We start from the raw sequence: 121,896 nt of genomic DNA, 5'->3' as shown, positions 1-121,896 counted from the left end.
TCATATTTCTTCATTTTTTTCTATTTTTTTGGTTTGTTGTTTTCTTGATTTTTTTGTAGATATCATCGATAGAAGAACTCTTTATCTTTTTCTTGTTTTGTATTTTTTTTTGGTTTTTTGCTTCGATAGAACATTTAGAACCGAGTAACTGTACTCATCTTACTCTATATATATGTATATATATATATATATTGTTGGGGATATTCATTGAAAATATGCATATATAAAATACATATATGTTTAGTATTTTGATATTATTTTTCTTTGGTTATTGAGTGGGGCGTAAAAAGCAACAACAATGTTGAAATAATCGATAGACATTGGCTAAGCGATAATTCAAGTTTTTTTTTTCGATTTTTTGTGTTTTTTTTTTGGAGGGTTGGGGATTGAGATATCTCTATATGCAGCAAATATATGTATATGTTATTATTTAACTAACTGATGTGGGCAATTCGATTGAATCATTTTCAAACACACTTTTTTTCAAGTTTTTTTTTTTTTTTTTTTGAAATTGTTGTATTTGCTTATCTTTGGGGTTCATTTAACTTTGTGTGGTTTTGGGTCTTTCTTTCTTATTTTTCGTGTATAAATATCGTTTGTGTATATACTTTTCATTTAGCTAATTCACTCGTATATAGTTTGCCGATACAGACAAATATACACAATTATATTCTGCATATGTTTGTATGTGTGCAGCAAAAAAAAAAAAGATGTATAGGAAAATGTTAAATTTGGTATCCATTAGAAACTCACACGCAGCCATTCAATCAGTTTCGACAGTTTGCAATAAACATTTAAATACATTTACAATATAATACTATATACATAAATATTTAGTATTTGTTTTCCTTTAGTTTTTTAATTTTTTAAGTTTAGGTTAGGTTTAGGTTCTTGGGAGGTATTTTTTTTTTGTTTTGTTTTAGATTTTGCCAAAAACTTAGTAGAGCTTACATTGTTCAATAACATTGATTAAAAAAATTTGTTTATCATTTTTTTTCTTTTCTTAAGTCTTTGTTTTACATCAGTAAGCGTTTTTTTTTTTTTTGTAATTTTTTTTTTTTTTTTTTGAGTAATCTTTTTTTTTTTTTTTTTGGTATTTTCAGTTTAGGATTTTGCGAGCAGTTGCAGCATTCGCCTGGGGCCATTTTCATTTCTTCTTGGGGATATCAAAAAACCAAATGCCACAGCATTGTTTACATTACATGTAAATGCCAATTCTTAAATTTTGAATTTTGTTTTTTTTTTTTCTTTTCTTACTTTTGCCAAATTTCTCAAACTAAATGGTTACATATATATATAAATTTTGTATATATATAGTTTTTGTTTTTGTTTTTTTTTTTGTTTGTATATACGCTTTAATCATAGGTTAATACTTGTAGAAAATGCTTATCGCTTTTTGTTTTTCATGTCTCTCTCAATTATTATTATTATTATTTTTTTTTTTTTTGTTCATTCTTAATTTTTGTCTTGCGGGGTGAATGTAAGAGTTAATAATGTCAGCTTCGATTTGGATTTAGAATTCTTTTCTTCTATATAATTTTCTTCTTGATTGGTTCCTTTCCTTTCCTTCCGTCTTTCTTTTGGGGTGCTCTTGAGCGGTGGGTTAGACGCACACACACACATGCACATGCACATACACATTGGTTTCAATTCAGGTCAGTTTATATATTCAATTTGGTTATCATATTTTTTATGTTTAATTTATATATCTCTGATACCCTTGCAGTTGTTAAAAGTAAAACGCACAAATTTAAATTAACATATTGATTTTGTTTTTGTCTTTTTTGAGGTCCGATTCCTTCCAAATTTGGAATTTCGATTTCTTTCAATTCTTCTACTTGACATCGGCTCATTATAATTACATACATAAGTATCTACTATTTGATTATATTTAAAGTTATTTTTGTTTTTCAGGATTATTATGTACAATTGCCTGGATTTGTTTTTGACGACGTTTGGAAATGATAAAAAGTAAGTGAAGCATATTGAACTAACGTAAAGTAATATCGAAAATTTTGAAATTGAAATCAAACATCAGCTTTCAAATCGAATTTAACTAGAGTACTATATTAAGAAGAACTTATTTTACGATTATGCATAGACTAGTTCCCTGTTGCATGAGTTCGGAGCGAGGTAAACTTGACTCTCATTTATAGGGGATCATCATAATCATAATCTTGGCTCTACAGAAATTCTATAAGCACATTTTAATAATAGAACATCTTTTGTGGATTCAGCATTAGATTAGAACTAAATGACAACGTTACGTTTATGTCAAAATTTTTCGAGTACATTTATTTCTCTTTTCTGTCTGCTTTTGTTTTTGAAGGGAGGGAGAAATTTTATTTTATTTACAATGCCAAATATTTGGGTATAGTCTGGGAAAAATATCTCTTTAGGGCTTTTGCTGAACGTTTTTGGGACTAGTAAGTTTGGGCTATAACTGTAATATATCAATTTTTGTTCGAAATTCTACATAAAAAAATTTAAAGAAATTAAATGGCAAATTGAGACAAAGTATAAATATTTTAAAAGTTTATTTTCTTGAACAAAACTAAAAATGAATGTTGTCTGATCATTATTAATTTTGTTTGGATTTAAAGCCGAGTTTAATGGGCATTTTTTTATTTAGAAGCTGAACTCAATTAATTCTATAAAATATAAATATTTTAGTGGGGAATTATAAATTAATGTCTGATATTTATATATAATTTCTTAATAATTCTGTTGGGATTTATGTAGAAGTTTCATAGGTATTTCAATATCATTTTCATATCAAATCTGGGATCTTTTCATTTTGAGACAGTTAGAGCTTTTTGTTTTTTTTTAGATATTCTTTTTTGTTGTCATTATCTTTGGCAAGTGTTGCTGCAAGTCTGGTTGGTGTTTCGGTTACCTACATTACTGCTCTACATTGATGTCTAAAACACGATATATTTTAGACTATGCAAGAGTAGTAAGCGTAAAGCGTATTGTTGCTAATTGGATATATATGTATGTAATTTGCTTGATGTTGTTTTCAAATGAGATTTTAATGTGAACTGCGTTTGAAGCGCTGTTTCCTGATGTGCAAAAAAATGACCTGCAAAAAATTTATATTTTTCGCAAGTTCAATATATTTTATAGTGACCGTATTTAGCAAATTTTGTGTGCCTACATTTGTCACGGAAAGGGTAAAAAGCAAAAACTTCATGATCACACCACTAAAACATTGGAAAATGTGATTATTTTCCATACAACTCCTTATAAAAACAAAACGATTGTGAATAATTTTGTGGTGAAATTTCGTTCAGTTCTTCAGTTCCCAGCATAAAATAATTAAAGGGTATCGACATTCCAATCAGATTTTAAGAAAACGAAAAAAATAGATAATTATAACAACCAAGTTGTAATATAATTTCTTTAGTTTTATGTTCATCTATTTCTTTCAATAATTTAGTCAATTTAATAAACGATTGTTCAGTGTGGCCATAAATTTATTGTTTCTAACCATTTCCGTGCCAAATTTAGGCACACAAAAGTGGCTGAAATGGTCACACTAAAATTTGTGAAACTTGTGAAATCTAAAGCTTATTCTCAGCTCATTTAATTCGTTCGACTGGGAACAGCGCTTAAGTCGTGTGAAATGAAAGAACGAGAATGCTTTATATGCTCATGATTAAGTACTTAATTACTAAAGTTGCTAAAAAAAAAACCAACAACAAACTCACATCAACTACTAACTGCAAGGGTATTTTTTGTCATCCTTTTTTTTTTTGAATTTTCAAATTATCGAATTTTTGTGGCTTAGTCTTTGGCAAGTGTTGTTGAAAGTCTGGTTGAGTATTGCTCTGTAGAAGTTCAGTTCAAGTTGTGTGTGTGTGTGAGTGATTTGATGTGTGTGTTGATGCTTTGTTGTTGTTGTTGTTGTTGTGGTGTTGCTGTTTAGTAACGTCTTCCGCTACCTTGGCTGCCTTGGCTGGCACAGCCGCCGCCATCGCTGCTGCCTTGGCTGGCGCCATCGGCGGCCCAACGCTTGCGTCTCGCCTCCTTGGCAGCCTGCATTTGGGCTGCCACACGGCTGGTGCTGGGCGCCATATCAAAGCTGGCATACAGCTCGACCTCATCGTCGGTGGCATCGCGTGGTGTATTATGCTGCAGCTGCAGCTGTTGCAGCTGCTGTTGTTGCAGCTGTTGCAGTTGCTGCTGCTGCTGCTGTTGCTGTTGCTGCTGTTGATGCTCAAGTGCAACGGCAACGGAGGCCATGGCATAGGCGCGTGCATCCATTTGGATGGCACAGCTGCCGGTGCCAATGTTAATGCCAATGCCAATGCCGCCAATGGCGCCAGTTTGGTTTGGTGTTAACAGTCCAGTGTTGTTGTAGTCCGGTGTTGTTATTGTTGTTGTTCCTGTTGTTGTGTTGTTGTCACTCAAATTGAGCGCCAACTGTTGTTGTTGCTGCTGCTGCTGCTGCTGATGTTGTGGTTGCTGCTGTTGTTGTTGCTGCTGTTGCTGCTGCTGCTGCTGCTGCTGTTGTGGCTGATCCAAATCGAAACTCACATTCTTACTGTCTCATCCACCCCGATGGACTTGCACGGTGGCCTCGGCGGACTCCTGCTGTCGCAACTGCTGACGATACGCATCCAGCTCGGGCATGCGATAGGTGCCTAAATTCACCTGCACCATGAGCGTCTCCATGATCCGTTCGTTCTTCATCGACTTCGAGGGCAGAACAACGGTGAGCAGTTCGCTGGGCGAAATGCGGCATAGATTCAAATCCCGCGTCAAACGCTCCATGATGCACTCAAATTCAAATTGTGTATCCTTATTGGGATGATTCTTTAGCTTTCCCACCTTGTTCTGTGCCCACGCCAGCATTGCCTCAAATTTACGGATCTCCGGTGTCTGCAATTCCCGGCACATAATCATCTGCACCATCGACTCGGACAGATTCAAAAATTCGGGGCATTTGAACAGCGAATGCGCCTTGCTCTCAACGAACGATAGTATCATGTTGACCAACTCGGAAGCGGATGTGTAGCGCCAGTAGTAATTCTCCAGCGAAATCAGCATTGGACAGACGACTTCGATCCTCAAAAATTGCTTGCAGTGATGGAAGCACGCCTGCAGCAGCTCCGGCAGATCGTAATGCTCCGCCGCGCACAGTAGACCTAAAGATTCAAAATTGAATTTGTAGTATACATTTATTTTTAGGAGTGATATTTTCTTATTTCAAGTTGTAGATTCAAAAGATAGCATCGAAATCGATTTTAGTATCAATTCGTTTTTAGAAGTACAATTTTCTTATTTCAAGTTGTAGATTCAAAAGATAGCATCGAAATTGATTTAGTCTAGATTCGATTTACCAACATTTCAATATTACCCTTTTCATTTAAAGTTTCAATACTCAAGAAAGCAGATGATATAGATTTCGTTTTATTTATTCGCTTTAATTTGAAACAGATTCGTATCGATTTAGTAAGCATTTGATTTACTATAATTTGAATTTCAAGTTCAATTTTTCGCACTTATTTTCAATTCAGGAAAAAAATAATTTAGGATGAATTTTAGTTCTACATATGTACGATTTACTTATTCAAAGTTTCAATTTCCAAGAATACGATTTACTATACTTTGAATATAAAGAAATTTAATCTTTGTAGAATATACCAAATTAATATAATAAATCGCTATTTTCGATATATTATTTTTAAATATTTCGGTATATTAAGTGTGATATCAATCTTAAAAATACTCAATTAATATACCGAAAAATACTAACATACTTTGTAGCGATATACATTTCTTTCATCAACCAAATTAGTATACGTCAGTATCTTGTAGGTATATTAATTCGGTATATTTCTGTGTTTTGCGTTATTCTTTTTTAAATATATATATTAAATATACCGAAAAATACTGACATATCCTAAATCGATTGACATCTTTTTCATCAATCGATTTAGTATGCGTCAGTATTTTTCGGTGTATTAATTGCGGTATTGTTGAAACATATCATATTAATATACCGACAAAATACTGACATATCATAAATCGATTCATCTCTTTCGTTAAACGATTTTGTATACGTCAGTATTTATTCAGTATATTATTTTGGTATATTTGGTATATTCCTCTTAAAATACACAAAAATATTACACCGAAAAGTACTAAAATATACAGAATCGATTAACATCTTCTTCGCCAATCGATTTAGTATACATCAGTATATTTTCGGTATATTAATTTAGTATAATTCGGTATATTCCTTCCCGCATTGTTCTTCAAATACACCATATGAATATACCAAAAAAAAAATACTAACTTACAATGAATCGAATTACATCGCTTTCGAAAGTTCTTTTGCAATTTGAGCTTACCTGGTATGGAGACACAGGTCAACGGGCAAGTGCCAGTGTGTAGATAGTCGAGCAGCACTCGAAACGTGTCCGGGTCGAACTCGATGATGTTGAACTCGGTCTGTGCGAGCTTGGCGCGGTCCACTTTCTGGGCATCGGCGCAGACGGAGAGACGCGGCACCGCCAACTGATTGTTGCCCGGCTTGTCCTTGTCCTTGTCTTTACTATCTCTGTCTGCCAGGTTTTTAAGGGCGTTTTTTATTTATTTTTTTGTTTATTTTTTTATTGTGGTTGGTAATTTGGAATTCGAATTTTGGGTGTTTCGTTGATCGATTTATTTATCGGGTTTAATCGTTTATTTGGTTTGGTTGTCGGTTTTTTTTTTTGTAAGGTCGGTTTGGTTTGGTTGGAAATTTGCGGACGCGATTTAAATTTAATTATAAAACGAATATCAAATCAAAAGTTAAATGGAAAACAAATTGTAATAGAGGCAAATGATATTATTTTGGTTCGTCGTAAGGAAATCAAATCGTGAGCAGAAGAGATATAGAAAGAGACAGAGCGAGAGCAAGAGCGAGAGAGAGAGCGAGGCGGGTGGTTGTGGCGCGTGGTGAGATGAGAAATGAAAGAATTTTGTTTATTTTAGTATTAATTTGATGAAATTTTTGTATCGATCAATAATATAATTTATTTCATTTTTGTTGTAATATATGAAAAGGAGATAGAATAACAGAGAGAGAGAGAGAGAAAAGTTGCGACGTGGTGAATTCGGTGTGTTTGTTGAGTTGCGTAAAAATGTTTGTGGTGAATATGCGCTTTTGGCAGATTTAAGATTGCGAATGAATGTGGAAATTTGTGTATCAATATGTGCAATGAATGCCGATTTTTGGTGCAGAATCGTTATAAATATATATAGAGCAGATATAGCAGGTGAAAGATCGAACAAGAACGAAATGAGCATACATGATATAAGAATTGAGAATTAGAGACAGACAGAGAGACAGAGAGAGAATAGTAAGGTAAGTTTCCAGCGAAACATTTAGCCAAATTTAGACAGGAAAACAAAATGGAAACGCAAATATAATACGATTGCCACAGCCGATTTGTGAATGAGAAAAGAGTTCAAGACACGTCCAAGGATATTTGAGGCGAAAAATGCCCAATACAAAACAGAAATCATTTCGGAAGGGGAAATGGTAAATGAAAAAGAAAATCGGAGGACAACACAACACAAGAGGGAAAGAGAACGGCAACAGCAACGATAACGATAACGATACCGATAAATTACAAATTCATCGCATATATGCGATCGATATATATATATGTATATATGTTGTGGTGAGAGAGAGAGAGAGAGACAGAGAGACGTGCGACGTGCGATTTTTCATTCGATATATTTTTAAGTTTAGTTTGGTTTTGGTTTGGTTTGCGATTTAGTTTAGTTTAGTTAGTTTTTGGTTAGCCAAGAAGTCAAACAGGCGTTAGGCAGTAGACAGTAGTAGTAGTAGTAGTATTTAATGGTATTTAGGAGCAAACAAAACAGGCAGAGTTACGTAGTTACGAACGTAGGATATTATTCATATATTATTATTATTCGGTGTGTACCAAGTACCAAGAACGTAGAACGTAGGAGACGAAGACGTTGTAATACATATTGTGTATGTGTGTGTGTGAGTGTGAGTGTTGAGGAAAGTCAATTACATAATAGAGAAATCGATCGAGAGACCGACAGAGCGAGTGAGAGAGAGAGAGAGAGAGAAAGAGAGAACAAAACGGAGAGAAAAAGAACAAGAACACGCATCGATATTGTTGCATTGCATTAAATGAAAACTCTTACTCGAACAATCCGTCGACGATATCCATTTCTTTTTATCATCCGGATTCAACTGATTCGAATTCTTATTTCTTATCGATCGCCCCCAGCCAGCGGTTATCGTCCCCAGCCTCGAGAATGCTCGCTTCACCATCGGCGACGATGGCACGCTCTTCGGTCGAATCGAATCCGAGTCCGGTACGGTCAGATAGTTGTTGCTCTTCGGCTTTTGGTTCTGCGGCGAGACGAGCGACGGTGCCGGACGTGCAAAGATCTCAGCGACCGGAATTTGCGGTGAGCCAAAGCCAGTCTGTATGCCATACAGCATTTCCTTTAAGAAAACAAGCACACAGTTTTCTATAAAAATCCATTCCTTTTATATATATACAGTATTTATTATATACATATATACATAGTACATAGTAAAAAGTATTTAGTATTAGATATTTGAACTTAGTACTTAGTATTCAGTATTCAGTATTTTTTATTTAGTATTCAGTATAGAGTCATAGTATTTACTATAGTACTTAGTACACTTAAGGTCTTTCTGGTCCGAAATATTATAATATTAAAAGAAGGAAAGTAACAGTCAAGTGTGCTCGAGATATCTGCTATGTATTTTGATTAACAACAAAACAATAAGGTATTATTATTCCTAAAATATACCAAAAAAAAATATTAAAATATACGGAGTGCTGTATTTGGTATATTGTTATATCATAGAATACTAAACTATACCAGATTATCAGCAAAAGCAACTAAGACCCGAAGTAATTGGGATTTTCTTAAATAACTTCTACAATTTTTACCAATCATAAATCCTGTAGTTATTATTGTATGTATTCAAAATCGGTCGGTATTAGAGTATTCTTAAAATATGCCAAAATTTATATACCGGGAAAATACTAAAATATATGAAAGACTATATTTGGTATATTGATATACTACAATATTACTTTTATACTATTATTCTTTTGTAGTGAATAATGAAAGCAGAGAAATATTTATAAAATTACATCTTAAAAGTAGTAGCTTTAAGTGAGGTGTCTCATAGCTTCGATGTGGACCTTAAGTATTCATATATATAGAGGGAAGAAGTCGGTTAGTTACCTGAAAAACGCGACTGCGTACTCCCAAGATGGCACGCACACCAATGAGGCGTGCCTTCTGCTTGGACTGACCCACCAGAAAGACCACATCGAAGAGATGGGCATTTGTGAGGCACGATGGTTCTTCATTTAGAAATACACGCGTAAAGTCTTTGGCTAGCTGATCGTAGTCTTCAAATTGATCTCGCACCGAGTCCAGCAGCGGCGACGAAGGTCTCATGTGGCCTAAGAATAGATATTTACAAATTTCAATAGTTAGCAATTTTAAAAGCATTTCAAAGTATATGAAAGTGCATGCATTGATTTCATTTAGTATTTAGTATAAAGTATGTAACAATTTTTTGTAGTGCAAAAAATTCTTTTCCTGATATTTTTTGCGTTTCCTGCAACATTTTTGTAGAACAAATTCTTTCATTTAATCTCGAACTAACAAACTGGGCATTGCACAAATATTTTCAACATGGCGCATGCAAAGTGAATGTAAAAGTATTTTCAAGTGTGCCCAGCAAACCACAGAAAAAATGTCATTAAAAATGTCTCTAAAAATGTGCATACAGATTGAACTTTTTCAATGTTCGAATTGCAGGGATTTCAAAATTTAATTTTGTTTTGTCGATATATTTATTATTGCATAATCTTGTTGCATATGAAAACATTTGTTCACATATTTATTTGTTTGTTTGCAAGTATACAAATTGCGTTGTTCTAGCAAATTGAGAAAATAGTTAAAAATTGAACACACATTTAAAATTGAATTGCGCATTAAAATTTAATTCAACCTGAACTAAGTGACTGACTGATTAGACTTGTGCTTTTACATTAAAGAAAATGTACTTTAAAACATGTTACGAAATTTCGTGGGATGCTTTGAAGAAATTCAGCATGAGAATGAAGAATTCTTGAGGAAAAAAAAAAACACTTCAAATCATTTCTTGCAAAGAATTTGAGAGATGCTGAGGTTTGAGCTACAGTTGAAAGTGCTTTTGCAAAATGTGTGAAATTTGCTGTTAACATACAACATATACATATTTATGTGTGTGTCACTTATTAAAAAAAGGGAGCAAGAGTGATGAAGAGAGAGAGAGAGAGAGCAAGAGAAGAAGATGGAAGACGAAGGCGTTGCTAAGCCATAAAGAATTAAGCAAAAAGATGGAAACCCTTTCTCGCCAGGACAACCAATTGCTACGCAGCTCACATAACACGAAGAATATGTGTTTGTGAGTGTGTGTCTGTGTGTGTGTGTGTGTGTATGTGAGTGTGTGGGTGTAGAATGTGTGTCATCAATCATAGTGGAAACCCTTTGGCGCAGTGCTCGCAGCTCGCAGCTCGAAGCTTGGCGTGTTTCTTACAGCTACAACAACAAGAATATTGCTGAACAACGCATATTTTTGTTGTCGATGTTGGTAGGAAAGAGAGAAGGGAAGCAAAGGAGCAAGGAGGCAAGGACGAGGGCCGCAGCTGGCATATGGAAATCGTGTTATGCACTTGACAACAGGCTCACGTTACCAGCTGCTTTCTGCAAGTGATTCCTCCTGCCCTGCCCCGCCTCTTGAACCCACCTCCTACACCTGTCCTGTTCTGCTCTGTACGATTCCATTCCATTCCATTCGATTTCGTTTCGATTTCGTTTCGATTCATTTGCTTTGTTTGCCTGCAATAGACCAAACTTTTTTTGCTTCTCAGCTCCTCTGCACTTTTTTTTTGTGGAGGGAAAAGATGAATGGACGCTCAGGTGAATGCGGGTTATTACCATCAAATAGCAAACAGCAAACAGCAAATAGCATATACAAATACAAATAGCAGCGAGCTGTAAAATTTGCTAGTGTAATCAATAGCCCAATAGTCAGCACAATCGGCACTTCAACGCAGCTGCTTCCTTCTTTTTTTTTTGCCAGTTATGCGATGTAAATAAGAATTATGGCTCGCATTGTGTGCTTCACAAATTGATAATTGTGCTTTTTTTAATACCTGCTACCCTGCAGAAAATGTAACAGGCAGAAAGAAGCATCTACATTCCCTATTCCCTATGTCTGTTCATATGAACACCAATATCTCAGAGATTTGGATATAAAGCTATAATTTTTCAAATTTCAGATTTTAGCGACTAGTTACAAATTGTAGAAGTTATTAAAGGACTGATTTAATATACCAAAACACGGCTGCTTCTGTCAAGTCTTCATAGCTTTGTTTAACATGATGGTATATTTTGTGTTCTATGGTATATTTTGAATGTTGTAGTATATCCATATATCGTCTTCGGTATCCTTTTAGTATTTGTTCTGCATTCAGTGGCGTTATTTTACTATTTTGTTGGTATATTTATGAAATTATACTAAAAACAGATATCAAGTATAGTACATTTTGTACTCTCCGGTATATTTTAGTATTTTTTTGGTATTTGGATAATAACAAACATATCCGTCAGTATATTTGTAGTATTTTTGTTTTAGTAATAATGATATATTTCATTGAACACGGACAACGAGAACAGTATAATTTGTACTTTGTTACATATTTTAGTATTTTTTTTCGGTATATCGGTATACCAAAAATATTCGTCGGCATATTTTCAGTATAGTTGGTATATTTGATTAAAAACACATACTGAGTACAGTATATTTTGTAAATTGTGGTATATTGTAGTATTTTTTGGTTATATCGATATACCAAATATATCCTTCGGTATATTTTTTAGTATTTTGTGTCTTTTTTATTTGGTGTAAATTTTGTACTCTGTGATGTATTTAATTATTTTCGGTAAATGTTTTACAAATAACCGCGCAATGTTGACGGGTATCTCATAGTCGAGTACACTCGTCTGTAGCTTTCTCACTCGTTTGCTTTTCAAGAACAGCTAAAATCAAAGCTCTTATATGCATGCATATTTTTTTGCTCTTTTATTTATTTACAGATTTTATGTTGTTGAATTACATTTTAAGTTATAGACAGAGTCAGCATAAAGTCATCGCTTTAAGCTTCTAGCTTTTATTCAGCTACTGCTTAAAAGGAAATGTTGTATATATTTTTGTTCTTTCGAATTCGATTTCTTGGTTTTTGTGTATTTTCAAAACGAATAATAAATTGCAATCTAGCTACACACACAAATGAATTGTGCTATTTAATTGCCGTTATCCATTGCAAACATTTAATAGTAAAATGAATTCTTGCACTTTAGCTGGACAACACAAAGTTATTGCTGCAGCTTAAGAGCTCAACAAAAGTCCATTTGTCTATCCGTCTGTCTGTCTGTCTGTCTGTCTGTCTGTTTGTTGTGAAAAGCATTTGCAACAATTTAATCAGCTTAGGAAGCTTGTTCGCATTCTGATGCCAGAACTGGTGATTTGTGTTTTTGATCCATTTGCTTATTGGTCAATCTAATTGAGTCGAGAGTGCAAAAGTTGTGTCAGTGTGTGTGTGTGTGTGTGTGTGTGAGAGAGAGGAGCGATTCCCAAGTGAGTGAAAGAGAGAAATTCTATCAATTCATAATTTGCATGAATTTAATATGCATAACTGGAGTTCGAACTGGGAAGGAATGGAGACAACAATGTATATAAGTTAGTATATAAATATACTGTATATATGTAATTCAGTATATAAATATATTGAATTTGTATGTAAGTGTGTGTGTTTGTTTGAATAAATCAAATTGGATTTGTTTTGTTGAATGCAACAAATAAATAACAAGAAATCTAAACAAATCTGAACAACAACAGCAACAACGCGACGGGTGTGAGTGTGTGTGTGAGGCCGTGTTTGTGTGTGTGAGGCTGTGTATGTGTGTTGGTGGCAAGACGCAAAAGATTGACCACAGCAGATAAAGTGTGCAATATTTCTTTGCCACTGGACAACTGAAGATACGCCGAGACAGACAGACAGACAGACGGACAGTTAGGAAGGAGCTGGGCGGCCGGAAGTGGGCGTGGCAGCAAACAGATTGTGCTGCAGGATTTGTCACAGCATGTCGCACAGGAAAGAGAGAGAGAGATAGAGAGAGGAGGGATAGAAGGGGAGGGGAGAAAACTTGCATGCCGCCAACGAGTGCAAACAGAAGCGGATGTGTTAATGGCGGAAACGGAAGTGTAAGCTACAGTCACCAGCTGTGCGTGTGTGTGTGTGTGTATGTGTGTGGCAAGGCGGTAGTGTTGCAACAACAATGGCGCACAGCGGCAGGCAACAATAGCAACAAACAGCAACGGCAACAGCATCATCATCATCAACAACAAACAACAAGCAACTAGGCAAAAACGATTAATCATGCAGAGAGTCGAAGTAAAACATTTAAACAAACTCTGTGACGAAGGTTTTGACGAGTGTGTGTGTGAGTGTGTGTTAAATATGTGAGCAGAGAATAAAGTTCCAATTTCAATTCATATGATTAAAATGCAACTCAAATTTGAAGTATTCACTTCAAACAGAAATCTTAAACGAACAAAAGAAAAAAAGAAAACACACAAAAATCTTTTAAAATGTTAAGTAAATATATTTGATATTATTGTAGTCTAAACAAAACTGAATAGATTACAAAATTAAACTAGAAATAAATATGATAAATGTCAATTGAAATAATTAAAAAGTAACTTGAAATTATCGAATTCATTTCAAAAATTTTGAGTGGTTCATAAATTACAATTAAAAATACACATAATAAAACTAAATAAATTCGCATAAAAGCAGATAAATATTGTGGGATGTAATAACATATCTATAATAGAATAATATATAATCATTCATTTGGGTTAAAAAAGTTAGAATACGAAGAATCAAACACAGATTTATAAAAAAAATAATTTGTAGTTGTAATTTAACAACGAAATAGTTAAATATTAAAATTTATAATAATATAAATACGCAGAAATATAAATTTATTTTTGTTTAAATAAAATAAAATCATAAATTCAAATGTTGATAAGAATATACGCAACAAAAATGCAAGTAAATAAATATAAATACAGGTAAACAAAAAAATTTAATAAAAAAAAGAAATGAAAACACAAAACTAAGATTAAGAAAATATGAATGTAAAATAACGAAAATAAAATTTTGATTTGAAATGAAATTGAATTTTAAATAAAATTCTAATCATTTTTGGACTCAGTTCTATTCTCCATGTGTGTGGCGAGTGTGCTTGTATGTGTGTATGTGTGAAGTATGCTTGTGTGTGTGTGTGTGTGTGTGTGTGTGGAGGTTGTGTACACATACTATGTCGCAGACAGAGATGCATCACAGCTGCACAGCACAAATCGTGGCCAAACAACGTGCTCGTTGCTGTTATGCTTGTTGTTGTTGCCATTGTTGTTGTTGTTGCTGACGACAATCGTTGTTGTTGTTGTTGGTGTTGGTGTTGCTGTTGTTGTGCTTGTTGTTGTTGCAGTTGTGTATTGTGTGTCGTCGACTGATTGTCGCTCGCTTTGGCATTGACATTGCAATTGCAATAGCAGCAAGTGTTGTTGTAGTGTAATTGTTGTTCTGATTGTTCATCGTGTTGTTGTTGTTGGTGTTGCTGCTGTTCTTGCAGTCGATTGTTGTCTAAGACTCTGGCATGCAACATTTTGAAATATTCATCCTCACCAATGGGCCGCCAGGAGCCGCGTCTATAGGGCTTCGGTATTTGTCCAGTCTCCGCATGATTCGATAGATTCATCACCAGATCCTCCAACATCTGGGAGCGCGTTCGCTCCTGCATCCTGGCAAACTTCGGCGCCGAATACGAGGCACGCTCTCCATTCACAATCTTCGTCAACAGCCATTCACTGCAAACAGAGTATGATGGAAGATGGGTTGAAGGGTTGAACGAGGAATGGCAATGGCATTCACAATTTTATTTCCTATTTTTTGTTATTTCTGACTTACCGAAACATGGGACCCTTCTCGAACACCGACTGCTCCCAGAGGTAGGGCTTGTAGGCGCCCACCTCGTCACGTGTCACCACAGACACCTCGTAGCGTGTGGGCTTGTGTTTGATTCGCGCCGAGACACGCACCTGCAAAACGCAAACAGAATGAAACAGAATTCAAGTGGATTACCATAAGTAGTCAATATAAAAAGCAGGAGTCGAACTTTTTAATCGCCTGATGGGATTATTATCAACTATTCATGCACTTATAAGTCTGTCAAAAGGATCTGCAATTTATTAAGAGCATTGCAATAATTGAGAATTGCAATTAAAGTCGCAGATATTTGTGGTTAATCACTTCTTTGAGTTAACTCTTTTTAATTTAAATTCCGCATTTATAATCAGTTTATCATATTCATATTCGACTTAAATTGCAGAGTGTTAAAAAACTGATGTAATTTGATTAATTCACAGTTCTTATTAATGTATGAAAACTTTATACTAGCTTATAAAGTTTTCAATTGCCTGTCATGTGCTGAAGAGAGACTCTAACTTCCGACACTCAAAGCAAACAACCAACATATATTATTGTAATGTTAAAACCAAATATAAAACTATTCAAATTTGACATAATTTTGTATTACAGCAAAGCCAAGTAGCAAGATAAACTTATTTATGCAGAGGTAAGTTGTAAAAACTAGATTGCTAATTTAAACGCAACTGACGCATCCATTATATTGTTGTTGTTCACCGCTTGAAGCTTCAATGAACAGCTTAAAATTGCCAATTCATAAAGTGAAATACCAGGCGAACATAAATCAGCAGCAAGCAGAAATACAGCAAGTCACTGGAATATTTAGTAACGCCATCTATTGGTCTTGTAATCACAATTTAAATCTGTGCCCCTCAAAGTATACCTTAAAAATTTAATATATCTGAGGTGAACTTAGCGCGCCAATTCAAATTTAAAATTTTAGCGCAACCGACAAAATAAAAAATTCGTTAAAATTAAAAAATGGGCAAACATTCAGAAAATTCCCTTTATTTCGGTCATTTGAAGGACGATCGGAATGTCCTTTGGCACAAGGATACCGTTAAGTAATACAACCCGACTGGCATCTCCCAAAGGACTAAAATCCTTACAGGATCCGAGAAATAAAGAACGTTTTGTTATCAGAAAATAAGTTATAACTCGCGAAGGTCCTTGAAGGTCCTGGCAATGGATATGCCAAATGGTGTATATTAATGAGGCCTATCGACTGGCCAAAGGACATTGCAATCGTCCACGCGATTCTCGAGTTATCCTGGAATTTGTGACTTCAATTTGAAAAAACTAAACCCGTAGATAACTCCATACTTTTTTCATTCCGATCGATAGAGCTCGTCCTTGCGATCCTAGCAATATGTGTCTCTTGAATATGTGGCAGGACATGGCCGAGTTATAGCTACTTTTCTGAAAATTATCCTTATCGGATCCTCAAAGTATGTTATAAAAAATTGCAGCGCGCAAATTTCAAAATTGAAATTTGAACTCGACCGACTGACCGATGATATTGTTGTTGTTGGTCATTTGAAGCCACAAGGCTGAAAATTGCCAATTCATAAGGTGAAATACCAGGCGAACATAAACCAGCAGCAAGCAGAAATACAGCAAGTCACTGGAAAATTTAGTAGCGCCATCTATGGATCGCTCTCACAATCGCAACTTAAATTATCTCAAAAATTGCGCGCCATTTCAAATTAAAAATTTTAGCGCACCAAGAAAAAGAAAAAGTCCGTTAAAATTGAAAAATGGACAAAAATTTCAAAAATCCGCTATATCTCGGTTATTTGAAGGACGATCATAATGTCCTTTGGCACAACGATGACTCCTAGTAATGCAACCCGACTGGCATTTCCAAAAGGATAAAAATCCTTACAGGATCCAAGAAAAAAAGGACTTTTTCTAATTACAAAATAGGCTAAAACTCGTGAAGGTCCTTGCGCATCCTGGTAATGGATTTGTGAAACGGTGTGTATTGATGAGACCTATCGACTGGCCAAAGGACATTCTAATCGTTCACGCGGTTCTCGAGTTATCCTGGAATTTGTGACTTCAATTTGAAAAAACTAAACCCGTAGATAACTCCATGCTTTTTTCATTCAGATCGATAGAGCTCGTCCTTGCGAGCCTAGCAATATTTGTCCTTTGAATATGCGGCAGGACATGGCCGAGATATAGCTAATTTTCTGAAAGTTATCCTTATCGGATCCTCAAAGTATGCTACAAAAAATTGCAGCGCGCAAATTTCAAAATTGAAATTTGAACTCGACCGACTGACCGATGATATTGTTGTTGTTGGTCATTTGAAGCCACAAGGCTGAAAATTGCCAATTCATAAGGTAAAATACCAGGCGAACATAAATCAGCAGCAAGTAGAAATGCAGCAAGTCACTGGCGTATTTAGTAGCGCCATCTACCATATTTAGTACCGCCATCTACCGGTCTTGGAAGTACGATCAAAATGTGCTCCTCAAAGTATGCCACAAAAATTGAATACTTGTGCATTGAACGCTGCGCGCCAATTTTAAATTTCAACGCAATCCAAGGATCGACGAACACTAAGCGCCAATTTTAAATGTTGACACAACCGACAGATCAATGATATTGTTGTTGTTGGTCGCTTGAAGCTACAATGGACGTCGAAAAAGTGTCAATTCATAAGGTGAAATACCAGGCGAACATAAATCAGCAGCAAGCGGCAATACAGCAAGTCAGCGGAATATTTAGTAGCGCCATCTATGGCCGGCACTTCCAATTATTACTTGAATTGACGCACCCTCAAAGTATGCAACATGAAATTTAATATTTCTGTAATGGACTGAAATAGCGCGCCCATTTGAAATTTAACATTTTAACGCATTAACAAAAGCAAATTCAGCGAAATTTGAAAATTATTTGTATGAAACGAGTTCTTTAATACAAATTATCTTTACTTTCGTTTTATAGGCTTAATCTTTAATAACTCAAAAATAACCTTGTAATGCTGAAGAAATTTAGTTTTTTTTCTTTTATTTTCGATTTATTAAGCAGTTGAAGATAAATTTTGTGTATTTGCATTCGTTGGTTAGTAATCAGGATTGAGAGAGGAACACAATAAAGCTTTTAAATAGTTTTTCATTTGTATCTATTAAGACGCTATTAACAACTTTAAATAGTTTTTAATTTTCAGCTGTTTTACTAGATGACTCACCAATATGAAGGTGTGCAGAAAGTGACTTTTGATGCAGGCGGGACTGAAGCGGGTGTTGTCCGCCTCGAGGAACACTACGCAAACGATGTCATTGCCAATGTGTCGCTTGCGTTGCAATTTCTGTGGATCGTGTTTCTCGTATGGCAGCAGAGTGGACACATGGAACATGATCTCGATGTTGCGCCAGTTGGTATAAACGGAGAATAGACCTGAGCGAGAGAGAGAGAAAAATATAGAGAAAACAACAGTAGTAGAAAGAGAAAGAATGAGAGCTTGATAAATAATTTTACCTGTTAGGTCATGCACCGTATCAAGGCCACCTTTGTATTTATCAAAGCCACGGAGTCGAACACGATCGCCGAGCAGCGTGAGGAACTCATCGAAGAGCGGTGAATTTTCATTATTGTCCAGAATTTGCTCTTCCGAATATTGATCCTCTTTGACGAAAATGACGCCAACTTTTAATTCGGATTTAATAAAAACCTAAGCGAGAGACGGATTAAATGATTGTCAGTTAAGTGAAATACATTAATAGATTTAACATTCAACTTGCCTGATCTAATTTTAGTAATTCTTCTGGCGTATCGGGTAATTGTCCTAATGTTAAAGGTGGATTTAAATTAACTTCTTTACCTAAAGATCTAACTACCTCCTCGCGATTGTATCTGCAAGTAAAATTCAATAATAATAATGATAATTGATAGAGAAAATTGTATTCTTACCTGTCGGCAAAGACACAGGAGGCCGGTATCAGTCCATGGACCGTATAGGAACCAGCTCGCACCAGAATGCGAAACTGATCGCGTCCATTGAGCGTCTCCTGCTTGATGGATAGTATGACGGGACCGAGATCCTCATCACTTGTAAAGTAATTCCAATGTTCGGTGCCATAGAAATACTTCTCGTACGTCTCCTGCTCCACAGAGATCAATTCGAATGCTCCCTGCTGATCCCATTGCTCCTCGATGGTCGTTTTCTTTCTCGGACTTGGCGTTGCCTCCGAGTCCTCATCGTCCTCATAGAGATCACTGCATTCGCGCTCCAAATACGCATCGCTGGCACTCCCAGCCCGTATATCCTCATGCTCCGAATCGCTCTCATCCCAGATCGTATGCGGTGTGGGCAGCGTTATCTTTTGCCTCGAACATTCTATCCAATAGCCGGGTGTGGGCATCAAATTGTGTGGATACTCCTCACAGAATTCATCTGCAAGAGAAAATGAAATGTCGAAATATTTGGCATAAACTTAGTTGGAAATAAAAAATTATTGTGTAAGTTTAAGAAGAATAAAATTATTGGCATTACATTCATACGAATTGCGATGTGAAGAAGTTTTAAGGTTATAACCAGTTGCTGGACAACAATTTGAATTCTTTTGCTTTTCTTATCATAAGGTAAAATACCAGGTGAACATAAATCAGCAGCAAGCAGAAATACAGCAAGTCACTGTCATATTTAGTAGCGCCATCTATTGTTCAATCTTGCAACCACGATCGAAAGGGTGCCCTTCAAAGTATGCTACAAAAATGTAATACTATTGAAGTGAACACTGCGAATTCGAACGCAAACGAGTGATAAAAATGAAAAAACAAATCTTTCGCAAATATTAGATGATAGAATTTAGAGCTAATATCAAAGAGAAGATTGTGAATTTAAGTTCTTTTTAATTTCTAAAATATATTTCTTTACTTTTCAGCTATAATCTGCTCGATAGCAAAGCATTTATTGCGGCATCTCAATTGTGTAACAATTGCATTTAATTTCAAAACCGGAGACAGTAGCCGCAGCTGTTGTCGTGAAATCTGATTTAATTGGTAATTAGGCTTGTTAACGTCAAATTAACAAAGCGATCCAAAGAGACGAGACCACTGACCATTGAAATACGCGCCTATTAATGGCATTGGCAATGCCAAACCAAAAGCCGTTGAAACGTAAACCACAAATGTTGCAACGGTCTTAAGCATGCTTAACATGTTCATTGTAACTGCAGCTGTTGCTGTTGTCGTTGCTGTTGCTGTTGCTGCAACTGCCACAACATTCGTTTGCCTCAACTTATCATCAGCATCGTCGTTATCCATGTCTGTTGCTGTTGTGTTGCCTCTTGACAATTTGATGCCTCAACCGCAACACACAAACACACATACACCGAGACAGATCTTCAGAAGAGTCAGTGTGTTGATGATGATGACCCTCATCTCATCTCATCTCTTGCCGCACATTAAGTGCAATCGATATGTGCAATTGCAAATGCAACCGTTGCCCGTTATGGCCACTAACATTAACGTTAACAACGGTAACTGAGCTTCTGAGGTTGTTCTGAGGTTATGTGTGTGTGTGTGTGTGCTTGACTGCTGAATACTGTAAATAGTTTTCACTTTGTTAATCAACTACAGACAATGAATTTCTTTCTCTAATCTGCTCATCAACTTGCGTGCAACTTTTATATATACAATAATATTTTTTTTGTTGGTCACTTGAAGCTGCTATTAACGGGTGAAAGATGTCAGTTCATAGCGTTAAATACCAGGTGAACATGAATCAGCAGCAGGCAGAAATGCAGTAAGTCACTGCTATATTTAGTAACGCCATCTATCGCTCAATATTGGAATTGGAATTGAAAGTGATGTGCCCCTCAAAGTATGCTACAGAAATTGACTACTTTTGCAGTGCGCGCAAATTTGAAATTTGAACGTAGTCGAGAGATCGATGAATATCACGCGCCAATTTAAAGTTAATGTATATAGATTATTATTGTTCATTCCTCAGTCTTATATCTAATGTCCAAGGTGTTTTTCATTTTTTTCATTTATAAATCATAGCGATAAATGTTAGTTAGCGATACAAATTGTGATGGCTATTTTCGTATCATTTAGCTTATTAGATCATTTGCTCATTTAAAATAGCGTTAAATTTGCTTAGGTGAAGAGATAGTATGACTTACAGCTTATAAACAGTTTAATTGATATAGAAAATGTAAGAGACACTAAAAAGTGAGAATAACCTGAGAACCTAATCTAATCAAATACTTTTAAAATTTCGATAAATAAGTTTAAATGTGACAACTTGCACTTAGCTTCGAGCGTTGAGTTCGTATAATGCGATTGCTTAATTCGTTCACAAAGTTCGGCAAAAATAACACAACTTTTAATCCGCAGCAAATAGAGAGAGAGTAGGATGAACATGTTGGCAATAGTTTGCCACATTTAGACGCAGCGCTTGTTGCGGCTATTGTGGCATTGATTGTATGTGTGTGTGTGTGTTGCAAGCGAGCAGCAGCGAAAGCAGTTGCTGTTGAGGCTTGCCAGTTGAAATGGCAGCCAATTGCCATCAAACTACGAATAGTCGAGTCGTGTAAACAAAATAATTTAGTGCAATTCAATTAAAATGCAAATACCGCAACTCTCTGGGCCAAAAGCAACCAGATGCCTGCCACGCACACACACAGGATATAGCAAACAGCTGTGCCACATGAACCATAAAAGGAGCAAAGTTTCAAACCACTGATTGAGCTGGAAATTTGATGTGGCACGCACACACCATGCAAGTATCTATGTCTGTATGTGTGTGTGTGTGTGTGTGTGTGTGTGTGTGTATGTGTGTGAGTGCGACGCGTAAGTCAATAATGGGCCAACTGGCGTACGATAAAGTCTATGTTTCATGACTTTGATAGACGTCGCTCCCAAGTTGCTCTTGCCTACACAGTACGAAAAAGTTGATACTTTTCACTTTTCACATTATGCTAGCGGAGATACAAATTGTTGTGAATTTTTCGAGTTTTAAAACACTACAACACAAACTTTATCTACCTTAATTTTTATAATTTTATAATAAAACTTAGTGTTCATACGTTTGCTTTTTTTTGAAGTCACGCGTAATATTCAATCGATCTTTCGATAACATTTTTCATAATATTGGTTAATGTAAAATTAAGAAATAATTCTGTTACATTACAGACGCTAACGATGTCATTTTAGATTTAACATTTTAAATTATAAAATAATTTTCGTGGCAACACAAATCTCTTGGAAATCTTTAATTTTGAAGAGAGCTACAAAACATAACTAATATTAAAATAAAGAATTTCTTTTATATAGCCAGCTGTAAACTTTGAAATAGCAGTGCTTATAACCTATGTGTTTAAAATTGAAAAATATTATTATAAACACAAATTCGAGATACAAATTTGATATAAAAGTAATAATTTATGCAATTTGTTTAATTCAGAGTTTTATCAATGTAGCACAAAGTATACATAGTAGTTGCATTCAGAACTTAAAATAGACGCTATCGAATTTTAAGAGAATTTCATTTGAAATTCAATAAAAAAAAAATTAAATAAAATGATAAGTGCATCATTCAATATTCTATTTATACAAAATTGAAGCTTCAAGTTTACTAATTTGTATTTGTATTTTATTTTATTTTTTATTAAACTTCAAGCAACAGCAGAAATCAAGTTTGGTAAGTCGAATTTTGTGCAGTGTTTAATGCTGTTACTATTGCCACAGTTGGCTGCTGCTGCTGTTGTTGCTGCCTCTTCTTGGCTTGAGGAACATAATGTGGCACGACATGTGAGCAGTCTTGGCAATAAAATGCGATGCGGCAGCCACAACAGCAACATCAGAAGCAGCAGCAGCAGCAGCCGTAGGACCAACTATGATCTAATTAAGGAGCACCTCGTGTTTACCGCAACATGTAGCAAGTAGCAAGTTGCGAATTGCGAGTTGTGAGAAGCATGTGACGTTTATCATGTTGCATACTTTTAGCACAGCTGCTGCTGCTGCTGTTCCTCTTGCCACAGACAATTATGCACAAACACATACATACACACAGAAAGAGAGAGAGAGAGAGAGGGAGAGACGGTCATAAAACAACAACATGACCCCGGACACAGACCTAGACCCGGAATCGGAGTCGGAACCCAAGTCTAAACAGCTTCACAGCAGTCTGTGTGCTCAGCGGTATCTCAATGTCTATCTGTCTGTTTGCCTCTCTGTCTGTCTGTCCATTTTGTCGGTGGGTCTGACAGAGCTTCGGGGCTGTCTAATTCAAATTTGAATAACTCGCAATATGCGCCGCTAAGTATGCTATGAAATTGGCCACTGTCGACAGCATCGGTGTTTCTTTCTTCCTTCGCTCGCGTGTGGCTTTGTTGTCTTTAGCTTATTTCTAAGTATATATACATATGTATGTTTCTAGCATACTCTACGCTAACTACGCAAAGTCACTCTCAATTGGTATTGGATTTGAAACAAAATTGAGGCCAAATGTTGTTGATATATGAATCTTAAGACATAAACTGAATTACAAATTAGAGAGAGAGAGAGAGAGAGAGAGAATATGAAACACCTATATTGAATAAATGCAAAACATTGCGGTATTATCAAATCAATATACCGCAAATAAACTGAATATATACCAAAAGTCATATTTCGTAAACCAATAAACTGAAATTTTGTTTCAAAATATTTTGGTTAATTTGTCTCTTTGGTATTTTAATTTGGTATATTTGAGCACTAATTCTGTAAAATATACCATGAAATACAGTATATTAAATATACTATTCTGAAATAACTTGTTATGATCACTAAAGTTAATAAATAAAATACATACAAAAAATATAAAAAAAACATAATTTTTCTCAAAAAAATATGATGAATATGATATCACTATTTTCTTTTTATAATCTTGCTATTACCATATTAAATTGTTTTCAGTCATTTTGCTGACTAAATAATGTTTGTGCTTTCTTTACCATTTAGAATTATTCGAATTTCGTCGACAAAATGTAAAATTGCCAGCAGTCAATAACTAATTATATTTCGAATGAATTATTTATTAAAGTGCTAGAAAATCGTTTACAACTTGAAAGTGCTTTCTAAGTACGTGTGTGTTTGGCACTTAAATTATTCATGGCTGTCAAAAAATCTGTGAGAAAAATGTTGATTGAAAATATTTAGCTATAATTTATTAAATGCAATTTAATCTGCAAGTCCTTTTTGTCGTATTTTGCGATTTTTACAAGTTAATATTATAAGGAGAAACGTTTCCCTGTTTGAAGTACCAACGTTTTAAATTATCGTAGAACTCTTTATTATATTTTAGATTTTTCTTTAAGTTTAATATTTTGCTTGAGCAATTTATGGCGATTTATAGAGTATTTTAATACAGGATAACGCTTTACTTTTTAAAGTTTAATATCTTATTTAAGCTTCTTTAATTTGAGACTATTTCTATAGTATTTTATTATAGTAAAACTCATTATTTTGTTATAGTTTAATATCTTAGTTAAGCTTGTTCAATCTGCGGCTTTTTCTAGTGTATTTTAGTGAACTGTATTTGGGCACACATTATTTTGTGCACACACACGTTAAGTGACGACAGCTTCGGTCAGAGATTTGCGCATTTGTGTGGCATGTGAATTGAGACAGAGACAAAAGATGTGTGGGATAGCAAGAGCAAGAGCAAGAGCAAGAGAAACGCCCACGGATATCGTATGGCATGGCATGTCAGGACAGGACAGGGCAGGGCAGGGCGGGGCATACATTTTATTTTTAAGACTAGTTAAGCCAACGGCAATGGTAAAGACGACGACGCTAACGTGACCATTTTAGGCAAATTGGATTTACGCATCAACTGCAACATACGCGAATACTTCTTCCCTCCTCCCTTATCCCTCCTCACCAATTTCGTTTGTCTGCTGCCAATCTGAGGCATTTATTTTGATCCCCGACTTTAACGTTTGTGTTTTTCGTTTGCTGCAGCTGCAGCAACACCAAAAATATGTTAAAGTGGAAGGTAAATTCCGTCCGATATATATTTGCTGCAAAAATTGCCAGATATCATTCTTCTTTTTTACTCTACTTCGACCGAAGGCGGACAATTGCTGTTGCTGTTGTATACAAAAATCTGCGAGCTGGCAAATTTCATTTGCCATTTGTCTGGCCTGTCTATCAACGTTGACACTTTTACGTCTCTGCCCCTCCCTCTATTCTTTCTCTTGTTTGGTGTGTGTGTCTCCATTAAAGCAATTGGCCATTATGGCATGCTCGGTTGGCCAGTCGCAAGTCCTGAGGTTAAGTCTCGGCTATCAATCATATGTCAAACAACAAGGAGCGAAGCGCGGCAACCAAAAATAAAGATGAAAACAAAACACGAATCATGAAAATAAAAGTGATGTGTCGCACGTGCTTGAATTTCAACGATAACGATAACGATTACAAAATGTCGATTGCTTCTATCTTATTAACGGGAAAATATCTTAGTATTGCGATTACAAAATGCCGACCAGCGAATGTTATCGAACTGCGCTTGTTATCGGACAGAAATATTCTACGATTACGATTACAAAAAGCCGATTACTTCCATCTCAAATCGAGTTATCGAACCGCGCGTGTTATCGGACAGAAATATTCTTATTGCACTCTGCGGTTTGCCGCCGCACAGCAACCGCAAATTGAATCTCTAAAGTGCGTTCCGTCCCTGTCCCTCTCCCTTTCTCTCTCTCACTTTGCTCTCTCGCTCTGCGGCACATAATGCTAAATAAACTTTTATGCACAGTTTGGGGATTACATTTGCCGCGTTGGCGTCGTCGCAACGGTCAGACTGATGCCGCACCGAACCAAACCAAACCAAAGCGAGCCGTCTTTTAATACCCTAACAAAAGCGCGCCAAGTTTTGCAGCTGACTTTTCTTTAAAGCTGACAGCTTTTCATCTTACTGCTTTTTCCGCGCGCTCTTTTCACTAAACGTCTTTTGCTCTCAGGCTCTCAGTTGTGGGACTTCTTGGAGATTTACTTCATTTCGCACAAGCGTATTTACTACTTCCACTCGAAGTTCTACGTTCATCATCATCATCATCATCATCATCATCATCATCATCATCATCATCATCATCATCATCATCATAAGCAGCAGCGGAAGATTCAATAGATCCAATTTACATTGTGCATTTTTATATGCAATTATCTATCGCGCCTGTTTAAATTCGCTGTTAATTGCTCCTATATTGGTTCTATCTTACTCTTGTGAATGAACTTATACCTGCTATCCATAGGGTAGAAGGGTATTATAAATTTGTGACTGCAAGAAATCTATGCAACAGAAATATTCAATAAAGTATATATATATATATATATTCAACGTGAACAGTCAAATCGATATGTCCGTATGAATACCTAAATCTCAGAGACTATAAAAGTTAAGAAAGTTAATATTTTTTAATATACCAAATATAGCCCTTGGTATATTTGTAGTATTTTTGGTATGGGTAAAAACGCCTACTTATTACAGGTAGTTGCTTTGGCTGACAATCTCGTATATTTGAGTACTCTTTGATATATTTTGAATGTGTTACTATATTTTATATTAAACCAACTATAGTCTTTGGTATATTTTTTGAGTATTTTTGCAGTGTTTTAATTAATATACATTAGGTAAGAGAGCTACTGTAAGATACGCGCAATTGATTTTGAATAACAGCAAACCTGTGCGATATTATTCCCCAAATATACCAAAATAATATGCTTGAAATAATACTTAAATATATAAAAACGGCAATATTTGGTATATTGCCATAATACAGCATTTTAAATATACCATATCATATAAAAAATATACCAAAATTTGATTCGATTTCGTGCGATAAATTTTAGTTATTCTACTTTTCAATATAAGTAAAATATATTCTAACATTATAAGCTTCCCAATGTTAGATATTTCGCTAAATATGCATTTCCCATCACGTCGCCTTTGTTCGAGCATTCAATTCAAATTGGAAGCTACACTCGAAACTCACGTATTATGAATTTTGCATTTCAAAATATTACTTCAAACCATTTTCAACAATTGGCAGCGGTAGAATGATGGTGACATGTGGAAAAGACACTTCAGTTAACACATTTGTGAAAGGTGGGCAAAACATTTGTGAGTATTGCACATAACCTGAAGCCAAAATGAATATTTGAAATTGGAAATTGTATGAAACTATTCACAGCTGGAAATAATGCAAAACCCATTGTTGGTTGCCAAAAATGAATGCATAAAATCTTTCGCAGTATTCGAACACATTGAATTTGCTTTGGGGGACCACATCAAAAATAGAGTAGAACGGCATCAATTTATGACATTTGTTGATAATAGTAATTGCAACTTCTCTTGCATTGTTTCATATTAATGCAAATAAATAATCACAGAAATTTGAATAAAATTCCATTTCTTGTATTTTTTATTGTCAGTGTATCTGACTAGTCGATGAAATGAATGAATGTGCTTCAGCTTCGCTGTATTTACGTATTCATTGAAACGCAGAATATGTATTTTGTATATTTTTGGGTGAATTGGCATCTGCAGCACAGCGGGGGGCAACGTTACGTATACGCCATGTCTGTCCGCATGGTTAGCAGCAAATCAATCACACACAAACACACACACACACACACAGAACAGACAACCACGCATTCAATCAATAGATTATTTTAAGCGGCTTTTACATAATGTAAAAATACAAAACATTCGCTGCACTTGAGTACAGTTTACATGTAAATACTGCGAGTAGAAATATACATAAATATACTGCAAATACAGAGAGTTACAAACAAAGTACGAGAAGAACATGCGCTGATAACACGTGACCCTTTTGTTTGAGCTCATTAAGTGCAGCACAATTGGCAAATAATCCTAAATAAACAACAATTAAATGCAGCCACCAACGTTGCCCGCCACAATTTGTTGTCTCTTCAATCGATTGCAGTATCCGGCATTCGGACAACTAATTGGGTATAATCATTGAGTACAAACTCAAAAGTAACAAAATGCGGTATTATTTTCAAAATGGAATATACCTAAAATATGCGAAAATTGATATAAAATACATTTTTGAAAAATATGTTAATTTCAGCGCACGATATTACGCTAAAAATATACCAAATAAATATAACAACAAAATATACCAATGAAATAAACATTTTTAAAAAATAAATCACATTATTGGGAATTCAATCGAGTTGTAAGTCAAATTGGGAATACTAAAACATTACACAAAAGTAAGAAAGAGGGATATTATTCTTAAAATAGAATATACCAAAAATATACCGAAGAAATAATACATATTTTTATAGTGTCAAAGTTAAACAGTGTGATTTTGTGCTTAAAATATGCCAACATAATACAAAAAGATATCAAACTAATATATACCAAATAATAGTATAAAAAAATACACGAAATATACTATTTAAACTATATTACATATATGTAGTTGTAAAAATACTTGAATGTCAATTTACACCTGAATATCTATAGTATATACGGTCTTATTTTGAAAATGGAATATACCTAAAATGTGCAACAATATACCACGGGTACATTTTTATACCAACAAAATACAAAAATATGCCACAGAATTATTAAATTTTAAAGAATGCCAATTATTGAATCAAACAAGGAAGAAAAATATACCAACAATATACTATATAATTTATAACATAAATTGACAAAAAAAAAAATGCCAGAATGTCAATTTAGAATATATACAAATATTTTGTATGAGGTCCTCACAAAGTCATTGCACCTTTCTACCCATTTCGGAAACGGGTGTAATTCAGGCATCAAGCACATTTAATTACATCAATTTCATCGCTAAAACTATATAATTTTCCCTATAAATGCACTGTTGCAACACTCTCGATTTCCGTTCATTTTGTTCTCTTTTTTTTTTGGTATCAATTTTGCTGCTGTCGCTCTTTTGTGCCTTAAATTCCCTTTGTTGTGCTGTCCGCATTTGCATTAATTTGTCCGCATTATTTCATATGCAAAACACAAAGTGCTTTGTGCATTAAAGCTGTTGAGTATCGTTTTGGGTGGGTTTTTCGATTATGTGGCATTGGCCGAAAAATGGTTATGCGATAGTGTTTTGCAGCCGGACGGACAGGAGAAAAAAAAGGATTTCCGCTTGTTGATGCCAGATGATGGCAGGAGTGACCACTCAAAACAGCTGACAGTGTGGTCGCGATCGATTGATATCGATAGCGACAAAGTTAGTATACTGTGCGTGTGACCTTGTCACACGCGCAGTCACACTGATCTAGTTTATCCTCATGTTGGTCACCCTGCCCACTTTTAGTGCTTTTTCATATAACATATGTTCTACTTTTCTGACCGGCACAACAAGTGTACATTTTCCAAGTGCAATAAAATAATTGTAAAATTACAAATTCCAACAATTCGAAAAGTTAAATTGTTATTATTATTCTGAAGACGCCCCCCCCTACACATTTTGGTCCTTCGAGCCGGATATATGATTGGATTCGCTCGACCCCAGCAATAGCATTGGTTTTTTCAAGATAAGTAATACACTTTCATACATTCTCCATACATTTTGTGCAAGTGTCGTGTTCGCGCCATATTCTTTTTTCCTTGTACATTATATATATGTGACACAGCATATATATAAGTACATAAGCGTTCTACCGGCTTTCTTTCCGCAATCTTTTCTACTTTGTGTATACTTTGCACAGTATATATATATATATATCCTTATATGTATATGTATGTGTAAGTATCTATACAGTTTAAAAGAGTTCGCTTATATTTTCCTATTTGGCCGCTGTTGTATGTACTTTGTTACATTTCTGTCGTGTCGCGTTTGTCTGCTTTTTGACACACTCCAGTGTATGCAACCTCTTCGTGTCATTTTACTCTAAATAACAAGGAAGTTGCACTCTATTAAAAACAAACGCGCGTAGATCCACTACACTCCATATATATATATATATATATATATATTAGGTTGGCCAAAAAGTCTTGCGGTATTTTTATTGAATTTTCAATTGTTCATAAAATTGGTTAGAATAATGCGATTTAAGTCAAATATGCGCCGTTTTGTTCGATGACGAGTTCCCAACGAGATGCCAACTTCATAATGCCCCTCTTATAGAAGCTCGCTTTTCTATTGGCAAAAAACTCGGAGAGCCAATTTTCACAGGACTCTCTTGTGGCCAATTTCCGACTACCAAGGTCGTTCGCCATGGACAGAAATAGGTGGTAATCACTTGGTGCGAGATCCGGACTATACGGTGGATGCAATAGAACCTCCCATCCGAACTCCCGGAGCTTCTGGCGCGTCACCAAAGATGTGTGTGGCCTGGCGTTGTCCTGATGGAAGACAATTCGGCCTCTGTTGACCAAAGATGGCCTCTTCTGCTTGAGTGCTGCATTCAAGCGGTCCAGTTGTTGGCAGTACAGGTCCGAATTGAGCGTTTGGCCATAGGAGAGCAGCTCATAGTGGATGATTCCCTGCCAATCCCACCAAACACACAGAAGAACCTTCCTGGCCGTCAATCCAAGCTTGGCCACCGTCTGGGCAGCTTCACCGCTTTTCGACCACGACCGTTTGCGCTTCACGTTATCGTAAGTGATCCACTTTTCATCGCCAGTCACCATCCGCTTCAAAAACGGGTCGATTTTGTTGCGATTCAGAAGCGATTCGCATGCATCCATATGGCCAAAAATGTTTTTTTTTGCGTCAAGTCGTGTGGCACCCATACATCTAGCTTTTTTTTTAATCCAAGCTTCTTCAAATGGTTTAAAACGGTTTGATGACTCATGCCAAGCTCTTGGCCGATGCTACGGGTGCTACTATGCCGATCTCTTTCGATCAATTCGGCGATTTTATCGCAATTTTCGACGACAGGCCTTCCGGACCGTGGCGCATCTTCGACCACCTCCGCACCAGAACGAAAACGTTGAAACCATCGTTGTGCGGTGGAAATGGAAACTGTATCGGGTCCATAAACTGCACAAATTTTATTGGCAGCATGAGTTGCATTTTTGCCTTTATCGTAGTAGTACTGTAAAATATGCCGTATTTTCTCTTTATTTTGCTCCATGTTTGTGACGCTATAACTCACGAACGACTCAAGACAAACAACAATAAATCAAACACGTGTTAGCGCGGGAAAAGAGCTTTCCAAAAAGGTATCGCATGAACCGATTCGATAAATAGAACTAGAACTACGCGCTTGCAAAGACACCTATCGGAAATACCGCAAGACTTTTTGGCCAACCTAATATATATATATACATATATATATACACATATACACACGACACATATACATCCACATACGACACACATACATACACGAACACTTCCATATACGACACTTACACACATATACACTCCGTATATATTCCATATACACTCCGTATACATTCCATATACACTCCGTATATATTCAATATACACTCCGTATATAGTTGTGTCGGCTTTGTTCACTATCCTGTGATAGCCGAAGTTCCTTTCCATTTTTTTGTGCTTGCTCTCGGCTGCCGAAGCGTAGTATGTCCAAAAGCCAAAAGAGTGAAAAGGACTCTAAACTTTCATTAAAGCTTCCGACCACAGCTCGTCGCCTGTCGTCCGCTTCGCCCGCTCCTTCGGGATCCAAATCCGCCACTCCTGCCGCTCAACTCCGAGTCAAAGTTGATCGTCCATCGCCGTCTGCTTCTTCTGCAACTACACGATCCGTCCAGGCTAAACTTAGCAACACCCGTGCGATGGCTCTCAGCAACTTCATCGCCGTCTCTGACAGACTGGTGCACTTTGAGAGTCGGGTCAGAGGGCCTGCAGCCGAAGACGACAATGTACACACGTACGAGATCCGTCGTGACCGCCTGCAAGCCCTCTGGGACAGTGTAGAGACCGCTTATGCCAAGTGCGCTGATGCACTGCATCGAGACGGCGACAACGAAGGCATACAGGCCATGGAGGCCAAATATGACCACTGCTATGCAGTGTATGAGCGGTGTCTCGCCCATGTAAAGGGGCAAATTACACAAGTTTCCGAATCAACCAGGAGTGAAGCATCCGCTCCTCCTGTGTACTCCAGTGGCTGCCGGCTCCCTCCAGTCGACATCGAAGTATTCCGTGGGGATTACTTGCGGTGGCCAACCTTCCGTGATCTTTTCACGGCCATCTACGTCAACAATCCGAGGTTGACTCCGGTTGAGAAACTATTCCATCTCAATTCAAAACCGCAGATGAGGCCAATGAGATCGTAGCCAAATTTCCGCTGACGAACGATGGTTTCGCGTCGGCTTGGAGTGCTCTCTGCGAGCGATTCGAAAATAAGCGCTTGTTAATAACGAGCCAGTTAAAAATTCTCTTCAACCTGTCCACGGTTTCGCAAGAGTCTGGAGCAGCGATTAAGGAGCTGCATGGCACAATTCAGCGGTGCTTGACCGCTCTTGACCACTCAGACATTTCAGTCTCTAGTCCTTTCGCCGACTGCATCCTGGTCTTTCTTTGCTCATCCAAGCTCCCCAAACTTACACTCTCACTATGGGAGCAATCATTGGTGGACAAGACCAAGATTCCCGCATGGCAGGACATGAGCACATTCCTCAACGAGCGTTATCGTACGCTCGAGGCTGTTGAGGACGTGACGCAAAAAACCTCGCAGAACTCTACCGCTGGACCATCCCGTCCACAGCAGAATTCAAAGCGAATTAACTCTTTCAAGGCCCGAGTCACTCAGAGAGGCAAATCGTGTGACTTGTGCTCAAAAGAGAATCACCCTGTCCGGGTTTGTCCAAGCTTCCTTGAAATGTCGGTCAATGATCGGATGAGCTACATCAAACAGAAAAGTCTCTGTTTAAACTGTTTCGCAAGAGGTCACCAACTCCGAGAGTGTACGAGTGCGCACAATTGCTTGACATGCAAGGGGCGGCACCACACTCTTCTCCATCGGGGCGACAGTGCCCACAATGGTGCCTCTTCCTCTTCCACTCCATCCACACTTCCCAACATACAGTCCACTCCGAATCAATCGGCAACAAATGTGCAAAATTACTTTGCCATTAACGCTCAGAACATCCTTCTCGGCACGGCGGTTGTCAATGTATCCCATCTAGGTACTACATACACCGCACGAGCACTAATCGACTCAGGGTCCGAAGCGACTTTTATTTCTGAGCGTTTATTCCAGCGCATAAAGTTGCCATTCCAATCCGTGCAAGCCCAAGTATCCGGGCTGAATCATGCAATTGCGGCCCAACCGCAGAAGTTATGCAACTTCAGCATTGGTTGTCCAACGAAGCCGAGGCTCCACATCGAGACCTCAGCGTTCGTTATTCCACAACTGGCAGACAAGCAGCCATCATTCCGAGTGCCGAAAGGGTTCCTAAAGGATCTACCAGCGATTGAACTGGCAGATCCAAACTTCTACAAAGGTGCTCAGATTGACATCTTAATTGGCGCGGATATCCTTCCGTCAGTCATCCTGAGCGGTACCCGGCCAAACATTTGTGGCTCACTCCTTGGCCAACAAACCGTGTTTGGTTGGATTCTCACCGGCCCCGTCTCCCAGAATGTGTCGACAACTGTCTCTACGTTTTCGACAAGAGTCGCTATCCAAGCAGACGATCAACGCGACAGACTAAGCTCCAAAGTTTGGGAGGCGGAGGATATTCCGTCGAAGCTGGTTAGCTGCGAAAACACAACTTCACGCAGCAGATGTGGCAGATCTCGGGTGACTCTTCCATTCCGGAAGCCCGTCACCACTCCTAATTTGTATCTGCCTCATCATTCATCCAAACCAGATAGGCATCGACACAAAGACGAATAACCTACTTCGTTTCTCTATTCGTCGTCCTGTGCTGTCCTATACTGTAAAGAAGCTACTGTAATAATCATTTGTTCTTGTTTCATTCCATGTTGTATGCCCTTCTCCGTGTGGATGGGCCTCAACTCTATTACATGATTGCTGCCATGGGACCCAAGTACCAGAAATTTATTTGGTGGAACCAGCCAAATACGTGAATGTCAAGTCGTCAGTGACGACGCGACGACCAGCCGGAAACGACTCGATCTTGAATTCCAGCACGGCCACGTTCCCGCTCGCCGTCGCCCACGAGCAGGCCTCACCTCTGGGAGTTTCCAACTTCGCTCACATCCTTGCCCCCTCCGTCCCTGGTGCTCGGCACTGATGTGTATCCTCACATCATTCAACATGGCATCCTGCCGAGCACCAACGATTTGCCAATGGCCCAGAATTGGATTCTGTCCGGTCCATGTGGACAATAAATCCGTTTGCAACTCATTGCAAGGGGGGGAGGATGTTGATGCCAGATGATGGCAGGAGTGACCACTCAAAACAGCTGACAGTGTGGTCGCGATCGATTGATATCGATAGCGACAAAGTTAGTATACTGTGCGTGTGACCTTGTCACACGCGCAGTCACACTGATCTAGTTTATCCTCATGTTGGTCACCCTGCCCACTTTTAGTGCTTTTTCATATAACATATGTTCTACTTTTCTGACCGGCACAACAAGTGTACATTTTCCAAGTGCAATAAAATAATTGTAAAATTACAAATTCCAACAATTCGAAAAGTTAAATTGTTATTATTATTCTGAAGACGCCCCCCTACACACCGCTAACACAATGCCACAATGCTGCAGTGCTGCATGTGGCAGGCAGCGCATGTGGCAAATACCTCAGTTGCCACAACGTTGCCATTGGCCTTTGTTAGTTTGCAACCCAGGAACAAAGCGCACAAAGCAAAGGACAACAACAGCAACAACATGAGCGTTGAGCATCTTTTGCATGATGACCTGCAACATCTGCCGCATTTTGTTGCCACTTTTGCGTTGGCAAATTGAACTAAAACTGAGCTTATGCAAGAAATATCAGAGTCAAAGTCAAAACCAAAGCCAAGGCAACGAATGTTGTCTGCTTTTAGATGTCATAACATTTGCATTTGCTTGGCATTTCTAGCTTTCTTAAACAGTTTTCACTTTGCGACTATCAAAAAATTAACATTCAATTCCATATTTCATATTTTATATAGTGAATTTCTTGAAAACTAATCCTCAACAATGTTGAAAATATATTTAGTTAATTTTATCGACATTAAAATGGCAATTTGAATAGAAGCTTCAAAAGTTTGTTAATGCAACAATAAAATGTATATATAAATTCAAAAATGGAACTCGTAAAATCTAAGTTGACATAAGTTATTGGTAATTGGAAAATACTGTTTGCTTCCATAAAAATTGCAATTAAGATAACTTATTATAAAAAGTTATAATTAAAGTACGCTTTTCAATTTATACATTTTGAATTTGATATTATTTATCTTCGCTTTTTTGCAATGCTCACAATTCCATTTATATTTGTTTTATTTGTTGTTTATATTGTGAAATCATCTCATCTCATTTCCATTTATATTTTTATTATATACAACATATATTCGTTTTTCATTAAAAATTGCATAATTTATTCGCATCTTTTTATACGCGTATTAAAATTGTAGAAGTTATTTAAGACATACTTCGTAATGGCAAATTACGCCCACTGCAATCGAGTTTTCGCTGCTTTGGCTGTCAATCTGGTAAATTTTGGCATCTATGGTATATTTTAGCATTTTTGCGGTATATAAGTTTGGTATATTTTGACGTCTATGGTATATTTTGAATGTAATACTATGGCGATAAATCAAATATAGCCTTTGGTATGTTTCAGTATATTTGCGGTATATTATTTGGTATATTTTTGGTTATGGGGTATCTCTCGGTTGAGCACACTCGACTATAGCTTTTTTTGCATGTTATTTTTATACCCGCTACCCATAGGGTAGAAGGGTATTATAACTTTGTGCCGGCAGGAAATGTATGTAACAGGTAGAATGAGGCATCTCCGACCCTATAAAGTATATATATTCTTGATCAGCGTCAACAGCCGAGACGATATAGCCATGTCCGTCTGTCCGTCTGTCCGTCTGTCCGTATGAACACCTAGATCTCAGAGACTATAAGAGATAGAGCTATAATTTTTGCTTTGCAAAAATCAAGTTTGTTTCAAATTTTTGCCACGCCCACTTCCGCCCCTGCAAATCAAAAAAAAAATCGAATAACAAGCGTAATTTTAAAGCTAGAGTTACGAATTTTGGTATATACAATAATAGTTATAGTAGTTATGATCCCTGAAAATTTGGTTGCGATCAAAAAAAAATTGTGGAAGTAATTAAAGAAATACTTTTGTATGGGCAAACACACTACTTACTAGGGGTCTTAGGTGCTTTGGCCGACAATCTGGTATATTGTGCCGTCTATGGTATATTTTGAATGCGGTACTATATCGATATACCACATATACCATTTGGTATATTTTTTAGTATTTTGCAGTATATTTGGTATATTTTGAGAATAATACCGCAAAATATATTGCTTTTATTCAAAATGGGTATCTCACAGTCGAGTACACTCGACTGTAGCTTTCTTACTTGTTTTGTATATTGTTGGCTACATTTGTAGCTATTTTTTTATAATATTAGATTGCAAATGTTTGATTTGTTGGTGTTTCATGTCGCAATGTGACTTTTCATTAATTTCACACACACACATACATTGCCTATGTTTGAATGTGTGTGTGTGTGTGTAATTATTTGCGATTTGTATTTTTTGTTGTCTGTGTTCGTAGAGAGTTGGCTTTGAGCTGTGTAATATGGCTTTCCACCATATCGGTGGCAGGCCATCAATTTCGGCGTTCGTTGCATGAGAATGAAGTGCCGCAACACAAAATTCTCGGCTCTTGTCATTGTCAGCTAGCAAGAGAAAGGACCTAAAAAAAGAGACCCAACAAAGTCAAGCAGCACATTTGACTTTGTTTCTACTTTCTTGTTATATTGTTTTGTTTTTCTGTTTTTCTGTTTTTTTTTTTATCATTCTATTTGAATTTGTTGCGCATCGTTTCGCATTTCCTCTTTTTTCTCTTCTCTCACTTTGTGTTTTGTATTTTGTCACTTCTCTTAATTTTTTTTTTTATGCTTCTACTCGTATTATTTTTTGTCCAACTTTCTGTTTTTTTGAAGTGGGCTGGGGGCGTGATTTTTAGCGCGTTGTCGCCATGTACTTGCATTTTGGGGCATTAAGCTGCCACTTCAATCTGTCCCCGTCCCGTCTACCCCCAAAGTCCAGCCATCATCTCGCATTTTCAGCGTGTATTTTTGCCATTTGGTTTATTTGTTCTCTTGATGCTCGTTCAGCCTAAATGGAGGACACTTGAGGCATCATTAATGATGTCAATGGCTGACAATAAGGTCAGCAAATAAACATTATAAACATTAGCCAGCAGAAAAAAGGAAAAAGCACTCGACTCCTCTACAAAGTGGACGGCGCAAAAAAAAAAAAACCTCCTCCTTCACTTTTCACTTTGTTTTTTATTTGCATTTGATGCTCGATTGCTAATTGCCAGGCAAGGAACAATTTATATTGGCCCTTCTAAGTGCCAATTGGGTTCTCATTTTTCAACTTTTTAACATTGCCAACGCATTGCTATGATTTCTTCCCCCCCCCCCACACTTCATATGCTTTTGGGGGGAAGCTTTGTCACCGTTTTGCTTGTTATAAAAAGTTGTAAACAGACGTTCGTTCAATACACACAAAAAGCCTCAAAGTCAAGCGAAAGAAAACAACAATCAACCATCGACAATCGCAGCAAAAAGCAAGTACAATTCAATTGATAAAACTGCGTAAGGAAATCGACAAAAAAAAAAAACAAATCCATCTAACCGCACTTTGAATACGTTGAAATAGCAGTGAAGAAAAGCGTGTAATAAAATGTTTGTAAACGAATATTACGAGCATTATTTAGATGATTGATTGGCATCAATATTATGTGTCAGAAATATACCAAAAAGTATGTAAATTTATTACATACTTTCAACATTTTTTTAATGCTCGCATCAAATCGAAACTGCGCTGAGATTTGTCACTAAACAGTTGTAAAAGTTGTGGGAAACATAAATTTAAATACCAACGCTTAAAAAATACCAAAAAATGAACAAAAATACCAAAATAAGAAGAGCAATGCACAATCAAATTTTTTTTTTCGAATTCGATTTGGCATTAGATGCGAATGTGCAATGGAATGAAAATGCGATTTGAGAGAATGTGACAAAAGTTGATGTGAAAGTTGTGATAACCTTCAGATTTAGGGCAAAAAACAAACGGCGCACAAAGACGCAAACAAACACAAAACACAGCACAAAAAAAAAAACAAAAATCGAAATGTAAAAGAAAAAAGCGTTTTTCAATTTCCCCAGCAAAGCAACGTGACCGAGTTTTACTCGTGTGTGTGTGTGAAAGCTTTTCTTTTTTTTTTCTGCGTTTTGTTCACGTGTTGTGATTGTGACGATGAGTGATTGAATGTGAAAACGAATGATTGTCTAAAGTGTGAGTGTGTGGACACATTTGGATGATCGCATTAGCAGCATTTCATTTCACTTTTCTACTCTACACTATCTACTCTTCACTCTTCACTTTTCACTTTTCCCTTTACACTTTTCACTTGCAACTAGTTTACATTTCACAAATTGCACTTTTTTTTGTGTTGAACTTTCGGGCATCGCATTCACTGTAAGAAGTAACACCAAGCGCTTAAAATCGATGCTTTGATGGTTACTTTTCACAGCGTACGTGACGTCTAATGTTTGTTTTTTATTTCACTTTTTTTTTGTGCATTTGCACTTGCCACACACGGCGTATGCGCAACATTTTTGTGTGTCCGACAATGTTTTTGACTGGTTTTAAAAGAAAAACGAATAGAATAAAGCAAAGCAAAGCAAAACAACAGCAACAGAAGACGTACAAAAAAGTGAGATAAGAAAAATGCAAAACTTGAAAGTAAATTGCTTCGCCTTTGCCTGCTTTGGCTGCTCATCTACGCGTAAGCATGAAAATTTCTTTATTATTAATTTACAAAATCTCGACTGGCTGCCAAAAAAACAAGCACAGATTAAAGCACAAAACAGAAAACGTTGAATAAAATTAAAAGTTCTCACAAGGGGTTAGAGAGAGAGAGAGAGAGAGAGAGAGAGAGAGAGAGAGAGAGAAAGCGATGCTAGCTTTGCGATAAGCTGGACAACGGTTTGCAAACTCACAGAGAAGGTAAGATTAACTTTCGGGACTGGCGATGATCAGCTGGATAGCGAAAGCAAATGCCCTGCTTTAGGTAAACATGCGTTCCCATTTGCCCACCATAAATAATTGAGTTAAGATTCTCACTTTACTCTCACTCTCTGCTGCTTGGCGATAAGCTGCTCTCGACATCGGTGTCCAGTTCGTTTGTGTGTTTGTTCGAAGGAAAGGTTTGCTTTACACACTCGACTCGCTCTCTCTCAGTTTTAATGGACGAGGCGAGGGTGCCCGGCATGCATTTGCATAAATGTCAACTAATTTTGTTGTGCGAGTGAAACGCTGTTTGCGTTTCATCAAAATCCTGATAATGCTGACTACAAACACACAGAAAAAAAGATGGAGAAAGCAAAAGAGAGAGAGAGTGGAAGGAGGAGAGGGAGAAATATCCTCAACACACATTTCAAAACATTTCGAGGTGAGTGACCAAAAATATAAATAAAAAAAGGTTTTTCTCAATTGAATTTAATTTGCCTCACTTCAGCATTTAATACGACTAATTCAATTCAATTATTTACATAATTGATTAGCTGGAAAAGATACAATTTTGTCTATCCACTATCCGATGTAGCTGCAATCAGTCAGCGAATTTAATTGACGCTTGAATTGCATAATATATAAAAATCGTTACATTTGATATATCGATATCAAGGAGTGTAATGTATCGATATTTTAGAAAGATTAAGAGAGAGAGAGAGAGAGAAATGGCTAGAGTTGCCATAACATGCAAATGTTTTTGAGACAGGGTTGCCAACCTTACACCAGTTGAGAGCAGAGTTGTCATTGTCAGAAAGCAATCATTTGTTTCGGCACTTTGTCAATCAATTGAGTCTAGCAACTTATTTTAGTACCAAGAGTGGCCAAGTAATAAAAGTTTAAAGGTCTGTTGAAACTCATTTGGAATAGAGATAATGAGACAAATGATTTTGAAACGGGGTTGCTGCCCTTACACCAGTTGACAACACAGAGTTGCTATCGCCACAAAGTAAATCATTTGCTTTGGCACTTTACTCTTGACATTTTGTCGAGTCAATTGAGAATTTGTCAATTATTTATCAACTAATTTTACTACCAAGAGTTGTCGAGTAATAAACAGTTTGACACTATTGGAATAGAGTTGCCATAGCATGACAATGAGACAGGGTTGCCACCCTTACACCAGTTGACAACACAGAGTTGCCATCGTCACAAAGCAAATCATTTGCAGTAATGGCTTCAGCCGAACCGACTGTCAATTATAAACATATTTATGCCCATAGGGTTGTTCAACATTCTCTATGTCAATGGCGATTGGGGGGTGGAGGGGCTGGGAGGAGGAGAATGGGATTTGGTTTTGGCCTGCTTTGGATTTGGTTTCGGTTCGATTCGGTTGTGGATTCGCTTGTTGTTGTCAGCCTCGGGGCACAAAGCACTTGAGCAAAGCTTCGATGACATTTCGAGGTTAGGGTATAATGTATATACCCCTCCCCACCCCCTCTGCCTCCTCCTCCCGCCAACCACCGAAAAATGGCAACATAAAATGGCGCGACGGCGTTAACAGAAAATTGGAAATTCATGTTGACAAGTGACGCAGCGTCGACGTCGTCGCTGCCGGCGTTATGTACGTGACGGCAATTTCAATTTTCGAATTATGCGACACCAGCAGCAGGCAGCAACAGCAGCAGCAGCAGCATTCGAACCACCAGCAAATATTACATGCAAAGGCAGATTATTGAAATACAAGTTTAAACGAATATGCAACTCTGCGTATGCGTAATCAGCAATTCAAGTTTATAGCCGTCAAAGTCGTGCACTTCAATTGTAATGCAATTTTGCCACTTGCAACTTATACTATGTGTATTGTTGCACATCCGCTTCTCTCTCTCTCTCTCTCTCCACTTTTTGTGGAGGCTAATCAACTTGCAAATTGGCCAATAAACTGAGCACCGCAAAACTGTGTTGACTGCTCTGCACACGTGTTCATTTTGAAGAGCCATCGGAGCAGCAATTTTGTGGCTGTGGCCGAGCGACGAACAACGAACAACGAACAACGAACGACGAACGACTCGAATACCAAATGCAAATGACTTTTTCACACACAACACGCACGCTCACTGCAATTCAGCTTTTGGTTGGACACACTACTAACCAAAATACTCGAATGTTCAACTGCAAGTTACACGACAACAATAACAACAACAATGGAAGCAGGACATTCGTTAGTTGCTGAAATGCTGCTGAGATGATTCCAGCAACTAATTGCAGCCACAGGGCAACCAAAAGTGCACACATGCTGTAACAAAACTAATTAGAGCATTAATAAAATCACATTTTATTTAAAGTGCACACTTTATCTTTACTATATTTTAAGTAAGACATTTTAAATTATAGTAGTAAAATTAAGTTGCTTTACAAAAGTATTTTACAACTAAAGTAATATTTTGTTTTATACAAAGAGAAATGCAAGAAAGAAATTAGTCATACGATAGCTGACAAACAGCATACAAAATATCGATAGTAAGAATGCATCGAGATCAGAAAACTAGAAATTGCAATAACTACAATATTTAAAGCTTGCTTTGAGTGTCTCTCTATGTTAGCATTACTACAAGTAAATTTTATATCGAGAGCTTTTAATCATACAAACACGGTGATATCGATAGTTCACGGTATACAACCTATCGATAGTAACAGTGATACTTACTATACATTCTGCATTACTTGAAATAAGTTTCAGTTCATTGCAACTATGATAATATTGTGTAATATACAAAGAAAAATGCAAGAATCTGTTTATTAATATCGATAGCTAACAAACAGCATAAAAACTATCGATAGTAAGCGAGCATTGCAGAGTATTCTTTCTCGCTGCTTGTAAGGCAAGTAAGTTTCATATCGAGAGTATTAATAATATTGTAATAAAGTAATAAAAGAGAAATGCAAGGATCTGCTTAGGTATATCGATAGCTTAGCATAAAACATACAAAATATCGATAATAAGCAAGCATTGCAGAGTATTCTTAGCCGCTGCTAGTAAGGCAAGTAAGTTTCATATCGAAAGTATTAATCGTAATGTCATATCGATAGCTGACAAAAAACATAATAACTATCGATAGTAAGAATGCATCATGTTGAAAGAAATATAAATTCTTTAAAGAGTATTTTTACTACTTGTTGGAAGATACAGGATATCATGTCCTCCCCCAAAACGCATTGACAGTCAGATAAGAACTTTACATGAGGAATAGCTGAAACTCAAGTGTCACCGCGTTGCGGTAGCTGAAGTTCGAGTTAAAGTTAGAGATCTGGGCTAGGCAGGGGATTAGTTAAGTTTCCCAATGTAAGGGATGATTTGTAGATGAATTTTGTCGTTGGGGGCTGTCTTTGGGCATAATAATCACTTTGCCACATACTACGACTAGACAGACGCATTTTGTATACCTGCAACTTTCGACTTGAGATTTTGCTCAATTTGCTCAGTGCCACAAATCGCGTAAGCCGTGCGTCAACTTGCCAAAGCTTATCAGCGAGTGGAGTGGTGGAGAAAGCTGAGAACAGAGTGAGTGAGAGGAGGAAAGTAGAAAACTTTGGAGGCAGGCAGCTGTTGTGGGTGTTGTTGCGGCTTTTGCTTTGTGCCCTGCGCGCCTTGTACTCGTAATGAAGTGCTAAATTATGCTAAATGTGCGGCAAAATGTGATTTCCAGTCCAGAGAGTATTGCAATTTAGCTAACTAACTGATTGAATCGGATTCGATGCTAGAAAATACATTCTCATCGAATAAATGCAAGTCTCATTTTAAAGTTGAAAGGTTTCTATTATTCGCAAGTGATGCAAATCATTGATAGTAACTGTCCATTAATTGTATATTTGTTCAAATTTAAAAGCTTAAGCAGATTTCGATAAAATTAAATAATTGCTTAGAGAAGACAGTTTTTGTTTTTCTGACAAAGATTATTTAAACTGATAACTTTGATATAATTCTAATATTTAATTATGAAATGAATTTTTGATTCAATATCGCAACAACAATAGCGGCCAACACAGTGAAAAACTTGTGGATTATGGAAAACAACTAAATTTTCCCACTCCATATATCACTTAACGGCCCCAACAGGAACTAAAAAATAAAATAAAGAATAAATACTAACAGAAACAACTATGCTATGTTTTTTCATGAGTTATTTATTTTAAGAGTGGCCGATAAGATCGTTATTTATCGCCGCATAGTGGCAACTAAGCGGGATTTGAGAGCTAAGCATGCAAAGTTTGTTTTGCTAAAGGAATTTCATTCATAACTGCGTTTGGCCACTAAGTGAGATGCAGATACATGCAGCGGGTATAACAAAGTCGAGCATAGTCGACTAGGAATGTCTCGCTGTGAAATGCATTCGCGACTTTTCCTTCGATACCTTCGATGGAGTATGTCGCTGGAGCACTCTTAAAGGTCTTTACCGCTTGGTGCTTTCTATGAAAACAAATTACTTTCAAGCAAATTGACTTTGATGTGCCCAAGGGGCGGGAGGTGCCGAGGAGTTGGGGCATTTGTGTACTGTAACAAATTTTGTGTGCGTCATTGCTTCAATTACAGCAGCAACATGAGCAGCAGTAGGCAGCAACAACAATGAGCAACAGATTTATGATGTCTCTCTGGCTGTTCTCTCGAGTAAAACCCAAGGGGAACACCATGCTGCAGGCAAACCCCTCGCACCAACGCCTTCCCGCCCCGCTCCAACCCCTTTTCGTTGGTTCGCATTGTTCGCAGTTGAGCGAAGCCATCGCATGATAGGCGAAATTGCTTGATGCGTGCGCGTGTGTGTGTCCGTGCATGAGTGTGAGTATGACTGTGTGTGTGTGTGTGCCCAGAGCGCCTAAATGTATGCAAAGTGAACTAGGACGTCGCTTGCTGCAAGCCGGAAATTGGTTGCTTCCGTCACACAGTTGCCCAAAACGTAACCGACCCTCTCTCCCTCTTTTCCTCTCCCTTTCTTTCACTCAACGGCGACCCGCTCGCCATTTCGCTGCCCCTCTTTGCTCTTCACACGTGTATTCATCTGCTTTTTGCCCAAATCAAAAATGCTATTATTCCTATGCACTGCGCGAAATGAAAGGTGCAAGGAGAGGAGCTTCAACCTGTGTGTGGACCTTGATGAAATCAATCATTAAGTCTATTCTTACGCAAATTGCTGCAAACTACAATTTTTGTGCCTCATTTGAATTTTACAAAAAACATTCTCAGACTTTGAATTGAATCAACGTTGCCACACTTCACTTTTGTTCTTTTTAAATAAAAAATGCAAAACGAAATTTACAATTTAAAAATTGAAAGTTAAGCATCAGTTTCCTTCGCAAATTGCTGCAAACTAAAATTTTTCTATCTCATTTGAATTTAAAAAAAACGTTTACAGAGTTTGAATTCAAACGACTATTAAGGCAGCGTTGCCACACTTCACTTTTCTTTTTAAATGAATATCTGAGTAGAAAAATGCAGCACGAAGTTTAGAATTTAATAATTTAAAGAATAAGTATAACTTTCTTATGTGTTGTAAAATCTATAAATCAAAAATAATATATATGTATGTATGAAGCGTTGATAACTAACGTAAAATGCTGCACTTGAAACAACATTTTGAATGATAATTAAATTTCCTTAAAATTATGCTTTGAAATTGAAATCATTAAAATTAATTTTCTAAGAAGTGAAATACTAATGATTTAAAAGCATACAATAAATATATAGTTATGTAAATAAAATTCTATGATTTAAATTTCAAAGCTTTTTTTCCTGAGCTTTACTTTGTGAACTGTCAATTCAATAGTGTCCATAAACATTTCGCTGCGACTGTGTTGGCTGTGACTAAGTGAATGAAAGCGAAACTTTAATTGAAACGAACGTTAGGCGACGCGCATTTCCCCATTATTATTTTTTGGGTTAAGTGATTGATTATGTCTTGTTTGTGGGCTGGCAAATATACACACGCAAACCCACACACACACACAAACAGGACAACACACAACGCACATAAATTTGATTCTATGTTGCGTTGCTGGGCGTGGCATTCAGCACACACACAAACACACACACATTGAGACCCATCGATGGCATATGAAAAATTGACTAACTGAAATGAATGCTTAACGAGTGGGGGAAAGACGAAGAGAAGCAGCCAGAGAAAAAGATGGAGAGAGAGAGAGAGAGAGAGAGAGGGAGAGAGACCGTAAGCAACGCGGCGCCAACTTACTTTGACAATGTCTTCTCAGCTCTCAAGCTCTCGGCTGGGCAACAATTCATTCAGGCCTCAAATATTTGCCACAATAGAAAAGGAACCGCGCGCGAAATCGAATCAATAATTTAATGCAGCAGGCAGGTGACGACCCCGTCGAGCAGTCAAAGTCTGTCCGCCACCGCAAAGCTCCCACCTCCAACAATTCATCAAACCACACACAGTAAAAGAGGAAGAGAGAGACAGAGAGAGTGAGATTGTGAAAGAGAAGGGAACACCACATCGCACACTCGGCTTGTCAGTGTTAAAGTGATGCAGGGCCGGAGGTTGTTGTTTGGCGGCGTTTGCCAGGGCAGCCGTTAGAGATTGTACACTGAGAGAAATCATTGTGCACTACTCATATTAATAATTGACAAATTAGCTTTCACAAAATTACAGATTTGATGAATCAAGTTTTGAGATTATTTAAAAAAAAAATGTATTACTATTTAAAGAAATATTCACAATTGTGTTTCGTCTAAGAAAGTTTTAAAAAGAGATTTCAAAAAGTATAGGAAGAACGTCATGATTTTTAAAAATATGATAAAATATGAATTAGTTCATTTAAATAAAATGAACCAATAATTATTATAAAAATATACTACACTTGGATACAACTTTTATAATTATACTTTATCTAATAATCTAATCTTTATCAATTTGTAAAAATTGATTAAAGATCAATTGCGAATCAATTTTATCATTTCGTAAGAGTTCATAAATATTATACTTAGTAAATCACATTTTTTTGAAAGTTTATCTAATTTCTACTTTATGCGTTTTATTTGACAGGGGAATAAAAGTGAATACGACTGCATTTAACCTTTTCTCACTGTGTAGTTGGCGGCTGAGGAGCACAAGTGGTTTGACGTGTGGAGGGAAGGCGAGGTTGAAGACGAGGGAGCAGGAGATTGTAGAAGGTAGAAGGAGGTGTAGCTATAGCTGGCTTGTTTGACTGCTGATGGTGATGGTGGAGGTGATGGTGGGGCGGGTGTCCATTTCTTTTGTCATTGTGGCCATTTGGCGCGTTAACGGAACGCTGCCATCCATAATAATGTCAGCCATGTGTTCAGGCCTTGTTTGCAGCTTGTTAGGCGCCCTTGAAAATGCGTGGACATCACAACTTTCTGACACAAAGATGACAATGGGCGAGGGCAACGGCGCGGTGGTGGAAAGAGAAGCGCTGCGATTACCTTGTGTAGCCCTGTAGCTGGACAATTCAGTTTAAAATACTATGCAGAATGCATAACGATAAAGTTATGCAGCAAACTTTTAATCCAAGGTCATGATGCTATGAACTCAATGATGATGATGATGGAGGGAAATATTTAGAAAATGCTAATAAGGCACGTGTTCCATTTGCCAGTGCTTTTTGATGTGAGCAAGTTCTCGATCTACTATGAATTGCATGCACGTGTTTCATTTCCATCTGTTCCCGACACTTACAATTTATATCAATGTAGTCTTATTATTTACTTAGTTTAAATTTCAAATATGATTATAATTGGGTTATCAATGTTCCATTACCACTTATTCCACTCGAAGTAATACTAATCTTTTATAAATTGCATGCACGTGTTTCACTTCCATGTGTTCCCGTTCATATTTAGTAGTTAAATTATTTACTTTGTTTAAATTTCATATAGGTTATCAATGTTCCATTATCCAATCGTTCCCCTCAAATATTAATGATATGATCTGGCGTGATTAATTTTCATAAATTTAAATTTTCATTGTTTACTAAATTAACGTTGTGCGTCATAACCAATGCTTCACTGCCGCTTGGTTCACTTTTAGCAATACGAGATATAGATGATATAAATCACTGCTATTGCCGTGTTCCATTTCCACATGTTCCGTGCTCCATTTTCGCTCGTTCCAAATGTAATTAAATAAATTGTACTCATTTCATTGTTCACTTGCCGTGTTCCATTTCCACATGTTCTGTGTTCCATTTCCACACGTTCCATGTGCAATTACATGAATTGTACTCATTTCACATCGCATGGTATTTTACTTTCATAACAATATCTTAAAAGTGCGTTCCATATCCATTCGTTTTCCACACTTGTCTCACTTTCAGTTATCACAGTTTGTTGTTATCAATATTTGTGCATGTAATGCTCAGGCGTTTACATTCGTAAGTACGAATACTTAAATTTCATTTGCAATTAAAAATTATGGTACGGACAAAGTTTTGTGCGTAAAGCTGGATGCTAAATAATAGCAGAGGCTTATGCATGTTTACGAGTTGCAAGTTGCAGATGCTCTTGCACTGATACAACTTGCATGTGGGATTGTGTAACAATTGTTTGCCGCTTTTAAAAAGTTGCTTAAGTAATTACTTGAAATGAGTGTGTGACAGCACACAAAACAATTGTAAAGTTTTGTCAGTGGGTGTTGAGCTGCGTTTTTAGAGGACAATCTTTAAACGAATGGGGCGAAGGAGAACGAGAGCTATCTGAACACATGTAAAATACTATGTTAAATGCAACTAGCTCAATTAGCTAATGAACAGTTTCGTTGCACTTTTAGAGTTGTGCATTTTTGTTTCATTTCGTTTCGTTTGACATTGTTTCAGTTGCCATGTTGATGCACAAGCTGTCGCGTATCATCAAGCCGCTCGCTTGGATCTTGATTTCGGCAACTTGCATTAAGTTGCTGCTGTCGATCTCACTGCCCGATGACCGTGGGCCAATAAGTAAGCGGTATGTGCGTACAATGAGCGCTGATTCTGCACATCGAAAATCAGCACAAGGTAAGTCAAGTTCGCATTTGTTCGGCTATTCATCCAACCATCCATCCGTCTGTCTGTCTGTCTGTCCGCATGTTTAAATACTTAGTTCTCCTTCTCCTGGATTTTATGAGTTGCGGCTAACAAATGTTATGCTATATTCTAACTGGCAAATTACAAAAATGAACTGTATGAAACAATTAAGAAATATTTTTCTCTATATATGGTATTTCGCTTATGGCGCTAGACAAAATATAGCTGTTTTTTGGCAATTTAAGCCGAGCGAGTGTTTTCGACTATGAGATAATTTATACTAAAGGAAAAATAGTGAATAAAGGAAAAAATGTGGTATTTATTGTAAAATATACCAAATAAATATACCACAAAAATACTAAACATGTACCAAAATATGTATTCGGTATATTCATATAGTACTGCATTCTTCGTAAAATATATCAAACTAATCTACTGCAAAAATACTAAAAACATACCTAAAACTATATTTGGTGTATTGATACAGTACTGTCTTTTTCCTAAAATATACCAAATAAAAAGACCACAGAAATACTAAACATATACCTTAAGCTGTGTTTGGTATATAGGCTATATATGGTATATATGTACATTAAAACTATACTAAGGAGTGCAAAATATATCAGCTTTTTCCTAAAATATACCAAATAAAAAGATCACAGAAATACTAAACATATACCTTAAGCTGTGTTTGGTATATAGGCTATATATGGTATATATGTACATTAAAACTATACTAAGGAGTGCAAAATATACCAAATATACCAGCCTGGGCAACTAAGACCCGTGTTTGTCCACATATAAGTGTTTTACTTAATAACTTCTACATCTTGAATGACATTTAGAATAATTAGAATAGCAACACTCTTAGTGATCTGGCCACACTGTCAATAAGTATCGATAGTTCGATACCAGTCCTGTTGAAGTTAAGAGTCTCTTAAATAAAATTTCTGTTATAATCTATAACTACCATTTCATTAGTGAAGAAATGCGCTACTTTCGAACACACAACTTCTTATTACACACGCTTCTCTTCCTCTCTCACTCAGACGATATCACGTATACGACACCGAATGAACCGCTGTTGCTGCAACAGTTGCTGGCTGCCAATGCGCCAAACAATTGGTGCCTCAACCCCCACTGTGCGCCTTATCCACGCGCTGAGGATCTGCACATCGAGCAGCAGTATTATCAGTACACGCTCGGTAGAAATGTGAGCTATTATTTGTATGCCGCCTACTACGATCGTCGGCCGGCGATCATTAACACGCCCAGCATTACGATACTGGCGATGATGAGCAGCATGACAGGACCCTTTGCGCATGCCTACTGTCAAGTGTGGTACGAAGCGGATGCTGAGCCCCACATTGTGCTGATGCAACGACTAACGGTGGTGTGGCACAAAGAGTGGAGCACGGAAGACGGTCAATTGTATCCCGTGTTGCTCAGCTGTCAGTTGCCCAGCAATCCGCGCAGTTCGCGTGTCCCAGAGTTGGTTTCCCTGGTGTTTGACGATCGTTGCGCTCGCCCGACGAATGCGTTGCGTGTCGTCTACGAGGCGCCGCAACGGAAACGTGTCAGACGCTTCGCGGTGTGCGTCAAGGATCTGAATTTTCCGCATGTTGAGATGTCGCAGCGGTGGATCGAATGGCTTGAGATGTTGCGTCTACTCGGTGCTGAGCGTGTCACCGCCTACGATTTGGGTGGCGAGTCGTTGTTGCCACAGACACGCCGCACGTTGCAACACTATGTGACGCGGGATGGTTTGGTGCGATTGCGACCGCATCGTTTGCTGCATAAGATGCCGACGCCGACGTTGAATTGGCTGAGCAAGAGTTTGAACGAAGTGTTGTGCTATGTGGATTGCTTCTATCGTCACATCTACGAGTTCGATTATGTGGGCATCTTTGATGTCGATGAGGTGATCATGCCCCTGGGCGAGTTGCACAATTGGACCGCGTTGTTGCAACAACTCGAACGCGATAGCAACCAAGTGCTCGAAGAGAATTGTGAAGCACGTGCTAGCTATTGTTTTCGCAACATTTACTTTCCCAACGATTGGCCAGTGGACGAGCGAGTGTCGAGCGCATTTCATATGCTGCAACACGTGCAGCGTGTGCCTGAACATTCCGATCACAATTCGTACGTCAAGTGTTTGCATTCAACGCACTTTGTGCAGTCGGTGCACAATCATTTCCCATTCTCGTGGCACGGCAGTTGCGGTCCATACGATGTGCCCGTTGAGTTGGGCCAATTGCAGCATTATCGCAAATTTGAGAATCGAACAATGGATCGAATATCGGATCGAACATCGGTTCGCGATGATAATATCTGGCGATTTAAGGACAAACTCATGTTGCATGTGCTGGCCAAGCAACGTGAGCTTGACCGGTCGTAAAACCGATTTGGGGCCAAACGTTTTTATTGATTTTGATTTTAATTGCTTTCGCAAACATGAGCTTAAGTGTGTGTGTGCCTGTGTTTGTGTGTGTGTGTACGTGCACAACAATCGAATACAAGCTTTGGCCTAAGGCGTGACCACACCTTGCTCACATATAATTCTCTTTCTCTCTTCATTTCCGAGTTTACTTCTTTTTCTATTTCAATGTGCAGCATGTCTTGCCGTGTCAGCAGCATAATAATTACCCACACAGACAAACGCTAACAAAGCAAACTATACAAAAAAGAAAGATATTCAGTATAAAAATATACCAAACTCAATTCAAAGCAGTGACAATGTTTGCTTAATGCAAGCCAAGTATAACACTAATTGAAATTCTTAATCCCAATCTTTAAATCACGTGTCAGCAGCATAAAATCTACTCACCCCTTTTACAAAGCGAACTATACATGCACAAAATTCAGTATAAAAATATACCAAATTCAATTCAAAGCAATGACAATGTTTATGCAAACCAAGTAGAACAATACTTAAATTTCCTTATCCCTAAATCAAGTGTTAAATTCTCAAACTGGATTCACTTTAACTTTAACTCTTTCTTGAATGCATACTTTAAGCACTTCATTTAAGCTACCATCATTTTTGTTTTCTGTTTAGCATTTTAACTTAAGTGCTCTTAGTATACATAAAGTATTTATCGTTATTAGTACTTTAATTTTTTTTTTTTTTGCAATTTATAAAAACAAATAATAACAATTGAAAGTAAGCTTTAGAATAAGCGCTAATTTAATTGCTCTTGAAAACATTTTTGTCTATGATTTTCTAATATTTGTCATAATGAATAAATTGTATGTTAGTATAATAACACTTTAGCAAATTAAAATTCATGTTTCATTGCTGTTCACTTGGGTTGATAACGAAAATGCAGTTACAACAAATTGTGGGAGAAACAGAGATAACTTTTGCTCGTCGCAAATAATTTATTTATTTGTACTTCAAGTGGCTGTTGAGGTTAAACCATTTAAAAAAAGTTGAGCAACTTATAAAAGTTACAATATCAGTCTACAAACTTATTTTTGTTGCCATAAATTTCAAATTAAGCAAAATCAACTTCTAATCGAGATTTTACTTACTCACCGGGACAAATAAAAGAACAGTACAGTATTATTCCTAAAAAGTCTGTAATTGGTATATTTGGTATATACTATTACATACGAAATATACCAAATACGATTTTAATTACTTAACGAGACAAAGAAAAGAAGACCAGTAGAGTATTATTTTTGAAAATATACCAAAGACTACATACAAAGTATACCATATAACAAAATATATCCCAGGCATGGTATACTGATATACTACAACATACAAAATATACCAAGCCAAACAAAAGCGCTGCTGCAACTGTAAAGAGAAGCCTTTTTTTGTCCAACAAATTTCACAAAATGCCAATGAAAAAGTTCGATATCACATTTGCAATTCATAGAGATGCAGCATGCATATAGTACACATGTATTGCATGGCAAATGCGACACGCACTCGGATGCCACTCAAATTAAAAATGTGCAGCGCCGTGTTGCATGCCCCAAGCTATGTGCACAGGAAGCGATAGAGAGAGGGCTAGAAAGTTCTTTGTGTTCGTGGTAATTTTAACACAGCAGAAATTTGCAAAACCCTCTTCTTGTAAAAAGCCATCAGCAGTTGAACATTTTGTTGATTTTGTATCATTTTTTATAATAAGATAACCCAAAAAAGCCTTTTGCAGGGTATCGCGTAGTTGGGCTGTCCCATTTTTAGCAAGCTTTTACAATTTTTTGTCCTCAATATTTCCTCTTGATTTTCTTTTGACTTGCATTTTCTGCTTTGCAAAGAGCTTAAGTTCTTCATCGAATTGAGACTTTGAGGCATTGTTGCACAAAGCAAACTAATTAAAAATTGAACTGCCAAACGAGTTTGATGAACATGAAAAATGTATAAATGTCGAGCCAGAGTTTTACAACATGCAATTAGTATGCAATGTTTTTGGTATTTTCTCTACTTCGGTTTCATTTTTCTTTTACACACAGAAGGAACAAATCAGAACTTGGTCAGAAACGAGAGACAAAAGCAAAGGCAATTAATTAATTGCCTGGAGTGCAGGGCGAGGCCTATAAATAAATACGAGAACAAGAAAAAACAAAAAAAACACAGATAAAGACTCGAAGTCGATTTATGAAAAGAAAATCTGAGCAACGTTGCGCGCAATATTAAAATCATTTTTCACAAACACAAATTTCGCTTCGTGTCGCAAATAATGAGACAAAATGCGTGCCATAATGTATTAAAATATTAAAATAGAACCCCTCCCCTACCACCCTCCCCCCATAACATCTTATCTCTTCAAGCTGGAGAAATGTTTGAGAGGAGGCAGAGAAACAGAGCTAAAGAAGCGTCACAAACAAATAGAACACACAGCTGACAAATGGACGAAGAAGCGAGGGCCAAAATAATTTATTTTTCATTTTTTTTGTTCCTTCTTTCTTTGCTTTTGCTTTTCTTTTCACTGTTGTGCTTTTCTCTCCGCTGCTGTGTTTCTTTTGTTGCCTAATCCCGCAAAGGTTCATAACACTTCTTGGGCAGCGTTGTAAAACACTAAGATATCTCTATGATTGAAAACTAAGTGGCTAATCCTTAATATTGGTTGACATTGGAAAAGTTTCAATAAAAATTACACAAAACTGCAGCTAAAATATATATATAAAAAACATTTCAAACTAAAACAAAATGTAGAAAATATATTGAACTGATGAAAACCTTTACTAATTTCTTCCAATGAAAATGAGATAACTTCAGATATAATATAAGAAAATAATAATGAAAAACAAAAGCCTAAAGCATACATACGAAAAATATGACAGAAAGCAATACTTAACAAAAAAATGTAAGAAATATATTGAACTGATGAAAACTTTTCCTATTTTTTTCCCATGAAGATGAGATAAAATTCCAGATATAATATAAGATGTTAATCAAAACTTTTAGTTTTGAATACGATAAGAAAATATATTTTGGGCAAAAGCTAAAAATATGCAGTAATGATTAAAACTGATTTTGAAAGGATTTTCCCTATTTTTTATAATTCAAATGCGACACAGCGGTTGATATAACATATTAAAATATGTATTAAACAAAAGCGTAAACTAAATGGAGAAATAATAGGACCTAACTGCAAACAAAATACAAAAATATAAAGAAAGCCAAGAAAAATGTGAGTGTGTTAAGTTTGTATAAAGCAAATACAAAAAATCATTCAATTAATCGATTATTTATATTTTTCTTCAATTAATTGCAACCAAGAATTTGTCAGTCTCAATTTCAATAATCGATTAATAAATTAATAAATAATAAAGATATAATATAAAAAATATAAGCAAAATAAAAGCATTGAGAGTTGGAAACATGATAAACAGTTTCTTTAAATGCCACAATTTATGTGAAAGCCAATACAAAAGATAGTTGTTAATCTATTGCCATAGACAAAACAAGGGAGAGAGATTAGCTAAATGATTGATGAGATGTGCAGCAAGACATCAGTTGACAGCGAAATCAAAGGACAAATATCAACAGCAAAGTGAGCAAAAATAATAATGCCGTTGTAATTCGATTAAAATATCAAATATTTGAAGGGCATTAAATATTCGTGTTCGTGTCACATTTTTGGCAAGCTGAGTGCGCTGAGTTGTCTTGTTTTGTTTTGTCTGTTGTCGTTGCTGCTGCTGCTTTTGAATTTATTATGGGCAAAATGACAGCGGGGCGTGGTATGAAAACAATTGCTAAATGGCAAAGTGACAGCGCACCACATGAAAAAATCGGGTGGGTCAAAAATACTAGATTGCTATGGAGAAGTGGGAGTTGTTGTTGTTTTTTTTTTGGCAAAACGCCAGAAGGTAGTTGTGCTCACAAGCAATTATTTAGCTAATAATGCATATTAAAATGTAAATGCTTTTGCAGGTGGACTGAATAATGCGATCAATAACGTGCAGACAGAGGCAATGACAATGACAATGACAATGACAGCGCTATAGGGTAGCTGTTAGTTGATAATTACAATCATCAATGGCATGAATGGTATTCATTATTATTTCATATTTTAGAGCAGCAACTGTTTAATTTTATTTTTGGGCACATTTTGAGTGTCGTAGTATAGCGATATTCCACATATAGGGTACAGTATATTTTTGGTATTATTTAGGTATATAAATAATAAGAATAATAGCACACTGTTTTGTTTTATTTGAAAATGAGTTGCGCATATCCTACTTGATTTGGTATATTTCAGGATTTTTGGCATATAGAGTTTTGGTATATTTCAACGGTAATACAGTCCTGCTTGGCTTGAATTGGAAATGAGTAGCGCGTATCTTAATGTCATATACACTCAACCGTAGTTTTCTTACTAGATTTGGTATATTCTAGTATTTTTTCAGCACAGTAGTGGAACACTTTGGTATTTTGATATATGGTTTACAATAAAACCGCACTGTTTATTGAAAGTAGAATATCGATATGCCAAATAAAGTATTTTATTTTAGTATATTTTAACGATAAAACCGTACTGCTTGGCTTGAATTGGAAATGAGTAGCGGGTATCTCACAGTCGAACACACTCAACTGTAGCCATCTAACTTGTTTTCATTGATTTAATTGCTAAATTGAATTCCAAGAAAATTCCAAGTGAAGAAAGCCACGCTGTTCCATACAATATACCAAAAATATATTTCAACTCCATTTGACAGCTGTTTTGGCTGGTTTATTTCCCATGTTCACGACTCTCGGCGGCTACTTGATCCTTACCTCATATTTGGTTTTCGCTTTCGGTTTGGCTTTGACTTTGGCTTTGGCTCGTGTGCCTGGCTAATGGGGCAAGTTTAGTCGTATCTTGGCAGCAGTCACGCGCCCATTTGCTGCGACTTCTGAACTCTCGACTGCTTTTCGCACTGTGTGTGTGTGTGTGTGTGTGTGTGTGTGTATGTCTGTGTGTGTTTTGGTCTTTCGGGTCTTTGTCGGCCATAGAGTTTCGAGTTTCATAAATTTAATTGTCACGTACCCACACACACACACACTAAGTATAGACACATGTGTGTGTGTGTGTCTGGGCTTTGCTCCGCTTCTCAAAGTCGCGTCGTATCTATTTGGGGGCATATAAGTAATACGTGTTTATAACTCTATATTCTACTCTTCTTCGACTCTCTCCTTTTTTTTCCCTCATTTTTGCCCCTTTGCGATTTTTGCTCTAAACGTGTTTCTTGCTGCTTGCGACTACGTGGCGTATGCGTAACATGGATCAGCATTCTAAATGATTTATTTACTGTATAATTTCATCTATTTTATGAGCTGTGCGCTGTGCCATTGTCCCGCCACGTTTGCTTTGCTTGTTTGCTTAGTTGGCTTGCCTCCTTTCTTGCTTACGCGCTCTCTCTCTCTCTCTCTCTCTCTCTTTCTCTCTCTGTCTTTAAGCCGAAGACACTGCCAAATTTAGCTGTTATCTTTACAGGGCTAATAGCAACAGCTGCCAGCCTGTCAAATATTAGCTCGATAGCCAAGGTGAGACGGAAAATCATTTGTTGCGCCGAGCAACTAGGATATACATTTGTTTTTAAACTGCAGAAGCTGGACTATTTAAAAGTAGTACCTTAACAATCAAACCTTTTTACAAAACAAGCCAAATACACATCAAATAGCATTTGAAAAATTGAAAATTTAACCCGAATGCTTAAACTACGCATAAAAAATGGGAATGCTGTCTGTGAGATAATTGCTAGAAATTTTCTATAGACGGTATTATTTTCAATATATACCAAATTAATATACCAAAAAAATACTGAAAACACATCGAAGGCTATATTTGGTATATTGATATTAAACTACAAATTAAAATACAGACACATGATAAAATAAACCAAAAAATACCAAACGTTATATTTGGTATATCGATGTACTATTACTATTACAGACAATTCTTGAAGGCTGACAATAATAATACCTTTCTTTCCAAAAAAATACTAAAATTAAACCAGAAATACTAAATTATACCAAAACGCTATATTTGGTATAACATTATACTATTAGAGGCATTTCCTGAAGGCAAACAATACCCATCTCTCCCATCGTTAGCGATAAACAATCCAAGTGCTTTTGCAAAATGAGGAAAACCAAACCCAAACCGAAATATCGAGTTCGATTTGAAGCCATGATAAGTAATAAATCTCTTTACTTGAAGGCGTTTGGAAAGAAGAAAAGTAACAAATAGCAAAAACAAAGTTCTTCAAAAAAAACTCAAATCGTTGGTAAAATAAAAAGGGAATAAAATCATAGAAAACTAAAACAACAAATTTGCTCGTCACTTTGCGGTATTGGAAAAAGAATATCTTCGCTGTATGGTAGTCAGCAATGGGCCAAGTTTGATTTACATTTGGTCCAAGTCCATCAAAATGTAAATGTGAAAGCAAAATAGAAACTTTAGACGCAGTTGCGAAACTACTTTGAGCGCAGCTGACAATATGTTGCAAGTGCGTTGCAAGTCCGTCTCTTAAAGCGTGCTTCGTGAAGGTGAAGAAGGTGAAGAATGAGCAGCTTGAGAGCAGAGAGCAGAGAGCAAAGAGCAGCGAGTTGTGTCAGGAGGCAACAAAAGTTTGCCTCATCATTTTTGTTGACAATGCATGTGCGTGTGGCACGAGTGTGCGTGTTACTGTTAGTGTGTGTGTGTGTGTGTGTGTGTGTGTGTGTGTGTGTATGTGTGTGGGTGTGTTGTGTTGTGCGTGCCAGTTGCCAGTTGCTCCCTTTTGGCACTGAAGTGCTGCTGCATACAAATTTGTATGTATGTATGTGAGGCAAGTTTCTAAGCAGCACTTGCACTTGAATGTGACACGCATCAAATCACTTTACACAAGCACACTTAATGCATCCCTCCACCCTTTCCCTTCGCCTGGCTAAAGTTGACATAGCCTAGCGTAGAGCACAAATAAGTATGCAATGAATTAGAGAGTTGCACAGCAGCAGCAGCAGCAACAACAACAACAAAGTCGACAGACAGCTGCAACTGACAATGCTAAGTGACACAGGGACACAGACAGATGACATCAAGCATAATGCACTTGAACATGCAACAGTTTTTATACCCGGACACGCAGCGCATAATAGAGCATGACTGACTGACAGCGAAAAACTTGTATGAAAGCTTCAGTCGAGTGTACTCGGCTGTGAGATACACGCTAATCATTTTAAATAAAAGCCAAACAGTTCAGTATTATTCATAAAATATACCAAATTAATATACCACAAAGATAATTAAATATACTAGTGGCTATAATTGGTATATTTATATTTGAAATATTTAAAAAATATACTAAAGGCTATATTTTCAATATTAAAATAGTACAGCATTTGGCATATGTATATGTATATACAAAATAAATATAAATATATCACAAAAATTCTAAAAAATACTGAAAGGTATATTTGGTATATTTATATTTGAAATATTAAAATAGTACAGCATTTAAAATATACCGAAAAATATCACAAAAATACTAAAATATACTGAAAGATATATTTGGTGTATTGATATAGTATTATACTTAAAATATACCGAATGAATATGACGAAAAATTCTAAGCAATCAAAGAATTTAGCCGTGGTATTATTATTAGTTAAAAACTAAACTAAACAAACCAAAAATAAGTATCTCAAAGTCGAGCTCCATTTAGTCAGCATATTTGCAACAAGTTTCGAGTGCGTGTAACTTATTAGTTCAGTGAGAAATTCTAATTTGTTGTCAAACTCCTCAGTGACATGAGCCAACTACAAGTGTCACTTGACTAAGCAGATGATGAGCCCCAGGCAAAGTGCTTGAGAGACACTCGACAAACATTTAATTGAAGCATGTACAATTTTTGCAAAAATGTATTAAAAGTTTAAGTCTTAATTCACACAATTCAATTGATTCGCTGAAATGTTGCAAAATGTATTAAAGTTTGCAATTTTCTACATTTTTGCAACACTACTCACTCAAGTTTATCTTTAAGTCTTTATACGCATAACTAAATTGATTGTTTATAGAAAAGATTTGTTTGTAGCTTGCATTATTCTGCAGCTTTTTTGCACTCAAGTTTGTTTTTAAATCTTAATTCGAAGAACTTTTATTGTCTATAGAAAAGTTATCTTGAAACCGTTTTGATAACTCTCAAAATCAACAAAGCTTTTCAGCTTTCGAAAGCACTTTAACTATGCATTTTATACTCTACTATATATTTAAATTTAATTGAAGAGTGTTGCGAATCAATTGAGAAAATGCTGTTGCAAATTAATTGGATTATTATTGCGTGGATTTCACATGCAGCTTGAAAACTGACTTTCAATTACATTTCGATGCTGTTTCTCTCTGCTGTTTTTCTTATGACTCGGGGAAATTATAATTAAAATGAATGGCAAACGAATTGCGAATTGTGTGAAATAAATAGCGAAAAAGTTTCGTCATAAAAATCCAGTTAATGAACTTCGCCTCAAGTTGTCAGTCAATGTACGTTGAAAGGCGATTTAAAAGCAGTTACAAATGCGACAGCCATGCTCACAAAAAAGTTACTCTTTTGGCAAAGCAAAAATTAAAATTGACAGCCAAATGTTTGCCTTTCTATACCCTGTGACGAATTTTCAACTGAAGTTTGATTGATAGACTAGCTTTTTGTAGGTTATTTAATATTTCGTTGCAATTTGCAGATTTTCCTTATATATTGTTGTTGTTTTTTGTTTTTTTTTTTTGTCAGTTTTAATTAAATGCAAAAGACATCGTAGACAGTCGGGCAAAAAAAAAGAAGAGAAAAAATGAAATAAACTGAAATGAAATGAAAACTGAATTGAAAGTTTATGTCAGCGAAAAAATGGAGGCTCTATCTCACATTGCCATAAGCATATGTGTGCGTGTGGATGTGTGTGTGGATGTGTGTGTGCGATACGAACGTCAAATATGTTTGAACAACTTTATTGTGCAAAATGCCAAACATTCTCCAACTTGTGTGGACTCGCCTTCTCTCGCACACACATTTTTAAACGCTATTTCTCTCTGTTTCCCCTTTTCTGACCTACTACATGTTTGCCTACATATTTCTCTCTGTTTCTGTCTCTCTGTGTGCGTGTGTGTGTGTGTGTGCGTGTGTGTGTGTGTGAGCGTGTGTGTGTGTGTGCGTGTGTGCGTGTTTGCAGATTTCTAGGCGCGCAAATCTCATTTGAATTATAATGATGGCGCCGGCAGCTTCACACATCCCCACACAAAACTCATAAAAACACAATCAAAACATTTGATCGACTTGTGAATACTCTTTTTCTTTTAATTGAGGTATAAATGATGTCGACAAAAAAACAAAGAAGATGGAAATACAAGAAAGTTATTCGATATATAATTGTATATAATTACGATTCTGTTTTGATTTTTGCAAAGACAATAATATCCGCGGCTTAAAAGAAATTTTTATTGCTGCGCCTTGATTTATGAATATATGTATTAAAATAATTGGCTAAGGAAGCAATTAGAGATATAGCATTTATTTATATGCCCTTTCAAATTAAAATCAATAGATCTGTGAATACATCAAAGCTATCTAAAGCAATTTCGTTTCGTTCATGACACAGACAAATATTCAAACATATTAATTAATACAATTCTCTATGTATCGTTTATAGAGACTTTTACTTTACTGGCTACAGGGTATATGAAACTGCAGCTGGCAGCAGCGAAGGCATCAATAAACTAGATAATAGTGATTCAGGCTCAACTCAATCACAAGCATAATGCAGTTTTAAAGCAACAGCTGTTGCACATTTCCCCCCTTCTTTAAAACATTCAACATTTGGCGAGACAGCGAAAGAGAGAGAGAGAGAGAGAAAGAGAGAGAGCGAAGCGTGTAAACTTCGTTTTCTCAATTAGCCAAACCAAATTGATGCAGTTACAAAGGGCAGTAGGCAGCACATATGCTCCCCACTCTGAGAGTATGAGTATCGTATATATGTTTTGTTTCAGGGTAGAACACAAAAAAAAGTGAAGTAAGAATGCTAAAGTTGAGTGTGCTCGACTGTCAGGTACCCGCTATCCACAGCGTATAAAAAATATATAAAAATATACTTAAAGCTATATCTGGTATATCGATATTGTTATACATTCAGGACAGTATATTTCTTTAATTATACCAAATTGATATATTCCACAATAATACTAAAAATATACCAAAGGCTATATTTGTTATATCGATATTGTACCACATTAAGTGCAGTATATTTCATATAAAGACACTACAAATATGCCTCAAAAATACCAAGAATATACCGAAGCTTATATTTGGCATATCAATATTATACTACATTCAGTGTGGTATATTTTATAATGTATATAAGATTAACATATAACAAAAAATACTAAAAATATACCGATGGTTATATTTTATATATCGATATATACCAAATTAATATAAAAAAAGTAAAAAAGTAAAGTAAGTAATTTAAAAGTATACCGAAGGCTATATATGACATATCGATACTATTCAGTGCAGTATATTTTATCAAATACACCAAATTAGTATACTAAAAATATACCGAAGGCTATACTTGGTATATCACATATCAATATCGTTCAGACTGTCAACGAAAACAACTAAGACCCGATTACATTAAGCGAACATATGGACTTTGCTATATCGTCTTGACTGTTTACGCTGATCAGGAATATAGTATATACATTATGGGGTCGGAGATGACTCCTTCTGCCTTTTATAATACCCTTTTACCCGATGAATAGCGTGTAAAAAAGAGAAATGCGAACGAGAATGTTTCGCACTACGTTGCTGTTGGGCTCAATTTGGCGTTTACAGCGCAGAGAAAGAAAAAGTTGTAACAAAAGCAAGACTGAGTGACTGACTGACGGAGTACATACCTGAACAAGCTTGCGGCGGCAGTGGAAATATTAATGTCGTTGAGCTTTTGCGCCTGGCAACCGCACAGCCCAGCGATTGTGGCTTGAAGCTGCGCAGCTGTTGCATAAAATCGGAGCACTCCATTAGGGCCACGTCGGCAAAGTGCAGATCGCAGAGTATTTGATTCTGCAGGGAAACGAAACAATTCATGAAAGTAAGAGTGAGAGTGAGAAATGGACAGATGTGTGGGTGTGTGTGTTAAATGATTTATTTAGTTTATTTTTGCATCAGTGCGAAATGAACGAATGCTTTTTGCAGGCTTCCTTCATTCATTCAGTCTTCAACTGAGCAGCTCAGCTCATCTGGCCAGCGCACAAAAGTATGCAACGCAAATTGACTTTACTCACATTGTGTATGCATGCGTGTGTGTGTGAGTGTGAATGTGTGTGCGTGTGCGTTTGCCTGAAATCATATTTCATGCGTAATGAGTTCATTTTATGACCTGCACAAAATGAGCAAATGCATCCAAAATGAGCTTCGAGTTGCCGCACATTTTTTTTTCCTCTCTCTGTGTGTGTGTGTGTGTGTGTATAAACGTTTTGTATTGTGGCACATACCTTGAACCTTCGGGCGCGTTTCTGGTTTGGACCAGTCAAATTGAGACCACAAGAATTGCAGCGCAGACATTCCTCATGATAGTGATTGTTATCGTACAGTGGCGAAGGTTCTGCAATCACAACAAACAAATGCAAATTTCATTTCAATTAGCCACCACAAAAAATTTAGGCTAATATAAATATTACAAGTAAGAAAGAAATATACAGTGAAACTCGTAGTATTCTCCGAATATAACAAATTAATATACCACAAAAATACTAAAATTATATCAAAGGCTATATATAGATATTGTTCTATATCCAGAGCGATATATTCAACAATACCACATGAATATACCACAAAAAAACTTAAAATATACCGAATGCTTTATTTGGTATATTTAAATTGTATTACATTCAGAGCCTTACAAACTTTAACCCGATTCATATATTATATATTTCTAAAAAAAAAAAACAAAGAAGAAAATATTGTCAAACTAAATTTGTTTGCTTAATAAACCAACTTAAAAGAACTCTTCTCAAAAAATATCATTCCTAGAACAATGCAAACGAAGTTGTGCGAATGTTTCTTAGTATTTAAGAAAAGCAAAGGTCTATTAAACGCTACTTATCATCATATTCAATCATATTTTATGACAAAATAGTACTATTAACTTTTTGCAGAAAGTTTTCGCTTACAGCAGAAAATGTCACTGCTATTAAGTACGAAGAAAAGTGGGTAAGCTAAGCATTGCGATGCATATTCAAAAACGTTTTCAAAGCTCAAAGCTTAAGTTGACAATTTTAGTCACAGTCAATTTTCCGTTCTGCTCTCTCTCTCTCTTTCTCTCTTCAGTCACATGCTAATTGAAGTGAGTGGAGGAAAGGTTTTCTTTTTTCTTTTTTTTGTGTGTGCAAAGCAGCTTTGAATGACATTTCCCAGAGAGAAAGAGGAGAGAATGTGATGAGGGAAGCGTTTTCACATACTCATAATGTGTTTCCGCTTGCCTGATTCATTTAATTATGATTTCCGGTGTCGAGCGTTAAATGTGAGACACACACACACAGATAGAGAGAGAGAGAGAGAGAGAGAGAGAAGAGAGAGAGAGAACGAGTAATACACGCACATGTGATTATTATTAATATAGCTACTTGATTGCTATGACACTGAAAACAGGCTGTCACGCCTACATCTGCGCCCTTCTCACATTTCCCTCACACTCTTTCTCTCACTCTCTCTCTCTCTCTCTTTCTCTCTCGCATAACCCTAGAGCAAAACCCATCAACAGCCATTCATCAACTCAACAAGCAAATTTTTGCGCTTTTCCTGGCGCCGCCTTGCTTTGTTCGTGTGTGTGTGTTTATGTGTGTGTCTGTGCATGTGTGTGTGTGTAAGTGTGTATTGGTTTGTGTGTGGCATCAATTTGCTTGTATTAGAAACTCATTTCCGCTTGTAATTGAGTCGCTCGACAAACTGTTGACGGCTGCTGTTGCTGTTGCTGCTGCTCTTGCTCTTGATTTTGTTGCTCGCCTCCTTTGGCTTTCAGTTTTATCATCACTCTGCTGTATATTACCCATACTCCCATTAGCTTGTACCGTTATGCAAATTAATGAGTGTGTGTTGTTGCTGCCACTCGACCAAAAGAACAAAAAAAAAAAACAAAAACGCAAATTTGTCCATCTCTCTTTCACTGCTGTCCACAGTTTTGGTCTCATCTGGCCAACCACAAAATGTGCACTGCGGTGGCTCAAATTGTCGAGAGGGGGCGGAAGTTAGAAGATATATACATATGTATGTATGTGGACAGCAGTCGACTGAATTGATTTGCATTCTGCGGCATTTAACGCAAATGCATTAACCAAATTTCAATTTGTGGTCTTTTGTGCACAGCACACACAGAGCTCTGATTTTGGTTTATCAAACTCCTCCCCTCCCTCCCCAACCCCACCCTCCTCATAGCAGCTGGCTGCCTGGCTTTCACTCGATTGCCACATGCAAATTTACCACAAATCAAATACAACTCAAATTCATTTGCAGTAAACTGCCTTTGGGGGTTAACTCGGCAGACGTTTATTGCTTCAACTTTTGAAGTTTATTGCAATGGAAGCGAAATTGCTTTAGTTTTGTGTTCTGAGAAATTATTACAAATCATAAATGCAATGAAAATAAATATATTTATTATACACATACATGTTTTGTACAACACTGCGTATGCGTAATTCCTTACATTTGCAATCAGGGCAAAAATAATGGATTAACCCATTTTCAATAAAACCATATTCGTACAAAATACCAAAATATATACCAGAAAAATACTAAAATATTCCAAAGGTTATATTCGCATATCGATAGAGTACTATTGTACAATATACCAAAAATATACCGCAAAAATACTAAAATATATCAAAACTTATAGTTGAAAGTAGAAGTAGTAGTCGAAAGAAAAAATCATGTAAAGCGCAGAATAAACAGATAAATAGTATAATTTATTCCGAATTGTGCACCACACTGCGTATGCGCAATATTTGGAAATTAAATATTCTGGGCTTTTTCAACAAATGTATTGAAAATATGAAAATATACAACAAAAATATGAAGCGAAAAATAAACTAACAAACTGTAGTGTTTATATATGTAAAACGTTTGAGTAACACTGCGTATGCGTAACATTTGCAAATTAAAAGATAATACAGCAATATGGCGTTTTGGCAAAATTATTGAAAGTATAAAAGTATTCCTAGTTGGAAAACAAAAATTTTGTAGCGCACAATAAACTAATATATGTCAAGGGGAATTTATACCAAATTTTGCACAACACTGCGTATGCTTAATATTTGGAAATTATAACTTAAATATAATATGAAGTTTTAACAACAAAATTATAGAAAATATCAAAATATTCGTAGCAAAACAAAACAAAACAAATATTAATAAACTTATAAATAGAGGAATTTATACACTACGTATGCGTAATATTTGTAAATTGAAAAACACAAAATATGTTAATATAAATTTACCTGAGCAACATAGTTAATGTAAAGTAAGAAATGGAAGTATGAAATGGAAGGAAAATGTAATCACCCAAAGACAATTAGCAGTGAAAGTATTACAAAAATCTTGCACCACACTGCGTATGCGTAATTTCGTTTCAAATTGAGTATACGCAATGAATAGATAACAACTTTATGTTATATTAAATTGCATATCGTAAATGGATTGTGATAAATGTGCTATATAAAATATCACGTATACGACGCATTGTGTGAGAGAGAGAGACAGCACACACACACACACGAAATTTGATAGCTTGAGCAGTGCAATCAACAAGTTAATTACAGACTGTGCTGCAAAACCTGTTTCTTATCTCATATTCTCCATTTTCTTTTCTCTTTTCGCTGCAGCTCGTTTTTTTCGCTTTCTCTTCTCTGTCATTGTCTGTGTGGCTTTTGGTTTTTGGTTTCCCTCTTTCCTTCTTTATTTTTTGTTTTTTTCTTTTTTGGTTTTTGGTTTTGTGGTGTTTCACCTGAGGTGAACTGTGGCTAAATTAGCTGACTGTTGCAGCTGCTGTTGTCCTGTCCAGGCAAACAGTGAAAAACGTTTTGCTTCTTAAGTCTAATTGATGCACTCTATACAGAAAACACAGAAAAAAACCAAAAATGAAAATGTGGAGCACAAGAAGAGCAGAAAAACTTATGCAATGAATGTCAGTTGAGAAGGGAGGGGGGAAGGCAGCAAAGTAGAAGCAGAGCCATAAAATTGCATTGTCAAGTGCAAGGCGAGGCAAAAGCAGCTGCCAACTGCTGCGAAGAGGAAAAGCGGAAGGTTTTGGGCTCTTTGGCTTGTAAAGTGAACGACACAAATTACAAAAGCAGGCAGCAAAGAGAGAGAGAGAGAGAGAGAAAGAGATAGACTGAGCCGAGTTGTGTTGCCCTGAATTGCAAGTCGAAATCATTTATGGCAACGTCAGCTACTGCATCTTGGCTTTTTATTTGCTCATCGTTTGCCGTTTTGATGGTTTTTGACTTTCATTGGATGGCTTTTTGATTGCGCCACATCGGCTGAGGACTCTTATCTCAATATCATCCCGCAAGTTTCTAGTATGCTTAATTACAGATTTCTATATATAGTACTTATTGATTTTGTAATGTGTCAATTAATATACAATATGAATTTAATTTGAAAATAGAATATATTGTTGTTCGAAATAAAAACTATAAACAGTAACTTTTATTTATTTTAGTTCTCTTGGATATATTGTATTATTGTTTTGAAGATGAGAACTAAATAATTTATTAACTTTTCTATTATTTTTGCCTCTTTTTGTTCTGACTGCTTTTACGCTTAACATTTTTATTCACTCACATAATGTTGAATTACTTTTTATAACGAATTACAATAAATATATATGAAATGATTTAACTTGCTTTGTTTCCTTTGTTATTATTTTAAATTAAAAGTATTATTTATTTATTGAAATTTCTTTTTATTTAGAGCGTCTTATTTTTATTTATTTGATTTCTTTGATTCTAATTTATATTTGCTTACATCGTTAGATTTGTTTTCTTTTCTTCGAATTTATTTTTTCTCATCTTTTTAGATTTGTTTTTATTTATGTTTTAAATCACGCAAATGTTTTGTCAGTGTATTTGAAGAGGGGAAACTTATGCGTATTTTTCAGTCAAGCAACAAATTTGCTAATTGAAAAGCAACCAAAAATTTGGTAAGCATTTCATAATCTCATTCGTTTGCTCCCCTCTCTTTTTCTTCCTCTCTCTCTCTCTCTCTCTTGGTCTATCTTTCGCATTCATTCGCTCGCCATTTTTGTCGCTGTCGCTGTCGACTGCGGCATTTGCTTTTCTGACAGCTACCGCAAGAAAATGGAATGGAATGAAAACTTTTGCATCTGCAAATTGCAGTTGAGTTTTAAAAAGCGAGAGCAAGAGATGAATAGCAAAAGCGGAGGCGGAGGCGGAGGCGGAGGCCGGCAAGAAGACATTTAAATATGAATTCATGACTTTGATAAATTACCAACTAATGACCGAAAAGAATGGCAAACTTCTGGTTGCAAGTGTATGAGCGAATGCCAACATTTTGAGCTGTAAATTAAGCGTGTAACGTTGACAGCGTGCGCGTCGAGGAAAATTGCTGGAGAGCGAACTTTAAGCTGACGTCCCTAACCCATTGACGTTTTCTTCTTCTGTTTCTTCTTTGTTCTCGTTGCGAGCCAAAACAATGGCTGCTTAATGGCTCGTGACTGGCAGTCAGCGGCAGTTTTGAAGCTTCGAGTGGCATGTGGCAAGTGGTATGACTTGCAGACGCAACGCGGTCTCTGACAATGCCAACAGATTGCCACCGAGTGCAGTGAATTGCATTTTTTAGGAAGCATCTCTTTCGCTTCCCTTGCGTTTTCTCATCCACTTTCAATTTGCGCTTAATGTCCAAGTTGCAAATAAGTAGCAATAAGGCGGCAGGCGGGGGCGTGGCCCCTTCGTTAATTGAGCATAAATAATGACAAAGCATTTGTTGTTGACGAGCAACCAGAGCCAAAGAATTTCATTATTCGCCTCGACTTTCAATTGAATCTCCAACTTCATCTTCATCTCCATCTTCAACTTCAACTTCAACTCCGACTCCAACTTCATCTCCATTTTCATCTGCCACTTTTGCGCTAGTTGGAAAAACCACTTCAAGCTTGTCATCATTTCAGCATCAGTCGAGAGATGAACTCTCAAGCATAGTTGCGAGCGTAAAAAACAAAAACCAAAAACAGCAAAAAGTAAGAGAAAGAAACAACTTTGATAGCTTGGATTAGCTTGCTCAAGGTCTCTAGCTTGACAATGCTTCAACAGCCGGCCGCTTGAGATTTGCGTGATATGCGCAAGCTGAATTTAATATAGTACTAGAAAAATTGGTAGGTCAAAACTAGCATCATTCAATTGAAGTTCTTAATGAAAATGTCAAGTAAATAAATTATGAGTTGATGTAGAAAACAGTTTGAGTTTAAACTTTAACAGAAAGATTCAGTTATTATTATTCATTTTCATTTCGATTATCATTACAAATCAGTACAAACTCTACGGCTTCGACTTTTCAAACCGAATTGAAAACGAAAACAGTTTTAATGCACTTTGAAAATTTGCGAATTCTCTTGTGTTAAAAATGACAGTCTTTTAATAATTATTTAGGATAAACCACATACAGTTACGATCATAGAAAGAAACTAATTACAAATCGCCTAATTATAGCATTTCAATTAAACTAGAGAAACCCCAATTATGAATAAATTCTTATTATTGTAAAAATCATTATTAAAAAAAACAAGTTAGAAAGCTACCGCTACCCATTTTGAATAAAAGGAAATACTGCGGTATTTCAAAATATACCGAAAATACTACAAAAATACTAAAAATATGTCGAATGGTATATTTGGTATATCGATATAGTACCACATTCAAAATATACCATAGACGGCACAATATACCAGATTGTCGGTCAAATCAACTAAGACCCCTAGTAAGTAGGAGTTTTTGCCCAAATAAAAGTATTTCTTTAATAACTTCCACAAATTTTATATGATCGCAATTAATTAATTGTAATTAATTAATTTTTAGAAATCATAAATACTATTGTTATTATTGTATGCACCAAAATTCGCAGCTCTAGCTTTAAAATTACGCTTGTTATTCGATTTTTTTTTGATTTGCGGTGGCGAAAGGGGGCGTAGCAAAAATTTGAAAATAATTTAATCTGCGTGCAAACATAACAAATGCTGTCGAAAAAAAAAAAATTATAGCTCTATCTCTTATGGTCTCTGAGATCCAGTGCTTCGTACGGACGGACAGACAGACAGACAGACAGATGGACATGGCTAGATTGTCTCGGCTGTTGATGCTGATGAAGAATATATAGTATATACTTTATAAGGTTAGAGAGGCCTCCTTCTACCTGTTACATACATTTCCTGCCGGCACAAAGTTATAATACCCTTCAACCCTATGGGTAGCGGGTATAAAAACACATTGTTGTCGTTTTGAAAATCACATCTTAAACATCGCACAGAAAGTTCTAAGTCGTTTAGTTTTCAACGTTGAAGTTTACCGTCAACACACACACACACAACTAACAGTTAATATTTACTTCAGCGGCAAACTAAACAACTAACTTCACTTAATGCAGTGATATGTATTTTTGGTTTGCTTTCGCAGAGACCGGAAAACCTATAATCAATATAGCGCGAGCATTTGACCCAACTGTCGCTGTCGCAGTCGCCGTCGTCGCCGCAGTCAACACACACTTAATGATTTCCGTCTCGTAATTCCCACTTAATTCCCACATACACAACACAAGCTTTTGTGCTGAACTGTACTTGCAACTCGTCCCAACTCGTCCGACTCTGCAAGTTTCCCCCATAGAGTTTGAAAAAGACAGTCGGACAGTCGGGGACAGCAAAAGGCAATCAGAACTTCTTTGGCAAGTGAGGTGAGGCAACAGAGTTCGAGTTTTTGTTGCTGCTGTTGCTGCTTGCAACAATTATTTATGTATGTATATGTGTTTGCTTGGTTGCCACTGTAATTAGAGGCAGTGACAGAAGTTGACGCATTTGTTGATTAGCGCCCGGTGCAATTAAATTGAAGCATACAATTAAACAAATTGCTGGACAAGCGCAATCAACTTTTCAACGTTCTACGTTTGCCGTTTGAGAATTATGACAGTCATCTCAGCAGGGAGTGGAAAGTGAACTTTTCACTCAAGAAGTGCGTATTTTATGCGTTCGCTTTTTTTTTGGGTCAATTGGCAGAGAGAGGAAGGCGGAAAGCGGGGGGCGAGACAATGGAATCAGACTTTTCCCGCGTCATTGTGCCGGCGCCGATGTCTGTGATGGCATTTGGGTCACTTCACTTCATGGCACATACATTTTTAATTAATTTGTAGCAAGGCGCGAGAGCCAAAGCCAAAGTGTCAGTCAAAGGGCGGACGGCGGGCAGGCAAACAGGCAGACAGCCATTGATAAGCGCGTCATTTTTGCAAAATCTTTGCCATCATAAATTTGCACACATACACTGGGAGAAAAACAACAGTAGTTACATACATTGTAAAAAGATTGATCGGAAAACCTTCACAAAATGGTATATCAATATACCAAATTACGACTCGGTATATTCTCTTCTTCAATGTATTACCGCACTGTTTTGCTTGACCAAATCTGTTTCTATATTGCAGACTATAAGAGATAGCATTATATTTGACAGTATTTGGTATATTAATATATCGAATAAACATTTTAGTATATTCTTCAGTAATTTGTTGGTATACCTCAATGATATTACCGCACTGTTTGGCTTGACAAAATCAGACTTTATAAGTTATCGTGTGTGGCAGTATATAATAATAAGATACAAGTTAAGTCGCATTTTTACTAATTTATATTATACATATGTAGTTATATTATTTGCTATTATAGTCTTTATATTCTTAATTTCATTCATTCTTCATATTCTATATAACTTTGTTTGTATTAATTTAAATAAGCAAGAGATTTATCCAGTCGCCTTTTGATCTGCTCTATACTTTTTCTCAGTGTGCTTGCAGACTGCAAATACGTGAGTCTGTGTGTGAGAGTGTGTGTGTGTGTGCGTTCTGTCGTCGCCAAAAAGTATGCAACATAAATTCCAAGGCCACGCCCATGCGGCACGTAAACACCAGCGGCATAATGCGCCTTTTAATGGAATTAACGTGCGTAAAAATGCTGATCGCTCTAAGGCCATACAGATTCCCAGAGAATCCTTCGCCCACTTTCCTCTCCTCCTCCTCCCCCTCCCCACACTTTACAAGGCACGCCTTGTGGCAAACACACACACACACACGCACACATGTACGTCGCTTAAAGCTTTTGTAGGCGGGTGTTGTGATTAATTTTTGGGCCATTTGGCAAGCAAAACAACCGTCGCCAACAAGACCGAGAGACGAAAAGAGGGTGTGAGTGAGAGAAGCTCTAGCGTCTTTCAAGCGTTGCAAATTTGATTTATAAACATGCAAAATTCCAGCCACTTGTTGCAAGCCGAACACAAGCCAAGCCAACCGAGGCAGGCACACAAATAGCTTCCGGCCAGCACAACAATTAACATATTTTTACGCAAAAAAAAGAAAGAAAAGAGTTTGTCAAATATTTTACCTTAAAGGCTTCTTAAGAATTTCACATTAGCATGAATTTTAGATCACAGAGAGCGAGGCAAAGCATGGCTTTTTCTTTTGAATTGCCCCCGAAAGTATGCTTTTTGCACACAAAATTGATGCGAATGTGAATGTTCTTCTTAGATGTTCAAGGCACGTGGCATTCCAATTTTAATTATCACTAAACGATTTGCTTTAATCAAATATGATTCCAAGTTTTCAGCACATAATTTTAAAGTAAACGGAATTCTCAAAAAATTATTCGAAAACAATTTAAAAATTGCAACAGAGAGTAAATTATTTTTCAAATTCATATTAAATGACCACCAAAGTAAAGTTGATATAGTAAATTAAAGAACTTGTAATCGTTGGCGAAATTGCAATAAACTCAATTAAAAGAGTAAAAAACTTTGTAAATAAAATAACTCAGATTATAATTATATAAAATAATACAAAAAATCAATTAAATAACAATTCAATTCACTTTCAAACACAAAAAAAAGGAAGAAAGCTACAGTCGAGTGTGTTACCCAATTAATATACCAAAAAAATACTGAAACATGCATCAGAGTACAAAATATACTATACTTGTTATCAATTTTCAATTAAATATACCAAATCTATATAGTCCAAAAATACTAAAATTTTACTGAGTGTTACATTTGGTATATTTATATAATATTACATTTAAAATCTACTCTGGAGTACCAAAAATACCAGAATGTCAGTCAAAGCTATAGTTGAGTGTGCTCGATAAAACCATATTTTAAAAATATACCAAGTTAATATACCGCAAAAATTTACCGAAGCGTCTACTTGGTATATCGATACTAGATTCAAAATATACCATAGAATTGAAAACATACTAGACTATCAGGCAAAGCTAGTCTAGGGAGTTCTATAAACCCATCTTTTAAAAATATACCAAATTAATATACCTGTATATCGATATACTACATTTAAAATATACCACATAGAGTACAAAATATACCACATTTTCAGCTAAGAGCAATAAGAACCCGAACGCTGGGGCATGAAATAATCACAATTAAAAGATTGTAAAAGCAAAGTAAAAATCAACATAGAAACTGATTTGCTGCTGAACTTTTCTTCTTTAATCGATTCCTCGAGCAAGCAACAAAAATTCGTATTCGAGAGGCAAAATGCAACCTCAATGTTTAATGTATTCATTTAATGCAAATCGAATGCCAAACTTTCGGCTATTTCTAATCAAAAAGGATTGCAAACTGTGTGTGTGTGTGTGTGTTTGTGGTTGGGAAAATCTCTGGAGTTGTTGTTTAATTGTTGGGCGCAGGCCGAGAAAAACCTCATGAGGCCACTTTCGGGGGATGTGTGGCATGTGAGAAATGCTACACAGACACAGATCCCATATTGAACTATACTGTAGAAAAGCAAGTAAAGAGTGAGTTGAGGGATTGAGGCCGGAAAGACGGTTTTTGGAATTAACATAAAAAAAGAAAAGAAAAGAAAAGAAAAGAAAAGAGGATGAAAGTTTTGTTACGCGGATGGCATATGGAGATTTGAGCTTGGGGCGGCCACAAAAGCGAAAGCAGAGCCCAAAGTGCAACAAAAGTTAATTCAGTTTTGAAATGGTTTCAAGCGCGCAAAAATTTTTCATATAAAACACACACACACATACGAGTTTGCGTGTGTGTGTGTATGTGCGTGTAAAAATCTTATGTTTGCGTGCCGAAACGAAAAGCGAAAAACTTTTGTGAAAAGTTTGGCAAGCGAACAAACCGAACTGAATTTTTGGACAAGGTTCCTTCGCATCTCCGCACTTTTGTCGAGTCACGTCGCACTTGCGTATACCCTGCAAAAGCCACAACACACCACAAAGTGTGCCGAGTTAGAGCATTCCCAGGTTTGTCGTGATCCAGAAAAACGGAAAGGAAAAGGCAAACAGTCTTACAGACGGCATGAATTTCGCTTTGAAATTCCCAAGTGCACAAAAGTTACCTCCCAAAAAAAAAAGAAAGAAAAGAAATGCTTAATAAATATTGAATTATTCCCGATGCTAAAGGGTATTTCATAATCCGACTGAAGTCCAAGCATCAGCTTCAGTTTCAGCTTCGTCTTCGACTCGAGGTCGAGCTGCCAGCGTTGACGATTTGCGTGCACAGCGTATTAGCAGGCACTGTCATCGTCAGCACCATCGGTCAACGTACTCCAAAGCAGCAGTAAGAAAGGACGAAGCGAACTCCTCCACTTTTTTTTTTGCTATATCTTATATCCCAATGATTAAAGGGGTATGCACAACAAAATAGCAGCTTCGCTAGAATAAATTAGATTCAAGTTTAGCTGGGTCCGAAGTCTTTTATTACTAATTTTGTACTTAATTGATGCGGTTGCATCAGCAAGGATTTTGAAAAGGATTTAATACCAGATAGGCGAAGTACTACAAAAAAAAAGAGTACAATTTCACATGGGTTGAACTTTTTCCAAAGGTCAGACGACAAAAATTTTGCGAATATAGATATTATTGGCGACAATCGATCGCACTATCGACACTATCGATAGCTCAAAATTGACTATCGTCGAATATCGATAGATCTTTACCTTTATTACTAAAGTGTTTCCATAAGAATGATATTCAAGAAATACACACATAATAATTAATATCGTAAATTACAAATATTTTGTTTTTGAAACTAATTTTAGTTTTAAAATTTTTGCATTTTGACCCTTCAAAAAGAGAGTCTATTAGGCTTATACTAAGCGCTTACAATGGAGACCTGCTTTTATCGTTTAATATCTTTTTTATATTGCATATTTATAGTTAAGTTTTATAATAATTGTAGTAGAACCTCAAAGAAAAACACATTCGAATTTCAGATAATTTGTGACCGGGTCTAGTGATGTCGCATCTACCCAACTGCAGGACTCAAGTGAAGCAGCGGTGACTCAGAACCGGCAGTTGTAGTCAACCTGTGTGTCGTGTATGTATGTCGGAATGGCGCTGGCAATCTTGCCTCATTCACTCACACTCACACTGACAATCACACAATCACATCCACATCCACATCTTCGAGTCCATGTCCTCGTGCTGATGGTAGTGTTTGTCCTCGTCCACGTCCTCGTCCTCGCTCAATCAATGTCAGCTATGTTCGCCCCGTCCTAGAAAACTTTCGCCTCAGTCAGTTTGCCTTTGATGCTGTCTCCTCGTTGTTGTTTTCTGTCTGTGGTCGATGCTGTTCCCTTCTGCCTCCTTCTCTCTCTCTCTCTCTCTCTCTCTCTCTTTCTGTCTCCTTCCACTTTCCACCTTGCAACGACTTGTACTGTGTCTCTTGTGCTCTGTCCTCGCCTTGTCGTCCTGTTTGTTGTAGTTAAATCATTCGGAATTTTATTGAGTAAACTGTTTTGTAATTATTTTCATCTGGCACTCGCTCTGCTTGCCACGTCATTGCCCCAGCTCCTTTCTCCTTTTTTTTTTTTGTGTTTGCCAGTTACACTTTCACTCCCATCGTCGTCGTCGTCGTCGTTATCCTTGCCCGTGCTCAGAGCATCCTTGTCCTCTGTCTCTCAGTCTTTTGGCTGCTCCAATTAGCAAAGCATCAACATGTTGCGGTCCTTGGCCTGCCACTTGCTTGTTTTTATTTTCTTCTCTGTTTTTTCCCTGGCAGAGATTTTGCGGGTTTGCCAAAACAAAAAAAACAGAAAGAGGAGTGGGAAGGAGTAAAGTAACGCAGGATTGTTGCTTTGCTGCTTCAACTGCGTTTTTGATCATGTTGAAATTGTTGTGTGTGTGTGTGTGTGTGTGTATGTGTGTGTGGCGCATATCAAAAAGTTGGACAAGTCACGAAATGTCTCATGAATCAAACCCGGGATCACAATCGCAATCACAATCAGAATCACCAGCGCCATCACAACTGTGATTAAATATGTTACATTCATTAGACACATACAAAACAGGCACGCCAACATTACCCACTCAATTTGTTATGTTACTTGTATGTGGAAAACGAAAAAAAAAATAAACAATAACCATAAAAGCAACAATGACGCGCGAGTTAAGTTAGATGGATCACGATTTAACTGAGACTGAGAAACAATTTGTAATACATGGTCATCTAATAAAATCATTTTTCGATTAGCATATCATTTGTGATTGTAGATAAGAATGCATTTCAATGTATTTTAGTATTATTTTATTGGTATATTTAAAATATAAATTATAAATCACAATGTAAATATACTCAAAATACTGTAAATATACTGAAATGTATATTTGGTATATTAGTGGTTATTAATGGTCATCTAATCAAATCATTTTGTGTTTACAATATAATTTGTGCTGGTACATTAAAATACATTTCAGTATATTTTGGTATGTTTTTTGGTATATTCGTTTTGTGCATTTAGTATATAAATCATAAATGATTATTTAAATATACCAAATGATTATACCGAAGATATACTAAAAATATACTGAAATGCAAATTTGGTATATTAATGGTCATCGAATAAAATCATTTTACGATTAGCATATCATTTGTACTTGTAGATTAGAGTGCACTTTAGTATATTAACTTGGTATATTTTAAATATATTACCGCTTTCGCTTTTATTCAATGAGGAGCGGGTATCTCATAGTCAAGCACACTCGACTGTAGCTTTCTTACTTGTTCTCCCATGTTCCTCGCCTACATATCTTTAACACATTAAAGACGCTAGATTTCACTTCAATTATTAGCTAGCATATATTAGTACTCTATATCTATTATAGAAATACATATTTATGTAGCTTTGCGCTCCCCCGAGACATTTGTGTTCACTTGCAGTTGTGAGTGTGAGCTTAATTGGCTCCGAATTGGGGAGTGGAGAAAACGTTGTGTGGAGCGAGTATTAGAATAAATAAAATTTTATATGCATGTTGTAAATAGTTATGTGCCTGACTGCGTGTGTGCATGTGTGTGTGTGTGTGTGTGTGTGTGTGTGTGTGTGTGTGTGTGTGTGTGTGTGTGTGTGTGTGTGTGTGTGTGTGTGTGTGTGTGTGTGTGTGTGCAAGTTAGTATGCCGCACAAGTTGGAGACTTAATTAAATTCTTAACGTTTGCTAAACACAACAACAAGCAGAGCAAAGAAAAGAAAAGAGGCGAAGGCGAATGCTGCTAACGACTAACTAAAGGCAGGCCAAATGAAAGCAATAACTTCAAACTTCAACACCAATACACCGACGCGAACACCGACACAGACACACACACATGTCATTTAAGTTTTATACACATTGCCTTCTAATGGGTCAGGTGATTTTCTATTGTCGTCGCCTGCTGTTGCTGTTGCTGTTGCTGCCTTCTTCTTTCAGTCTTTCAGCTGGACGCTCTGCATGTTTAATCCAAATTACTAAAATATACACACTCACGCACACACACACACACTCAGTTGGAGTGAGTGAAAGAGGGATAGAGAAAAACGCCTTCTCTTGGACGTTGCTTTGTTTGAACTGTATTTTTTTTCTCGTCTTTCTTTTTCTACTCACTGTTTGCATTCCCTGCCAACAGCATGAGCATGTCCATGTGTGTGTACGTGTGTGTGCGTTGTGGGTGTGGCTTGCGTGTGTGCGTGGGTGTGTGTGTGTGTGTGTGCTTTTTTCGTGTTTTAATGAATCTGTACTACGGGTCGCCTGCCATTCTATTTGTAAACGCTGTTAATTGAGCTAAAGCTAAACGCTATGTCTTAGCGTCGCCTTACCCCCTTCTCCATCCCGCCACGCCCCCTGCGCCCACCACTGTCTGACCCTAGTGAATGTGTGGAGCGAGAAGTCGCCTGTCGCCTGTCTTAGGATAACCCACCTGACGGGCGGCTTCAATTAGTGAGCGTTGGCAGTTTAGTTTGCGTTGAAGACCCTTTTCGTCCTCAGCTTAAATGGGGTCTATTCAACATTCCAATTCTTTGTTACTTAATTTTTATTAAACATTTAATTTAGCGTCAGTCTGAATAATTAGTATTTTATTTTATTTATATGCCCTAACTATTTTCTTATTAGTGTTTATACTAAAGGGTCTCTGGCTGTCGTATAGACTACGCCTATTTAACATGCTTTTTCTTGCCGCATTTTGGTTGTCAAGTTGTGCGTTAATTTGATTTTATGAAACTATTCGTCTGTGTGTGGATTTAGTAGTATATGCAATGACCAATCCATAAAATACAATATCCGAAACCAAAATCTACTTAGACACCGACTTGGAAATCGTGACTAATTGCAATTTAGAAATTAGCAATGAAATATAAGACAAAAATTATGCACAGAACTAAACTGATTAACTCCTTAATAACAAGTGAAAGTTAATGCGATTAAATAAGAATAATTTCAAATGAAGCAAACTTAAACTAGAGTAAATTTATGGCATATTTTATTTTTTTAATTTGATGTCATTTATATTTTAAATGCTTTACATCTGTTGGACTTGACATTGTGTTAATTGAAATTAACATTGATTATGTTCATGCTCATTTAATTATTTGCCGTATACAATTTGATCGTAATATAAATTCCTTCTCAACGTTTTCCACTTGAATGATTCGGTGGAATCGTTCATTTGAACTAATTCTTGCCTATAGAGTATGCATCCAAGTTTTTGCATAACATTAGCTTCTTGGTCGCCTTTTATTTCTGGGCTGTGGACGACATTTGCCAGAGGTTCAAAAACTAAACAATACACCGACTGCAATGGGCGACAAGGGGCAATTGGGGTCAGCTTACTCACATACACACACACTCACAAAAATAAAGAAAGAGAGAGAGAGAGAGTGAAAGGAAGAGGGACAGAACCATCTGGTATACAGATAAATAACAATGGGGAAAGGCAAACGGGAATTGTTTGGCCTTCCATTCTCTCGTTGGGCAAATAAACGAGACTCAAAGCAAGGCAAGGCAAGGCAAAAGAACGTAACGGAATTGCCACCGAAACTAAAATACTGTCTCAATAAAAAATAATAATAATTTTATTATTATCATTATCATTATTATTATTATCGTTATTATTGTGTTATCGTTGTTATTTGTTATTACTATTATTACTATGGCCGCTCTTCTGTTTATGCTTAAAGCGAAATACATATTTTTTTCTTATACCCGCCACCCACGGCGTGGAAGGGTGTTATACCAAAGGAAACTCATAAACTATATAGTCTGTCTGTCCGCTGGTAAGCACACTCAGATCTCGAAGACTGTTTGAGCTAGAGCCACGAAATTTATTGAGAATACTTCTTTGGGCTATACAGTAGTAGCTATATTTATATATATACTCCAACTGTCGATCCGTCTGTCTGTCTGTCCGCAGGTAAACATATTCACATCTCGAAGACTGTTTGAGCTAGAGCCACGAAACTTATTTCGAATATTTCTTTGAGCTATACAGTAGTAGACCCATAAGCTAAATTTATATATATACTCCAACTGTCGATCCGTCTGTCTGTCTGTCCGCAGGTAAACATATTCACATCTCGAAGACTGTTTGAGCTAGAGCTACGAAATTTTGTAACAATACTGCTATAAGTTTTATATAATTTAGTCAAGCGGGTATTTGAAAGTCGAATACAATAAACATATTATTTTGTTTTTGTTTCGGTTATTTTTTTTGTTTTGCGACATTCGGTGTCAGGTTGGGCCTTCTTCATCAGGACTGTCTGTTCGGCTGTCAAATATTTCAAGAAATGACAGCTGTTAATGGCATAATACATCCTGTGTTTGGACATTGCGCCGAGGGTTCAGGTTCAGGTGAGTTGAAGCCGCCGCCGCCGCCATCGCCATCGTTGCTTGATTGAGCCGCCACTAAGTGCTGCTGATAGCTGCGAGTGGCGCGAGTTGTATGGATGGAAGGGGAGGGAGAGTTGAAGAGCTGCTGTTACTCGTTACTCGCACCTTTAGATTGATGGCATCGATGGCTGGCGCCCTTCGCTTGTTTATGGCCACAACTTGAGTGTTTGTCCCGGAATTGCTGCCATAACAATTTGCGTTTTATGTTGTTCGACGAGCATAAAAAATGTGCCAAGAACTGTTGCAGATTTTCTGTTTTTTTTTTTTGTTTTTGTGTGTTTTGTTTTTTGGCCCAAGCAACTGTGCTTTATAAGCCAGCTTGCAACATTTGGCCGAAATGAGCTGTGTTATGACCCGTTTGCCCGCATTTCGCTCACATTTTCCTTCAAATTCTCAAAACGATTCACATTCAAGTCACCCTCAACCAATCAATCAGTTAGTCAAACAAAACTCATTTATAAATCAATTAATGCGACTAGTTGGATTACAACTACCTTTCCCTCCCTCCATCCTCGATGCCATCTGGGCAAACAACTGCGTAGACCTAGCTCAACTTATTTAATTACGTGTCATTATAATTAATCTGGCAGTTAGTCAAAAAACAGTTAAGCAATGAAAGCGGCTCTCTTTAGAAAGGACATTTTTGAAAGCCGTCACTAGCTTTAGCTATAAAGTTTATAGCCTGCATTTGTTTTGATTAACAAATGAGAAGTTCAAACGCAGTTTGGTTCGAAGAATTTCAAATCCAAACCAATAACTATGCGAATATATAAACAAAAGTGAATATATCTAACAGAGTTCCATTAATTAAGTCAAGTAGACTTATTAGGTTGGTATCTTTTGGATGTAACAATAGATCGAAATACAACATATAGTATTTGGTATATTTTTTCGGTATAATAATATTTATAATAATAATATACCAATAATACCGCTTTCGCATTACTTTTATAGATCGAAATACCATATATAATATTTGGTATATGTTAGTACATTATTTATTCCTCATTTATTACTTGTTATTATTAAATGAAGAGTTAAAATGCAGTTTATTTAATTTTCATTAAACAAACGAGTTGTGAAGTCTTAATCTGTGTTCTCAATAGAAACTTGTCCCCAAATTTTTTCAACCGCTTTTAATATTTTAGCAGCGCAGGTTAAGTCAGGTTAGCATATTAACAAATCAATCAAGTATGCAGCGCGTGCAACATCTTTAATTGAACTGGCCAACAGATGAAGCAACACATTCGCATTACGAAGATATGAGTATGAGTATGAGTACTCATACTCACATGGGCCGCCTTGAGCCTTGAGCTTCATAAATCAATCAAATATAATCCATCAATTAAACGAAAGCAAAAGGTCCAGTCAAAGGCAATACCAAAAATGCTCCAATGGCCCCAATAGCAATGGCAATAGCTACATTATTAATGCATTCATAAACCTATCAATGGCTAATGAAACGTGCACATCGAACCGAAACGAGACGAAACGAATCGAGTTGAGTTTGAGTTTCGAGACGAGCCTCAAAGTCAACAGCTTGACCTTGATTATGGGGCAAAAATGGTGGCCATGTTCTTTGGGTCATCGCTAAACCGTTAGCAAACACGCTCTCACACACACACACACACACACACACACACACACACTCAACAATGGAGTTCAGTTCATACTCAGAGCATACATAAACATATATGTATGTATGTATGTAGTAGTGTTAGTGCCCCCATTGTTCGTTGCCCCCATGGACCACAATATTCCCCATTTAGCTACTACTATCTCTCTATCTCTGTCTGCCTCTAGAACGCTCTCTCCTTTTCTCTCTCCCGTTCTCTTTTGCCAGCGGCACTCATAAATTAAAGTTGAACGCGTGTCGCAGCAGTTGCTATTTCGCACACAAAAAGAAATGTGGAGTGGAGAGAAAAAAACCCTTCTCAAATGTCCAACACTGCCTCCTGGCTACGTTGTCGTTGTTGTTGCTTTTGTGTGGTCAGCGCTTTTTATTAGTAGTATTTGTTGTAACATCGTCAAAGTGCAATTATAAAAATTAGCAGAGGCGTGACCAGGTGCTGTGACAACAAATTGCTGGCGATGCTACCCAACTTTTCTCTGTCTCTCTCTCTCTCTTCTCTCTCTTCTCTGTCTCGTTGCTGTAGGCAATTCGATAAGAAATGAGCATGCTCGAATTAAAGCTACTTTGACAGCAGTTTTTAAAAACTTATTGATTTATGCAATTAAATAAAGTCTGATTTTTGATATTGGCATATATGTATGTGCATAACATACATTAAGCAAATATTCTTAAATATAATAATATACCAATAGCTACATTTAGTATATTACTTTAATAGGAGAGCTACAGTCGAGAGTGCTTGACCATGAGAAAGCCACTATCCATTAAAAAAATATACCATAATAATATACCGAAAGCTACATTTAGTTTCTAAGAAATATATACTAGATTTTCCAGACCGCTGCCATATACAATTTATTCTTAAATTTCGAGTCTATTCAAACTGAAAAACTAGATTACTACTTTTCTTATTACTTTTTTTTAATAAAGAAGCTACATTTAAATCGATTAAATAAAAATACTTAATCAACTGCCATAATTTGAATGAAAATTATTTATCAATTTAACTATTTTATTTAAATCGTTTTATTCATAGGACTTTTAACTAGTTCCTTTACTTAGCAGTCTGCGCAGCGATTCTAGTAAAAAGGTTTTGAAAGTTGCTCTCCTAAATTTAGCAATAAAATATCCGTTAAACAATTTGAAGCAGAAATTAAGATGTATTTTCATTTATTTCAATCATTACAGGGTACATAAGATAGATATAGCTGCCATCTTTGCTTTGTTAAAATGTACAACAATTAATATTAAATATCTTGTGGCATGTGACAAGACTTAAACTTTTGTGCCAACACTTGAAAAGACTTTTTGGCCAAATGGAATTAACGACGTTGTTTGCACAACATTTCGAGGATATGCAAACAGTGCGCGAAGAAGAGGAATTCACCAGAATTCAACATCTCAACATCGATAAATGAAATTGAATTCGAGTGCTACACAACTTGAAAATGAAGTGCCAAGCAATTATGAAAAGTCTATTATGCTAGCAGCTCAATTTGTTGATTAATTATTCAGTCTAATGATAAGTGAATAAAATACAACTATAAGAGCCTACGCATGCCTTTAACTTCGTATATACTTGATGGTGCTCGAAACGATTAATAATTAGAATAATCGTGCAGTTTTTACCTTTAAACTAACATCAACAAGTTGTCTAAATTAACTGACGAAGGAAAATTAAGTTAATTGAATTGTAAGATGGGGATAAAAGCTTTTAATAAAAAGATTTGAAGGGGAATTCAATAGCTGATTATCAATATACCAAATATAGATTTGCGGTATATTCCATTATTTGATTATTTAAATAAATGTATTTGCTGGGGAATTCAATAGTATCTCTATACCAAATAATCAAAAAAAAATAATAATTTCAGATATTTAATTCTTCTGTATATTTTAGTATTTTTTCGGTATATTCATTTAACATATGTTTACGTTAATACCACACTGTTTATATTTGATTGATTAGCAGACTTTGCTTAAATAAATACTATAAATTTTAACTTACTAACATAAAGTCTGTTTAATAATATTTATATTATATATTCTTTCATTAAATTTGTGGAAGCGATTAAATTTCTAATTTAAACGTATTCTCACATTCGCAAAAGATTATATTTAAGTAAGCTTATTTTAGTATGTAGCTAGCAAACTGTTGCAAATTGCGAATGGAGCAGAGAAGCAATTAATGCTTTAGAAGCAAGTGATGCAAAGCTAGTTAAGCTCGAGTGGTTAAATGAGTTAAATGCGAGTAAAGCTAATTAAATTTCGCACTAATTAAATACATCTATCAAATTTTGCCAAAAATAACTAAGCAATTTAAAGTAAACTGCTATTTCTATGTAATCCAAATGAAGTTCCACAACATAACATAAACTAACTCAACTGGTCAGTGTGTGTGTGTGTGTGTGAAAATGAAGCAAGTTGTGCTGCAAGTTGTTATATTAAATTACGGGCAGGTGCAGCATGCAGCATACAACGTGCAACGTGCAACGAGTAAACGTTGCAAGGCGAATACCATGTGTAATGTGGTGCAGCGTTTGCCACATTATGCACTTGGCTGCCATAAAACAACGGAATGTCAGGCAGTTTATTAATAGATATGAATTTATTAGCAAGCGAACGTAGCCGAGCGAATTTCATTTCATGTCCTCGACTATATCAAATTTAAATTAAGTATACGCTCTCTCTTTCTATATGCATGTTTGTGTGTGTGAGTATGGAATTTACATACACACACACACACACACACATACATACATGTGTGGCATATTCAATTTGCAACTTTGGCTTTTGTGGAATGCCAAGCTGCACACACAGGTCAGCTCATAATTCAATGTTGTGCATCGCTCTGCGCTGATATGTGCGATGTATATGTGTGTGCGTGTGTGTGTGTGTGTGTGTGTGTGTGTGTGTACACTAAGAGAAACGCATCATAATTTTACACTTTCACTTGGAAAATATATATTTTGAGAGCCGTGCTAGTTTTAATTTCATTTAATCCTTTTTCTTTGCATCTACTGCAGTCAGTATCTTTGGTTGACAATTTGGTATGTTTAGTACTCTTCGGTATATTTTTGTACTTTTGCGGTATATTAATATGGTATAGTTTTAAATAACGTTATTATAAAGCACACTCGACTGTAGCTTTGGCTGACAATCTGACATATTTTGTACTCTATGGTATATTTTGAATGTCGTACTATATAATTAGACCATAGAATTTGGTATATTTTCAGTATTTTTGCGGTATATTTATTAGGTATATTTGTAGCGATTATTTTGAATGTGATATCAATATACCGGTGTATTTTTTTAGTATTTTTGTAGTATATTTATTAGACCATAGCATTTGGAATATTTTCAGTATTTTTTCGATATATTTGTAGCGAATATTTTGAATGTGATATCAATACACCAGAATATTTTTAGTATTTTTGCAGTATATTTATTTGGTATATTTTAAAATGTTACTCGAATCTCTTTCGCCAGCTCGCCTTTTGAGTGCCCTTTTTCTCGCCGTGTTTATGCGGCCCAAGAGCAAAGGGGAAAGAGACACAAAGATTGTCTGTTTGTCTCTCTCATCCGTCCGTCTGTGTGTGTGTGTGCTAAATGGCTTACCAGAAGGCAGCTGGACCGTTGGCGATTGCCAGCGGTATTTTGAACTGATGATGGCTTTCAGCCAACGTTGCATTTTTTTCTCGTTTTGGTTTTTTTGCTGTTGCTTTTTGTTTTATGCAGCCAAAGCCAAATACACAACCGTTAGCTCGGAGTAGGCATAACGAACTATGGCACCTGTGAAACACATTAGCTAAGCTGCAGGCCAAACAACTGACCATCGAGTTGAGCTGCCTCAATGTGTGTCGAGAGTGGTGTATTGCAACGATATTTGTGCAGCAATAATTTGCAAGTTTAATGCGCAAACCGCAGATACAATGTCAATGTCAATGTAAGAGACTCACATACACAACTACACCTTTGTTTCTAGACTTTCATCAATTATTAATCGTGACGCCATTAAAAATGCAACACGCGTACTTTGTTGCTACCAATTTTCGGTTCAGTTATCATATTGATGGGCTTCAATCAACATCAACGAGAACGAGAATGAAAACGAGAACAGCAACAACAACGAACTGAAAAGTCAAACGAAAACCCTTTTTTGGACATTAACCCTATAAGTGCTTCTCTACTTTCTCTATCTCTCTCTCTCTCTTTCTTTCACAATTTTTATATTTGCTTTTTTGTTGTTGTTCGTGTTGTGTGTGTTTTTGGCTTGTCGTCCGCTTTCGAAATTGCCTTTGGCGGCCATTAATTAATGTTGGTCGTGCTCGTAAAATGCAATAAAGTTATTGGGCCATAAACAAACAAAGCCATCAGCTGGCCCGCCCTTCTCCCCCCCCCATTATCACTCTGCTTTCCACTTTCCACTTTTTCTATATTCCCCTTTCTTTTTTTTTATATTTTGGTTGGCTCGTTACTTGCCACATGCAAATATCCAGCATTCTTCGCTGTTAAATGTTTAACAAATCTATTTCAACTCTGATATCAAAATATTCTCTTAAAAAAATAAAAAACAGTGTAAAATCTAGCGCTTTGTTAATCGCGCGTGAATTTGATTCCAACATTTTTTATAGCTGCATTAAAATCTATGCGGATTATTGGCGAACATTCGAGCCAGGCAATGAAATCCGAGTCTATTTAACATACTGTATAAAAAAACAAGTGGGAAAAGCTACAGTCGAGTGTGCTCGACTGCAAAATACCCGGTAATCATATTTAATAAATGAAAAACACGGTATTAAAGTATTATACCAAAAATATACCAACTTAATATACTGAAAATACTAATAAGCCGGAGATTATTATCGGTATATCAATATAATATTACTAATTTACTAAAATTAATATGTCATTTTTACATACATATCAATATATATTATATATTTGGTTTATCAATATACTATTACTAATATACAGATATACTAGCATGGACCGTAGACTATATGTAGTATATTCATATACTATTACTAGTATACTGATATACTAAATGTATACTAAATATATTGAAATATACCAAAATATGCTATAGGCTATATTTGGTATATTAATTTACTACTAGGTTTTTCAAGAGCCATACAGATTTTAGTTATTTTTTCATTTTACATTGCCTCGATATTCTTTATTTGATATTTTTCTATTTTGTATATCGCTTGGCATTATTTAACATTAACTTTAAAAAACCTGCATAAATATTCAATTCATTTGCACTGATTGTTCAGCTGCAAGCGCGGTCAAAAAGGATTGATTGTATTGGCAATTAGATAACCAAATAGTAAAAGGTAAAGTTACAAAAATATACAACAATATTTTCAATTTCCAATTGATCTCAGTTCGGAGCAAAACTACTTTCAATTACAAACCTGAAAGCAAACTTGTTGCACCAGTGCGATAGAGAGCGACGATAGAATGAACGAGAGAGAGAGACAATGTGCGATAGATTGGGGCAACAAAAAAAAGAGGAGTTTATGTTGGGGCTGCTTTTGAGGGTGGGTTGTGAGAGGTGGTTGATGCAATGCGAAAGCAAAACGCAAAACTTGACTCACATTTCATTCATAAGAGAGAGCGTCACCGACACAAGCAAAAGAGAGCGAGCGGGAGAGAGAGAGAGAGTGAGAGATGACGATGCCCAGACAAGTGAGCACTCATTCATTTGTTCGCTGTCAACAGAGACACACTCACACACACACACCCACATTGATATATGTGAGTGTGTTGGGTACTTTCATTCATTAAAGTGAGTGTGACAGACACCGAGCTTGTTGGCTAGCAACACTTTGGCAATGCTATATATCTATCTATAAATTTCTATAGTGGACTTTGAACTTCACAGTTGGCAGTGAAAGCAAAGTCAGCGAGAAAGTTTCGCAGCCAACACCTGAGTTTATAATCTATCATTCGAACTCCTCTCACTCTCTCAGCGAGGATCGATGATTGAATTGAACGAACTTGGAGCGAGCACAGAAAAGCAAATATCCTTAACATCAGACGCTACTCTATTCGTTAACATTCCCTATGATCAGAAAGAGCTTGACTAATTTTTATCCACAACAGAACTAAAATATATTTTCGCATTATAATATACAATACATTACCTAAAGCAAATATATTAAAATCTCAATAAAAAATTGAAATTGTTAAATCAGCGCTATTTCAACAATTTATATAATTATATACATATACATATATATATATATATAATAATAATAATAATAATAGCTGAAAACTTTTTACAACACTCATAAAAAAAATAAAAAATATTGCCTACTTTTTGGAGCAGCCAAAGTCAATTCTAACAACAGGTTTGGTTTAAAAAAAAAAACAAACAGTTGCGTTTGTATCTCTTCTATAAAGAAGTAATTTTCTTAAAAATAATTTGAATTTAAAACACTTTCAATCAAAATCGTTCTTATTTTTCTGTGTCTCTCTAGACATTGGAAATAAGAAAATACACAATTATTCGAAATTCGATTTTATGTCATTTTACGTCCTCATGACTAAATTGAGTCTGAGGTTTGGCATGAATGAGTTTTCTTATAGAGTTTTGTAGTAGTACTATATTACTTATTTACTATAAAAAATGTAAGATCTAAAAAAAGGACTCATATTCTTTTTTAATACTTGGGTAATTCTCCAGCGAAAGAAAGAAAGAAAAATAATTCCAAAATCATTATTTGCTCTAATTAAAGTAGAGCTTATAAGTAAAAGTTTTAACCCAATTTTTTTGTTTATTTAATAACTTTTGCGGTCCGTATGTTTGTTCTGGAACAATTTTGACTTTTGTATAGATAGAGATTTATAGAACAATAACCTTGGACCGCCTAGACCTTATGATAGCAATCAAAAGCTAATGAAAACTTTTTTTGGCGTGGGCTAGAGGATTGAGATTCATCTTTATCATTTTCGCCAGAGAATTACCCACATATTTCTACATACTGTTGGAACATTTTGGATTTCTAATTCGAATTGTTAAAGAAAATGGAGTTTAAAACAAAAATACAGACCGCTGCGGCTGCGGTTGCTACGATTGCTGCTGCTGCTGGCACTGCTGCTCGTCGACTGTTGTGGTCGCGATTGATGCGATTGCTGCTGTTGCTGTTGCTGTTGATGATGTGTTGGCTGTTGTTGTTGTTGCTGTGGATGTTGCTGCTGCTGCTGCTGTTGTTGTTGTTGTTGTGATGAATGTTGCTGCTTTTGTTGCTGCTGCTGCGACTGCGACTGAAGCGGACGGCGGCCATTGCGCAGCGCGGCGACGTCGCCAACAGCGTCAACGTATTCGGCCACTGCGCTGCCGTTTGTTTGATATCGCTCAAGATATTTGTTATTGTAAGTGCAGGCAGCAAGCGCGCGTCCAACAAGCGTTCACTTATTATTATAACTATTATTTTTCATATATGTATGTATACAAAAAAAAAATTAAAAACACACCCACACACAGAACAATAAAAAAAAACGAACGCGCTTGTTGCTGTTTTCTGATTGTTTTTTTTTTTCTTCACTTTTTTGTAATGTAAATAACAGCGAGAAAGCGGGAAACGCACAATAAATTTATGCGCAAGGCGAACGCGTCTCTGTTTTTTTTTTGGCCACAAAACGAGGGCGCGGATGCGATTGTGGAAACCCGGTTTTGCGGCAACGGCAACGGCGACGGCGGCAAGCGGAGGCAACGAGCACGAGAACGAGGACGATGAGAACGAGGACGGGGAACGCAATGCTATGGGGCAATCTTCATTTGTATTTTACTTTACGTTACACTCACGCACATTGGAGAACCCCAAAAAAACTAACACAAAAAAAATACAAAAAAAAAACACAACAATAAAAAAATTTGGCGATTTTTAGTTGCGATTTGAAAACAACCAAAAATAATACGAAACATATAAATAAATCTCTCACTCCGGCACTTTATTATTTTGAATTTGTATTTTGTTGTATTTCGCTTGAATATTTTGTTGGTCGTCTTGTGTCTTCTTCTTGTTGAGTGTGCGTGTTTTTTTTAGTGTTGGTCGGGGGATTGAAGGGGGAATCTTATCGAGTTGTTGCGCTGCGCGGCGCTGCTTGCTGCGTTGTGGCACGTCGACGTATTCAACACCAACTGATGGCATGCCGAGCGCCGACATTGATAGCGTCTCCTCCACATTTATGCTCTGGCATCCTCCTTTCCGTTTTTTTTTCTCCTTTTTTTGGTCGTTTCCTTATGACAAGTTGGCAGCTCTCGTTATGCGCACAGCTGAGCGAACAGCTGTTTGTCATTTTGTTTGAGAACAGAAAGCTACAGCAACAATTCGCATGCAACGAGAGCTTACGTTGAGCTTTTGCGAGCAGGTTGGCAGCACCACATAACAGGATGCATTCGTATGCGAAAGCTTTACGGTTTTCAAAGTGAGCGGGAATTTCTTACGGTTTATTGTGTTTAGAGGAAAGCTCCGTTTTTAAATTATATAATGTGGTATATTTTGAACTCTATGGTATATGCTGGTTGTAGTACTATTCAATATATGGTATATACCGCACCGTTTTGAATTTAATCAAAATGGGTAACGGTATCTCACAGTTGAGCACACTCAACTGTAGCTTTCTTACATGTTTTTTTTCCTAAATTTCAGTTAATAGTATAAACTTTTAGTACTAACTAAAGTACTAAAGTACTAACTGCTTTAGATCTGGCCATGACAGTATTTTTTATTTAATTTTTGGTAGTTTGATTTGGTTTGCTTAATTTCTTGGTCTCTTTTAGCGTATAGTAAAAGAAGTAATTCCAACTAATAAATATGTATTAGCTTCATGGAGTTAAATAACGTTTTACCTCACATTTTCTCCGATTCAAATATGATTTTTAATGCTCAAGCTTACGAAACTTTAATAGCAACAATCGTTTAAAACTCCCTAAAAATAAATCTTAAACTTTTCCTGGATAGTCCAGCTTAAACGCATTCATGCTAACAAAATCAACATTTCAGATAATTAAAAAATGCAATAATTATCTTTCTGCAATTCAAATATTTCACATATTATAAATTGCAAAACATTTTGATGATTCCCAATGAAAAATAATTATACTAATAGAATAATGGGTCTATTCCTCATATTATGAATTCGAAAAGAATTCAAGGTTTTGCGATCAACAATAGATTACTATTAGAATTTCCGTTTTCACACTCGTCAGAAAAGAAATGGAAAATTCGTCACTCACCGGTCTGTGTACTGGAGTCAAAGAAAGTGCTGGTTGTTTCCACGGTCATGGTGCCGATGGTGCCGTCAATAATCTGCGCCGAAGAGTCGCGTCTGCCACGATAGCTGCAATCGAAAAAGTAATTCGTTTAGATACTATTAAAAGTTATGAATGGAAAGCAAGAAGCACCGACTCACCGACAGACATCATCGCTCTGGGAGCTTTGGCGTCGAAAATTGCGACAACGTATCATCTCCTCGGTGGTGGATTGGCGTCGAAATCCCCGGGCGATTAAAATTTCCTCCGTGGTCGATTGCCGCCTAATCGCCGGCCGTTGATTCTGCTCGACGGTGGTCAACGGCGGCGGGCGGGAGCACGGACTGGGATCCCGGGACGACGAGCAACTGTTTGAGTCCGGTGAGCGTGGCGATCGTGCCGCCGAGCTGCTCTGGCGTCGCAGCGTATGACGCCGTGGACTGCCGTCGCGTTCATGGGAACGATCCGGTGAGAGATGCGTACGGGAATCACGGCGACCTCCGCGCGATGCGCTGTCCGGCGACAGTGAGTCACGTCGCGACGTCCGGCGTTCGCCCTCCTCGGGCGGATCGGGACTCAAAGCGGGCTGCGAGCCGCGTCGACTGCCGCCGGGCAAACAGCTCTCATCGAAGGCCGTCGCCTGACGCTGCAAACGCTGCAAGCGCGGCGCACGCTCGGGACTGATGCCCGCCTTCGAGTCGCGTCGATTGACCCGACCGCATTGGGTGGTCGAATCGCGGCGACCCTTCGGCGCCGTCGGACTCGTTGCTGGCGGCGTCACCGAGCTGGTGATGATGGTCGGTGGCGGCAGGGCCTGACAGGCGGAGTCCACCTGCTGGTGGTGATAAGTGCTGGTTGAGATTAGTGGCACAGAGTCGGAGCAGGAGCCGGCGGAGCTAGTCGATGGACGTTGCTCCTGCCGGAAATTGGGAAATTCCGGTGCGGCGAGCGAGTCACGCTTCTTGGTCACTTGGTATTTGGGTGGTGGAGGCGGCGTTGTCACGCGGCCGGCAACATTGCTGTCGCGACGGCTGCTCGACAGGTAGCTTTCGCCTGAGCCGCGTCGCGAGGCCTGGATGTTTGGAATCAAGGAAAGACCGAGAGAGAAAGAGAGAGGCATGCATGAGGTTAGGACTGTGGCTAATTGCCGGATGCAGGTTGTGTTTGTTGCTTAGATCGAAAAACTAGCTTACAGCTGGGAGCAATTGGATTACTTAAAGGTATCGCAAAATAACTCTGGGATTAAATACAATTTCAAAAGCTGACAAAACAGTTGCACAGTCTATTTTTCAATCTGCTTCTCCTAAGGTACCACAAGCGAATCTAAATCTAATAAATACTATATAAATATATATAAATTCTATAATAACAAATTTGATAATATTGCTGATTATTTAAAAAACACTTTATGAAACTTGATAGTACACTGAACAAGACCAATTTCTAACATTAATATTTACATCTTGTCGCACTTTGTAGACCAAAATTCTCATTACTATGACAAAACTCATGATTTTAGAATTTGTTTTTCAATGTAACAAATAAATACAATCTGTGCGACAATTCAAAGTTATCTGTAACCAAAAGCTTCTACAACGATGTCTATTGTACAATTCCTTTTGCTGCCTAAACTGAAGCTTTGGTATAACTTTTATACATTGGTTTTAAAATCTAAAGCTTTTCCTACTATTTCTAAGCTACATATTAAGTATATTGCCTGGTCTACAAATGTACTTTAAAGTCACTTAAATTACAACTGAAGCTTTGTTATAACTTTTATACATTGGTTTTAAAATCTAAAGCTTTTCCTACTATTTCTAAGCTACATATTAAGTATATTGCCTGCTCTACAAATGTACTTTAAAGTCACTTAAATTAAAACTGAAGCTTTGTTATAACTTTTATACATTGGTTTTAAAATCTAAAGCTTTTCCTACTATTTCTAAGCTACATATTAAGTATATTGCCTGCTCAACAAATGTACTTTAAAGTCACTTAAATTAAAACTGAAGCTTTGTTATAACTTTTATACATTGGTTTAAAATCTAAAGCTTTTCCTACTATTTCTAAGCTACATATTAAGTATGTTGCCTGCTCTACAAATGTACTTTGAAGTCGCTTAAATGACAACAACACACTCACACTCTTGGTGCACTCGATGACAACAGGCACAACGACGCCGCCACCCGACGACGATGGCTGCTCCTCAACGGTGGTGCTCTCGCGTCGATTCCAGTGCTTGACAAACTCGGCGGTGTTGGAATCGCGTCGCGATCGCATGCTGCGTATCCCTGAATCGGCGCTCGATTCGCGACGCTTGCGCGGAGTAACATATGTGGTATTTCCGGTGTTGGTGTTGCCGCCGCTACCGCCGGCTCCAGTGCTGGCATCGGTGGTTGAGGTGCGCCAGGGTAAACTGCGAGCGAGATCGGCGAGAGTTTCGCGGCGATTCAATTGCGCCTTGTTGCGTGCGGCCTGCTGTTGCGTCTGTTGCTGCTGTTGCTTGTTGGTGCCGCCGCTCCACTCGCGCAAAATGTCAGTTAATTGAGCCAACGAGCTGCGACGGCGTCGCTGCAAGCCAGGTGGTGGCGATTGACTTGGCGGCGTTGTGATTTGGGCCGCCGAATCGCGACGACCGCCAAGACGTTGACGTATCGTCGATTCTTCCAACTGCAAAATGAATTAAAATTTGCATTAATCAAATGTAGATTGAAAAAGTACTAAATATAATCATATTTTACCTGTTCGCGCACCAAGTCGTCCCAGCCGTTGCCGCCTTGCCACACCAGGCCGACCTGGTGCGACATAATGGGCAGGTTGCAGACGAAGCATACGGATGTCAGGTTCCTGCAACGACAAACATCATTTTCAAATATTGTGCGTCAGAGGCATGCATCCAAAAAAAAAGCTCAGGGCAGGCATTAGTAAATCGAAAACGAACCAAAAAAACGTGTGCTGCAGTTTGCTTCGAGCTTTTTTGACAAATGTCATTTCGATAAAGCTTTTGAAGCTCGCCTTTTGAAAAGTGCACACAAAAGCTCATGCTCGATAAACTTACAACAACAAAAAGCACATGCAAAGTTTCGTCTGTGTCAAAGCTTTCAAGCACATCACATGCTGCACTTAAAGCTTTTTTAGCTTTTTCGTGTGTTCGTGTGTATGAAAGTTGTGTGTGAGGTGAAGTTGAAAAGCTGTGTTTATAGCAAAAATAGAGAGCGTTTCGAGATAGAAGAGGAAAAGTATAGCTGGATAGATGGTGTTTCGCAGTTGTCGAAAAGTTGCGTTTGTTTTTTTTTTTTCGTTTTAAAATATTTATGATTTAGATATGTGTTTTGTGCTAACTTTTTGCGTATGACGACGCTGCTGCAGGGCTGATCCATGGACCTGTAATGCCGAAGTTTTGACATGGCGCATGGCGTTCTGTGACTGCAGCTCGGCAGATCCCTTTTCTTATAACACGAAACTTATTTCGCTCTTGCCATTAGCTGACATGCACTTCTCCAGAGCTTTTCCCGTTGATCCTCGGTGTTCTTCTGCCGTCGTGTTCCGTGTTCCTTGGGTTCCTCCTGTTTGCTTTTTTTATTATATTTGATTTTTGATTCGGTTTTCGTTTAATTTTGCACAAAATGTGTGGGAATAGTCTTTGCAAATTCACAAAATTTCACAGGTTCTTTTTAATTATTGTTATTATTCATTTTTTCTTTGATTTTACTATTGCTAAATAAGAAAAAAAAAATATTTGGTATTTCAAATACTCTTTTTGAATTTTTCTTTAATATTCGGTTATTTTTTTTTTATTAAAGAATTGAGTATTTTTGACAAACTTCACCAAAGAATTCCTTACTTTGCAATTGTTGTAGATTTTTCCGTTTATCGGTTTTATTTTGGCTGTATTTAAAATATTGTTTTTTTTTTGCTTTAAGTGGGGCGGGGAATTTGGGGAATTTTCTACACACAGAGACACAGAGATACACTGAAAAAAATCGAAGAAAAAAGAATATTTGTTGGTTTTAAAAAACATTAAGGGGATGTTAGAATTTAAAATATTATTTTGCAATAATGAAATCAAATGAAAATTCAATATATAATTTATTATTATACTATTTATTCTGGGGGGTCCAAAAACTACGAGAAAGTAAATATTTAATAAATATTTCAGAATATCGTTAATAATTTTCAATATTGTCTACTTTGTAAATTATTGTTGTAAAATTGTAATTTAACTTGTTACAAAATTTTGTTGGCTACAATTGAGGCATGCGAAATATTTTATTCAATTGTGTGTGACAATGAAAAATTCTGTTTCATAAATTTCGATATTACTTTTCCAAAAAAAAAGAAGAAATTTTATAAATTATGCAATTTTATTCAATTGAGTCACAATGAAAAACATTGTTTCGTAAATTTCGTTATTGATTTAATAAAAACAAAATATAAAAATTATATAAATTATGCAATATAATTATCTACGCTTGCAGAAGGTTTTGTTTTTAGTAATTTTATAGAGTTTAAGTTTTTTTTTTTTCTCAGTTAAAAACATTTACTTTTAGTTTTTTCTCTCAGCTAAAAACAATTTGATTTTATATTAATTTTATACAGATTTTACATAATAAACCCTTGATTCTAAGCCCATGTTTTTTTGTTGGTATTTTTGTAGAGTTTTTGGTATTTTTGATATAACATGTTTGTTTAGTATTTTTTTGCAGCTTAAACAAATGTGAAGTAGAGTTTTGTTGAAAACTTGGCCTTGGATTCTAAACCCATGGCAATAAAAACGCATTTGTTATATGCAAATAAGTACCATGATATTGTTTTTTTTCTTCTCCCCCCTTTTTGTTGAGTATGAGTATATTTTAAGCTTTTGAGTGCAGCCATCGAAATGAATGGAATGCAATGCGATGCGATGCGTTGAGATGCATCCATCCAATCATCAATTGGATGTCTGTTGAGCGTTGTTATTCAGGGGGAGGCACTTGTTACACGTTACTCGGTGGCACTTGGTGCATTCATAAGTATTCATGGATATACTCGTTGCGTTGATTGAATTCCGTATGCAAGCGCAGAGAGATCGTACGTATTTAAAATAATTGCACTTATTTCGCATTGTTATGCGAATGCGAATTCTGAGAAAAGCCCCATGTTGTTTTTCCTTATTGTTGTGAAAAACCATTATTCGAATAATGTTCATATTTTTTGTTGTTCTTCTTCATGTTTTCATATTTCATTCGAGTTAAAAGTTTTTCCCAAGAATTGAAAGTGGGAGGCACTTGCATATAACAACATTTGCAAAAGGCTGCCACTAAGTGGAATAAGAAAACACTTTACGAGAACGAAGAAGCATAAGGTAAAATGGGGACGGAGATGAGTTAAAGATAACAAAGACCCCAGGGCCCAAAAAATACGCATGGGGCAAAAATCTCTTAAATTTTGTGCCCCAAAACAAAACTTGCGGAGCTACATAAGCATAAATAAGCTTACAAAACTAAATAACTATTTTTAGAGCTTACACACAAACATTGAGAAATTGAATTAAAGCCAAGAAAAGACATTAAAATTGCTTTAAGGTTTGTTTTTGTTTTTTTTTCGGAGAAACACAAAAATTTCGGGTTTAAGTTCCTTAAAGGATTTTTACTCAGAAAGTTACAGATTTGTGAAATTGCAGCGAAAGTGAAATTGCAAAACAGAACGTTTCTTTATTTAATGTTTATTTCGATTGAGACTGAGCAATTGAATTCAAGCTAAGAAAATATATTAAAATGGTTTTGTTTTGGTCTTGGGATTAAGTTCTTTAAATAAAGATTTCATTTCGCTGCAGATTTGCGAAATTGCAGCGAAAGTGAAATTGAAAATCGAACGTTTCTTTTTAATGTTTATTTCTATTGACAGGTGATAAATTACCACCCCAAAAAAGTACTCTACTACATTTTTAATGTACTAAGAAGTTCAAAGCTGCAACAAAAGACAGCAAACTAAATTTAATGGACTTATCAACGACGTCTCCATTGGAAATAGACCAAAAAAAAAATACAAAAATAGAAATAAAAGGAATTCGTAGAGATGGCGCACAAAGCCAATCAAAATGAAGCGTAAACTTTATTGGACCACAAGTTTGTAGCCGCAAACTTAATAACTGGCAGACACTGACGCTGAAATCCAAGCGCCAGACATGCCAGACACCGCACCGAAAGCGACAGAGACAGATAGCACTAGAGAAAGAGAGAGGGGAGAATAGAACACGACCGGAAGTTGTCAAGTGCGTGCGAGCTTCAAGGAAAACTTGGCAGCTGCTCAGAGTCATTTTGAGCCAAGTGTGCTCAAGTTGTTTGTCAAACACACTCACACACACACACATAGGCACACACATTGCAGATACACTGAAAAAATATAGGCAGTAAAATTCGACTGAATTAAAGAAATGAATTTTTCATTATTTTCCAATTATTGTTAATAATAAATACATAAATCAAATCGTTTTACATTTACATTTGAACATGAATTTACATTTCCATTTTTAGACTATAAAGTATTTATAATCTTCATCTTTGCCTGACAATATAGTATATTTTGCACACTATGGTATATTTTGAATGTGTAGTATAAATATAACAATTATGACCTTTAAGATATTTTTAGTATTATTGCGGTATATTAATTTGCTATATTCTTAGAATAATACCGCACTATTTTGCTTTTATTCGAAATGGGCAGCGGACACTTACATATTTTTTATTCACTTTTATAACGCAGAATTTAATTGATGAATTTGTTGTGATTTGCTTATCTAATGGTTCAAATCAATAATATTCTCATCTCCATTTGGAAGTCTAATCAAAGTCTGTGAATTTTTCCCGCAGTGTACACACAGAGCAACATTTATGGTTAGCAATCCCCCCTCTCCCCTTCTCCAACACTTAATGGAGTAGTATTTTTTTTTATAAAACTATCGCTGCTGCTTGTTGGCAAGTTTATGGCTCAACGTTGCTGTAGCTTTAACCTGGGCCAATCCAGATGCCAATTGCCAGCTGGCGGCAATACGCTTAATCAATTTCAAGTGCAACGCCAGTTGCACATACAACCCTAACCTCACTCTTTCTACCCATCTCTCTCGCTCTCTCACTCAGGTGATGTTTTGGATTTGACCCTAAAAATGTTGCTTGCTTTTTTTGATTGACAGCTGTCAATTTGCATTGAAGCTGTGAAGCGTGTGCGGCAGCAAGAAGAAAATACCCTGGCAAATTAGCAAAGTCCTCAAGTGGGGTATGATTGGATTATGCAAATCAAATGCGAAATCAACTTGGCGCCAAATTCAATCAAAACTCAATTTTGTTCGAGTTTTCAACAATCAAGAATTAAGGCGAAGGACTTACTGAAATATTAAATTGCGATTATCGCAATTCAAATATGCAAATTTGATAACAGGTTAAAACTAGGTGGGCTTTTCATTTTGTGAGTAATAAATGTTATAAAAAGTATTATTTGTACGAAATAGTATATAAAGTAATAAAATAAGCTATAAATTTATTAAATTTTATATTTTTAATATTTATTAAGATTGCCTTAAATTTGTATTATCCATTGGTCATCACATTTCTTTTGCTGTTTCTTTCAGTTTTAAGCATTCCAAAGTCAAGCATAAATGTAAACACACATTTGCATTGTATTTGCCTTTGTCTTTGCGCAAAGACAATAGCACCAGCAACAATGTAAGCCAGCAGCGGCACTCTTCGCACATGTTCTTACTTTGTTGCCCCGCGCAATTCGCTTTTTAATTGCTTTGTTCTAATCTTCGCTGTAAGCTTAGCTATAAACCACACACACACACACACACATACATACAACAGAGCATACGCATGGATTTGTGTGCCGTAAATTCGCTGCGTTAAAAATGCCCAACAATTGCAGGTGTCCAAAGGAGCACCTGATGCAACATCAACAAATTGTCCCCAACAATGTATGTTAAATGTATTTTATGTTCGTATTTGTGGTTTTGCTAAACGCACACAGCTAATGCGCAGCGAGTTTAATCACTTGTAAGGCAAATAATTTTGTAATTTTTTCTCACCCAACGATCGCTATATTGAAATCCTTGTTTGTGGTTGCGAAATTTAATTTGTCTGCAAAAATTTAGATTTGAAAATCTGCACACGCGTACACACATTATAATTCACATTTAAAATGCTAGCACACAAATTATATTGCACTTATGCCACAATTATTTGATTTACATACGAGTTTTAAAATTTGCAAATTTTTTTTTGCGCGACGCACAAATATTGCGAAATTTAATCGAGCTTAGACCGGCTATCGATAAATAATACAATTGAGTGCGCGACACGATTGTGTACGTGATTATCGATAGCGCCTATTATTAGCAGCTTGATGTGCTGCAAAAAATGCGAACAAGACAATGTTTGTTTTTTGCTGGTCACACTCAGAATTGCCAAATTAGAATTGTATTATATCGTGAACCAACTGCTAAGCAGCCACATAACCATTGTGAATAAGCGCTGATTCAGGTGCTAGCGAAGAAATGAAAGAGAGTTGTCCCATTTCTTTTTTGGAAAATCAGATTTATTATTGCTAATAATCTAATTTGTTGATGTTGATGATGTTGTTAATATTTGGCAAATTGGAAATAACTCAGTTGAAGTCCCAAACGCTGTTGTTAAGCTGTTTATCGGTAATACATTGAACTATATGTGTTCATGTGTGCTTACTTATTGCATATCATTTAGATTGCTTGTAGACTTTCTTAATTTAATATTACAAGTAGATAAACAACAAATTTAATTATTGTATAAATTATTTTCAAATCGGAATTTAATTGGCGAAAATTAAGTCATGGTTACTTTACAACACTGTCGCCAGCTGATCGCAGCAATCGTTTAGCGATAGCTACCCATCGATAGTTGCGGTAGTTTGCAACACTGCCCCTTGAATTTCGTGCGTTACAAATTTAATATAATATATTTAAATTTCCCGTTTTTTCTTAAGTGCCAATTTTTGTTTTGTGTTTAAATAAATATATTTAATGTATATAGTGAAATGCGCATATGCTCAAAGCATTTGCTTGTGCCTTGAGCACCTTCAACAAAAAGTGTGCCTTTTTTGCGCCAAATTTGATGGAGCCCCAATTTTTTCGCGGTATTTTTTTGCGCCTGCAGTCAGAATTTTTTTATGTGAATTAGTGTGTTTAGTAAATACATATATAAGATATAAGTATATATGTGAAAGTTTTTCCCTTTTTTTCGAGTGCTAATTTGTGTTATGTGTTAAATAAGTGTTTATAGTGAAAAGCGTATATGCTCATAGCCTTTGCGTAAATGTGCGCGTCCTTTTAGCCAAATTTGTGCGAGTCTCATTTATTGGCGCCGCCATTTTTTTTTTGTCAGTTGCGGCTGCAGCTGCAAATTTTTTTTTATGTGAATTATGTGTTTAGTGAATATATAAATACATATATAGAACATATGTGTATATAGTGTGCGTGTGTGCGTTTTATATACATATAAGAATTTGCTTTGCGTGCGTCGGGTAAAGCAGAAGAAAATGAAGCGAAAAAGTTTTTCACGGGCCGGGCCGCTTTAAAAGTAACGGGAAAAAATCGAGTAAAAGCCACTGCAACAACAACAACAACAACAAATTGAAAGTGGCACGCGTAAATTACTTAATCCGACTTAAGAAGTATTTTCGCATGTCACACAAAGCCGGCGACTCTTCTAACGGGAGCCCTAGTACCCTCCGTCGTTTGTTGTTGTTGTTAGGTAAGCTTTATGGTGGGAAGGGGCGCATAAGCGGGGGCGGGGGCGTGGCACATAAATGCCTGCACGTACTTGGCCGCCTTTGATCTAAATTACCAAACATTTTCAGGTATTTCAACTTTGAATGCCAAGCGCAACCCAAGACAACAACAAACAAACAGCGCGACAGAGCGAAAGAGAGAAGAAGAAAGAGACAAAAATTGAGATGCAAACCGTTAGACAGCGAGAGCGAGAGCGAGATAGGTAGAGAGTTAGGAACAGTGAGTAGGAGAGAGCGAGATGGAATGCGGATTGTGGGCAAACAGCAAAAAAGATGAAGAAAAACGCAAAAAAATAAAACCGAAAATGAAAATGTCAAATGAAAAAGACCCCAAGAGGCGTCTAGAGCCAGACAGTTAGATGGCTACACGGAGAAAAATGGGACAAAAATAACAATTTGTTGGTTAATATGCTAGAGTAGATTTCGCTCAGCATTAATAGCTCTCTTAGCAGGACAGCTTCTTTTGCCGGACACCTCCCGTAGGGGATACATTGCTTAGCCGTACACCTCACTTAACGTGACATCTCTCTTATACAGACACCTCTCTTATACGGACACCTCTCCTATACGGACACCTCTCTTGGTCGGACGTCTCCTTTGCGGACACCTGTAGGCTTATACATTGCTTAGCCATATACTTCACTTGGTCGAACACTACATTTCATGTGGCACCTCCCTTTTATGGACACCTCTCGTAGCCGGATATTTTCAGTATTTCAGTCACGCATGCTTTTCGTCTACAAGTTGATTGATTGTTTCGCTCAGTGCATTTAGTTAGTGTGGTTGGGCAGCATCGTTGAGCCTTGGCAGTTAATCAATGAATAGCCGCACCCAACTGGCCGCCGTCTCCCTCGCATCTTTTCACCTTCCCTCGCCTCGGTGTCTCTGTGTCCTGCTGCTGCGGCAATTACATCAAAAGGAAACTGTTAGCTGGGGCTCAAGTAATTTTTCAATGGCTGCGACGACGCTCGAAAATTAACTAAATAGCTACCGCCCCGCCCCGCCCCCCGCTGACCATCATATTCCCAACTTTATTTTCTCTATTTTATTTTTTTTTTCATTTTCATTCTTCACTTACTGAACGCTGTACATGAAAAGTTACTTAGGAGCCACATTTGCTTTTTTTTTGTGTCGCGTCGCAGGTGGCAAGCACACAAAATGTTTCGGTTTCGTTCCTTTTATTTTTGCCCTACAAATTTTTGCTTTTCATTTGAAGAAATTGCATTTTATTGCCCGTACGATGGGCCGTGACAACGCGGCCAGACAGACAGACAGACAGACGGACGGACGGACGGACGGACGGGCTGGTAACGGTAAATGTCCGACATTTAACTAAATTGCTTCATTTTTGTGTTTTATCTGCTATCAGGGGGAAGCAAAAGTCCATAAACGTAACGCAGCTGCAGTTTGCTCTGTAAATAGACTTTTGGGTATTTTGCTCTCTCTCTCTCCCTCTCTCTCTTCTCTCCCTTTCCTCTCACACTTTTGTCGCTCTCCTTTAACATGCTGTTGTATATTAACTACTACGCATATTATAAATGACTTTTCAGTCTTTGACGGCAATTTCAATTTATTTGTTTTAACGCAACAATTTGTCTGTTCCGTTTGCAAACTTCCAAATGCCCTTTCTTCTTCAAACGTACATATTGCCTTGAAGTGTTGATTGAAAAGTCAGTCATTATGAACAAGTTTTAAATGCTTTTTAACAGTATTGAAAATATTTGAAAAACAAGTGAATTACTTTTAAGAAATTCTCTACGAATAATTTGAAAATGAATATGCTGCTTTGACTGACAATCTGGTATATTTTAAATGTAGAACTATATCAATATACCAAATATAGCCTTCGGTATACAACTGTGGACTCTGAAATAGCAGTGCTAAGATTGAAAAATACTATTATGAACTCAATTTTTTGAGACAAAATTTAATAATAACAGATTAATGTAAGGCACTTAATTCAACTAATTTTTCATAAAATCATAAAAAAACATCCGCCTTTTTCGCGAAAAAAAACTGCTATTTCAATGTGCAGATAAAACGGAGCAAAACTATCGAGGTTTTTGCTTGTTTCTTATCTTTGTGTTCCATTTTACATAAATAATGTGCCAGCGATCAACTAACAAAAAGGAATATGAAAAAAAAACGGTATTTAGTTTTATTTCTGTCGCACTGCTATTTTAAGGTTCACAGCTGTATATTAGCATTTTTGGGATATTTTAGGCAGATTTAGAGGCTACACTCGACTATAGCTTTCATACTTGTCTTGATTTTCTTTAGTTTCCAACTGTTGCATGTTTATCAAATTGATTCGTTAATTTCTTTTTAAATAGCTTGATCCGAATTTCATCAATGAATTCCCAATGATATTAATGCTGTCATTTATTATGAGCAATGTGCGATTTTCCATTGAGATTTCAACATGTCTGTGAACCAGATCCTTTCGCACATTTCACACGAAAATTGAATAACCCAATCCTACTTATGGCCTCATAAATGATAAATCCTGGCCAAGCATTGGGGGAGCATTCAGCTGTGATAGGCTTACGTTTATTTAAGCTTTTTTTCTACGTTTTTTTTTTTCAAAAGTATTTTAAATATATATTTTTGTAGCCTGCATGATTTATATGTAGAGTGTGTTTGTGTTGCTTTTGCATTACTTTTTTGCTCGTTTGAAATGGACCTTAAAAGCACCTTCAAAAATCCCCCGCGCTTAGAGAATGCTGCTGTCAGCTTAGCCCATGACCATTTGAATAAATAAATAATTAAAGTTTTTCGCCCAGTTTTGATATGCACAACACAGCAATTTAATATGCGCAAAGTGAAACTACAGCGGGAGATGGAGATGGAGACGGAGACAGAGACAGAGAAGGAGACGGAAACGTAGAGAGAGACGGAGACGTCGGACACATGCATCAACATCCGTTTTTGAGCTGGATTTCTGCTGATGATGCTGCATGCAAAAACGAACCGACAGACGGACGCACTGTTGTGGCTTTTTCCTTTTGTTAGGCACTGTGTGTTGGGTCAGCGGTTGGCTAAAGTCGCTACTGTTGCTGCTTGAAATGCACAAGGCGCATTAATGGCCAAGTTGCTGCTAGTTGCCCCCTCACATGATGGACTGACGGCAGCTGACAGCAAAATAATTTCCGCTGACAATGCGGCACGCTGCCAAAGAAAGCAAACGGAACGCACGAACTGGACGCAACGGACACGCTGTCGACAGACCGACAAACAGACAGACAGACAGAGAGACAGGACCGTAGTAACAATATTGTATAAGCTGGGCCAACAGAAAGAGAGAGTTCTTTACCAACAAAAGAAACTTGTCTTTTGCTACTAGGATTGATTTGATTTGTTTGATTTCTGAGACCATCATTAAAAACAATTACGAGTATTCTCGACTGTGAGATACCCGCTACTCATTTTGAATAAAAGCAGGTTTCAATTTTAAAATATACCAAATTAATATACTGAAAATACTAAAAATATACCAAATGCTATATTTGGTACATTGCTATAGTACTACATACTTAATAGTCCAAAGAGTATAAGATTGTCAGCCAAAGCATCTTATACTAAAAACATACCAAAGGCTTTATTTGGTATATTGATATAGTACTCCATTCAAAATATACCAAATTATCTTTTGAGATGTTTATTCGAACTTTTAAGCAAACTAATTCAATTCTACAACAATTAATTTCATAAGCTTCGTATTTAGTTTTCAATTTTGATTAAAATTTGAGGTTTTGTCTGTTTGAAACGCTTGATTTGCGATTTGTTTCGCTTGACTTTGTTGCTGGCAGCTACTGCAAATTGTGCTACAAAGTGTAGTTAGTGTATGTGTTGTGTATTTTCCACCCGCTTGAATTGAAAGTCTGCTCCTGGCATGCGGTCGATTGGAAGTGTGCAAATGTGTAGCATACTTCACGGCGACATGCAAAAAACCCCAGCAGCCATTATGCAAATCAAGCGAAAAGGCGATGCCAAAACATTTAAGCCGTTTTAGCTCAGTCTTGCCTTGCCTTGCCTTGCTCCTCCCCCTTCCCCACCCCCTCCCCCTCCCAAAACCAGTTAGTCAACCCCTTTTGTCTTGCCCCTTTTCTCCTTTCCCGCGCAATGTTCTCCGCTTTCCACTTTGTTGTGTGTTTGTGTTGTTTGGGGGCGCAAAATCTAATTTCCTTGGCATGCGCCACAGCCACCTTGGAAACAACTTTTCCTAGGCACACCCGCGCGTATGTGTGTGTGTGTGTGTCTGTGTGTGTTCAAGTGCACATGGAATGCTGAGGGGAAAAAGTGTTGCCCAGGTGATGCTGATGCTGATGATGCCCCAAAAACATTTTTTTGTGCCGGCCACATGACGAATCTCAGCAACGAATTTAATGCTATCGATTTGCAATGACTTTAAGTTCATTTCACGAAAATTTTCAAGTACACAAAGACAACACTGAAAAAAGACCAAGTTCTAAAATGAAGAACATTTGAAATTATGTTCTTAAAGTACGACCACTTTATGAACGAATTCTTAAAACTAAGAACATTAGTCTACAAAAATGACGCATTTTCAAAATAAGATCAAAATAAGTCGATTTCGGTAAAAAATCGAAATTCCCATAAAGTTAACTTTTTGCCTTAATGGTTTTTCTATCATAGCTAAGTTGTCTCGAACTATTCTTCATTCCAGTCTAAGAGAAGAGGTTCAGGGTTCAAATACGAATTGATGATAAGTATTTCATAAGTAGAAGAGAGATTAACATAGAATTGGAAGTGCTAATTAAATAATAAAATGGTAAAACAAAATATATAAATGCTAGAATAACAATGTAATATTAATCTTATAATAACATTTTTAGATGTTTTCCTCTTATTAAAAACTTATGTCTCTAATATCAAATGATCTTTAAGTCAAGAAGTGTCTTCTAGCATTTAGATTTTCATGTTCTTGACGCACTTTTTAGACCAGAATTCTTAGTTCTCAGACCAAAATCTTGATTTTTGAACTTATTTTTTTTTAGTGAATTGTAAAGCAAAGTAATCGATACAAAATTGAATGTCTTTTCTCGCTGTGTGAGCTTGCTAATGACTTTGGCTGCGAGAGTCAAGTGCCAGGCGGCATCCCGTTGTGCCGCACTTTCTGTCGTCTAACCCACTGAACTAAATGACGCTAAAATAGTGTCAGTGCCCCACCTGCTGTTGCTGCTGCTGTTGCTGCTGCTGTTGCTGGTGACTTTCACTTTTGCTATGTCAAGTCTAAAGCCAAACAATGGACCGCATCGTTTGCTCGTTTATTTGCTAACAAGTCTAAAATGAAATTAATTATAGTTACGCACAGTTGCCATGACCCACAGGGCAAAGCTCTGTTGCTGCTGCTGCGTTTGCTGCTGCGGCATCAACTACCAAGGGCCGTCGCCAAAGGAGCAGCCATTGTATATGCCTGTCTCTTTCTGCGAGGGAGGAAGGGAATTGTGCTTTTGCTTTTGTTTTTGTTTCATGTTCCAGTTTCAGTTTTGAAACCCGCATACTTTGGGCTGCGGCTGCTTGGGCATCTGATAAATGGCCGCAGGCGGCAGAGCAACTACGTCGGCAAGTCAACTATCGCACACGGTTTTCGGCTTAGTTTTTTTCTTTTGGTTTTTTTTTTTTTTTGTTTACCTTCGACCTGTTCACTTTTGGTATAAGCTTAAAGGGTCGATTAGTTTTCTAAGAGAAATAACATTTGATAAGGAGGGATCTTCGAGGCCATGATTTGGCTGACAATCTGGTATATTTTGTACTATTTCGCATATGTTGTACTCAATGGTATATTTTAAATGCATTACAATATCGGTATACCAAATATAGCCATCGGTATACTTCAGAATTTTCACGGTATATTTTCGATATATTTGTAGTAAATGGTTTCTGGTATATCTGGTATATAGATATTGCTATTTTTTCGGTATTTTTTCGGAATGTTTGTATAAAATGGTTTTTATTCAAAATGTTCTTAATGCCACATTTTTTTTGTTGCTATTTTATTGTTGGTATATAGATATATCAAAAATAGTCATTGATATATGTCAGTATTTTTTCGGTATGTTTGTATAAAATGGTTTTTATTCCAAATGTTCTTTATGAAACATTTTTTTTTTTGCTTAGACTATTTTATTGCTTAGACTTGTTCTTGCGTTAATCATATAGAATAACTGGTTGCACCCCAAAAATAAATTACTTAAAAAATTAATAATTTATGCGCTGCAATTTCGTTTTAGACGCGCTTTGAAAATCTCAACGAACTTAAACGCTCAACTCGCTGTTTAGCTGCCAGCTGCTATCTTCGACTTGGTAAGGTGAGTACAACACTTTGATTCACTTTCAACATACTTTCGCCATCTACATAAAATACCCTACGCCTAACTTGATATGTTTAGCTACTCATGTTATTGAGCTTTCATGAGAAAGTTCATTATTTCAAAATTCTCAATTTACATTAATTTTAGTTCTCTAAAGTTTAGAGGCAATTGTTTACGTTAACTTCAATAGGGCATATTATTATTAATCAGTAAAACCTTCTATAATACGCTTGAACCGAAAGAACTGCAAATTGATCGTATAAGTTACAACAGAAATATTTTTATATGACTATTCTGTATTATATTTTGAATGAAGTACTATATAATTATACTAAATATACTGTATTATATTTTGAATGAAGTACTATATAATTATACTAAATATACTCTTTAGTATATTTGCTGTATTTCGCAGTATATCAATTTGGTATATTTTAAAATTAATACCGCGATTTTATTTTACTTTTTTTCACAGTAGTATATTTCAAATAAAGTACTATATCAATATACCATAATATAGCCTTTGGTATATTTTGTAGTATTTTGTATACCGCTTTTTGCTCTTATTCACAATGATTTCGTGCAAATAAAACCTTTCACTAATATTCGTGCATCGAAAGAACTGCAAATTGTTTGCTTAAAAGTTGAAAATATTGCTGCATATTTATCAAATTCAAGGGTATTGCTCAGTCGCCTATACGTTTATTGAGTTCGTATTTATGTTTGCATGTGAGCCTACAGATGGCTAAAAATAGCTCAGCTTGGTTGGTTGCTTGGTTGCTTCGGCAGTCAGCCTCGGCATATTTTGTAATCACGCCCAGGCATCTGATGTCTGTCTCGGCTTGCCTCGGCGATGGCCCTGAACTTTTAATTAATGCATGCAAGTGCGTGAGCAACGAGCAGCTCAGAAGCACATCGAAGGGCTGCGAAAAATGCTATAGCTTAAGCTCTTTTGGCCCAAACAATTTTTACCACCCCCCCAACCCCCGACTGCCCCCCGATTGCTCGGCGTTTCGGGTTGCGCTTTACACAAAAACGCGCGGCGGCATCATTTCAAGCCTCGTGTTTGCTCCGTTGCTACTCTGGCGGCGTGTCCTGTGTCCTCTGGCTTGGTTTTTGGCTGCTTGTTTACTTTTTATATCAAAAACTTTTACGAGCTACAAAATATGCTGAGGCTGAGCGCCAAAAAACAAACACAGAGAGTGGAGAGAGTGGAGAGAGAGAGAGAGAGAGAAAGTGTGGAGTGGCATGGAAAATAAATAAAAATAAAATTGATAGCATGTTCGTTGGGGGGAGAGGATTGGCTGCCTCCCTTCACCCCTTCACTCCTTCTCCCTCTCTCTTTACCCTTTGCTTTATACACAATATATATATATTTTGGGTTGTGTATCGGTTCAGTTCCTGATTCGGTTTCGACCTCTGGCCACAAAAATGGGACAATTATCGGTTTCGCAATTATCGCATCGAAGGAAGTGTTGATGATTACGCTTGCCAACAAATTTCGGTAAAGGTTTTTAGCATTTAAAAGACACTCACACATAATGCGGTTTGTCAGTTTTGTAAGATAATTTATTAAACCTGACATCAACATTTTATTTGACCTGATTTGCAGTTAATGTTCCGAGCTTTATCACTTGTAATTTGTCAAACCGATTTCATTAATTTAGTCAAATTCACAAGCAATTAAACTGCAAATTTAAATCACTTGAAATGTGCTTCATACGAGTATTCGCAAAGCAAAAGCATCATAATCATTCACAAATCTCTGGGCCTTTAATAAAGATATCCAACCTGAAACTTGCTCATGATTTTTAAGGTGTGTGTTTTTCCTTTTCTGCACGAACAAATCTCAGTTAAGAAGTATGCTTTCTTTTTTTTTTGTGTCTTGTGTTTTGTGTTTTGTGTTTTGTTTAGCTCTCAACTGTATAACCATAAAAGTATCTGGCGTATTTGCAATCTAATGGTGTTTTAAGAGAGTTGAGCATCAGATGAATGATATGCAAAAGTAAGGAGATGCGACTTCAAGGATGGATGAGACGAAGGCGAAGGCGAAGGCGAAGGCGAAGGCGAAGGAAATTGGGAAATCTCAGGCACAAAAGGACGTTGCGTGCCTATGCGACGTCGTTGGTTTTCTTTTTTCTCTCCACCTGGTTTTATGGTTCATAAAGTTTTTCAACCTGCGCACACAAGCGCCATCTGTTGTCTGCCGTTTTTCCTCGTATTTTTTTTTTATTCTCGAGAAGAGAAAAAGCTGTGCGCATTTTATTTTATTTATTTTTTATTATTGTTATTATGATTATTATTTCATATGTTTCAGTCGCGATTGCTGCCTGATTTGCTCTATTTGTTCCCACAGTTGGGAGTGAATGTGTGTGTGTGTGTGTGGGTGTGTGTGTGTGTGTGACATATGGCACACACTCGAGCACAGTCATCATCGTGATCATTATCACCGTCATGATGATGCCTGACGAGTTGTTAATGATAAACAGAATGATGATGATAAAGACGTCGACTGCTCTTGTGCTCTGCTTCTTGATGATGAAAAACGCTTTGGGCCAAGAAAGTTGTTAACATAAAATGGCTCACTGCACACACACACACACACACACACACGCAGTCCCATGTGTGTGTGTGTCTGTATGCTTTCGCTCTGATTTTTTATACATGTATATATATTTTTTTTTGCTTTCATTATTGAAATGTTTTGCATTGCCCACTCTGGCATTTTTTTACTTCTTCAATGTTTTTTTTTGGAGCTGAATCTGCCTGAAGGGAGCCTGCCTCATGATCCTGGCTGCTGCCTGGCAACTGCTGGGAATTTATGATGCTCAGCTCAGCTCGGGGTCGGTCGAAACATTTCCATTTCATTTTTGGGTTTGGCATTCACCTTTTTGTGCCGTTAATAGCGCGCATCTGTCATTGCAATCGCTTTTCGGGCACATCAATTTCAGGCATCATCGCATTTTATGCCCTTTTATTTATAGTCACAACTTACCAAACTATACGAGCAAAACAGAGGCCAGTCATGACATTTTGCATTTGATGACGATGACGATGATGATGATGATGGTGATGATGAACAACACAAATCACAACACAATTGATTTACTGCCAATACCCTTGAAATATCAAGAGTTGAGTATGCGAATTTCGCAAAGAATTCTTACAATTCACTTTACTATTGGAATTTCTTATCTTCCAGATTTAGGTCACATAAATTAGTAATATTTTGCAGGGTAACTGACCCGTTGAGCAGGGAACCAAATGGAAATCAAACTGCTGCTTATTGTTTTTTCGGTTGGGTTGTGAATTTGTGGCAAACTTTTCATGTTTTTCAGCCAGTTGTGCCAGCCGCAAGCCATTGCCAAAGATGATGATGAAAGCTGAGCTGAGCCGAGACTCCACTCGACTCGACTCGTCTCCAACTCTCGACTCGAGTTGAGCTGCGTTACATTGCGTTCCTTTGAGGGGTGGAAGCAGCAGAGAGAGCTGGATGCCTGGGGCATGAACGGTGTGGAAGCAATGTAAACAAGCTACACTCCCTGCTGGAGAATGGGGGAGGGAGGGACTTCTCCCTTTGAAGGGGGACCGAGTGTGTGAAAAGATACACATACTGAGATTTTTGTTGGCCAGTTTTGCGGTTTGATTTTGTTCATCATTATGCGTTGCAGGCTTCTCTTTTTCATATAATTGCACATTCAACACAGAGAGAAAACTCTATTCAGTTAGGAAATCTTTTTTTTTTAATTGTTAGTATATTAATATACTAAATAAATTATAATCCGGTTTCCTGTTGAAACTCTTGTATACCTATCAGTGATTGTTTGCACATTTAATACAAAGAGAAAACTCTATTCAGTTAATCACGTTGCTAAGAAATATATATATAAATATATAATAAAATAAATAAAAAAACTGTTTTTTATTGAGTTGCATTTAGAGTACAACTTTGAAACTCTTCTATGTATACTCATCTTTGATTGTTCAATATGTTTTTTTGAATTATTTGTGAGTTTTATAGCAGTTTTAGTATATTAATATACTAAATAATAATAATAATACCTGTTTTCTATTGAGATGCGTTGAGAGTAGAAACTTGAATATTTTTTGTATTATTTCTATATTTTCTAGCATGTTTATCGAATTATTTTCTAAGTTTACAAATTTTTTAGTATATTTTATGGTACATTTCGGGTCAAGCTTCCTTGACCAGAGCTTTTTTTTTATTAAAAACTACAACTCTCAAATCATTTCACACACAAGGCAATTCAATTTGATACTTTTAAACAGGAGGTGGAAGAAAACAATCCTTTATGTTTGTAGATTTTTATACCGATTTGCTCGAATAAATTGAAGCCGTGCATTGGCATACTTCATTTTCATTTTCGGGTGCCGACTCAGTGTGAGACTAAGCCGACAGGCAATGGCCACACTTTTGTCATCTCAATTAGCCAAACGTTTCGCCTGCATGCACTGGGCGTGGCTTATCTCTTGGCTCGGCTCTTAACTGGCACCTGGAACCTGATTTCGTAATTGGCCAGACAAGCGTTAAAGCTGTAGACTGACCTTCGAGGGGTTTCGATAAAGCTTTGAAGGCAAATTGATAGTCAAATGTTTATTGAACGACTATCTACTTTTTGTTTAGATTTATTAAGGTACTGCCACTAACGAATTATAATTTACTTATACTGCAATTTTTTTCATATATCCTTTCTTATCTTTTCTTTTAAAAAATTAAGGAGTTATTTTGTTGATAGTTATTTTGTTATATTTTGAATCAATATATCAAATATAGTCGTTGGTATATTTTAGTATATTCATTTCTTATATTGAAAAAAACGAACACATTGTTGTGTTTTTATTGCAAATGGGTAGCAAATGATTGATTTTGGTGTTAGTCAATTTTGGTATATTAATTTGATATATTTAAAAAAAAAATACCGCATTGTTTTGCTTTTATTATAATAAGTTAGCAAATGGTTGTTAGTTACTTTACAATATTTTGGCATATTAATTTGGTATATTTAAAACAACAAACTAAACCAATTTTGTTATATTAATTTGGTATATTTAAAAAAAAATACCGCATTGTTTTGCTTTTATTGTAATAAGTTAGCAAATGGTTGTTAGTTACTTTAGTATATTTTGGCATATTCATTTGGTTTATTTAAAATAACAAACTACATTGTTGTGTTTGAATTGCAATTTATTTAGTTGTTAATTACTTTAGTATATTTCGAAATAATTTATTAAATATAGTCTTTGGTATATTTTTATTATTTTTTGGTATATTAATTCGGTATGTTTACAAAGGAATACCACATTGTTCTACTTTTTTTCCAAATGGGTAGCAAAATGGTGGACAACAACTATCATAACTATAACTATAACCATAAGCAGGAAAGAAGTGTTACGATAATACTATATATCGATTGCATGTTAGTTGCGGTTGTGGTTGCGGTTGCGGTTACGACTGAGCCCAGAGCATATGGAAGACCGCTAATAATTGTAGCAATAGCAACGTTTTTGGCTTTGATGGTTTACCACCCGCCTTCTCCTTTTCCTTCTTGTTGGCCATATGTTGACCGTTTGGCCCAAAAGGCACAAGAACAAAGTTCCCAAACGGCAACTTCTCTAAGCTTTTGTGACTAAAGTAAACTTGGGGCGTTCTCTTGTCGGCAAACATGTTGTTGGTGTTTTGCGTGGCGGAGGGAGCGGAGGGAGAAGGGGGCGTGGCAACGTTTGATATGTTGAAACCACTGAACTACGAGAAACAACTGCAAATGCCTCTTTGATGTTTCACGTCAAGGTTCATTTGCCAGTTACCTGCCAATACAATGCCCCACTACCTTTAGCCTGTTCTGCCCCCCTCTTCCCTCCATCCCACCTCCTGCTCTCAATTGCCTCGTCAACAGTGGCAGCTGTCGGGTATGTTTATGCATATTTTGTGCACAGCTTTCGTGTTTTTTTTTTTTATACTTTGTTTTAATATTATTTTTCTCTTGTGTGTTTGCGTTTTTGGTGGCCAGTGCAGTTGCCAGATCAAACAATTGGCCAGTGCGAAAGGCGTGCCTTTGGTGCATGGGCGTGGCAGCCGCCCTCAGCTCCGCTGCTGTGACGTTGATGATGGGCTGCCAGGCATAATTTATGCCCCCAGGCCAAGAGAATGGATTAGGCAATGGGACGTTGACGTTCACGTTGGCGCTGACAGGAAATACAAAGCGGAAATTTGTTTAAGCAAATTTTCGAAAATGCTACCTAAACGTGCCACCGACTATTCACTACCCTAACCACTCGCACTTGGTGGAGAGCAACAGGCAGCAGGCAGCGGGCAGCAGAAGCAGTCGGAGAATCCCCAGGAGTCGGCAATAGAAATGTCGAATGGCAAGTCGATGTTGCCACAAGACGCAAAAGAACTTAAAAGAATTGCTCAAGTATTAAGCAAGTTCCTGTGCCACAGCGCAACACGAAGGCAAAGATGAAGATGAAGGAGCGGTTGTGAATCCGGGGATGTAGCAATAGATCCCAAGCGGAAACCGGATATGCCAGGCGAGAGGCGAAACGAGAGAGACAGAGAGACAGAGAAAGCGCACTTGGCTGGCGAAAAAAATAGGTTAAACTTGTTGCAATAACTTTTAGACAGACCCCAAAAGGACAAACACACTACAACACACCCCAACACACACACACATGTTTTATGAGCAGCGATAAATGTTATTAACTTGGCCGAGTTTGTTGGCCAAAAACTTTTGTAATTGAACGCCCGGCGTCTCGAAAATTAACTGTACAAAAGCCAGCGGAGAATTGACCTATAACGATTTATATGCCACTCGACTTTCGCTTCAATGTTCGTTGTCGTTGCCCGTCATCTTTGTTGCTCTTGTTTTACTTCTTGTTGTTTTTTTTTTTGCTTCTGCCTTGGCAGCCAAACCATTAAATGCCATCTAATATGGCCGAAACTTGAGCAAAATTGCCGCCGGGCCATAACATTTTCTCCATTTGACTGCCACTGCAACAAGAGTGTGGCGGGCTCTTTGAATTAACTTAAATATACATATACATACATATATATATTTTCGAAGTGCCCCTGTGAACCGATTCAATGGCGTTTTAAATAGCACTCTTATGGCTAAACGTTGGCTCCAAATTGCTCCAAGGGGAATATGTTGTGGTGTTCGTTGCGAAAGTTTTCTTTTAGTTACACTACATGCTGTTGGATTGTTGTTTGGCTACAGAAGGGTATTTAGTACACTAATCAGTTGAAAAGTGCTTCAACCGGTTGACAAAGGTTTCTAAATGGCAAATGATTTATTTAATAGCCAAATAATTAAAGTTTATGTTCAAATTTATGTAATACTTAATAATGTAGAAAACATCTTTAAGAAATGAGTTCATAACCAGGTTATAAAAATGTCTAATTTGTAGCAAATTTACTTTAGAAGCTGAAATGCGTTGTATGGCGTCAATTGGAGTAGTCTTTCTCCCATAGTCGTTTCATAACCGATTGAGTTCTTTTAAATGGATGTGAATCAACTATCGTTTTCAGTACATTCATAAAGAAAACCTCAAAGTGTGTGCCGCTAATTATTCTGATAACCGGTGCATAACCGTTTCATAACCGGTTCATAACCGTTTCAGAGAAATGCCAAATTTGTACCAACTTTAATTTGGAAGCTGCAATGCGTTGTTTGGAATGCATTCTTTTTCCCATAACCGTTTCATAGCCGATTGAGAATTGAGATTTGATGTGAATCAACCATAATTTTCATTACATTTAAAAAGAAACAACCAAGATATGCGCCGATAAATATTTTCTGTAACTGTTTGGTAACCGGTTCATACCCGATTCGTAACCGTTTCAGAGGAATGTTTAATTTGTACCAACTTTTACTTAAGAGCTTCAATGCGTTGCGCATTGGTGTAGTCTTTATGCCATAACCGTTTCATAACCGATTGAGATTTTGTTTTTAAACTGATGCGAATCATTGCATTAAAAAAGAAACAACCAAACTATGCGGCGTTAAATATTCTATATATATTTAGTGTATGCATCATATTAGCTCCACACGAATCACTCAACCCAACGCATCTCCCCCAAAAACCTCAACTAGAGAGAGAGAGAGAGAGAGAGCTCCACTTCACTACTGTAGGCATTTTTCAAAGCATTGCATGCTTCGGCTCGTTGGCGCGTGAATGAGCATTTAAGTGTTTTCCCATGTTTCGAGCACTTTGTTTTTCGCTTTCTCTCTCTCTCTCTCTCTCTCTCTCTCTCTTTCACACTCTCTGTCTGTGTCTCTGTCTGTCTGGCATGTCTGTTAATGCTGCGGCGAATATGATCGATTTGCAGTTCGCTGAAGCTCGAAACTAATCTGACCATTGCCCTAAAAACTTGTCGAGTTGTTTTGCGGAATTTTGTGTGAATGGCTGGAAATATGAGCGCGCCAATTGATGAAGTGCCCCAAAAATCAAGAGCAACATTGTTGCCAAGGATTTAATATTTGCGACATGACTTGTAAATACCTTTTAATAACTGACAAGCTAATGCTCTGACTTTGATTCTAAGACGTTACGGATATGTGAAGCTTATTTCGCATTGCAAATTTGGCATCACTTGTGATTATTGACTTGGAGACAGTCTAAGGAATTCATTTGTGACTTTCGACTTAAAGAGACCCTTTTGTCGGTTGTAAGTTGTACTTGAGCGACTGTCAAAATATTATTTAATATGTTTAAAGTTGAATTTGTAAATACCTTGCCTACTTCAAAAAGGAATACTTGACTGAAGGATACCCTAGATTTGATTTCATTGCTAACATTCGAATTCAGAGACCCTTTTGCTAGTTGTTAGTTGTAACAAAGTTCCTGTTGCCTACTAAGTTATTGTTCAAATATGATTTAACATGTTCAAAGTTGAATTTGTGAATAGCTTTTTTTAGCTAAAAATTTACTTCTTGGCTAAAGGATACCCTGGATTGGATTTAATTGCTGACATTCGACTCACACAGATACTCTGGATTTGATTTGATTATTAACATGCGACTTGCAAAGACCCTTCTGCTAGTTGTTCCATAATTTCGTATTTAGAGATGACTAAAATATTATTTCAAGTGCATATAATTGAACTTCTATGAAACTTGTTCAGTTTAAAAAGGTAGAATAGTTAACTAAGGATATCCAGAGCTTGATTTCATTTGTGACATTTGACTTGCATAGACCCTTTAGTAAGTTATTGCTTAAACATTATTTAAAATGTTTCAGAAGCGCATAGAACCAAGTGAAACAAGTAAATAATTTAATGCTTCAGCTTAGAAAGTTATGCTTTCAATGTAATACTCCACAGGAGCATACCCTGTAATAGTTTTAAAGTTGAAATGCTGCTACTTAAGTAGTGTATATTTCTTCATCACACACAAGTAGTAAACAGTTTCAAATGCTACCCGTTGCCTTTTGCATTGGTGCACAGGGTATTGAGGCTTTTCATTTCTGTTTGATTAACTTCCATTTGGCCCATGGGCAGCCGTGCCAAATGCATGCGTTGAAGCTGTTAGCTGATCCGAATGGGCCTTCAAGCTGTGTTATTACATTGCCAGCTCCCAAATTCTCCCCTTCCCCGATTCCACTTTTCCGCCATTATTTAGCTCGCATTTCCCAATGCCTGTTGCCAGTTGGCCATTGTCCACAGATGGGTTTATTAGGAAAACTCTGTCCAGAAAATACCAAAAAAAAAGCAAGCAAAGTGAAGTGAAGCGAAGAAGACTTCGCTGCTCGTGGCGGTTATACAACTGACTAAGCACACACAAAATCGTTGACTTGGGCCATTTGAAATATGCAAAATGCGCCGAGTCGCTGTCCAAAAATGTTGCTCAAGAAATCGGATATGCCGGGCTATGCTATGCTATGCTATGCGTGTTTGTGTTTAATATGCAAAAGCCAGTCGTGTATACAAATAATGTACACGTTAATAAACACGCATAGATCAGACAGGAAGGAAGGCAGGCAGGCAGATTTTGGGAGAACGGGAGGCGGTAAATAAACAGCAGCGAGTCTGTAACTGAAGTGTAACAAATCTTTTGTCTGTATGTGTGTGTATGTTTGTGAGCGTGGGCAACAATGTCTAACGTGTCGTATACGCAATATCTCAAAGAATGCCATAGTAACTGTGTGTGTGTGTGTGAGTGACTCTATCTGTATCTGTAGCTTTGATACGTGAATCTTGTTTGTCGCTTCCCCTTTGGTTGCCCAAAATGCTGCCACAGTCGATTGGCTTTCATTTAATTTTCAAGCAAGAAATTCTATAAACTGATACGATTTAAATGGATGAATTGTTACAAAATGTGCCGCAATGATGGAATTGATTTGCCAGTTGTTTATTATTCGGCTTTAATTATTAGTATATATAATATATCGACTATGGAGAGAAACGCCAACTTATTACGGGTCTTAGTTGATTTGTCTGACTGAATCTAGTATATTTTGCACTCTATGGTATATTTTAAATGTAGTAGTATTTATGTTAATATTATATATCAATTATAGCCTTTGGTATATTTTTACTATTAGCTGATTAAGTCGACAATTTGGTATATTTTGCACTCTATAGTATACACCAAATAAAGTCTTTGGTATATTTCAGTATATTTTGCACTCTATTGAATATACTAAATATAGTCCATGGTATATTTTTAGTATTAATTGCTTTGGTTGACAATCTGGTATAGTTTGCACTCTATGGCATATTTTAAATGTAGTGTTATTTCATTATACCAAATATAGTCTTTGATATATTTTAGTATTTTTGCGGTATATTGTTTTTAGTATTTTTTTTTTTAAATAGTACAGCACTGTTTTGCTTTTATTCGAAATGGGGAGCGAAATTGTTTGTTAATTGAGAGAGCGCGTTTGATATGAGTTTAGTTAGAATTGTTTTTCCATTTTATTTACTGCTATAATCTTAACAAATCAAAGATTGAAATAAAGTCACCAAATTGTTCATTGAACTCTTTTTTTCTGTCTCTAAATAATGTTTTCCGAGGCTATAAAACTTGATGCACAGAGAGGCTGCATAAAAAATGTAAAATCATTTAGCATAAGAATGGGGATAAACACTTTGAGCTCACGCCTTGGCCAGTCAACCAACTCTTTCTTATTTTCCATTTTCAGCATTTTCTTTCCTCTTTTTTGTTTTGTTTTTTTGGATTTTGGTTAAGAACTTGGCAGCTGTGGCTTTTGTATATATTTTGTTGGAGGGTGGACGCCCTTTTGCCAGCGGTTGCAAATTTATTTATTTTGTATTTTTTTTTGCTCTTCGTTTATTTTACTTTATTTTTTTTTTTTGGCGTTGTGAAGATTTATGCAAATACTCGCAAGTCTATTAAATTTGCATATTTATCAATTTGTTTTGCGTGTTTTTTTTTTGGTGTTGTGTTGTGTTTGTTGCTTCGCTCGTTTGTTGTTTATGTTGTTTGCCTTTGCCAGCATATTTTAATTATTTCACAGAGCCATTGCCCTAAGTTATTTAAACTTGATTTGCATAGGCAACACAAAACGCAAGACGCAAGACTTTGTGAAACTGTGAAAACGTTGAACGATAAAATGAAGAAACTGCTGAGCTGCTGTTGACAAAGAGGCTAAAACGCTATTCAAAGACAGAGACAGAGAAAGAGAGAGAGAGAGAGCCGAAAACACATTTTGTGGCAACATTACGACGCAGTCTAATTAATAAAGATGCAATCCAATTAGGGTCTTCCATGGCTCAGATACATCAAAGGCGTCTCAGCTCAGCTCAGCTCATACCTTTGCCATAATCCATGGCCCAATTCCATTGGCAATGCCAATGCCAATGCCAATCTCAAATGCCAATGCTCCCCATTCCGCCGCTGGTAAGGCGATCAAATATTAAATAGACATTGCCCCAAATGTGCCCAACATTCACTTTCCCTCCCCCCCTTTCCAACAATTAGCACAAAAACTAAACCATTTGCTAAGCCCCCAGCTCCCCAAAAAACTGTTGTCGGCGGAGCACAGCAAAGGCAATTATCATTATGATAATTAAAATGTATGAGTCTGGTTAACTGTAATGAGACTCCCAAAAAAGTAAACAGAACCTTGTTCCAGGAACAGAACGATGATGAGAACGAAACGAAAACGGAGAATGGGGAATAAAACTTGCTGGTGGAATCATCAAGACACTTTGCTAGCTGCTGGCCATTTGCTTGACATTTTCATATGTCCAAAAAGACTTGTTTGTACCTCAAACAGACTTCAACATAAATCTCTTGATGTACTTTGTCTCTTTCTCTGTGTGTGTGTGTCTGTGTGTGTATGTGTGTGGGAGGGGGAAATAGAGTCTCAGGTTCTTGGTGCGTTTGTTCACCTGTTTGTTGTTGTTGTTGTTGGACATGATTAATAACTACTTTCGTTGGGTGAGCAGCTTAGCTAAGTAGCTCTGAAATATCCTTAATGAATCTACTCACTTTCACTCTCTCTCTCTCTCTCTCTCTCTCTCTCTTTGTCACACAGTAATAATAAATAATAATAAATTTGATGACTTAAGTTTGTTAAGTTGAATTTTTGTAGACATAGAAAGGTGTGATTAGAGATGAAGATTAAAGAACTTGGCACAGCCATAAGAGAAGTAGATTAATATGCAGCTAATGTGATAAGCTCTTTTGCGTTAGCTATCTTGATTGTAACTTAATATTATACCTGGAAATTTGGTATGCAGATTTTTCAATTACGATAGCATCACATATTTGGTACAGCTTTGTTTTTGTAATTAAGAAAAAATAATGACAAACATAATTTGATTAAATTTCACATTTGCTTGTAAAGAAGTTCATTTAAAGCATAGCTCTATTTGTTATTATATTATTGAACTCAGAAGTTATCCCAGCTACAACCAAGAAATTTAGTATGCAGTTAATTTTAGTATAATTATGAACTTCGTCAAATATGTGCCTCTTTGAACTCAGAACTTAAGAGAGCTCCAACCAGAAAATTTGGTATATACTTTGTATTTAATAATCATTACGAAATTGTACTGAAATAATATCCTTATTGTTAGATAGCTTAATAAAAAGTCGATTAACAGTTTTTTTTGAATGTGTGGCCTCAAAGAACTCAGTACTTATAGGAGATATAACTAGGAAATTTGGTATATATAATAGTAAGCAGTTAATTTTAGCATAATTTTGAATTTTGTCAAGTAAAAAATTGAAAAACAGCTCGTTTTTGCAATATGTAGCCTCATTGAACTCAGAAGTTATGAAAGTTACAATCGGGAAATTTGGTATATACATTGTATTTAATAATCGTGACGAAATCGTACTAAAACATGTTGAATAATGAAGCAATTTATTAAAGTAGTTAAAATAGCTGCAATCAAAATTGACTTGATCAAGACATTTCAGTTTTTATAGCGCTGTTGCCTTCGTTTTTATGCTCAACCACATAACGTCGAGTGTTGAGGCAAGTTTTCGCGGTGCCAGCTGTCAAAGTTGATGCACATGCTGCAAATGCAATTTGAGGATTGCAAATGTAACAGTAAATAGATTTCAAGTGACTCGAAAAGAAGGCAAGACAGTGACGTGGCCATAAATGTGCTTTATGCTGGAGATCATTCGATTATGTTGCGGAAGCTGGCACAATGTAATAACAGAGAGTGAGCGAGAGAGAGAGAGAGAGAGAGAGAGAGAAAGCTGTTGCATGTGTGTTGCATATGTTGTTCGTATAATGCCAGTGTAATCTTCGAATCGCAGCGTGTTGAAAAGTGCTACAGACATCTGCACTTAAGTAGCTTACGAACATTGTATTCACATTCACATTCACTTTCGATTTCCATTTCGAGTTCGCGCTCGACATTTTTATTTTATACTCGCTACCCATAGGGTAGAAGGGTATTATAACTTCCTGGCTTCAGGAAATATACGTATATTCTTGAACAGACAAGACGATATAGTTATGTTCGTCTGTCTGTCTGTCCGTCCGTATAAGACACTGGATCTTAGAAGCTGTAATAGTTAGAGCTATAATTTATTCTCTACTGCGCTTATTATTGTTGCAAGCAGATCAATAGTTTTAGATATTTTGCTGCTGGTATATTTTGAATGTGATAGTATGTGTATATACCAAGAGGAGGCTTTTGGTGAAATTTAGTATTTAGTATATTTATTCGGTATATTTTGTATTCTAAAGTATATTTTTAGTATATACCTATGTACCAAATATAGCTTTGCGGACATTTTAGTATTTGTTTAGTATATTTATGTGGTTCAATTTGAATATAATAGTATATCGATATACCAAATACAAAACTTTGATACATTTTAGCGTTTATTTAGTATATTTTGAATATAACAGTAAATAGATATACCAAATACAGCCTTTTATACATTTTAGTATTTATTTGGTATATGAATTCAGTATATTTTCAGCCTGCGGGTATCTCATCGTCAAGCACAATCGACAATCTTACATGTTTTTTTTTATTTTGTTTTTGCATTTGGTGCTTGCGATGATTTTATGCTCTTGTCTTTTGCTACGCTTTTGTTCTACTTTAACTTTTAACTGTTGCCAGCCAAAACGAATGTTGCTCTTTCTTTCTTTACTTCTCTGTGTGTATTTTACGTGCAATGGCATTTACAATGCGTGCAATTTAAGCGCTCGTAAAACAGACAACGAACGCAACAAAAAAAAAAAAACAAAAAAAAAGAGGGAAACACATCATTTTACTGTCCTTCGAGCTTTATTGTTGTTGTTGTCCTTCGTCCAATGCTCTCTCTGTGCTACGCTAAGGGCAACATTTTCTTTTACGCTTTGACGGCGAAGCAGACGAGGGGAGATTGGTTAAGTGTGCGTTTCAGAGGGACGGGGTTTGGGCTTTTGATGTCGCTTATCAACAACTGCGACGAAAAACTGAAAGTTCTGCATTTCTCTGCGCGAACTGTAATTGCTGCCGTCTGCTGTCGTCTGCTGTCGTCAACTCGTTTGCCCATTTTACACCGCTCCCCAAGACTCATCTTTATGCTCCTCTAGGCAACGTCCAGTTATACATATGTATGTATGTGTAACTGAAGTTGCCATAGTCATCCATTAAAATGCATTCACATGCGTTCGGTTCGCATTGTTTGTCCTCATACGTTCGCTCTCTCTATCTCTCTCTTGCGCACTTTCTGTCTCTCTCTTTTTCGGGGTGGTGGCCATTTGATTGAAACTGGAGCCGCTAACGGGCCAACGGACACTTGAATGCCACTTCAGGCTGAATCACAGACTCATCCTCAACTCAGTTTCTACTTGGCATTCTCCTTCTCGTTCTCCTTCTCATTCTCCCTCTCTCTCTTTCGTTCCTTCGTTGCCTCTAATGAAAAGTCGTTTAATATTCAAATGGAAACAAGTGACAAGTGCGACAGTTGCCGGCACTGAGCAACTTTTTGCTCCACGAAAACTATGTTAGCAATTTTCCTCTCTATCTTTCTTCAGTTTTCAGTTTTGTGTTTTGCCTCTGCAGCATGTTCCTCGAGTTTCTGTCGAAAGTGGCCAAGTTTTCGTCAGAATGTTGTTGTTATCGCTGGTTTTTGTTTATTGGTTTGCATATTTTGGCAATTCCCTTAGCATTTGTGCCACATAGTCGTTCAATTATGCCTGTTTCGGTTTTGTTTTCTTGCTTTTTTTTT

General features: G+C 36.7%; 2 protein-coding genes across 3 annotated transcripts; one reads left to right on the top strand and one right to left on the bottom strand.

The window, feature by feature from the left end:
• Positions 1-1,257: 1,257 nt before the first annotated feature.
• On the bottom strand, positions 1,258-93,868 carry LOC133848534 (uncharacterized). The gene is given in 17 exon segments (XM_062284153.1): positions 1,258-5,150; positions 6,360-6,572; positions 8,176-8,482; positions 9,262-9,485; positions 14,829-15,010; positions 15,111-15,241; positions 18,328-18,536; positions 18,618-18,810; positions 18,881-18,992; positions 19,050-19,533; positions 61,665-61,830; positions 62,262-62,371; positions 90,078-90,181; positions 90,254-91,164; positions 92,235-92,762; positions 92,834-92,939; positions 93,435-93,868. Coding segments are annotated over 17 exon segments (5,271 nt in total). The 5' UTR covers positions 93,500-93,868; the 3' UTR covers positions 1,258-3,924.
• LOC133849095 (uncharacterized) lies at positions 48,120-51,248 on the top strand. 2 transcript variants are annotated; one of them, XM_062284970.1, is made up of 2 exons: positions 48,120-48,240; positions 49,356-51,248. In XM_062284970.1, the coding sequence occupies exons 1-2, from the start codon at positions 48,126-48,128 to the stop codon at positions 50,702-50,704; spliced, it is 1,464 nt and encodes a 487-aa protein (XP_062140954.1). In that variant the 5' UTR covers positions 48,120-48,125; the 3' UTR covers positions 50,705-51,248. The 2 variants fall into 2 exon arrangements, with proteins under 2 accessions (XP_062140954.1, XP_062140953.1); XM_062284969.1 differs by having other exon boundaries at positions 48,120-48,297.
• Positions 93,869-121,896: the final 28,028 nt, after the last annotated feature.

The sequence above is a fragment of the Drosophila sulfurigaster genome, chromosome X (assembly GCF_023558435.1).
Source record: "Drosophila sulfurigaster albostrigata strain 15112-1811.04 chromosome X, ASM2355843v2, whole genome shotgun sequence".
NCBI lineage: Eukaryota > Metazoa > Arthropoda > Insecta > Diptera > Drosophilidae > Drosophila > Drosophila sulfurigaster.
The sequence above is the reverse complement of the archived record's forward strand: the minus strand, read 5'-3'. Positions and strand labels throughout refer to the sequence as shown.

Coding starts and splice junctions, on each gene's coding strand:
- LOC133849095 (XM_062284969.1), top strand. CDS start 48,126: ATGTTGATGCACAAGCTGTCGCGTATCATCAAGCCGCTCGCTTGGATC. Junction 48,298..49,355: donor ACATCGAAAATCAGCACAAG/GTAAGTCAAGTT, acceptor TCTCTCACTCAG/ACGATATCACGTATACGACA.